At 40.6% G+C, this 121,896-nt stretch overlaps 6 protein-coding genes across 6 annotated transcripts in view; 3 read left to right on the forward strand and 3 right to left on the reverse strand.

The window, feature by feature from the left end:
- Positions 1–4,072, forward strand: part of ICOSLG (inducible T cell costimulator ligand) — a 15,459-nt gene extending 11,387 nt beyond the window's left edge. The window contains exon 7 of the mRNA XM_021540030.2: positions 1,935–4,072. Within this exon, the coding sequence (XP_021395705.2) occupies positions 1,935–1,945 (11 nt within the window). The 3' untranslated portion in view covers positions 1,946–4,072. The remainder of the gene's footprint in view (positions 1–1,934) is intronic.
- Positions 4,073–5,646: 1,574 nt separating this feature from the next.
- On the forward strand, positions 5,647–7,190 carry LOC110474477 (histone H4-like). Its single transcript, XM_031506384.2, is given in 2 exon segments — positions 5,647–6,921; positions 6,923–7,190. Coding segments are annotated over 2 exon segments (282 nt in total). The 5' UTR covers positions 5,647–6,690; the 3' UTR covers positions 6,974–7,190.
- A 12,592-nt stretch (positions 7,191–19,782) lies between these two features.
- Positions 19,783–49,243, forward strand: LOC110475681 (V-set domain containing T-cell activation inhibitor 1). Its single transcript, XM_021540009.3, has 7 exons — positions 19,783–19,851; positions 22,112–22,235; positions 39,182–39,264; positions 39,676–39,728; positions 44,166–44,504; positions 45,625–45,660; positions 48,894–49,243. The coding sequence occupies exons 3-7, from the start codon at positions 39,257–39,259 to the stop codon at positions 48,995–48,997; spliced, it is 540 nt and encodes a 179-aa protein (XP_021395684.2). The 5' UTR covers positions 19,783–19,851; positions 22,112–22,235; positions 39,182–39,256; the 3' UTR covers positions 48,998–49,243.
- A 9,182-nt stretch (positions 49,244–58,425) lies between these two features.
- Positions 58,426–64,819, reverse strand: GATD3 (glutamine amidotransferase class 1 domain containing 3). The gene is made up of 7 exons (XM_021540029.3): positions 64,622–64,819; positions 62,134–62,186; positions 61,371–61,484; positions 60,913–61,032; positions 59,660–59,752; positions 59,184–59,340; positions 58,426–58,575 (listed from the first exon to the last, which is right to left on the reverse strand). The coding sequence occupies exons 1-7, from the start codon at positions 64,733–64,735 to the stop codon at positions 58,447–58,449; spliced, it is 780 nt and encodes a 259-aa protein (XP_021395704.1). The 5' UTR covers positions 64,736–64,819; the 3' UTR covers positions 58,426–58,446.
- Positions 64,820–65,571: 752 nt separating this feature from the next.
- PWP2 (PWP2 small subunit processome component) lies at positions 65,572–80,970 on the reverse strand. Its single transcript, XM_021540027.3, has 21 exons — positions 80,920–80,970; positions 80,698–80,810; positions 79,960–80,054; positions 79,499–79,598; positions 78,893–79,036; positions 78,345–78,480; positions 77,679–77,905; positions 77,088–77,231; positions 76,285–76,355; positions 75,548–75,684; positions 74,330–74,478; positions 73,568–73,715; positions 72,384–72,534; positions 71,851–72,031; positions 70,771–70,918; positions 69,745–69,853; positions 69,382–69,447; positions 69,013–69,231; positions 67,785–67,935; positions 66,698–66,772; positions 65,572–66,553 (listed from the first exon to the last, which is right to left on the reverse strand). Exons 1-21 carry the CDS (start codon positions 80,935–80,937, stop codon positions 66,394–66,396), a joined length of 2,742 nt encoding a protein of 913 aa, XP_021395702.1. The 5' UTR covers positions 80,938–80,970; the 3' UTR covers positions 65,572–66,393.
- Positions 80,971–83,047: 2,077 nt separating this feature from the next.
- TRAPPC10 (trafficking protein particle complex subunit 10) lies at positions 83,048–120,515 on the reverse strand. The gene is made up of 23 exons (XM_021540026.1): positions 120,354–120,515; positions 111,059–111,140; positions 110,243–110,378; positions 108,959–109,155; positions 107,444–107,639; positions 106,197–106,308; positions 104,947–105,194; positions 103,000–103,146; positions 101,457–101,571; positions 100,903–100,979; positions 98,934–99,025; positions 97,645–97,785; positions 96,670–96,782; positions 95,155–95,669; positions 92,594–92,735; positions 91,185–91,343; positions 90,302–90,531; positions 89,387–89,487; positions 88,905–89,031; positions 88,034–88,204; positions 86,479–86,656; positions 85,887–86,081; positions 83,048–85,100 (listed from the first exon to the last, which is right to left on the reverse strand). Exons 1-23 carry the CDS (start codon positions 120,430–120,432, stop codon positions 84,862–84,864), a joined length of 3,792 nt encoding a protein of 1,263 aa, XP_021395701.1. The 5' UTR covers positions 120,433–120,515; the 3' UTR covers positions 83,048–84,861.
- Between the last annotated feature and the right edge of the window lie 1,381 nt (positions 120,516–121,896).

Genomic DNA, 121,896 nt, shown 5'->3' on the forward strand with positions numbered 1-121,896 from the left:
TGTAAGAGTACAGGGTGAAATATCTGCCTATTTGATATCTCATTTGGTAGTTTCTACTGAATCTAATGACTGTTGCCTGTGTGTCTGTGCAGAACAAGCAGAAAATACTGTGGTTTCACTAAAACTGTAATAGTTAAAGCATAGTTTACTGTAGCAGATGCTGTGAATGTACCCAATTCACAGTATCAAACAGAAGCAAAATAACCCTTAAAAAACTTTCCTTGGAACTTCTTTGACAGTCATGGAAACTGAGTTAATGGTCAGTTATTTTCCAGACCGCAGCATAATCCCCAACATTTGTGTTTGCTAAACATCCACAGCCATTGCACTCCCTCCTGCAGAGCATAATCTATGGAGGAGGATGTATTTTCTCCTTAAAATAAGAGACAATGTCTCCTTTTGCTCTTGGGAAGTGCATTGACATAACACAAGCAGCTCATTTAAGGTCAACTTTTTCTTCTCCACGCTTACTTAATACCAGGCCCTTCTTGGTTTGATCCCTGGACTTAGCCCATTAGTAAAAAAACCTCTGTGACAAACGTAAGAGTAAATATTTATCTTGTATTGAAGGCAGGTGCAGCATGATTTATTCATTAAGGACAAAGCAAAGGCACCTTCTAGGTGCTGTCTTTTTGTTGTCATTTCTGCAGTCAACTTGTGGAAGAGGAGGTGGGGCAGCAGCTTTGGTGGCTCACTGATGACAGAAGCTGTCCCATCTCGTGTTTTGGGCATCCCAGTTTAAGGGCAACTTGGATCAATACCAGAGAAATAAAAATGGTCCAGGGAATGTGATCTCTGGCAAAAGATTGGTTATGTCTGTTTAGGCTGGAGAAGGCCAGGCAGATTAAGGTCACAATAACAACCCACTTCAGAGTGTCTTTTGAGAGGATGGGACAAGTTATTTATTGTGCTAACCCAGCTGACACTGCAATTAAGGCACAGCAGACTTAAACAAAGGAGATTTAAGTCAGATGTTAGAAGAAATTGTCTAAGGGTGATGGTAGTTGAGCACTGAGGCAGAGTTTGTCCAGGCTATCAAGCCTCCATCAGTCCAGGTTTGTTGCTTTGTAATTTCTTAACAAAAGAGAAAACCAGTATCTGTCAGGAATTATTTAGAAATAAAGCTGGTACTACTTTAGTACAAAAGATGAGCTCTAGGAGAAATTCTAGCCTAATTCAATCATTATTTGGTAGTTTCAATCAATTTGGTAGTTTCATTGTTTGGTAGTTTGGAAGTTGTGTGTGGTAGATGGGGGTAAAGCCCGGGGGAGGTGCACCTAGGGGGGTGCTCTGCCACAGCATTTTGCTTTTCAATACTGCTGTAAATGCATTTCTGCTTCTGGTACCTTATGAAGAAGGCCAGGTTGTTTCATGGAAGTGAAACTCCTGAACAATGCAAACCAAAATGAAATTACTGAAACTAACTGTGCTGTTACAAAGGCAAAAAAGAGTTTGAAAAGTGGGAGGAAGGCAGATTGTAAAGCTTAACTCCATCCTGGTAGGATTAGTTTCTCCAGACACCCATTCCAGTCAGTGGGGCAGGATGCTGTGGTGAGGAGAAATTCAGAGCTGGGGCAATTCTGAACTATTATCTGAAGGAATCCTTTCATTTCCTGAGAGGAGGCTGAGGCAGTTGTTTTCTCTTGGCCATCTCATTCTCTGAAGTAGATTTAAAGGAACACAAGGTGACACTGATATCCCTTCACAAGGGAGGCCACTTTTTCCATTTGCACAGAAAGGCACTTCCAGACTGTGGTCCCCAGTGTCTCTGGTACCCAAGCAGGACTTCTCCCCAGTCAGTTCTGTCTCAGCAGCATGAATATGTCTTTTCCATAGATTTGCAGCTTGTTCCACTGGTTATGAAAGAATTCTTATTTATGGGGAAGTTTTTTGTCTATTTTTTTAAATAAAAATAAGTTATTTTGTTTTTACAGCACCTGCCTAAATGGAAGGTCTGCCAACAATTTGAGCAGCTGGAGATGTGTCAAGAGAAGCATCACTCCTTCAGTGGGAGCATTGTTTGTAATACAAGTGACAGATTTCTGCCAAGAGAGATGGCAAAAAAAAAAAAAAAGTGCTTCTAGAACACAAGAGAAAGGAAAAGAGGAAAATCTGCAGGATTTTCTGGACTATTCTGTGGACTGTGTCCACAGCACAGTCGTGTCACCACTCCAGCTCAGCACTTTGGACAGTCCTCTATGATTGTCAGTGGTTTGGGCACCTGTGCTGGGGAAAGCAGAAAGCCTGGGACTCGGCTGCTCTGTGCCAGACCACTGGAAGCTGGTGATTGTCCAGTCTGTCATCATGATCCTTGGACTGTCAGGAGCAGAAGCAGCCACATTTCAGGAGCACGGGATGTTCCTGCTGTCCCCTTACCCCGAGGATGGGTACTGCATGTGAAGAAAGGCAGCTAAAACAAAGCAAGGAAACTGAAGAACTCTGCAGAGTGAGATTTGTGACCTCTTCCATGTTTCTCTCCCTAGAACAATCCTTTCATTGTCTCTTTTCACCAGCTGCTACTCTGTACAGAACCAGGCAGAGCACTTTGGCCCAGTCCTCTCAAAACAGGAGTTGCTCTAATGGAGTCAAATACTGAATGTGTTATCATAAGAGAAGGTGCCTTCTTTAAGACTTGATAGCAGTATTTTGGTTTTCACCAAATATTCCACCAAAAAGGGGACTTCCACTTTCAACAGGAGCCAGCTGTGAGAAAAAACAGGCTGTGGAAATCTGTCCAATTAAAAATAGTGCTCTCTGCTATATGAATGTCATGTTACCTGGACTTAACCTTCTCAGGACAGAACAAAAACTGTGGCTGAGCTCTGCTTGATTCAACTGAGTCTTTATTTAAGCACCTTCCTGTGACTTCCAGGGAGGATTTTAAACTGAAGGTCTTAAACTAAACTTGTGCTTGTGTCTCATCCTTCCACACATCGAACAAAACAAAAAAGAACAAATACCAAATTCTATCAGTGTCTTTGCAGTGAATGTCCAGAAAGCCAAGAACTGCATTTTCCTTGTGCCAGTGCATGTGCCTTGCTGCTTCAGCCCCAGGTCAGCCAGACTGACTGGCTGAAAATAGCAAAACAGTAAACTTTGCTGATTATATGAAATTTTGAAGGAGGAGCTCTCTTTTCCAGATGGGACAGTTTCCCCATCTTGTCATGGGGGGATGGAGATTGTTATTTTAAACTGAGTTCTGGAAACACTTGACCTCTCCTGCACAAGTTGCTAGACTGAAATTTTATGATTTTTGTGAATAAGTCATAGCCTTGTTTGTTCTTACTCAGTGTGTAAGAGGCACTCCAGTATCAACTCTGTGCTCAGACACTGATTTTTTATATCAAGATCAACTTTCAGTTCCCAGCTGAGTGGAAATTCTGTTGTCCTCACATCACATGGAAGCAGGACTATTTGGCAATAAATAGTGAAGCAGTTGTCTTTTGTCAAAGCAATATCCCCAGGGAGGCCCCCAGCTAAGTAGCTGTGCTTCTCTCATGTCCATGAATCCAGATATCAGATATTTCCTGAGTCCAAATCTAGTCTTCAGTGTACCCTAAAGGGAACTTGCTTGGAGAAAGCTCACAGACACCTCAAAAATGTGAACATCTGTGCAGGGCAACCTGCGGTGGTGTGTTTTTATTTTATTTTATTTGATATTTGTTCAATGCCTGTTCACCCCCCAACCCCCCAGTCTCCTCCTCTCCCCAGCTGTCAATCTCCCCAAGCTCTTCCCTAACCCACTCCTCTCCAAGTTGTCAATCCTCCCTTTCCCTGCCCCTTTCCCCAGAACATTCCCTGTCATTCCTCTCAGCCTCCTCCCCTGCTTCCAGACCATTCCCTGTCTATTTAGTGAGGCTCAACACCCTATTGGTTACTTTGTGTTACTCCACTCCCCTGTTTCCCCTGATAGGTTTGTGTTATGTTAGTCCCGCCTTAAACTCCTCCCCAGCCCTACCCTCATTGGTTGCTGTTCCTACTCCCCTCCCCTTAAGTTCTGTATAAAACCTTTGTTCGCCCTCTCCCCAAGGTCTTGGGGCTCACCGAATAAATCCATCTTGTTCGACCCCAAGTCCCGTGTCGCCTTCCTCTGTTCCCGCGCCACCGACTGGGACAGCAGAGCACCCCGGGGGGAGCGGCCGCCCCTTCTCTTCCCTCTCGCCGCCCAGCACGCCACCGCTCGGGGTATCGCGGCGAGGGGGGGCGCATGCCACGCGCCGCAACATATGGTAGCAGAGGATGGTTCCCTCCTTCGGCTTTTAGAAGAAACGGAAGAAACGGGCAAATTAGTGGGGGCGCCCGCCTCACAGACGAAGAAGGAGGGAAGAGGAACATCTGCGGCCGTGGGTGCTCTGCCCGGTGCTAAGAGGAGCCGGACGCCGAGCGGAGAAGATTGAGGCTCCGGGGCCCTCTTGCGCCCTCGTCATCGTGCTCTCTACCCTGCCCGGGAACAGCCACGGCCGGGCTGCAAAATTTTTTGGCGGGTAGACTTACCTGAGGGCGAAGAGGGGCGGTCTGGCAGTGGCTCGGGGGAGCCCGAAGAAGGGCTGACCGAGAAGGGGTTCCTCGGTCAGCATCGGCGTTGGGACCACCGGAGGTCGATAGTGGCCGACACCAGGGCTTCGGGGACGAGTCCTGGTGTAACGGGAACACCCAGGCCTCCGGAAGGGCCAGACCGAGAGGGAACACACCACCAGTCCGAGGGCGATTTTTCCATCAGATCAAGAAAAAGATTCAAGCCATCACCACCTAGGCCCAGAAGGTAAGGTGGGCTATGCGGGGGGAGGGGTCCCCGACGGGTGGCTGGGTCTTCCACTTTTCTTTTCGCGTTTTAACCCCCGTCTGTGCCCAAGCCAGGGGCTGTAGCCTTGCATGTCCCTGGCAGGCGGGTGGATTTTTCGTTTCTGGGGGGGGGGGCTGCTCTTGGGTGGTTCCCTTCCGGGGGGAGCCACTCAGGGTAGTTACTCTTCCCTCAGTCTTCTGTGGGGGCCCATATTTGATCGCTTTTTCTTTTTCTTGAGAGGGTGTTTTTTCTGTCCTCCCCTCCCCAAGCTGGGCTGGCTGGAGGGGGCAGAGAAAAAATACCAATAAGGAACAGTTAAGAGGGTGACATGTTGATTATGGGAGGGTTGTTGAAAGAGGCCCTTTATACCCATCTAAGTCAGGCCCCCCTCCTGTAAGTTTTCCTTTGCTTCTGTGAAGCTCCCCATACCCTCATCCCCTCAGACTTTCCTAAACCTTTCCCTATCCTCCCTTGGGGATGGCTGTGGCCACGCCGCCCCAAGTGCCCTGCCGGACACTGCTCAAGCCAAGGGCAGTGTACCCGGCACCCCCTGCCAAGATGGCGCTGGCCACGCCGCTTGGAACCCGTTTTCCCGCCGTGATCCTTCTTTTCCGTCCCTAGTTTCCCGCCAGCCCCATCCCTTTCCCCAATGGCCCTGCACGGCAGCTCCTGCACGAGGCCAGTTCCTATTGGGGGAAGGCGGGGTTGGACATTCCCCTCCTTCTTCTGGCTCCTCCTCTGGTGGGACGGATCGCTGTCGAGGACCTCCCATCAGAGGACCTTCCTTCTTAGGAGATAACTCCCCTTTCTGGGAGGGGTCTCCTTCGGGGGAAGGTGGAGCTGAAACCCAGGACTGAGGATCCGCCATTTTGTTTTCCCCCTAAAATGGCGGCATCCCTGTCTACCCTTTACCGATTCCCCTGCTAATCATGACAGTCACTAATCAAGTGATTGTCTGATTCCCCCATCCTATTCCTTAATGTACCCTACCCAATGTTCCTTTTTATTTAACTACAAAATCTTCTTTTTACTTCTAATTATTTTCCGAATAATTTACTTGTTAAGTTATATTTTTTAGAAAGAAAGGCTGCATTTGTGATCATCATTGCTACAAGGATCATGTAGCTGCTGCGCTACTTCAGGCTTGCTGCATTGCTGCGAGGTTTAAAATTTATTAGTTATATTTAGTTGATCTTCTAATATAGATTATTCAAATTATTTTATTTAGTTATTTTTGTTAGAATCATTTGAATAATATAGTTTTATATTAAATCTATATCTTAATTGTTTTCAGTTTATCAATTACTTTATTTAATTGTGTTATTAGACAAAAAATTGTCCGATTTAATTATTTAATTCCAATAATTCTATTTTGATCATTCTGATTCAATTATTTAGTCTAAATTCTGTTAATTATTTCTTTCTATTTCAATCACCTGATTTTTAATTAAAAATCCTACTCCTCTTCCCTCTTCCTCTTCCCTGAAGTCGGGCATTCTCAGACAGTCATCCCGGCGTTGTCCGCAGGCAGAATCTGGGCTCTCTGAGAATGCCCTAGACTCCCCGCAGGACAGTGTAGCCACTGTCTCTGCCTCTGCCCCTTCACCCCAGGTCCCATCTTTATTATCATTGTTTGTTATAATTGTTTTATTAAAATTCAAATATTTCATTTCAATTGTTTTATTTTAGTTATTTCAATTAAATTCCAATATTTATTTCTGTTTGTTTTCAATCACTTAACCGTTCCATCTGATATTATTTATATTATTTTAGATTGCTACTTAGAGCAGCGAAACAGCAAGTTTTAGGTAGTCTTGTGTCTGGTATAAGAACAATTTAGCCAGACAAAGTTGCAGGCCAGTCCCTCAACCTGAGTCAAGCAGCAGCAGCGCCGCGAGTGCAGCACCATGTCTGATCGCGGCAAGGGCAGCAAGGGGCTCGGCAAGGGCGGCGCCAAGCGCCACCGCAAAGTGCTGTGCGACAACATCCAGGGCATCACCAAGCCGGCCATCCGCCACCTGGCTCGGCGCGGCGGCGTCAAGCGCATCTCGGGGCTCATCTACGAGGAGACGCGCGATGTGCTCAAGGTTTTCCTGAAAAACGTGATCCGCAACGCCGTCACCTACACGGAGCACGCCAAAAAGAAAGACAGTTATAGCCATAGACGTAGTCTACGCCCTTAAGCACTAAGGTCGCACTCTCTACAGCTTCAACAGCTAAAGCCTTGCATTCTTGTTAAACCACCACCACTCCATGATCATAAATTCAGGTCTTTGGTTTGATTGCACTATGTTAAGTTTTAATGAAGCTATGATTTCTAGCTAGACTAGATAAGTTGTGTCTTAATGTATGTGATAAGTACTTTCAAAATTTTTATTTCATGTAGTCCATTTACTTTTATATTGTATATCAAAAAAAAAAAAAAAAAAAAAAAAAAAAAAAAAAAAAAAAAAATTTTGTGTATTTTATATTAAGTAATCCTGTAATCGTAATTAGTTTATATTTTTCTGATAGTTTTCAACTTATGTCCATTCAGTAATTTGTAATTTTACCATATAATTTTGCTGTATCTTATATATGAAGTTTATATTATTTATATAATGTATGGATATGTTTAAACACCAAAACTCTCCTTCCTTTTGTAAAAAGAAAGGGGGAGATGCGGTGGTGTGTTTTTATTTTATTTTATTTGATATTTGTTCAATGCCTGTTCACCCCCCAACCCCCCAGTCTCCTCCTCTCCCCAGCTGTCAATCTCCCCAAGCTCTTCCCTAACCCACTCCTCTCCAAGTTGTCAATCCTCCCTTTCCCTGCCCCTTTCCCCAGAACATTCCCTGTCATTCCTCTCAGCCTCCTCCCCTGCTTCCAGACCATTCCCTGTCTATTTAGTGAGGCTCAACACCCTATTGGTTACTTTGTGTTACTCCACTCCCCTGTTTCCCCTGATAGGTTTGTGTTATGTTAGTCCCGCCTTAAACTCCTCCCCAGCCCTACCCTCATTGGTTGCTGTTCCTACTCCCCTCCCCTTAAGTTCTGTATAAAACCTTTGTTCGCCCTCTCCCCAAGGTCTTGGGGCTCACCGAATAAATCCATCTTGTTCGACCCCAAGTCCCGTGTCGCCTTCCTCTGTTCCCGCGCCACCGACTGGGACAGCAGAGCACCCCGGGGGGAGCGGCCGCCCCTTCTCTTCCCTCTCGCCGCCCAGCACGCCACCGCTCGGGGTATCGCGGCGAGGGGGGGCGCATGCCACGCGCCGCAACAGCAACCATTTCCTAGTGGTTCAGTAAAAAGTCCTGCAGACATTTCCTTCTTATCTGCCACATGAAGTTGTTTTGTGCAGGCTCTGGTGCTGCTGTACCTGACAGAAACCTTTTCTACAATTAGTTTTCCACTTTTATATTCTGCAGCTGTAATGGTTCAGAGATGTGAGAAGTGACAGAGTAGTCACTCTGCAATATGGCATTGAAACAAATTTAGACTGGTTGGATTTTCTTCTGGGCTACTTCATGGATACACCTACATACAAAAGCCTTTTCTTGCAAAATCTGTGCTTTCATTTAGCCTAGGGTTCCAGCTATTCTTGGAGGTCAGTAAATCCTAGATGACATTTGGTTGCTAGCAGTCAAAGGATTTGGGAATTTCATAATAACAGGTTTTTGTCTTCACTTGCCATGTTTATATTTTAAATAAAATCTATTCATTCTTCTGGATGTTTGACTAAATCTATCAACACAGAGAGATAAGTCAACCCAAGCCATTGCCTCCACCCAAGGTGGCAGCTTTACTTTTAGCCACATCCCATCCTTTTCAAAGGCCTCAGGTAAGGGGAGACAAACACATCACAGAGCTGACAACCTTTGCTTTATTTTGGTTCACACAACAAAATCCCTTGAACAACACAACAAACTCCACAAAAGCCAGGCAGTAGCCTGAAGGCAGCACTAAGCCTGGGCTGATTCATCTGTTTCTCACCCAACTTCACAGCCCCAAGCAGAGCAAAGGTACAGCACTCACTCCTGCTCCCACAACTGGAACCAGCTCACTGCACACCCCCAGTCCAGTCTTGCACAGGAGCACCAGCATCCCTCTGTTTGCCTTCACTAAAGAAAGCAGCTCCCTTAAACACATGCACAGGAGAGCAACAGTGGATGCAGCTTTGGAGGAAGACTAATAAATGGACTCACTTTCACAGAAAAGCAAAAGACTTTTGCTGTGGCATGGCTGGTAAACCACAAATGGAAAGCCCCAAGAGAAAACAAGTGTTGCTACTTAGTGACCTGGATCCATCTGTCCTGTTGTCAAATTCACTGTTTAAATCTTTTTACCTGTGAGAGCTGAAGTATCTCTTTTGCTCAAAAAAGCATTCCCCTTTTCCAGCTACCCTGACTCCAACATCTGTTCTCAGTAGCTGTTGTGCTATTTTAAAGAAAACTTATTTGTTGGTTTCCCAATTTGCAAAATGAATCTTTCTCATATTTGTAGCAAACATGCACAAAAGGTAACGTTACCCCAAGTGTAATTTCTCTAACATCTCTTTTTTTCCAGAGGAACAGAAACTGCTCTAAAGAACAATTGCATACAGCCTAACTCCAGAGGGAGAAAATGCCCCCACCCCCATAGCTGCTAGGCTCTTGGGAATTTCCTCTCAATATGTGGTGGGCATTAGCGCCTTCAGCACCTCCATGATACGACATGGGATGGAATCATTGAAATCTGGTCCCCCCTTGAGGATTATTGTGGAGCTCCTGGAGCAAGTCTGGAACAGGAGTACAAAGATGGCTGAGGGACTGGAGCACCTCAGTGATGAGGAAACGCTGAGGGAGGTGGGCCTGTTCAGCCCCAAGAAGAGACACCTGAGAGAGGACTTTAGCCATGTCTGCCATTGTCTGCAGGGAGGGGTCAGAGCAGGGAGCAGGCTCTGCTTCATGGTGCTGAGACATGGGACAAGAGGAATGGGCAGAAACTGGTGGACTGAAAGTTCCACCTGCAAATGAGCAAGAAATTTTTGTTGAGGGTGGCTGAGCAATGGAACAGCAGGCCCAGAGAGACTCTGGAGATCTTCCCTGGAGATGCTCAAAAACTGTGTGGACACAGTCCTGAGTAACATATTCCAGGGGACTGCATGAGCAGGGAGGCTGGACTAGATGACCAGCTATGGTCCTTTCCCAACTTACCCATTCTGTGTTTATAAAAGGTACCCCATATGTTCTTTGAGGTGATCTCCTCCGCATCTGGCACCCCAGGGAATTACAGAGCAGTAGCTTCTATGTCATTCATCTCTCAGGATTCACTTATGTGACAGCAGGTCAGTTTGTACAATTAACTTCCAACACAGGAAAAATGCTTCCAACATTTCCTGTGTTATCAGCACCACTTAGCTTAACTACTGCATCTGAACCATGCTCCCTGATGTCGAATGCAAGTCCTTGGCAGCTGCTCGTGACATTACTGCTAATCATAAACTCCTTGTTTGCATATTGTTAGGAAAGAGCCTGTCTCCCATTTCAGTCTGGCACAGAAAAATGCTATGTAGGGATAGATGCTCATATATCAAGGATGCTTAGGTTGAACTTTGAACTCGCCCAAAATAGGGCCCAGCAATTTACTAATAAATTACTTATTTTTCTGTAATTCCATGAAGTGCTGCTGAAGACGATTGGACACCAAGTCGTGCTCAGCACCACAAGGCTGCCTGTAGCTCACTTGGTGCTTACAGTTGTATCTCCAGCTTGCAGAGACCTTTTTCCACTTGCTGGACTGGAAAGTCTACTTTTCTGCAGCTTCCACCCTAGTAGACATCATAAGTCAACAGAAGCTGTTCAAATGAGATCACAGTGCACAAAAAAAAATCACCTCTAAAAAAGTTTAGAAGAGGAAAAAGATAGGTCTCATTCAAACTGGAAATCTTTAAAGAATCTGTCAGTAAGAAGCAACAGTAACACAGCCATAATGTAGACAGGGAGTGACTGCAAATATTTTCTTCTTAATTTCTTCTGCCAGATCTGCGCTGTCACACGTCATCCCTCTTAGAGGGCTGAGACTGCAGTTTTGAAACAAGATCAGATTTGCCTGCAGAAACAAATTTTCCACAGCATCATGCTGGACTAGAAGCAATTCTACACCTCTCAATTCATCTCCCTAGCTTCTAAAATGCATCACCACTGCAGTTATCACAGTTACTGTAAATAAAAATAGGTCATGGAATAAAGGTGCAAAATGCCTCAACTGTAGCTAATTTTATAACAGTAGGTAAACATTAAATATCTTTATCACCTTGTTGGAAATCTTATTAATCAGCTCAGATCAGTGTGATTAAGCTCTGTGTCAGCAAAGGACTACAAGTCCTGTCATAATCTGGTCTTTCAAAGCCTTTGGTTTGGTTTTCCCTGTCCTCATGAACTAAGCCTAGTTGTTCTCATATTTCCATATGGCTGTATCTGCAGCACAGGAGGCTGCTATCTTATTCAAGATATGTTATTGACTTCTCTTATCAAAACCGTGAGAAAAATCCTGCCCTGTGCTGGTTCCTGACCTACGGAACAAGGCAGGAGAGCTGGCCAGGTAACGCCCACGCTTTCCAGGAGGTTTCATGGACTGGTTCTACACGGGGTGAGGCAGAGGGACACCACCCCAGGAAGGTCTCCTGCACTCCTGGCTGACATGGAAAGCATGCCCAGAAACTGAAAGACTGGAGAAGCTGAGGAAGTGACGTTGGAGACAGAGAAGTGTCCAGGGCTCCCTGACAGGGTGAGCCTTGGTGCCAGGTCTCTTCTCAGCAGGTGGAGATCTCATTATTAAAAACATAACCCCCAAATTTCACACAGCTGTTCTGTTTAACTTCAGATTATCTGTTTATTATTTGAAGTTGCATTTTTCATGACTACCATGGGGCTGACAGTTGCCTGCACAAGCTGTTTTGTATGGCACACTTTGTTCCAGCTGAGAAGAGGAACAAGAAAGAGGGGAGAAAAAAGTAAAACCTTTTATTGTCACTGCTCCAGCCCAGTGGCAATTTGCCGGTCCTCAGGAGATAAAGGTTTGTGGAGGAAATGGATTGGTTTTTAATTTATTTTTATTTAAAATAGTCCTTAAAGAAGAGCTCCCATTAACAAACATATATTCTGGCCAGCTGGAATGCTTAACCACAAAACCATCAGGTATGAAGAGAGTGAGCCAGTGCCTTTCATCAGCATTTTTGGCCATGTGGAAGCTGCAGACCAGCTTCATATAATGTATTTTAGCTTCATTTTTGAACAATTCCTACTGCATCGCAACATAATCTGGGTAGAAAATTATTTCTAAACAAAATCAAACAATTCCTCAGAAACAGAAAACTTGGCCAAAGGAAGCCACCAGATTCCGTGGCTGCATTTATTGCATCAATAGACCTTCAAGTCTACTTGGGAAACAGTAGTAGATAATCCTGGAGTCAAACCTCCTCCATTTTATACTTTATCAACTTTTGCATTAAAACTGGTTTTAGTGTTCCCAGGTCACAGGTGCTCAGGCTTGAGCACCCTACAGCCAAGAGGGATCCCAGACACAAGAGGTATGCCCCTGCCTGAATATTTTTATAAGTTTTGGGGTGTGGTTGAAGGGCAGGATGGGAAAGGAATTGTTTGGTTTGGTCTCCAGGCAATCCTGCAGCAAACAGAGAGGTGGTTCCCCTTCAAGTTTTGCATCTTGGCAGAAGCCAGGTGAGAAGCTGGCAATGGACCCTCAACCCCTCCTACACAGGCCTGGCTTTACAGCCCAGCAATTTTACTAATCTCTCACTACACGTTTCACAAAGCAAACTCTAATCTTATCTCTGCACTCCCAGCTGATGGGATAGAGCACCCAGCCTGGCAATAAACACTTGTATAACAAATCTCTGACATGTCCTAGCTCAGCTGGTAGATCCATGCAAGCAGTCAGCATGGTTGAGAGGTGAGCACAAAGCAGCCACACAAAAAAGTGTATTTGAACAGAGATAAAGGACAATTCAGCAGCGTGCCAAATGCTGGTCAAATTTGCAAGGAGATAAGCAAGAAAGCACATGGCTCCCAAAACATCCTTGTCTGTGTGGCAGGACTGTCACAGACTGAATGCAAACACAACTGGAACATTAGTGCTTTCATTCAGGCTATTTGTTTTTTGGGGAGGGAATATTTCTATTTAAATACTTAAATAGAAATATTTTATATTTACATTCCTATCTCCCCCAAACCCCAAAGCTCATGTCCATGTTCACTGCCAAGACAACACAGACTATTTTTTGCCCTCTTGAGGAGCTGCTCCCCACAGGCTAGCAGAATACCAGCAACTTAATTACACAGGCAGCTATTAAAGAGCCTGCCTAAGCTTTCACACTAGGAAAAATTGTGCTTTCTCTCAGGAAATTTAGAAATAAATATTGATTTTTCGCTAGGGTGAGGTCCAAGATCTGAAGAGTTGCTGCTATATACTTCACCTATCACAAAGTCCCTGCTCACCTTGCTGTCCCTGTGGGTCACAGCCACAGGGAAGGTGTTGCCTTAAGTGCCTTTGGACACTCACAGCATTGTTCAGTGTTGCTGAACTGAACAATTTCCCCACTTTTAGACCAACTTCTGATAGGCCAGGGGTAAAGGACTGCAGATAACAACTGCAGAATGGGCACTTCCATTGCTGATAACATTTACATTAACACATAAGCCTTCAGAGACAAAAAAACCTCTACAAAACATAGCAAGAGTGGCTGGATCTGCAGTCATGTTCAGAAATGAATGCCTCAGGTTTGACAAAACTCACACAGGACAGCACAGAGCATAGCTCTGAGAGCATAAACCAAGTTGTAGGATTGTTTTTGCTCTGGGATCTCATGGTATCTCTGCCATGACATGGAAGAACCTCTCCTATAATGAGACTTAGCCTGAGCAGTTGCAACACTGAAGATCAGGTACCTCTGTTCAATGCCTCTTACACAATTCACAGGCTCAGAGAGGAGCCCAGTTACACCCCTAAATGATTTTATAGTTGCAAATAAGCTGGTTGGAATGTTAAATACCTTTCAAAAGGTGAGTGTGCTCCCTGCTCATTTCTAGGCTAACCAGAACCTCCCCCCACCTAATTAAAGCAGCTCCCTTACAGCTGAAATAGTCTATTTTATGTCTTGCTTATGCTAGGAGAACAGCAACCATACATGGAGCAAATTACACTTCCAACACCTCCCAGTGCTTGCTGCTATTCCCTAGAAAAATCCAGAAGCCTTGTGGCAAATACAACCATCAACACCTTTATAGAAAATGTACAAATCCTCCCCATTGTCTGAGATCCTGAGCCCTCAGACTACCCATTGCAGGGTACTCTGAAAAAAGGGAGGAATTGACTTCAAAGAAAAACAAATAGCTAATTAATTGTCCCAAAAGCTTTATCATTTAAAGGATCAGACTGACAAAAGTAGTAGCAAAAATAAACTTCATATTTGCTCCTTTCTCACAGTCAAGCTGAATTTTTGTTCCCATCCCTACTGGCATGTTCAGGTCATTAGGCCACAGGAACAGAGACATATTTCTTGCCAAACATCTCCCATTGCCAAGACTTGCACATCTCTTGGACAGCAACGCTGCTGGCTGTCGCCTCTTCCTTTGAAACTGAACACACTGCTTCAATTTTTGCTACTATGGCTGCACCATGAAAGGTCTTCCACTGTTGCTCAAGTGGTTCAAAAGCCAGCATGAAAACTCATTAATTATTCATAGCTCTGCATCTGCCCTCACCCTGCGATAAAAGCCCTAACCACATAAGGTATTAGCTAAATATGTGGAAAGAAGGGAAACCAGCCACACCCAGGACAGCTTCCCATGGGCTAGAAAGCCTCCCACTGCAGCCAAGTCCAAAATGATAAATAAAGTACACAGATTCAGGTGCTCACCAACCCCATGTAACAGTCTTTTGGTTTCCACCTGAACTGGAGAAGGATTAAGGTTTATCAACAGGATGTAGAGAAGATGAGCATGACAAGACATAGCTGGTCTGTACTGCCTTACCCAAACAACCTTGCTGTCTTCTGCTCAGAATGACAAATGGAGTTTGCATTTTCCTTTTGAGGAGAGCTTGATTAAGACTGTCTGCATTTTTTGGTTAATCTGATAATAAAATGGGGGGACAGGGCAAGCAGAAAAATTCACATTTATTGGTAATACCACGTATGATCACCAATATGTGATGAACAGTCAAAAAAATACTCAACTTTTTTTGAGAACTCTGCCGGCAGGCTTAGAAGCCATTTGGATAACAAACACAAGCAGAGAGGAAATATACAACTAAAAAAAAAAAGGAAAATTGCAAGGTTACAACATGCTATCATAGCACCAAATGAAAATACACAGGTCCCTTGACCAGTCTGCACCAGTACTTAGCTGAATGCAAGTTTATATTCCAGATACAGGAAATTAAAATATACAAACCATTCATTCTTCCATCAATTCACTTATAGGTGATGAAAACAGCCTGGCTCTGGCTATGGAAAGTGTCTGATTCACAGTGTTTGAATTAGCAGATATGTGGGCAACTCTGGTAAAAAAAAAAAAAAGGAGTTGTGTTCTGTGGAAAAGCAGGCTATATTTTGCTTCAGTTGGAAACCTTTTAGCAAATATGTAGGATATAGCAAATAGAGGGGAGAAAGCACATTTATACACCCTAAAAGCAGCATGACAAGATACTGGATATGTGAACATTTCCCAACACTGAAGTGAGGAGCCTCAGGGACTGAAAACTAAGCAGACATTAGGCAATAGCCTGTAGCAAGAGAGACAGCTTCAGTATTTGTGTTGGCTTGGTAGCTTGTCTCAGCCAAGTTTTATTCTGTGCTTGCTTCATTGCAATGTGTAGGAAACAAAAAAAAAAAAAAAAGAAAATGAGATCCTGACAAAACTCGGACACAAAAGAATGCATGAAAGGGTGGAGCAAGAAACATGGAAGGAACAGAGACACCATCTGAGCATGCAGAAGCACACAGAAAACCAAAATCCACTTGGAATTTGAGCCATGCAAGGTTTTGATGGGCTGCACCAATGAATGCTGAGGGAGCTGGCAGATATTGCAAGGCCACTCTTGATAATCCTTGATGGATGATGGCAATTGTGAGCAGTGCCAGACAAGCAGAGGAGACCAAACATCACCCCTGTCTTCAAGAAGAGAAAGAATAAGGATCCATGTTGAACACAAGTCAGCATTGCATCATTGTGGCAAAAAAGGTTAAAGGCATCCTGAGCTGCACTGGGCAAAATATTGCCTGCAGGTTGAGGGAGGTGATCCCTTCCCTCTTGTTATGAACAAGTTCATCTGTTAATATGGTTAGAGCAGTTAATGCACTTAAGGTTAATTATGTTAATTAACTAATTGTTAAATGTTAAACCCTTGTTGACCCCCACTGTTAAGTCCCTTACGTACACCTTGGTTGCACCCCTCTACTGTACCTGTAACCCTTGTCGTGTCCATTGGGTATTGCCTCCGATGCGCCAGAAAATGGCGACCGGAACATTCCCGGGAAATATGCAAATCAAGAAAAGTGCAAGAACATCCAACAAAAGACCCTAGAAACAACGAGCCAACCTAAAATTTGGACAATTAACCAACTAGACCTACCGGCAAGAAATCTCTCTACGCTACCAACATGATTTTAAGCGTCACCATAACCTAAGTAGAACTGAGTCAGAGTGAGGACCCCAGCCGACGAGCCAAAGGACGTTTTCCTAGGCACGCCCACGAGGACAGAAGCCCCAGTTCTGCTGAGAAGCAAAACTGTTCACCCCCTCCTCTGCGTCGCCAAAGGGAGCAGCAGCGGTGTGCGCGACCCCTCGGGCCCCCACCCAGAACTGGTCACTTCAATAAAGGCCTCCAAGAGGAGCTGGTCTCCTTGCCCATTTATCTCACTGTCCTCTGCACTAATGAGGCCACTTCTGGAGTTCTGGGCTCCCCCATGCAACAAATACATCAATCTAAAGGGGACAGAGTGAAGGGCCACGAAGCTGATGAAGAGACTGGAGCATGTCTTCTGTGAGGAAAGGCTGACAGAGCTGGGATTCTGCCTGGGGCAAAGAAGGCTCAGGTGGGATTTCATCAGTGTATGGAAATACCTCCAAGGTGGAGTACAGAGAGGACAGAGCCAGTAGTGCCCAGAGGAAATGGGCACACACAGGAGGCTCTGTCTGAAGATCAAGTAGGTGGCCTGGCTTGAGCAGAGGAACAGAAGCAGATCACTTCCAGAGGTCCCTTCCAAGCTCAACCACTCTGTGACTGTGGAAAAATTATGACTGGATTTTGAAAGCATATAGCCATAACAGCACTCTCCTTCAGGTCACTCAACCCGTGCTAAGTTTAATAGGACAATATTGAAAGAACGGGAAGGGCAGGAAGAGAAAAATATTTCTTTCAGTCTCTTCTTTCTGTCAAGATAAACAATTGCACTGCTGCCAGGTCTTAATTTTCTTCCATGTTTGACTACACTCAGCATAGCACAGTGGAACATTGAGCAATCACAGCACCTCACTTCTCTCACATTGATGAGCCTGGGGAAAAAAGTCCCCAACAAAAAACAACTCCAAACCAAAGCTCAACCACACACTGGAAAGGTTTAGCCTGGTGAGCAGTCACCACAGATCAGTATGACTCCTTTCTGTTTATCACTGAAAATCAAGTGAAAACTGTCTGGCCACGCTCACCGGACCCACAGCCTTCACACTCCAGACCATTAAACGACCACAGGTGTCTGTGGCTCCTGTATTTTTGTTATGCTGAGAGGTTTTGAAAGAATGCATTAGTGATCCATATCTGCTACCTCCTCCTGCAAGATGGGAGGACAGCAGTAACATGAGAAAAGAATGGAAGACACAGAGGGTGTCTGAGCACAAAGCTGGAACACAGTAGCCATTCCAACCTCATGAGTTTTTTTGCTAGGTGGAAGACAAAACACAAGAAAAATTTGTGTTTAAAGACATAAGACTTTAAAGGGATGTAGTGGAAAAGGCTGTTGAAATCACTGGACACACAGGGCAATTACTTCAGTTCATGGTTTAAATTTAGGCTTGTTCAAAGCATATAAAAAAGGAATTAGCTGATGAAGCATTAAGGTCACATCCTTAAACTTTGTTATGGAGTGATTTTCTTTTATCTGGAGCAGGACGTAGGCACATTTGAGTCAGATTCCAGCAACTGAGTTAACTGGGACAATACTTCTGCTGTTGTGAGAGAAGCTCCCAGAGGAGGATTAGGATCTTCCAGAAGAGTAGCTCCCAGAAAAGCATGAGGGGTAAAAAACCCAACAATATGACTTTCTCTTGACACTAGTGCAGCCCTAGATGGTTTTGGTACTTCATCAGGAATTCTGGTCTTGGAAGCCTTCCACTTCCATGTTTGAGTGCTAGACAGAAAACAACTTCTACAAGCTCAGAGGTTTATTCCTCTGCTCTGTCTTCCACCCCTCTAAATACGAGTTGCAACAGGCATTCAAATCTTTCCAAAAGTAAAGTGCCTCAGGAAATATTCTGCCACAGGAAAGAATACGCAACTCCATTATAGCCGTATTTGAGTGATAAATTACATATTGCTGAAATATTACCATGAAGCTGACTGATTTAATAAGTCTTACTGTTAAAACAAACAGAGTGTGGTAGCTTTGTTTGTTTTCTAGTACAATGAAAGATGATTTCCTAGTTTTTTAAATTATTTAACTTCTAGCTTAATACCAAAAAACCCAAACAAACAAGCCCCTAAAATTAAAAACAACCAACAAAAAACAAACAGGCTTATTTTAACATTTAAAGGTTTTTTTTGTATGAGTGTTACATAATAATATTTTAATTCATCCAGCATGATTAAATAGCAAGATCTCTACTTAATCCAAGCAGAAGAGGAGCTGAGATGAATTAGAACAATGGTTGTATTACTATCATTTACTTTTAAGATTAATTATTATTTAATACTTTTTGATAATAATTCAAATCAATGGGTATGCCTTTTATTGCATGTTTATATAATGCAAAAGTCAACACTAATAGCACATTTAGAAGTGTGTGTATATATCTGTGATGTAAGCAAAGGGAGATGTCAGAAGGATTCAATTCAATGCAAAGACGCTACCCAGAAATTAGCAGTTTAAATAAGTGTTGAACAGAATACACAAAATATATTTCTACACAATTGTTGAATTGTGCAATTATGTAGCTATGTGAAAAAAACCCATCATAGAAATGTCCTTGTCAGCAAATGCCCATTGAAAGAAAAATATACGTTTCTATATGAAATACAACAGCAGACATATCAGACCCACATCTCAGCAAGATGCAAGAGCTCTCAAGGAGAAAAAGAAATGTTTTCAGCTAGCCATGGCAGAAGCCTAAGGGGTAAATATTACTCAGTACCTGCACATCAAAAGCAGAGAGCCAGGGAAAAAGCAGTGCTTGATTGCAGAGCTTTTTTTGGCACTGTAGAGTTTGGAAAGGCATGCTTAGAAACTTCAAGGCATAGCCTCTGTGCTCAGCTGTACAGGAAACCAAATTCATAAAAATCAGTCAAAACTAATTGTAAGATAAACGGTTTTTAATTATTTTTTTTTTCCTCAATAGAAAGAATTAAGCAAAGTCTCAACTGCTTGCTTAAGCTGAGAGACAAGAGTTGTTCCAGAAACATTGCCAAAATCCTTTTTCTGAACATTTTCAAGTAGCAAATTCATTGTGTGAATGTTTAGCTGTAGACAAGAAAAAGAAATGTTTAACTAGAAAACAAAAGGCAGGCAGTCCTCCTAGAAGGAGCTGCAATACCTGAAGGCTGCATTATCATAAATAGCTAAATTTTGGGAAAAGATCAAAGGTGGATGTTCCTGAGCTTTTTCTATTGGTAAAGTGGTGGCTTTCAAGCTGTACAGTAATGTGAGATTTATTTCCATTTATTCCTCAGCCTGGTTGGAGAAACAGCCCCCCCTGATTCTGAGTCACTGCTCATATCCTGCCCTGCTCCAGCACTTCCTCATTCATAGCAGAAGCTCCTCGCAGCAGCACGTTTGGATCTCGAAACGTGCCGAAGGAACACAGGGAGATTCCACAGAGGTAAGTAAGATCAAGTTTTCTATTCTGGATGAAAAAGTGCCAAAATTACAGTATTTGGGCTATGGGGTTTGGCGAAGGTCTTTTACACTTGCTTCACGTGATCTTTCCATTGGGAAAAATGGAAAAGAAACAGGGTGGATTTGGCTTGGGGTTTGGCTTTTTTTTTTTTTTTCTTTGTCGTGACAATTTGCTACAGAGGAAAAACTACAGATTGAGGGGGTTCCCAGCTGGGGTGTGCAAAATGGAAAGCGAGCCCATCACTAAAACGAAAGGCATTTCCAACTACTTTTCTCACTGAGCACGGCTTTGCCTTTATTTCTGCTCTTTTTGCTTTTCCTTAGTCATCAAAATGGCGCACTGGCAGAAGTGGGTGTACAGGGAGTCTCGGTTTAGTGAAATTCAGAGGACAAACGCTAGGCTGGAAACAATCAAATCACACTTTCTGCCTCAAAATGTCACCTGAGCGAGAGCAAAGGCTCGAGACATTCAGCATCCTAGCAGAAAGGGAGCTCCAGGTAACTTCTCAGGTTCATTGGTCGCTGTTCACAAACTGGCAGAGAGGAGCAGCAGCTATAAAGGAAGGCAAGAGGTCCCAGGGTCTAGGCTGCAGGTAGTGAAGAAGTCAAATGCAAGAGTGACAAGACTAGAAAGAGGGCAACAAACTGCCCAGGCAGGTTTTCCCAAACTGAGTCACTGCGGTTTCTATTACAAGTGGTGGTGGAGTTTGGAAAAGAAAAAAATATTGTTGCACAAATAGGCTCCAGACAAACTTGATGCCTTGGTTTTGACAGATTTATATTAATTAAAAAACAAACCACAAAAACTACACAGCAACAGATGTACATGCCGGTCCCTATAACAGGATATTTTAAACAACTTTCCTATCTTAAAATCTAGTTTTATTCTTGGTAGGTTGTTGCTGCCTTTAAAAGGGACTGTACCCACCAAATTAATGCAGGGACAGAGGAAAGTAGGAGAAATAACACCTGGGAAAAGTACAGAGCAGCAGATGCCACAAAGTCCAATTTCTCACACCACTTCCATGTAAACCTGGAACTTGGACCCCCTCAAGAGCCAGTTCATGCTAGATAATCATGCCTTTTTGAAAGCTAAATATAAATGTTTTACCAGTTGACAAAAAGTGAATCCTGAGGAAGAAGTGAAATGACAGAGCTATAGATTTCAGTTCTCATCAAATCAAAAAACCTGCCATTTTTTTGAGTTTATTGTGATAACACAAGTGTAAGTAGTGCAAAGGTAAAAATCAGATTTTTCATTCCAGAGGAAATAGTTATCTATTTCTGGAAAGAGAAAGGAGATAAGAGGAATTTTCACCTCCAAGTGCTCTTCTTGTAATACAGACAAGGTTATTTAAATATTTGGCAAGATAAGTATTATAGAAGATTATCTGATAGGCTTTCCCCAATTGGGAAAGCCCTAAAAAAAGATTACATGGGTGTATACTGCACTCAGGAGACTGATCTTTTGGTAGAAAAGTCACCAGTTCTGCACATTTTGTCTCCAGAGAAGCCAATCAGTGGTCGGAGGGAGGTGAGGGATGGGTGGGAGAACAACATTTCACTCTACAAAAGAAAAAACATATATTCTTTAAGAAAAAAAAAAAAAAAAAAGAGCCAACACAGGTGCAGTGAACTCTTTAGGAAGCTTCTTTGATTTTCCCACCCTATCAAAGTAAACACCATCTACAGTTTTCTGCTAACATAAAACAGAGAGACCTGGTGGAGCAGATCCAGAAGAAGCCCACAAAAACAGTCAGTGCTGGGACACCTCTCCTCTGAACACAGGCTGAGAGAGTTGAGGTTGTTCAGCCTGGGAGGGCTCTGTGGAGATCTCAGAGAGACCTTTCAGGGGCTGGTAAGAAAGAGAATTTTTACCAGGGCCTGTAGTGGTAGGACAAAGGACAATGATTTTAAACTGAAAAAGGGTAGATGGAGGTTGCACATAAGGAAGAAATTCTTCACTGTGAGAGTGATGAGGCACTAAAATGAGTTTCCCAGAGAAGTTGTGGATGTCCTATCCTTGCAAGCATCCAGGACAAGTTGGATGTGTCTCTGAGCAGCCTGGTCCAGTAGAAGATGTCCTTGCCCATGGCAGGGGGGGCTTGGAAGAAGATAATCTTTCAGGATCACTTCCAAATCATTCTGTGCTTCTATGATGAGTACTTCAGAGTCCTTTGAAAGAGTTTAGCTGGTTTGTCTTTCACACCCTTCTCACTTTCCTTTTCTGAACTGTTTTACAGCCTTCCCTCCCTCTCAGGACAAAGCAACTGCCTCCTTTGGAAACTGAGCATCCCTGAACAGCCACCAAAGGTGACAGTCCAGGTGCTGGAACATGTCCATGACTGAGCTTTGGTTCAACAACAGGTGAGAGAAATATGGGGAGGAAAGGAAAATGCGTATAAACTGCCCTCCGAGCAGTGAGATACTTTTCTGCTACAGTGCACTAAATACACACACACACCTGTGAACATACTTCACTGAGTGTATCTCACTGAACACTGATAATTTTCAGGGGTATTTGGGGATGTGTATAATATTGTGAGTGTACCTGCAGTCATATTTTTCAAAGCAGCCTGAGCCTCAGAGACTTCCATTCATTGATTTGAGTTCACATCTGCTCACATGTTTTTAAAACAACATCTTAACACCTTAAGGCAAATCTTAACCCCAGAACAGGGTGTGGAAGCAGAGGTGTGTGCCTGTGCTAACAGGAGTTGCAGAAATGCTGCTCTTACTGCAGCATTGCATGGGCATGAGCTCCATGTGCTGAAGGGCTGTTATTAATTGCATCACTCCAATACCCAAAGTTTCACTCTAAATTCAGTTCTGTTCTATGAGAAAAGAACACTGGTGAGTGGTGTAATCCAGCTTTTGCTTGGTGTAGTTGAAGAATGCAATTTTATTACAGAATGGGAAGATTGAAGAAAACAGGCAAATGATTCATCTAGGTAACTGTGATGGGTTATAAGCTATAGGGTTCTAATTTTTAAATTATTTCTACAACTTAGTTTTGCATGTATTTTCCTGTCACACCACTTCATGCATATGTTACCATGCCATTTTCCGTATTATTTTATTCCACTTATAATTTCCTTGCAAGGCTGCTGAAAAGAGAACACTAAATGAGACTAAGGAGACTACTGTTTGCTTGATTTTTTTTTTTTTTTTTGCTTCCCATCAGTTTATAAATATAATAATTAGTTGTACAGTCCAAATACATTTCTCTACTAAGTGCATTTAAAGTTCAGTATCCAACTCTGGCTTCTCTTCTAACATTTGAGCACTCCATGTTATACTTTGTCATGTGCTTAAGTTCTGAACCAGAATTTTTTTGTAAAAGCAAAATTGCTTTCAGCTTCAATAGTCTTGCCAGCCCAGTGATTGCTGTCAGCACAGAGAGATCAGAGCTAGAGCCAAGCAGATCCTTCCCATTGTGTTGCCAAAGAGGACTGATTTATTTTGACATCAGCAAAGGGAAGAGCATACAGAACTCCATATACTACCTCTTTGAGGTAGACCAGCTTAAACTTGGTTGTTCCTCTTACCCAAATGCAATATTTTATCCAGAGGATGGCATTCTCTTTAAATAGCAGTGAAAAAGGGGAAAAAGGAGATATCCAGAAGCATTTGAGAAACCCACAAGGTGAGAAGAAATGGAGAACAGGAGAGTCCCCACTTTTCCAGCTCTACCATAGATCCAGCAAGGGCCATTCCATGGTTAATTCACTCCCATACACTCCTCACTCATTCACAGTGATGTTTCTGAAGACTCGGGCTGCAAGCTAAGTTTTTCTGGCAGCTGCCAGGACTATAGGTAGCACTGTACTTACACTTCTCTGAGATTTTTGAAATCAAAGCATGACCCTGTATGAATCTAAAAGCCCATAGCAATAGGATCTATAGAGTAGAATCTGTCAGAGCTTCTGCTGTCTCTTGTAAAAAAAACAATATTCTATTATAGACTGATTTGTTTAAGATGAGGAAGAATTTTTTCTTGACAAGAAAGTCTGCAATGACATTTGAGGATGGGAGTGAAAGCTCCCTGGGGTCCCTATGTTGTGTTACATCTCTTGTACTTTTTAAATCCTCTGCTGGGAAAGGGAGCAGGGGCATGAAATTAAAAGCTTTAGGGCTAAAAGGTTTTCCTGGAAAGGTCCCCCTCTACAAGACAGCTATGCCAAGCTAGAGAGCCAGAGGTCTGAATTTAATTTCATTTCATCCCTAGGGCCCATGTAAGTCCCTATGCTGTAATACATTTTACTACATCCTCCCCCATTTCTTCACTCACCACAGAGGAATGAAGCAGAAAAGCATGTGTTGATTTGTACTAGAGTGTTGTCATCCATCCAGTAAGTGCACTCTGGGGAATTCTAATTCCATAGACATTGCTTGGTCCCACACTTGGCATCTATTAAAGCCAAGGAAAGCAGCGGTGCCTTGCTGAGCACAAATTCCTTTTATGACACCAGGACAGAGTTGCACAAGTACCTGGATGAAACCTCCAGAGTCTCAAACCAAAACATCTAATTAAAGAACTAGCAGGGTTGTATGGTAGGCCTGTTTAGGGGATCTTTGAATTTCCTCATGGGAAACTTCTGTCCTCAAAGATTATCCTCCACACAGTTAGTTTCACCTTTTGAGAACCTCGCTGTGGCTACAATTTTCACGGTGGTCACAGAACGAAGCCATTTTATTACAGGTGTTTTCCAAATACTGCTTACACTGAAGCTGAACAACTCAATTCAGGTTGAGTTGGGTCCTGCACCAGATGATCCCAGTCAGTGCAGCTTTGCTGGCTTGACAGGGTTGGCAGAGCATCCCTGCCTCAGCCCAACCCCAGATGTGCCCCACACCTCAGAAATGAGAGAATCATCTAACTTAGGATAGCCTAGGTTAAAATACAGCTTTATTAGCTTGGCTCCTATTTTCTCCTATTCTTCTGTGTTGAGAGATGCACGAACAAGTTCACACTCAGAAATAGCCCTCATGCCAAGGGTTATCTCCAAGGGTAAATGGAAACTTCAGCTCCAATGTGCCTTACATTTGCAGGCCATGAAATGCAGGGATTGGGGGATGAAGCAGCTGTAAGAGACAGCTCAGGGAGGTAACACAAATCATGGCAAGCTCACCACTGACTCCCTACCAGCAAGGTGTGGGTCAGAATATTTCATCTTGGCTACTCCACAATGGGGTCTGCAGGGCCCAGACATTTTGTCATCCCTGAAAAAGTACACAGAAATGGGACTGCTACAATTTCTGAAACCTGTGTTATGTTTCAGAGCTGCTCTGAGGTGTTCACTATCCTTCAGCTGCCAGTTAAATCTCTCAGATCTTGAGTGAGTGATTATAAAAAGGCCAGCGTGTAACACTCTTAAATCAGTCCTCTAAATAAACAGTCCTGGAAGTACCAAGGTCAACTTTGAGTTTCTCACAATCTGAGGCCTTGAAAAATACAAACTTAACAATGCTCTTCAAATCCCATCTGGTAGCAGGACAGGAATGTAAGGGCTTTAGACCACAAAAATGAAATCAGTATTTTGACATCTAGAGAAGATTTCTGCGAGTGCTCCAATGAAGTGCTTCAAAACTAGGTCATGTAAACTTATCATACCTTGAGTGCTTCCTATAAACAATTTCTTCCTTTGACTGAACCCATAAGCTACTACTTTGTTTAACAATTGTCCATCAAAGCACAGGGAAAAATCACACTAGTAGTTACTAGTTAACTTTCCCCAAATGTATCAACAATGGGAGGAAAAAAAAAGCCCAACCTGTTCCAGGACATTCTCACAAATGGACATTTGTGTCTGCAGAAAGGGCAGCTGTAGTGTTTAATACCATTCCATAGTGCTCTGAAGATCCAAACACAATTCTTTGTTTGCCTGCACTATAATGAGGCCTCGGGATGTTTGGCAGCTGCCTGTAAAATATGCAAATTGCCATAAATAATCAATTAGCACTTGGTACTTTCCCATCTGAGGACATCACATCCCTTTTCCTTGGAGAGTTAGGGATGCAGTAGGTGGCACAGAAGTCTTACCCAACACTCCTCCCCACTGCCCCAGCTGAAGTTACGAGATGCAGTTTGGGTGAGAAGTAGGTAATTGCCACATTCCTATCAAGGATCAGTCAACTCAAGTTCCTTTTGAATGCATCAGCTCTTTTTACCAATAAGCAAAGGCAATTTGGAGAAGGAGTCCTGCCTCTCCAAATCAAAGGTTCTGTGCAGTTTTCACCTCAAGTTTAGTCATTTCTGAAGGCCCAAATCTGGCCATCTCTTACCACAAATACTCAGAACTCAAGCTTCGGGCACATTGAAAAGATGGTTTTTCATGAAGGGCTGGTAGCAAGAAAGGCTGTGAATTCAGGCAGTCCAGCTGTGGGAACAGGAAAGACCCACTCAGTTGCTACATCTGTCTAGAGTAAAAGTTGCTACATCTGTCTAGCACATTGCAATGACAAAAATCCTCCTGGCTACAGCTTTGTTAGACATCTCCCAGAAGTGCCTGAAGTGCCTGCTTCCCCAGAATCTGATGGCAAAGTGGAAAAATAAATTCTTTACTTTGGTAGCAACAGCTGTGCATTGAATAATGTGTTTCATGAGAGTTTAACTGTGTTGGAAAAGCACTGACAAGTACTTTGAGACATGCAAATAAGGACATCCCTTCCATCCAAACAAAATATTCACGGCATACTACGAGATGCCAAAAGACTCCAGCCAGATAGGATCCTGCCTCTAACCTGCACATGAATAAATATTAAAGTACTTAGCCTACTATTTTAAACATTTTGTGCAAGAATAGAATGAAGGAATGTAGTCTTTTCATTAGAAAAGACTTAACTAGAGAAACACAGAGATAAACAATGATCTCTCGCATATATAGAAACAGAGTTCCTTCAGCTGATATTTTACACATCTCGCTTTCACAGAAAACAGGTCTATCCTCTGGTGTTTACAGTTCTCAATTTGTATGATATGAGAGAAAACTGAGATCCTGTCTCTGATTTAGGACTGTTTGCACCTTAGGAGCTCACTAGAGCAGAGAATATCAGAGGAGCTGGAGAGTAACCAGTTATCACAGCTTGGGTGCTCAACATTTTTTGTCATGACTCTAGGAAATGTGAACAGAGACACATTTGAGAGGGCTGGCCCTGACACTACACAGCCATAACCATCTGCTCAGTCATGGATGGCCTCATGAATGACACTGGTTCTCTGGTATCCCAGGAGAAGACATCCAAGGATTCAGAGTTCTTCGGTGATATTAGAGATGTCCACTCACACACACCCTTGATTTTTGGCATGGCTAGAACAACCAGTGCATCTTTCTGCCCTTTATACTCCAAGGCACATCATGTACCCAACCAGCAATTAGCAGCCCTACAAGTATTTCAACAGTGTTTCCAAAATCACTGGCACAGATACAACCACTGTAGTGCTCCAACACACTTTTTCCTGGATTTCCAAAGAACAGTTGATACCTAGGTGATACAAAAGTCATTACTTGTGCAAAACTCCAGCCAAGAGTTCAGAAGGTGCCAAGGTAGATGTGCCACAGGCTCTTGCTACTGTGCAGAGGACATTTTTGTCTGTAGCACTGCAGAGACAGCTCCTGCAGCTGCCCAGAGATACCAGATCACAGCTGTGGAGCTACAACCTGTTCCTGCCATTGCAGAAGCAGGTGCTGGATCATTCTAGGAAAAAAAAAAACCATCTGGTGTGAGATAGCATCAGAAGATTTCACAGGGTGTTAGTCAATGGAAAGAGCACGAGTTCAAGGGAAGGAAGGATGAGTATTGGGAGTAGGAGATGTCACACAAGTAGTGCTTCAGTCAGAGCACTGTCAAGACTTCTCAACAATGCTGGTAAAGGTAAATGTTGTTTTGGAAAGGAAAGGGCTCAGTCATCTTGGGGAAGGCAAATTCTAAAGACCCAGCTGTGGGCCAGTGCAATGCTCTGCTGAATTTTCAAGTCTTGTGTGGGTCGTGCATTTCACACCCTCAACTTCCACCTCAGGGCTAGTTAAAAATAGGCTCCAAAACAAAGTTCACCTAAAACCTTCACAGGGGGATTTCCTACATTGAAAGTGTAGAACCACAAAGAGGTCTGGCTGATCTTTCATAGCATGAAACCTTGTGGTCCTGCACAAACTGCTGCTCTTTCTTTTCAAGTCATTGCTTACCAACATGCTCCAAACAGCACAAGCATCTAAAAAAGATGCTGTTTGGCATCTCTGACAGTGAGAAACATTTTGTTTGGTGCACTCTGTACCGAAAAAAAGACAAGACAGCAGCGACCCATGTGCTGCTCCCCTGCTGTAGATGCAGCTGCCTGCATGGCCAGACAGTTTCCTTTATAAAACAATCTCACACACTTGATGCAGTGACTCACTGCTGAGGTACTTGGTTTGGGCCCAGGGCCATATGTAAAGGGACCTCCACCACAGCCCACAGGATGACCCTGTGGCCCCTCAGGATGACCCTACTGTGTGGCCACCAGATGCTATTGCAACACAAGACATCTGGGCAGAATGTATTAGCCTGATATTGACTGATTTCAGATACCAAAATCTGGCTGATTTCAAATATTCATTCTCCAGCCTACTTCCAGCTGTGTCCTATTTTCAGATGAAAAAGTATTGTTCTCTCTGGATTTAAACATACTGATGAGAGGGTTATGTGGCTACAACCAAAATAAGCATCCTCTGAAGTAAGTTCTCCCTTCTCACTGAAACATTTCACCTTAGAAGAGCAAAGTAAAGGCTATTTTAAAAGTCAGTAATTTTTAATACTTGTATCCCCTCCTGGTTCTTGGAAGCCATAATAAATTCACATATTGGGTTGTGATCATCAGTTGTTAAGTTCAAGGACCAGCTTAACTTTTCCCATTCTATCACAACTCAAAGATAAGAACCAGCCAATTGCACAAAGATGTAATTAACAGTTCACAACCTGGTTTCTTAAGAGGAGTAAGGTTTGTGGGATCAAGCAAAATACCTGCTTAATTCCTCCCTCTTCCCCCCAACATCCCTTGTAGCCAAAAAGATAAAAACTACGACAGTTCTGTAAAGTTAGCTCTTGAGTCCAGGGAATTTGTGTTAGAGGGCAAGAGCATTAAAATCAGGAGACATCAGAAAACCCACACCAGAATTCATCTGCCCTTTCTGTGCACTTTTCTCACCGCAGTTATGGAACAACAGTTTGCCTTCCCTTGACACAGTCTATTGGGGAATGCAACATCCAATACAAAACATTTCTGTGTCAGCTATCTCTCAATTCTAAATTCATCCTTGGTAAAGCCATCTGTAATGCTGCTGTAGCTGGATTTTCTATTCTCCCTCCTCGTTACCGCAGATAAGGGCTTGAAAGAGTTGATTTGCAATAGGAAAGGGAAGACAGAAAGAAATTGCAATAAGAAATGTGACAGCATAAGAAATTGTTGCTTCCATCTTGCACTGTTCCTTTGCTTTCTCCCACGGGAAAAGACCTTTTACTGTCCGCTGGGGGAAAGGGGAGACCAGGAATGGGAGGAGCTGGGTTTGGATTTTTAAAACCAGAGCTGTTGGTCATCTTCCAATTCTAGAAAAGCAACACTTCAACCAAGTACAGCTTTCATTAAAAAAAAACGTCCTGCCAAAGTCCTACAGTCTCCAACAGAAAAACCAAGGCACTGAACCACCACAGAAAAAGCAAAAGTAACACACAGCCCTTCCCCACCAAGACACATGCACAGATAATAATGAAACGAGTTTCAGTAGGTCCCCACATGGACCTGAAGGAGAGAGCAGGTAACATGAAAATTAATTTATATGCACACAACCATGGGAAGTATAGGGCACTGTTGTCAAAAAAGGGTAGAAGGGAAAATGCCGCCTCTTTCTCATGCCATGTTTCTGAGCAGAAAACTGTAGGAAGAAAACACAAATGGTCTTTCAGAGAGGTTCAAAAGAAAGGAGGAGTTCCTCAGTTTGCTTCCAAACCCCAAGCCTTTTACTTTGAAAAGCAGCCAGCACCTCCCTGTGCAGCTGTGATTAGACTCAAGGGGAAAAAAATGCTATTAATGCTATTGCACCAATAATAGAAATTGCTGGTGGGACAAGAATAAGACAAGATCTGATCATGATGACACAATGCTTGAGAGATGGGTGCTCCAGATAGAAAATAATTTGGCTGAGCTAAATGTGATCAAGGCATTTAAAAGATCTGAAATCTTTAAGAACACTGAGAAACATTCCAGAGCATGAGGGCTGAAGGAAGTGCTTATGATCCCCACTCTTCCTTCTCCTATTTACACAAATTGACTGTTACAGATATTTTCTCCAGACAAAATTAATGCATCCACCTCAATTATGAAGCCAAAAGTCTACAGTCCTTCAGCACCTGGGCAGAATATCTCTGTATGACTGCTCTGCACTTGGAACAATTATTTACAGATCAGCAAAAGAAGCATGGAGTGCTTACAGGTATTTTTAAGGGTCTGTGCTTGGGATCCTGTTCATGACTACCTCTGACAAACAGAAGTTAATTGGACATTAATATTATCCTGGTTGTAACACAGCCATACAACTGGAAGCTTTCTGCCCCAACACCAGAGCAGCTAGGTTTAAAAGACTGGCTAGGCTTCAGCTTCATAAATATTTTCAAAAAGCAGGGGTTGGGAAAGCACCTCCATGGGGAAAAGGGGTTCAGGCTTAAACCTGCAATATTTGGCAACTCTCAGCCTTATTTTTGTCACTAGTTCAAAAGTCCTTGAACCACTAGGACTAGTGCAAAGTATTTATTTACTAGTGCAAAGTATTCCATGAATACTTTGTCCTTTACAATAGGCATCTGTGGAAAAAGCCAAGTTGGGCTCCTGGAGAAGGGAACAGCTTTTCCATTTATTAATTATTTACTCATCTGGGTTTTTTCCTTGCATAAAAAGGTGCCACTGGAATCTGCAGAAATATCAGAGATAATTCACCAGCACACCAGTGGTACTGGGTACATGCTATGAATTACTTTTTATAAACAGCTCCTCTCTCCTCGAAAAGTTCTCATAAACTGCAGTTGCATATCTGTTTACAAGAATTGTGAGAAAACAAACCTCAAAATCTAGACACCTTCACTTTTAATTTAAGAGAGCAATGTTCCTTGAGAGACCAGCTCAGGCAGGGACCAGCTGCTTTTGGTTCCTTAACTCTGACATCAGTGAGCTAATTATTAGCATTGATTGGCCCCAGGATTTGTTCCAGGTCTATAAAAACTTTGTAATGAATGGTTGCTCATAAACATATTCAAACAACTGCATTTAGTAGCTGAGCAGAAAAGCACTGGATGTGACTCAGGTGGTTTCTCTTCCTCAGAGGAGCTGTTCTCAGGGTTTATCTTCCAGGTGTACAGACATTCAGCCAGGGGCTCTGTCAGTTCAGTCACAAGTGAACATTAATCAAGGCTGGTGTAACTTTTCTTGGCTCTTCCTGGAGAATAATCTCAATTTCTTTCTCTTCTCTCACCCTGAACTTCCATTTTCAGATCCACCATTCACAGCATTTCCACATCCAGTGCAGCAGCTTCAACAGCATAGGCTGCTAATTAGCCTCATTTACCTGTAAGGCTCATCAATTTGTTGATGAATACTTAACTCCCTCCTGTAGAACAAAAACATTTTCTGAACTTGGTCCATGTTTCTTCTCATCAGACAGCAAATATAAATACAATTATTTTGGCATTACAAGTTAGGGATGAGATTTGTCCTAACAGGTCTGATAGAGGAAAAAATTGAATTGACTGTTGAGCCTTGGTGGGATTGCTGTATGTATTACTAACAACCACATCTTGTAGAAAGAACCTCTTTTTGAGACATGATGAAATAAAAATTGCTAAGGGAAGAAGAGGAATCACAATAAGGAAAAGAAACTGGTAATCATGGAGCTTCTTGCTAGCAAAAATAAACATCTGCATGTCAGGATTTTCCCTGCTCTCACAGTATTGGGCTGGAAAGTCATTTTGGAGAATAGAAATTCTCTGACATTAGTGTGTTACACTTCCTCCTACATAAGACATAAAACAAAAGCAATAAAGGCATTTTATTGACTATTCTGTCAGCTCAAAGCAGTCTCTTGAGCCTGAAATAGTTTCCATTCTGCTTCCTAAGAAATTCCCCCAAAATTTCCCTTTCTCCCTCTCTGTTGTGAATAGGCTATATCCACTACCTGAATCCAAAACTTCCAAAGGAGGGAGTTTTCCTCTTTCCTTCCTTGGGCTGATAACATTTACCAAGGGGGTTTTATAATCCTGGCCCAGTGTGAAAGGTAGCTGCAGGCAGGACAGGAAAAAACTTACACTTTTAAAACAGATCGTCTTGGAGCCTTACAATTTTAACAGCTCAATACTGTTCATAGGATGGTCTGGGTCTTAAGGGATCTTAAAGATCATCTCGTTCCAACCCCTCTCCATGGGCAGGAACATTTTCCACTAGACTAGGTTGCTCAGAGCCTCATTCATCTTGGCTTTGGGCTCTAACTTAGTGTTCAGTAACTCAATTATTGTCAATTAAATCCTCTCTTAAATTTTTCTTGCCCTTTCCATAATTTCAGGCATCAATAACCTCTTTACTCTGTTTTTCCAAGAAGGCTGGACCAGCCCCATACACATCTAGCTGGGCACGCACCTTGTCCCTCTGTGGAAGCTTAGTAACAAAGGAAGAGCTTAAATAATTGTGTGGTTTGCATGCAAGCAGAGGGGCTCAGCCCATTGAATGATGGAGCTGCAAACTATTTGCAGAAATTTAAACTAGGTGGAGATATTGCAGCGTAGAGAGGTTTCTGCAAGTAACAGACTAACAACAGGATCAGGCTTCCATCCTCATTTTTAACGAGACAAAATTATTTCACATAGGGAATCTCTAATCCAAGTGGCACAAAGGCACTTTTAAGACAAATATTAACTTATGATAATAGTAAACTAGGCCATGAGACAAGAAGCAAGGAGAAATACCTGCCAACCACACCCATACTATGCAAGAACTTCCCACACATTTTAATCCATTTTGGTCCTCCTTGCCTGTATCTGCCTTATGATTTGTACGCAGGAATTCCTAACTTTTGACATAATTAATAGATAATTCACATGTGGAAGGCCAGAGGAAAGGTAGTGAGGTATTTTTATTTTACTCATCTTCTCTCCTACTCCAATAAATTCCTCCCCAGTTTGTATCTAGCACGAGCCACACACACATCCAGTCAGTAAGTAATCATTTCAGAGATTATGGCACACTTGCACAGAAGTTGAGGTCTCCAAAATGATGCTAGTGACTCAGACTGGATCACTCTTCAAAACCAGGTCCCATTTTTACAACTCCAGATCAACCATTTTAGAAGTATTAGTATTGAGCAGTGTTGTATTAATCCAAACACTGTCCCCGATATCAGTTAAATCAATAACGCCTCCAGGACTCTTCACATAATTGAATCTAAGGATGAGCTTAGCTGCTTGGTTGTTGAGTACTCCAGAGTCAGGCAATACCACTGATTTAAGGGTTAGTTTGAGCAGATGACAGAGGAAAAAAAAGACCTCAGTGAAGCCTACAATACCTCTGTAGATTAATCAACACTAAAATAAACCATAATACAGGGAGTACTAGGAGCAGATGTTCAGGCAGGAACTGCCTCCAAAATAAGAAAAAAATACATAACATAGATTCAGCTGAATGAACCCTGGTCTCTTTCTGCAATGTCACTTGGGAGCTACTTCTTTAAGGCTACAGTTTCCTGAAAGGTAAAGCCTCACATACCTATGCCTTTTTCACATAACTGTAATCTCTTGAAAGAAGAGATCTTTATTCTTGGGAAGAATAATTTATTCATCAAAAGAAGGGAAAAATATTTTGTTAGAACTGGAAGATAAAGAGCAGTGGAAACTCTCAGAAAGGCAAAAAGGAATTGAGAAAAAGAAGAACTTTTGTGGGACCTATCAGAAGGACTTTACAAAAAGGAACCATGGGTTTTTGGTCTCATTCCAGAAGCTTCATCAAAGGGCAGGATACCACCAAGTCACAAGGAATAAATCTCACCCACAAGCACGAGGGTCAAGGAGGGGATGCACCTCACACTGCTTAGGCTGTGCTTCCTGAGATGCCACAGAATGTCAGATCTGCAGAACTCAGTCCCAGGAGGGCTTAGGACACAGAAGAAAGGATAGGTGGGGCTGGGAACACTCACTAGGGATTTAGAGAGAAGAAATCTGTCCCTATGCCAAGAGTCTTTCCAACAGGAAAAAAGCAAATGGAAGGCTCTGTCCTGCCATACAGCAGCAGCATTCTCTTCAAAAGCTAAATGCTCAATGTGGCATAAAAGTTCTCACACAGAAAATAAAGCATGTCTTAAGAGAATGGGATGAGGACCCACTACTGAAAATTAAGACAGATGTCATGCCAAACTGCCTAATACTGCCACCACAGGCAGAAGAGATACAACATCCCTCTGGAACAAGCATGAAAATCCTCCTCGTTTTTGGATTTGCTTTCATACAAGGCAGTAGAGCAGATGGCAGACAAAATTTCTCAGGAAGAGCAGCTGGAAATATAGGTGCCATGGATCTTGACCATCTGAGAATTCAATCTGACCAGACTTAACATGAAGCCACCACATACCCACAAGACTGTAGCATCATTTGCTCAGGGTTGAATTCTGTTCACTCATACCAAGAGCGTGCTTCCTTCCCCCCGAAACTTGAAACGAAAGGTGCCACTTTTAGCAACAGTCCCCTGAGGCACAAAGCTCTTCTCATTTTACAAAGCCACAGACTACTTCAGTTTAGTCTGAGAGCTATTTAGAATGGCTGTTCTGAAATCAAGAACACAGTCTAGTTTCCCAAGGCTTCCATTCTGCTAAGTGTGCAAGGTCACACACAGTCCATTTTTGGCCAGAGACCTCTAGAGTTTTGCTATTTTCCTTCAAACCCTTGGGAAAATGTTTATTTACCTTTGAAATCTGGGAACTGATCCATTATAAATTGAAATTCCCGTTTTCCCTACACATTTTATTTCCATACATGGAGATAAATTCCTCTTTACCAAAGTTATTTATTTAAAAGCCAGGGAGGCTCTAAGTTCCTGCTGCAGGATCTGTGTGTGGTTCAGTGGAGCAAACAAGGAGCAACAGGGGTGGGAAGGGGTCTGGAGCACAAGTCTGGTGAGGAGCAGCTGAGGATGCTCAGCCTGAAGAACAGAAGGCTCAGGGAAAACTTTATCACTCTCTACAATTATTTGAAGGAGGCTGTAGCCAGGTGGGGGTCACCCTCTTCTCCCAGACAACAAGTGACAGGATCAGAAGTGGCCTCAAGTTGCACCAGGGGAGGTTTAAATTAGATATCAGGACAAAAATCTAAGGGTTATAAAGCACTGGAAAAGGCTGCTCAGGGAAATGGACTCACTATCTATGGAAGTGGTCAGAAAATACGTAGAGGTGGCACTTGAAGGCATGGTTTATTGGTGAACACAGCAGTGGTGCTGGGTTGATAGTTGGACTTGATGATCTTAAAGGACTTCTCCAACTTTAATGATCCTTTGAGTCTACAGCTTTCCACCAGGAGCAAACCCTGCACCATCACTCATTCATTCATTACTCCCAAGAAGGAAAATCTTTTCAGATCAGAAATACCTTTGATAATATTTCAGTCCCCAGAGCCTGTTTGTGGTCCACAAGAAGCCTTAAACAGGCCACGGGAAATTCCAGCAGCATGGGGAAACACAGGAAAGCCCAAAGGCAGCACCCCACCCATCACCTCCACAGCTGGGCTGGTGTGACTGCAGCACAGGAGGGAACATGCACAGAGCCCCAGTGCACAGCAGATAAGGGCAAATTCAGAGAATTACAACTTTATAAAGTCTGCTGAAACAGACAAACCAGGCCAGCCACCCACAGCAGGGCACCTGAAGATAAGGACCCCAATCCAAGAGTCACCTCAGCACATTTTGCAGCCTGAAGCCCCAGGCAGTCCCCCAAGGAAGCAGAGGACACTTCTTTCCACTGCCCTGAGCCACAAGAGTGGCTACAGAAACACTTGCTGCCACCACTCACAAACCTCCAGAAGATTGCTTTCAAATTAGGGCAATTTCAAAACCCAGAATCCTTGAAGAGGAAGCCACTGTTGTTTTTGACTGTGGATCAGCATGTATCCCTCTTCAAGATGTCTTAAATCTCTCTCCTTGAGCTAATTGTAGGAGAGGTCTGTAAATGATGCCTCATGTTGTTTAGAGGTTGCTTTCAGATAAGACCAGAAGTAATCACAGAGTTTCGGTACAGGCTGTTGCATCATAAAACTTTCTCTCAGAACCCAGGCTGCAATTTCCACTTGCAAACTCACTCATTAGCTTTCTATTAACTAATGGCTTTTGCCTAAAGGTAATAGGACTGTTACTGTGGTTACATGAGAGAAATGACAGAAAATTGCCTTGATAATAGCAAGGTGGCATTTTTCAGCTCAGGGTACACTCGGGATTTCACAAAGTCATGGAGAAAGGTGCCTCCCCCACCCTCCTACAAGCACCAATAACAGCAGTCACTTTGCAGAAATCTGTTTTCAAAAGCCAAAGGTATGCAAAAGAGGGAGGGGAATAAAAAGCATACGTGAAAAATTACCAATGACTAAGCTACCAAGCTGTGCCAGGTACATGAGAAGCTTCCACCTTGGCAGCGGCCTTTATTCATCTGCTAGGTGATTTTGGCTAATCCTTTCATAATTAATGCTGCTTTCTCCATAATTATTTGTGCCTTCTCTACTGCTGTCTGCTCCACCTTGTATGACCATTCATTCAGTGCCCAGTGCTGGACGGTGCCAGGTGAAGTGGAAGAGCTGAAAAAATAAATCGGTTCCTTCAGTTTGTCTTGCCCACTTAGTTCACAACCACTTTGATGTCAGTGTCACACCCTGTGGTCACCACACAGGGAGAATTTTAGTGCTCCCAAGAGCATTATAACTTCAACAGCAGTTTTTCACCTCCTCCCTCCTGCACTGGAAAGGGAAAATTGGAATCCATTTGCTTTGGGACACAAAGCCCTGCCATTCTACTGGGAACATTGGGTTACTTCACTACTTGATTAATTTTAATGCAGGCTGAGTAGCGTGCTCAATACATGGCCTTGCACATATGATGCAACTTTACAATTTAATCATAGGCTTTATAAGTTAATCATACATTTTATAATTTAATAATGTATTTTAATTGCACCCAATACCTTAGTTATTTCAGGTAGTTTAGTGTGTTAAAGAGTTACTAATTAGCATTTGAATTCTTCAGGAAGTGATTATTCATTGCAAAGCCTTATTCAGTTAATTATTTTAACCTCTGGAAAAAGAAGAAGTCCTAAATAATTCCTACAGCTGATTTAAATGATCAATAAATGTGTCAAATTTTAAATTTGGAAAAAAAAAATTAGAAAGAAAACTGTTAATTTCCTCACTTCCATTTTATTTAAACCAGAAATGGAAAATAAGAAATGAGATCTCAAATAGAGACTGTGCTTATCCACACAGTGCATGAAACATCTTAAACCAGCTCAGCTGAACAGACAGGAACAGATCTCTCCTTTACGGTACTAGGAGTATCAAGTTAAGTCACCTCAAACCAGAAAGAAATGTTATTTCAACTAAACAATACTGAAGTTAGACCATCTGAAGCATTCCTGTGGTTTGATTCTGCTTCCTTAAAAAAAGACCTGCATTGCTCTTTTCATGCACAAGCTTAACTTCAGTGGGGAAGTAACACCAGCATGTGGGTGGCAAGACAGCTCAACATACACAATTCAGACAAAATTTGGTATCACAACTCTGATCTCGGTCACTCCACAGTCCAAAACTTCCAAAGGGGCATTTCTGAGAACCAGAAAATCCACAGGGATTCCATGGGAGGAAGCCAGCCAAAGGCAGGGACACAAACCAGCTGTGCAGGAACAACCACCAGGGTTTTCCTCGAGTCAGAATCAAAACTGTTAGAAAATTACTCCAGAAGAATTATACAGCTTTCAGGAGCTCTGCCTTGCCCCTTGGTATTTTGGCAGCCTTTTGTGGAATGGAACATCTGCACAAAGCTGAGAGCGCAGATAAATTCTTCTCTTGGCACAGGCAACCACGATGACAGGACACAGCCCCAAACCACATCTGGGGAGGTTGAGACTGGATATCAGGAAGAACTTCTTCACAGAAAGGATGGTTAAGCTTTGGAGTGGGCTGCACAGGGAGGTGTTCAGGAAACAACTGGACACGGCACTGTGGTCTGCTGACAAAGGTTAGACTACCTCAGAGGTTTTTTCCAACCTAAATGATTCCGTGATGGGAGTGACCATCAGTGCCTCAGTTTCATTGACAACAGGTAGACAGGAAGGAAACAAATATGGAATAAACTCCCATAAATGTATACCCTTGCCCAAAATATTAACCTCCTCTCTGGGGAGGGAGGCAACCACAGAGACAGGCAGGACACACTGTTAATTCAAAAAAAGCAAACAATGGCTTTTTTGTTTGCCCCAGGAAGGGGTTACTGAGCAATTCATAAGCAGGGCTTGGCCATGAGGAGAGAAGGAAGAACACAAATCCAGGTCTTGCTCACCCCAGGAATCCAGACTGTGCCAGGAGCAACAGCACCAGCACCTTCCCCACACAGAGCTCCCTCAGTGGGAAAAGAACCTTGGCTGAACCACTGCTTCCACCATCAGAATCATCTCTGGAGCACACAGAGAGGAACAATCACTCAGATATTTGGACCCCTTAATCTACAAGAGCCTATGAAGATGGCAAAAGGAAGGCCAAACTCCACATTTGTTTCCTTCTACACTCCTGCTCCATTTTGGATTTTTTTCCTGAGAAAGTACCTGATTTAAAAGCCTCCTCAAAGAAAGTCTTTTCATTTTCCTACAGGCTTATTATTTTGTTGGGAGATGTGCGGCTTTGGTGGTATTTAGCAATTTGTAGGATGGTGCCTACACCTCCCGACAAATACAACACCCATCAGGTTTCTCCACTTTCTTTGCTCTCAGCTGGCTGCAGAACAAAAATCCCTTCACCAGGCTGAGAGCTGAGGGCTAGTGACTCACATCTGTCCTACACAGCAAAATACATTCTCTGTATTGCAAGTGTTTGCAAGAGCAAACACACAGTGAATCCACATACACAGACTGCAAATAATATATACCCAGAAATTATATAATTACACACCACATTTTACACCCACAAAGTGAAAGAAAACAGCAAATGAAGCAGCAGCAAATAACCTATTCTCTTTTAAAAGGAACACATCGAACAAAAATTAAGAGCCTTTCACTCTTTTGCAGAGACACAAGCAGCAGCTGAAGCATCTGGTGAAGCTCCTGACAGGGACGGATTCCCAAAGGCTGGGAGGCACAAAAATGAAATGGTAAGCCGTGCTTTTCCTTTGGAAGGAGCTGAAGTTTGGGAGCAGAAAGAGTTTCATTTAATTACTAACAGAAAATAATCTCAAGACCAAACTATGACTACACAGATGGAATTAACATTGTGTGTGAAGGCAAGATGGAAGTACAGGTCTGGTGTTGGCAAATGAAGCCTTGTCCCATCATGAACACTGAGAAACCTCAGTTCTACAGGCAGGAGATAAAAACCACATCAAGACTAGATGGCAAAACAAGCTAGGGTTTCTAACCCATCCAGCTTCATATCTAAATTATCTTCACAGATAAGGGAGCTTGGAAAAATGGCATAAATTACACCAGAGAAAAGGTCTTTGATCTCTGCTCTAGCATTCTAACAAAGCATTTGACCTTTCTCTCTTCTCTCTCCTTCTCATTAGGGAGACTGCTCTCTGGATGGTTGCCTGCTCACTGCTTGCCTCTCTGCCCAGAGGTAAATATTCCATAGTGCACACCTAGGAATTTGCAGAGGCATTTACATACAAACACACAAGGTACAAGCAGAATCTTGGAGAAAAACAGCAAATAAATGCATTGCTTTGCATATATTTCATCACAGTCCAAGGTTTGGGAGTACAGGTCATAACTCTCAGGTAAAGTTCTGTATCCAAAAGAAGTGGTTTTCAAATTTAAGGTGTTTCAGAGCCATAAACCTTTACCTAGAAAGTTTAACCTGCCACATCCTTAAAAGTACCCCACCACTTTAATAATATTAAAGATTACTTGGAATCTCATCCTTTACAACCCCAAACCATCTTGCATCTGCTTAGTTCTAGCAGAGTTGACTTTCTGACCTTACATTAATTAGATACCATCTTCCCTATGAAAAGGATAAACTAATGAACTTTATACAAGATACAGTTTCCTTATTGGCATTTAAAGACAGCAGTAGTAGAACCTCTGTGTGTGGTCAGGACTCCTCTGTTTGCCCAGAAGTGCCTCACATTTGCCAGACACTGCGGTGGGTAAGGATGCTACACTTCTCCTGGAAAACAAGGGGGGAACAAAAAAGCCCAATCTTCATGAGCTTCCCTGCACCACACTTCAATTACTGAAGCAGGAGTGTTTTCTCATTACAGGAATGAGAAAATACTAAATTGTCACATTCAACTTCATCTTAAACAGACTTAAACATTTCAGCAATATTTAAAACACATAATTAAAAAGGAACCCACAAAATAAACTCATCCCACTTTCCATTCAAGCCTCACATCTACAAGTGAAAGCTGTGTAGCACAACATTCATCTCCTCCAAGATGGAGAGCTGCCCCTTCCATGTGCAAAGCTTACTTGGTAGGTAAGATGAGCATTATTAAACCTGATTTTCATACCTCGGCAGCAGCTGCCACCACAAGGCTGCTTCCACATCTCCTGCCTTAGTGGGAAGCTTACCAAGCACCACCAGCTTTCAGCAGGACTTTACTCTTCTTCTCAAGACTGGCTTCTATATGAACACATTGATTTGCCCCCAGAATTCTGTTCTCCCCATCTACAAAAGATTTCTTACAGCTGTGTGCTGATTAAATAACTCATTACAGCAGATTGCAGTCACCTGCTCTTATCCCAGCCACTGCCTCCTTTTTTGCCTCCTTCTGCCCTGATTTTACCAGCTGGAAGCAGCGAGGGCAGGGTGTGCTGAGCCCTGTGGGTGTTCATAGAGTCCTCACGAGTGTTACAAGGTTTGTACACCATGTCATGGAAGGGAGGGAATGGGTCTGGCTCAGCTCAGATTTGGTAAATACTGGTGTCCTCCATCTTCAGAAAAAGAATCAAGAGCAAATAGCTGCACCTCCAAAACCAGTATCAAATGCACAGGTGTCCACAGCCAGGAAGTAGGACCCACACCCTTCTCCCTCTGTTATCCATTAGGAAAATCCTTATTGTCCATTTTTTCTGAATAGACCTACAAGCTCTGTTGGTCATCTTTTCTTCAAGTACAACACCGTGCATTGCAAGCACTCTCTCTCCTCATGGCACCCTGCAGACAGGACTTTTCCCAGCAGGAAAGTCTCACTCCCTCCTCTTCTGGAGGCTCCTTTCTTCCCCTGCCTGCCAACCCCTGCAGCCTCAGGCACACTCCTCTCCCACTGTGGTTTCCTGACCACGGTCAGGGGCAGCCAGAACCACAATCTGCTTTCATACATGGCCTTGCTCCAGGGACACTGCTGAGCAGTGACTGACTTTGCCTGTCAGGATCGGGATGAAAGCACTAGAGACAGTATTTCATGTTCTGGTTTAAATGTTTATTATTTCTTATCTATATTACAATCTTACAAGTCATGAGTTCTACAGCATTCTAACAAGCTACAAAATGGCCACATCTCTTTCTCTCTATGAGGTCTCAAGGGAAAACTATCCAATTAAGAAATGACACCTAAATCAGTTTTACTTTTAATCCAGTAACTAATCACTTGTGTCCTGCAATGGGGACTTTTCTGTCCAATTACACAAAACCACCCAAACCCCTGGAGAAGGAGGAGAAGAAGAAGGAGCAGCCTCTGCCCTAAAACCTCCATCTTGCTTTTTATCTATTACTATATTCTAAAACCTTAAACTCTTAAGTTTTGCAACCTGTGATATTACACAATTCTATTCAAACCCCACACCCACAATCCCAGTTTTGTCATTCCATTTTGGAAGCCTTCTCCACAGCCTCAGGTCAATGCAGTGTTCTCTTGAGGGTCTGTGCCTTTCAGCACAGAAAGTTTTAAATTCTCAGCATCCAGGGTTCCAACATTTCAGTCCCAAACAGCTCAGGGAAGGGGCTCAGGCTGCTCCCTCTCCTCCTCCCCTTGAGGTGTGCTGGGGACAGCTGATGGCCCTGCCTGGGAGTGTCACTGATTGCAGTGGCCTTTGAGAAGCAAAACCTGGCCAGCAACTGATAGATTCTGAAAATCACAGAACCACAGAATCACTTAGGTTGGAGAAGACCTCTGAGATCAAGTCCAACCTATGACCAAACTGCACCTTGTCAAGCAGATCATGGCACTGAGTGATACATCCAGCCTTTCCTTAAACACCTCCAGGGATGGTGATTCCACCACCTCCCTGGGCAGCCTGTTCCCAGGTCTAATCTCCCTGTGAAGAATTTTTTGCCATGGCCAAAGCATAATGACCAAATGGCTCAGCCCTCCACAAAACAAGGGGATTCTCCTTCCACCACTAATCAGAACAAAATCTTGGGATATGTATCTTTTTTCAGCTAAAAGCTGACATTGTTGGACAAACTGGGCTGGGATTTTCAGCTGAAAACTCTGAAAACCAAAATAAAAGCAGATGTGTGGTGATAGAGTTATAACCAGACATTTGTTTGGCTCTCACATTCAGTTGTCTGGATTGTGCTTTTCCTTCTGCTTTTATGTCTGGATAAACACAGTGTGACACCAAAGAAGGCTGATTGATATGGAAACAGAGGCCTGAGCATGTGACAAGCTGAGCCATGGCTGATGTCACTGACTTCAAGGGGAAACTGGGACTCTCTTTGGTCTTTAGCCTGACATATGCAGAGAGCTGATGCAAGCCACGAACACAGGAGTGACCCCAGTGCAACCAAGAATATTTATTTCAATATTGAGTCAATGTTTCAATATTATGCTTTACTAAATTTTGGCCATGGAAGCAGATTGAGTTGTTTCACAGTGAATTTTAGCCCTTCTTTTTGGTGCAATCACAGACTCGCACTGCTTTTGTTCTGGTCAGTGTTGGGAATAACTTTTTCATCCAAATTAATTATTCTGCATTTTAATATATAATATTATTTTATGCAACAGGTTTGGTCAGAGTGCTAATTTAAGCCCACATTCTGTGCTGGAAATACCTAGTTGTTCATGCTTTATAAATACAGAAAAATCTTCTTCATTACCCAGTCTACCCTAGAAAATGTGGCACTACAAACTGCTAGGAGTTGTCCTACCTGATAGTGGCAGACTCCCTCATTTTTGCAAGTTTTAGTCTGCTTTCAGCTGACTTGGAAGGATTTATAGAAATAATTGGCACCAAAGATATTAAATGAAGGTGTGTGTAAGTGGGGTGCAGCTGGCTGCCTGCCCTGCCTGTGTCCCTGTTTGCCCACCTGCAGGATGCCTTCATCCTGCCTCTTGCATGGGCTAGAATTGGCTGGGAAGGTTGGTGATACCTCTGCCTGATGTCAGGGACACCCACCAAGTCTCCCCAAAGTCTTGGAAAAACCATTTCTCTAAAGTGGGAATGACAGACTCTTGTTTCTGGCTGCTGGAAATAAACACCAAAGAGTATGAGAGACCACGAGACAGGGATCAGCAAGATGAACCAAGCCAGACCTGCAGGAAAAAGCTCTTTTCTCTCAGACCCTCTGCAAGATTTTGCAGGGAAAGGAGGATGGGAGCCTCCAGCACATTGCTTGAAAGTTGGGAATTGTGATCTGGCAGCCAAATAATGGGAGCTGTGGGAGACCAAACTCATCAGATCTAGAACTGTTTTCACACTTCTCCATTTTTCAGCCAGACTTCCTACAAAACCAGAACTTGTTTCATCATATTTGCCCACCCCCACTTCCCTGCATCCCCTTTTCCTCTTGTGAACTGACCTATTAATTAAACTCAAATCAGACACCTAACCCCAAAGACTGAGATTCCCAAAAGCTGGAAGAAAAAATCACCAGCGAAGGGGAAACAAGCTCAAGCAAAAGCCACACTTACAAAGTGGAGGCAACTTGCACATAGCAACATCTGTCCTGCTGCACAGCTGGCTGGGCTCTGAGCACACATGGCCCTCCTGGCTGGAAACAAGAGAACTTGGGAGGGAGAGTAGCAATAATGATGTGGTGGAGCCAAATTGTAGGAAACCTTGTGTCCCTCTTTCTGCTAATGGAACTGTCTGGGTTTTATTCCAGGGCAGCTGGACACCACGTGCCACGCATTTGTTGGAGAAACTGTGGTTCTGCCTTGCACCATCACCCTTCCTGGGGAGCTGACTCTTTCCAAGTCAATGCTCTACTGGCAGATTGGCACCAAGCTGGTGCACTTCTTTCAGAACGGGCAGGATTCACTGAAGGGCCAGGATGAAAAGTTCCACGGCAGAACCAGTCTTTTTCTGGACCAGATGAAGCATGGCAACCTTTCCTTAAAGATCTCCAATGTCCAGTTATGGGACGATGCTGAATACTCCTGCATCTACAGACAAACTGAGAGCTATCAAACAAAGAAATCTACAATTAAACTCAATGTATCAGGTAAGATTTTTTTTAGTACAGAGGAGTGAGTTGAGTGTACCATTTCTTGTTGATAAGCCATATGCAGACATTGAGAGGGATTACTTCAATTTTTAAAACAATTTTTAACTCAGTTTCATTCTGTTCCTTGCTTTTGTTGGAAGAATATGTGAGAAAGAAAAGATAAATCCTCTTTGTTAAGCTTCAGTACTTCAGGTCTCCTAAAGGCAAGGCACTTGCCTCTTCATCCTCCCTTTGAGGAGACATTAAGGAATAATGTCCCTGAATTTAAGCATCTGGTTATTTATGGGTTTGTACTGTCCTTGATCCACTTTGCCCCAGAGGAATTTGAATTTCACTGTTTGCACGTGGGTGTGTGAAGCAGAAGTTCAGTCTCTGGCAATTGGATCCAAAGTCCAGGTCACAGACCCTTTCAAGGAATGACAGCCTGTTGCTGCTTTCCTTTTCCCTTGCAGCTGGAAGATGGGGATCTGGTGGCATGGCTGGACAAATACAACAAGAATTTTTAATTTTCCTCCTTAGGAAAATGAGTGAGACCCTAACATATGTTTGAATAATGCCAAATAATGCCTACAAGCATAGCAACCAGAAGGATGAGGCATTGAGTTTGACCAGCTGACCAACTGAAAAAGAAAACTAAAAAAAAAGGGATACACATCAAAACAAATCATACATTTTTAAGGTGTCCTGCTTGAATAAATCAGCTGGAAACTTTCATCATGCTCAACCACATAGATTTACTTCTGCTTAAAATAGAAAAAAAAATTTCAAATAATATAAATCTTTTAATATCTTTCTTTTAATGCACATAATTCTCAAGAGGAAAATTTTTTCTAAATGTAAAGTGAAATAACATTTGTTCAAAAAATGTCAAAGCTAAATGTTTTGCAGTTTTCAAAATGAAAAAAATGATGTTTTGAAAATGCAGAATCAAAATGCTTCCATCATCTAAATTTTGGGAGCGGTAAGATGTCTTTGATATTATTCTGTGATCATACTTTAAGTTTGTTTGACAAATGTAAAAAAAAAATAACATTAACCCTTAGATCAATTATCAGAAAAATAGAGCAAGTTCTAGGTTCAAACAATTAACCTTGATTATTGTGGGGTTTTTTCCCAGCTCTACCTAAGATTGAGGACCCACCTTCCCCTTCTGGTAAGGCAACACTCCTTAACTTGCAAGTGTCTGGGTGATTATGCTGTGCTTTATTTTATATTGGTAAGATTGGCAAAATGTGCTGCATAAAGTCCAATAAACTTGGGGTGTTTGTTCTCCCTCACTAATCCTGGCAAAATACAGCTGTTCCAGACAGGGAAAAACACGTTCCAGATAGGGAAAAACATCTTCACCACTGAGACAGACCTGGGCTGCAGGGAGAAGGATGCTGAAGTGCCAGGAATGTCGAGTCCAGAGAGACACTCACCAGTATGAGCATCATAAAAATCACTAAAAAGCAAGGAACACGGAAGGCACTCGATTCTGGGAGTTAAGGCCTCTGTAAATTACCTTGGTGTGAATAAACCACAGGATCATCAAGGCTGTGGGACACCTGCAAGGTCATCCAGCCCCACCACCAGCACAGCAGCACCATCATCAACCCTGAACCACTCCCCAGGTGCCACATCCAGGTGCCTCTTGAGCACTTCCAGAGATAGGGATTCCACCACCTCCCTGGGCAACTTACTCCAATGCCTACAACCACTCTTTCAGTGATTTTTTTTCTAATATCTGAGTGTCCCTTGACATAATTTAAGGCCATTTCCTGTCATCCTTTCATTTGAGGTATGGCAGGAGAGACCAACGCCCACCTAGCTACAGCTTCCTCTCAGGTAGTTCTAAAGTTAAACTACCAGATCAAGAGATCTGGGGGGTCCTTTTGGTAATAAATATTAAAAAAAAAAAAAAAACAAACATTATTAATGATTCCACATAAGCTCTTCTGGTAAATTAAGGTCGATTTCATCCAAAGGCAATATTGCAATATAGTGCAGATGTTATTATCTAGGTTTATTCATTACAGAGAAGTAACTACACAAAGGTAATTTGTAAAAACTCCTGGAGTGAATTCAATGCAGAAAGGATGTCCTGCTTCTAGATACCATTGTCAGTAAGTTCTTCCCTAAAAATCTTCCTTGCAAGTCAAATGATTCTTATTAGTGCTACAAAGTCTGAAATTGTCATTAAACCTATAACACTTTGTCATATAAAATCAAGAGCAGCAGTGTATATTTTACTCAGTGGGGCTGGAAGATAAGATCCTTTACATAGTAATTATTATATTACATTTAATGTGATAAGTTCAGCCACACTATGACATTACAGACAGATTAGGCTGTTATAAACTCAAATAGAAACTAAGAAAGAGAAATGTTCCAGTCTTTTATCTCATGATCACACAGAACAAGGAAAAAAACTAAACAAACAAACAGCAATTCTTGTGCCTGATGAGCAAAAAACAACTTGAAAAAATACAGGAACTATCCATTTTTAGACCTAAGCTAGGTAGTCTAGCTGGCCCAAAGGTCTTTCAAAAACATGAAGTTAAATTCAAGATGGTATTATGTGCTTTCACATTACTTTATAAAAGCAAATAGAACAGAAATTAGAAATTAGCTGTTACCTTCCACAAGAAATCAAAAATTACTGAGGATCAAACTTCTTAATGCAGAAGCAGTGGAAGAATCTCAAAACCAAATGTAAGTGAATTGTATTTAAATGAGATAGTTGTATATATGTTTGACTCAGCCAAAACCTTCCTGACAACTACTCCTGAATACAAACTATTTCTTATAATGAAGAGGCATTTTCATTGAGGAAAATAAATAAATTATTGAAACAAAAGGGGTGTGTTTCACTTTAGGAGTACAAACTGAATCACACACCTTTGACATCTGATGGTTCTTGTACTGCAGGATTTTGAGGGACTTGGGGATGAGAAAAGAACAAAAGCCTTTTTAAGTGTAATTTTTTACAAAAAGGGAAATTTTTTTTTGCAAAAAGGGGAATATTTCCTGTTGTCAACTTCTTTTAAAGAAAATCATCAGCCACAGCTCTCCCCCCACTTTTTTTCCAGCAATTTCTTCAGAAAGAGAGAAAGGGAGAGAAAGAGAGAAAGGGAATCTGTTTTATATTAGCTGTTATTTCAGAAGGGACTTAGGAAAATTAAAAAACAACCTGCTGAGAACAAATGCATTCTATACAGAAACAGTTCTCACATTTCACAATCAACCACATCAACAAATATTATTTTTACATAAAGCAGAAAAAATTTTCATCTGTTTCACTATGGCTACATATCTGTTTGTTTACTGCATGGATTATTTTTCCCAACTACTTTAAAGAGGCAAATTTTATTTTCACTCTGAATGTCTTGCAAGTCTCCTTCTGGGTCAATAAAACTAGTTTAGCACTTTTCCTATGAATTAAAGTGCTTGGGCCTGGAAGAAGACACATAAGACTAGGAGGCTTATTGTTATAACCCTACATTTATTTCAAGGCATTACTGAGGACTACCTGATGTTCTCTGTACACATTAAGATCACAAACTCCTTCCAGGAACAGGGGGAAGCACCCTGGCTAGAGAGAAATTAATCCCAGTGAGATACTGACAGCTGATCCCATAGCAATAGGAACAGCCCTCAGGTATATAAAAATCAACACACAGCCTGTTCTTCACAGAGAAGGACTTGGAACTCTTATAGGGGAAAAAAACCATCTTCTTTTTAAGTCAGGGATTGAAAATCTCTTTTTACTTGTCTACTACATCCAGCCCAGGTTGAAGGTCCCTCCTGTGCCAAGGGTGACTTGTGCTCTGTGGCCACGTTGTGGGTTTTGTACCAAGAGTGGCCCACAGTGCTGCTACCACCTGAAGTGTGTGTGACCTAGATTTTTAATATTTATTACCATTGTTTAGGGACTCTTAATCAAAACATCACCCTCAGGCCCTGAGCAGGAAGAATGAAAATGTATTTTCATCCTAAAATCATAGAATGGCTTGGGCTGGAAGGCATCTCAAAGGTCACCCAGTTCCCACCCCCTTGCCATGGGCAGGGACAGCTCCCACTAAACAGCTGGCTGGTTGTTGCTTTTTTGTTAGGATTTTAAACAAAGATTCTCAGTCATCCACAGAAGTTGCATCCATTGTTGCTGAGTTTTTGCAACTTTTCTGTGAAAAAGAAAAAAATACATGTCCCAGTACCTTGAGACTATTTTGCCTGCTCTCTGTACAGACACACAATGGGAGAATTTTGAAAAGGAGGCAAAATGCATTGTTTTAAAAACATTCCTCCCTCAATCCATTCATGTAAAATGTGTCATGCAAACTTCTAATACACTTTTTTTGTCAAGCCATGTCTTACATGCTGGCTTTCTCTTTTTTAATTTTTCAGAGCAGAATCAGATTCCCTCCGGAAGCCCCGTGGATGTGCCATGTCTGGCTGTGCTTCCCCTCTCTTTCCTCCTCCTGGTCCCCCTGGGGCTTTGGCACTTGTAACAGGGGAAGGCAACCTTGTCTTTGGGAATTTCTCCTCACCAGAGGACTTTTCTGAGCAGGACAAGTCTGTGGGGTCAGTGTGACACCTCCAGAGCACCAAGAGCTGAGAACAGACCAAGCATTAGGTGTTTACGTCCTACATTCTGATGTTCCACAAAACCAAGGGCAGCAAAACTCTGAGGTGGCAAGTCTGCTTTTGCATTTTTTTCTTGGGAGTCCAGTTTTAGTGCTGCCAGGATATACAATTTATTTTGGGTTGTGTGGGTTTGCTTTAATGAACAGGATAAAAGGCTCACAAAACTCCAGGATCAGATTATAGCTGATCCTAGTGAGATCTTTTGCCTCTCATTTGCTGTCCTTCAAGACAACTGAAAGGAGGAGTGGGGCTAACTACTCTCTGTGTCAGACAAAAACTGGAAGTAGGAAGACACTCCCATGTTCTGAAGTGTAAGGATGGAAAACTCGTGAAACTTGATTCTGTGAAACTTCAGCTTCTGTTATCACTCCTAAGCATCATAGCCGATGAGTAAGAGCCCTTTTTTTTCCACAAGAAACATAGTATTTCTTCAGCAGAAGGGTGAAGCTGACTGAGAAAGAGGGTAGAAGTTCATAAAATACCAACACAAAGGAAGGAAGTGATGTATTACTAAAAAATCCACAGTTAAATAAGCCAAACAATTCAGAAGGCTGAATTCAGCGTTATCTTTTTTTTGTCATGAAATATGGCAAAGCTGGATTCTTAAGATGGAACTGTGCAATGAGAAATACCATGCCAATGTTACTTCTTTAAAAACAGTACCTTTGGAGGGGTTCAAAACATTTTAAAACTCATCAGAATAATTGTAACTTATACCTATGCAAACAAAATGGATTTATTTCTAGAAATGTTCAATTCAGGTAGCAGAGCTGTCCAAAACTCGGGTCCAAAGGATCTTGCATACAAACAATGTCAAGGAAGTGCAGAAGTTTTTTTCAGGCCAGAACTGCAACTGCCCTGTTTCACAACCAAAAAGCATCCAGAGAACAGAAGTGATGCCCAGCAGTGACTGAACATGCTGGGCCCCTGGGCAGGGGAATGACTCAAGAGGATGCACACAAAGTGACTTTGCTTTGGAACAGTTGCACCATTGATTTTTTTTTTTGGTTTTGTTTTTTTTTTTTTTCCCCAATGAAGAGACGAGATTGATTTTGCAAGGAAGGGACAGAATAAATCAGAGTTTCAAATGGACATAGAAGTGACAGTTACCTTTGAATTTCTTAACTAAAGGCTCTTTCCCCATGGTGGGGAAGAGAAACAAAATCCCACACATGGGCTGTGCTGGTGCTGCAGTGAAGCTCAGCTGATATTTGGCTACACTGAGTATAGAGCAGCTTAGTGGAACAGCTGGAGTCCAACTGCACAGAGAGATTTGCCTATAAGAATTATACATACTGTGACTGTCTTTTTTGTCCCAGCCTCCAAATGTTTGTGTATTTTTTTAAGACACAATTTGATTATGAATAAAAACCTGAAATAAAACCAAAAATCCCTGATGAGAGCAATCGCTTGGTCTATAAGAGTTCTTTATTTGTATTTCAGTTGTTCCCTACAGTTAGAGAGGCTCCTCTGCAATTAGAAGGTTTAAGAAGTAAAACCTGTGTAGTTTTGTTGGCCCTAAAAATCTGGACTGCCTGCCCTCATCTCAAGGACTCCACACTAAAAATCTGATAGTCACTTAAGCAGCCCAGCATTTCTCAGGAATTGTAGAATCCCAGAATAGTTGAGGCTGGAAAAGATCATTGAGTCCAGCAACGAACTCAGCACTGCCAAGTCCACCATTAAACTATGTCCCTCAGAGCCACATCTACATAAATCATCTTTTAAATCCCCCCAGGGGCAGCAGTTCTGTTAAATCTCAACATTTTGGTGCCAGCTGCGTGTGAGGACACAGGCCTGGCACGTGCCCAGACATGGCTCTGATGGATCAGCAGGCAGAGACTAGAGATAAATTCCCTTGCCTGCAGTGCCCCTGTTCAGAGGGCTGCCAAGAAAAAAAGAGTCTGTCAGGAGCAAGGACTTCAAACCATATCTAGTTTATAAGCAAAACTCCATGTTTTGTGTCACACTTGAAACAAACCAGGAGCCAGTGCATTTTAGGAGCAAACTTTCCTCTTTGCAAAGGGTGTCACAAGACAAAGGGATGTCGAAACAGCACATCCTGAAATAATTTGCTCTAGCTATGCTAATTGCATTTCCACATAGTGCTGTATGTACCAACAATCCAGACTGGAATTACAGCCTGGATTACAGTCCAATACTTTATCATATCAATTTATAATTTTATCAATTACATTTATATATATATAAAATACATATATATATATAATACATATAATTTTATCAATTACAGTCCAATACTTTATCATAGTACTGATGGCCACATCCAAAAAGGCAAGGTTACATCTTTTAACCAATGCAAATGGATTTATTTTTGGAGGTGCAGGTGTAACTTGGCTGCTTTCTTCCTTTAAAAATATCCTTCCTTCCTTTCCCTTCCTTTCTCCTTTCCCTTTAGTCTTTTCCTTAAACCTTTTCTCTTAGCCTTTCTTTTGTAAACTATGGTCAGATTTTGGGTTTATATCTCATCACAAGTGCCTTCCAATTACATTGTACATAAGACATCAAAAATCTCTCCTTCTCCCCCAATTCCTCCCTTTCCCCTCCCCACATCAGTCACACTGCTCTGCTTTTCACCCCTTCTAGATCAACAGGCACTGTGTGAATGCTGATTTAGCCTACACTAAGAACAGCATTTTTCTTCACTTTTACATGGAATTAAAAAGTGTTTTTTCCATACTCAAGAAGTATGGAAAGACATTTGATAAGAGTCACAAAAGAAAGTTGAAACAGCAAAAAACAAACAACAAAAAAACCCAACCAAAACAAAAATATTCCCATACCTAATTTATAATTACTTTTTCTCTTCTTTTTTTCTAAATTCTTTTTCTGTCTCACCCTTGGAGAAGAAAGGACTATCAGAAATGTATCACTACACATGACACTCAGGATATGGCATAAGAACACAGGCCAAGCAGCTCCTGTTTCCTTAATAGCAAGAATTTTAAGAATGAGGATCTGGAGCTAACAAATGAAGATGAGGGGAGAGAAGAGAAGGAGGTTCATGGCATTTTCCAAATTATTACACTTACTGATGGCAATCTTTTTTGTCTGCCAAAAATTGCTGCAGTGGGCTTCTTGGCCAGAGATTGGAAAGAGAGACCAAGCCAGGGCAGGAGTGGTGCAAGGGCAGCAGCAAGAACTGAGCTACAAGGACCCAGAGGATCAGGTACTAATAGGTCACTGAAGATGTAATGTAAATTGGCTTGTAATGTAAACTGTTATGTAAATAGGTTATATCAATTGCAAAATCAAATATGCAAATCATCTTAAAATTGCATTTAAGGCATCCAGACTGGTAGCACAGGGTCCTTCTTGTGCTCCCAGCCCAGACACATCTTTATGGATGGAATAAAGAGAGGACTTCTGCTGCCTTTTTTTCACAGTACCCTCCAACAAAGTAGAAGAAAACTAAAACACAACAAGGAAATCCATTTCAGTAACACCTGCATGGCTAAAGCAACCTTGCAATTTCAGCCCCAAACCAGAGTCTTTGACAGGAATCCCTTTACAGCACAGAAGGGAGGCAAACTTCCCAATTGCTTTCAGCACAGAAGACACTAATGCAGAAATGTCATTTTCCCAGTGACCAGCCATACAAAGCCCTTTGGATGCAGGCAGCTCAAAGCATTTTTATAAATTCAGGGAGCTCCCAACACCATCCCTGCACAGTGTTGAAAAAGAGTCATTCCTGGTTTAGGGGGAGAAACCTGAAGCAGTGCAATTTTTTCCAGCTGACATTGTTGATAGATCAAAAACCTGAGTCAAGATTCCTCACTTTGTTTTGTGCCAACAGCAGGAGAAACTTCCTAGTTACTGTTTTACACAGTATTAGGCATTTATTCTATCAGTATCATAATTTCTTAGCCACAAACTGAAAAATATTAGAAGTCAAATCATGTAAATTCATTCTCAGAGTCTATTTTGAAAATAAAACCCTTGTAATAACTGCACAAGAACACAGATGAATCCAGTGTATTGCATATGGAACTAAAAGGTTTTAGTAATAAGCCCAGTATAAACATAGGAGCCATATTATATACTATTTAATTTCTACCAACTTTATCCAAAATAATTGTAGAACTCAATTTTTATGGCTGTTGTAAAAAGTAATTGAAAAAAAATGGTGTTAATAGATTATCACCTGTAAATCAAGCCCATTAAAACTGATTTGTAAAGCCATGATATGAATAAGACTCTGATGCTTTCATGTTTTTTAAAATGCTTCACCTGGCATAAACTTTTAATACTTGAGTCCACATACTGAGCTGTTGTTGGGAAAATAACACTTATTTCCTTGCTGTTATCAACCCTCTGTTTTTAAATTTAATTATTGCTGTGTGCTGCTCTGTGCTGTGTGAGCACCTCCACTGACAAGTGTGAGCTGTGTGACTACAGAAGGGCCTGGGTGACCTCTGAATGTTGTTTACAACTCTTCTTTTTTGTGACTCGGATTTGCAGCAGCACTTGGGATGCTTAAATGTCCCTGTTTATTGTATTTTCCCAAAGCTGTACTTCATGCCATTCCCAGTGGTTATCTACAAGCATCATTCCAATTTCCTGCAAGTGGAGGTTTGAGTGACCAGCTGGCCTTGACCTGTCCTTCCTTGACTGGGTGATGCCACAGGAGGTGTCTGTCTTGAAAGTTCCCTCCCTATGCAGAATGTGAGGAGCAGACAGTTCTTGTGTCTTCCAAAGTTTCACTAGGAACAAGAGGAATTGCTTTGAAAACTAAGGAGCACAAAAACAATTCACACATTTAAGGATTAATCTCCACTTCTCTCACTTGCAGTACCTTGGTGGCCCACACCTACATACTCCATATGGCAGGAGCATATGGGTTGCATTAAATTTTTAAGAGTTCTTTGGACATTATTATTGCCAAAGAATGGATGTAAAAGCCAATTAATTTTTTTTCCAATATTTGGCAGTGACAGAGTTAGTTTGATCATGTTTTTCTAAGTTTACAGCAAGGCCAGATTAACTGGTTAAGGCCTTCCTCTTTCAGCTCCCTTTAGTTTCATGCGATGTGGGAGAAAAGGCCCATAGAGAACATCAGCAAGAAATTAATGTGGACACATTTGATGCAGAATCATAAAATCTTATAATGTTTTGGGTTGGAAAGGGCCTTAAAGATCTTCCAGTTCCAACCCCCTGCCATGGGCAGGGACACCTTCCACTAGACTGGAATTTTCACCATTAATTCAGTTAAACCTGAGGGCAGTCATTCCATAGCCTGACACTCAGAAGTTGAACAGAGTACAGAAAAATACTGAAAACAAACAAAGATGATGTTTATTTTTAAATATGCAGCAGGAAATCGTGTGGCTATTGGTGCTGCAATCCTCACTGCAATTTCTGTTTCAGCTTTGGGGATAGTCCCAGTTTAGCCCTTTCTCTTGCCCTCTCTCTCTCTTTCTGCAGGGTTGTTGGCTACCACTGGAATCACCCTGGAGAAAATAACCAAATATCAGCTCTTTAATTCTCCTGAGGGCTAAGGCTCACCCATTCAATAAGGAAGATTCCTCTCAGGCATTTGAAGCCACATGAAGAAGAAAACTAGGTCAAACAAAAGACTCAAGTCCTGGAAAGAAGGCAACTCTTAATTATTTGCAGGTGGAGAATTATCTAATTTCCCACTCTGAAAAATATTATAAGAGCATATTCACACATGTGGCTAGCTTGCAAAGCCACAGACACTTCAAGAAACAGTGTGTTTCCTTCCAGGGATATTTCTAGGCCTGATAAAAGTCCTTCCTGACAAACCTTCATTTTCAGTCATACTGGCCATTACACCACTAGTGTTTAAATAAAACCTGAACAAGGAAACAAACTGAAACAACAAAAAAATCCTTATTAAAAAACCCCAAACCTCACTGTGTATCTTTATGACTTCATACTACACTTTTTTTCCCGAGATATTTGTATCACAGGAAGGGGCTAGAGCTTAACTGATGTATATTTGCTACTATATTTTCAGGGGGATAAATAACTGTGCTGAAGAAATTAATCTTAACAACACAGCAGAACAAATGCATTCATTGCAATGGAATTGGATATCCTATCTATTATTGTGAAGCTAGGAGGAAGAAATATTTGTTTTATTCTCCGTATGGATCTAAAATGTCCAAAAAACTGCCCTACAGAACTGTCCCACGTTCCAGCTGTTACACAGCTGGAATATCGTCCCTGGGTAAGTGGAACCCTGCACAGAACGTTGTTCACCAAGTGCCCTCTGCTGGCTTTTTATTCCCCAAATAAAAGTGTCTCACAGCCACAAACCAAAGGCTAAAAACCAAAACGGGCTTCTCAAACCCCGGCTCTCATTTCTGCTTTTAGAAGAGAAAAGCACTGCTGCCAAATTTGTGAACGCTGCAACAACCAGAAGAGAAGCCTTTCACAAAACGGGGTTTGTGTGTAACCATCAGTGAGGCAAAAGGGGACAAAGAATCACAGCTGAGAGGCAGCAACTCCTCCCAGCCCTGCAAGTTAATCCTGCAAGCACTAGAAAAGCAACCCGAGCAGGAACACAATTATTACAACCCCCTTTCAGTAGCACAAAGCTCTTAAAAGCTTCCCAAAGATAAGAAATGTCAGGAATCCATAAGCCAGGTATTGCATGACTCCTGGTGGAGGCTTCAAGAAGCCTCTTTCAGTTCTTATTTCTGGTAGCATTTAGCAGAACATATTAATCATAATCATAAATTCCTGTCCACTTGGTTGGGAGTAGCCAACTCCACACCAGGTCCAATCTGCCCTACTGAAGGAAAGGAAAATCCCAGCTTTGCAGACAAATCTTTAACAACAATCTCTAAATGCACATGGAATTTCCCTCCAAATTTACACAGGCTGAAAGCCAAGATGACAATCTTACATCTTCCACCAAAGTTAAACAACTTTCTTCAGATAACAAAAAAAGAAAACCAAAACAAAGAACACTTCACAACCAAAAAAACCCACACCACCAAATCCTTGAAAAATGTGTGTATCAGAGGTTTCTGGTCAGCACATTACTGGGAAATTTAGAGAGAATTTTAAAAATGAAAGGCAATTCTGGTGTATGATTCTTTCTCCCTTAAAAAAACCCCATTCTCTCTAAATTCAGAGAAATTAAAAAAGAAGGGTAAAAAGAGTTGAGAACTGTAAAGAGGCACCATCTGGATGACCCGACCACCAACTTCCCACAGTTGCTCACTGATACTAACAGCAATTTCTTTGAAAGATCATCCTTTTTCTCAGGGCACCTGAAGATTCAGCATCTAAGGAAGCTTTGTGCCACCACAGCTTCACTTACCAGGAACTGTGGATATGAGAAATGTTAAATTCCAACCTCAGCCCTGCTGTGGTGAGGGAGTTCATGGGAAGGTTTAACCCAGATCTATTAAGAGGAAGCAGAGGAAGGTGCTGTTAACACAGGCACAACAGCTCTTCCACTCTGGGGATTCCAGTACCATTTCTGCTGCATGATACTGTTACCAAATTTCTTTTAAACCTCCTGCAGATGTGGGAAACACATGCACTTTAAAATGCTATTATATTTTATATGAACAATGACCTCCTATCCTCTGCTAAGCCTCTGTGTATAAAATGGATCCTAAAATACCCACTTTGTACAAGCAAAGCTCATGAAGGGGTGTTTTTGCATTGAATTATATACTGGTAGTGTTTTAAATTCTGTTTCTTACCAACTTGATACTGAAAATTTTATTAAGATTTTGATGCATAAACAAAAAATGTTTCAGAGAAACGTCCAAAATCCACTTTATGAACTATGTCTACTTCTACAATGACTTGGTGTCTGTGTAGGAGTTCTTTGTAAACTCACTGGAGTTGATCTGCTCAGGCAATCTCTGAAATCCCCCAAGAAAACAGTGCCAGCACTGGAGTACAAATCCAAATCTTCTAAATCCAGATGTGATTTTTTTTTTCTTTTAGTAGTGACAAAAAAATTAATCATTAGGAGGCCCCAGAAGCAAAAATGCTTATTTCCTGAACCCTGACTGAGAAAGCTGAGCATGCCCAACACTCACACTCAAGCCCAAATGAAAAAATGTCACCCCACATGCTTGGCAAGTGTTCAGCCACAAATGGCATTCACCATACACCAACTCAATATAAGGCTTGTAGATTCATTTATGAAACATACAATTCTCCCTTAAAAATATGGGTTCACCTCAACAAGTGTGCCATGGAATAGAAACTTTAATCCAAGGAAAGAGGTGTCATTGTGCTTGTTTGTTTAAATTTGAGAAATGTTGTGTCCTGCTCAACAGAAAGGTGACAAAAATCTTGGAAGAGGTGGAGAACATTCTGCTGGATTCTATATGGAAAAAATAAACAAAATTGGTGAACTGAAAAGCAGAAAAACTGCTAAAATGTACCAACCAGTGTAAGGCAGCTCCCAAACAAAAGTGAAAGGCCAAGGATAAGATAAAGGCAGAAATTAATTTATTTATACACCATTATTCCAGACATTCAATAATACTTCTTTGGGGAAAGCTTTATTGCCCTAAAGCAGGGGAAGTTAGGATCATTTGAGATTGCTTTTTCCATTCACTACTTGTCATAAAACTGCTTTAACAGGGTGCTGTCCTTAAGAGTTGTGCGTCACGTCAGCGGATATTATTCTCTTCTTCATTTCAAGACCTTTTAAAACTATAATGGGCCAATGGATGAATTTTTCTAAGTGCTGCTGTTGTGGCAGTTGTGTCCTGCTGCTGATCAATGTTCAGAATGACTCTGTGAAAGTGGGATTCTTTGAAATTTAAACAAAAACTTTTTCATTAATACCGGATTAAATTAGGATGTGGAAGATCCCAATTTTCTTTTCCCTCAACAGACGACCGTGGCTGTTAGTTCCCAGATACAGGCCTGAGCTTAGACACCTTGAACCACACATTCATTCCTCTACTCCCATTCTTCATCCACTAAATATGTTGCCATGTGCCAAATCCCTACAACACATCTGCCCTCAGCTTCTGAAAGAGCCTTGAGTCTCTTTTTCCCCCTTACAACTGTTTTGACGTCGGTGTGTTGGGAAGATTTTGTTTCAGAACACATCCAGTCAGCTCTCTCCAGATGGAACAGCTCAAGAAAATCCTCTGTGTCTCAGGCCAGGCTCCTTGTCCTCTGCAATGTCCCTCTCTCAAAAAGGATGGAAAATCCTGCAGCTGGGAATCAGTCAGCTTCATACCAGCATTCACTAGAGTGTGAGCAGGACAAGCAGGTGCAAAGGTCTCCATTGGTCCATGATATGTTTGATACTACACCCTAAATTTAAACATTTCTGATTTTATTTGCCAGTTAATTTTAGCACATTTTTTACCATTGCCCCAATGCCATCAAAGATATGGTGTAATGCTGTTTCACACATAAATGCTGGGGTGGTCACCACCTTATTTTTTGTGTCCACATGAGCTTCGTAAAATGGAGTTAAGGAAAACACAGCACTTGCAGATGCTGCCTGCAAAAGGAACCAGTACTGCTCCACTATTCTATAAAAACTTCCTCCAAATATGTTATACCATGCAGCTGTAAAGACAGCTGCAACCTATAATCCAAGCTATGACCAGGTATTTTTGCCAGAAATAAAAATGTGGCATGAGAATCATGTGGAAACACCCAGAAACACAAGAAAACCTACAAAATTCACTGATGGTAGTAAAATGTCTCTGAGTACAGTCTGCAGCATTAAACTTCAGGAAAATAATAAAAATCTCAAAGAGAACTGACCAGCTGTAACCCATGCCAGTTTTATGTGCAAATTCATCCAGCACTTTGGTGTATTACTGGGTGCCCAAGGGAGCTGCTTGAGAACAACTTCTAACTCCCAGTGTGTAGTTACACAGCAGTAGTTACACAGCTGTGTACAGAAGAGTTTCTAATCCTGCACTGCACCACAGCTATCTGCTACCCATTGCACATTCCCATGAAAATCTATGTGGAAAACATAGATTTGACATGTGTTCATTCCTTTAATGACACATTTCTAAACTGTCTCCCAAGATGGAAATTACCAGGAAAGGATATGGTTACTTCTTTCACACAGTGCTTTGCTCCCAGCTCTTTGATGGCTCCTGCAGTCCCAGCATAAGGCCACTTGCCCCCTTCCTCTTCTTCGTGGCCCACAGTTACCTCAGCACCAGAGAGCACCTTTGCTGCCAGCACTGGGGAAATGCAGCACAGGCTGCAACAGAGGGAACTGTAAGAGCAATTCTACAACACCACTATTCCAGAACTTGCTCACAACTGACAAAACTCAGATGGACACAGCCTTGAAAATCTGAGATAGATCACAAGGCAACTTCCCCTCAGCATTTCCTCAGGTTCTCCTCTGACAAGCACCAACACACACAAATCTTGAAAAACACATTTAAAAAATAGGCTGCAAATGATACAAAACAGAAGATACTTTTTCCAGTTCCAACAACTGCACATTTCAACAAGACATAGGTTGTCTCCATGCTCATACTTTCAAACAAATGCCACCCAACTCACATACATACCCAATAGGTTTCCCTGCTTTGTGGAAGTCTTTCAGGACTCGCTCAACTTCTCTGTTCACCTTGCAATCCTTCCCATCAACAGCAAAGGTAGATCTGTCACAACAAGAAACTTACACAAAGCTCAGTTTGAACATACACAGATATTTGCCTGTCTGCCGTGAAACTGACTCCAAAGGTCATACCAAACTGAACAGCTACTAAAAAAATTGGTTAAAAACACTCTGTAGATGACTATCAATGCTTCAACCAAAATGTCTCTTTTCTAAGGCTTTGGTCTGCCATAAAGTCCCTTACTTAATAAAAACATCTTAAAATGACAATCATCAAATCAGCTTTCTAGGATTACTGAGAAGTTGAACGGCAATCTTTTCAAAGAAGAAAAATATGTAAGAAGAAAAGGGAAGTAACATTAATTCTTCCCCAAGCCAACAAAAAAGCATCTCAATAGCACGATAATCAGTATTCCACATGGCTAACACTTTTCGTTTCCTTTTTTTTTTTTTCCGAGTCAGCTGTTGTTTTGTAATTATAAAGCAACAGGGTATTTTTTGGTAGAGAGGAAGAAACAGAATAATAAGTCTACAAGCATCTGAAACCATTTAAGTTTTACCTCCACTTCCCTCAGACCCAAAAAGAAATACTACTAGGGGGAAGAAAAAGGACTTCTTAAGCATTATATAAACTCTTGAATTCTCATCAACATTGTTCAGAGAATTTAAAACAAGACAATGACAAGACTTTGAAAGGAGTTATTCTTATTAATTAGGGGCTCCATATGTAGTAAGTAAGGCCATTTATGGATTTTATTGTGTGAATCTTAGCTCACAGAATGACAGAATGGTTTGTGCTGGAAGGGACCTTAAACGATTATCTCGTTCCAACCCCTCTGCAACAAGCAGGGACAACTCCCTCTAGGCCAGGCTGCTCCATCCAACCTAGCTTTGAACATTGCCAGGCATGGGGCATCCACAGCTTCTCTGGACAACTTGTTCCAGTGCCTCACCATCCTTACAGCAAGCAGCTGCTGCTTAGTATCTCATCTAAACCTACTCTCTTTCAGTCTGAAACTATTCCCCCTTGTACTGTCACAGCAGACCCTTGTAAAAAGTCTCTTTCCATCTTTTCTGCACGTTTCCTTCAGGTACTGAAAGGCTGCAGTTAGATCACCCCAAAGCCTTCTCTTTGCCAGGCTGATTATGCATAGTTAATGATGAATATTTAGTTGAGCAATCTGATGCTTAGTTGGCACTCACAAGTTTTTGGCAGCTCCAAATCCACCGGGGAATATCACAGCATCGTGGTCTGCTGTAGTGAGCTTAGCCAGGCTTGCAATTTTACCACGAGCAATTCTGGCAGATTCAACTAAAACATTCCTTGAAGAACAAGAAATAAAGCAATGTGGTTAATTAAGCATTTGTACGCAGAACAGAGGAAATAAAGTTTTGCAGATAAAGAGGAGGGTGAGGAAGGGAGGAAGCAAGAACACTGGCATTTAGTAACTGAAGCTATTGATGGTTCTGAAATGCTACTGCTGGGAAACACAGGCACTGACAGACTCTAATATAATCAAGTCCAGAACACTCATGTAATACCTTCTCTCCAAGAAAACCACCACAGCTGGCATAAAGCTACTAAAGGCATTCAGCCAAGTGCTACAAGAGCCTTTACAGGCTGCTGCATCTGAAGAATGCCTAACACATCAGAGACTTACCTAGACTCAGCTTCAGCTGGCTGCCCTTTACTGTGGTCAATGACATGCATCTGAGGGACATCTGGAGCGTACATCTGAACCTCAGCTCCCCCACGGCTCAGGTGAACCAGTACACTACAAACACAGAGATAAAACATGCAGAAAACTTTAAGGGAGAGGCTTCATCTGACCCCTAAACCTGCTACAAATATTCCAACAACTGACTTTGAAAAATGAGGATAAACATACATCCTACCAAAGCAGGCAACCAGGAACAACAAAGGCTTCCTTTCTCCAAATCCCAAATGTTATAGAAGAACCCCGCAATTAACATAGCCATTAACATTTAATCTAGGTCTAGGTGACACATCTCTTATTAATTCACAGTCAGAGTTAATTCCACTTAAGCATTAACAATTCTGCTATTAGATTTAGCCCCAGGAATGGAAACTCAAGTGGTTCTGAAATTAAGTCTGTATTTGACTCTCTTGAGATTGAATCTAGAACTCTGAATTCCCGTTTCTGAAGAGAAAACAAGGAGTCTGAATCTCTCAGACTCACTGTTCTGGCATCACATGCACGGTGCTGCATCTTTGGACAATCACTGAGCTCTTCAAGAATGCAGCCTGAGCTCACAATTAGGCTGTGAGATAACTGTGAGAAAGTTTAATCATTCATCTCTCAGGGTAATTCTGACAGCCAGAGACAGCAAAACTAAATTAAACGAACTGCTGCAATGTAATGGAGACTTTTGTGGAGCCCACAGCCCCAAAAAGCAACTTACGCTGATGCCTCGTGGATTTCTGTGCCATCATAGACACCACAGCCAGACAGGACCTGCAGTGAGAAAACAACAGAGTATTGCAGATGACATAAAACTCCCCACAGGATCTTTCACAAGGTAAGATTTTAAAAACTAGTTAACGAACAACAATTTAAAAGCAATATATGTTCACTTACTATGCCAGTGAACACCATGCTATTAGCACTGATGTCACCACTTGACACACTGCAGAACTGGCATTTCCTATTTATAGCCACCCATCACAGGGCTCAGAAATAACCACTATTTATTTACACCACAGTTAATAAACTGACATGTTACCCTCAGCAATGTCTTTGTTCTGCACACAGTGAGTTGTTCTGAGTGTTATTCATCTTTCTTATGTAGTGTCCACATCCATGTGGAACATATCCTCATCCAGGTGCACATCAACCAAAAGAGGGACAGAAATGCACTCTGAGGTGGCACCTAAAATAAACTGTTTTATCTGCTGCTGTATTTTACCTGAGCATCTGCATCAGAGATCAACAGCTAAATCATTTTTAATGCAGTAATACAATTATGCCATATTAGCCATACTTTTCTTTAACAATGTTGAAATTATACTTAAAATTTGTTTATACACACCAGAGAATAAAAAGTACAAAGCAGTCAGCGACCCTTGTGTGGGTGGAGAATCTGACAATGTAGAAGGAGAAAAAACTTGATTTTTTAAAAGTCATTGTAGGAATGAAACAAAACCAAAAAAATCCAAAGGTTTATCTAGTTCCTGAAAATATACAGATGAACTCTTTCAGGGCTTTTTGTTGGCTCTTTGTTCTGAAAGAAAAAAATCTAGTTAAGAAGTCAATTTCCTTTACTCTTTTTTTTTTTTTTTTTTTTTTACTTTAAGCTCTTCCTTCCTGGTCTTCCCTCAGTTTTTTCACGCTTGAGAGTTTTTAAACAGACACATGAACAGAAACTCACAATTGAAAAAGTCTTATCTAGTAATGTTAGACTTGAAAGGACTTTCAATACCCAGGCGTCTGCTATCATGGGCAGCACTTCACCAAATATCACCATCACTTCACCAAATGAGCATGATATATGAATGTTTTTCTGTCTATGTTAATCCTGTTCTTATATTTAAGAGCTGCCTTTTACTTCAATACTCTTTGTTTTATCCTTCATTTAATTTAGACTGAATAAACAGACAAGCAACCGTGCTAAGGTTATGTTCTGTGAGCAACAATTTTAAATTTTTTTGAAACTCAGTGAAACCAAAATACTGTAATATTATTATTGTAAACTGTTCTGTATATGAATTCTTGTTATTTCAGTACCAGCTTTTTACTACAGTCAAAAATTTACATCACTATGTCAAAAATCACATTTCTTTTCCTAGCTCTATTTAAAAAGCTGTTACTTGCTAAGCTGACAGTAGTCCTGTTGAGTTACCTTTTAGCAATTTGGACCAGCATTTGCCATTTGGACCAGCCCTTTTCCAAACCAATTCTGCCCCAAACAGACTTCTTCATGCAGGTAAAGCCTTCTCATTTCTTTATGTTTAATGCTGTCTAGACTATGCAAAGATCAAGCTTCAAAGACTGTCCACAGAGTTCCAAAGTTGTGTTTGGGACACCATTTACAGCTTGTATTTTCCTTTGGCAATCTGTAGCCACCTCCTTGCTTCATTCTGTGTTTGTAACACGTTTCACCCCCTTCCTGCAAAAAGCATAACCCAGTTCCAATATATTCACTGCCAGTACCTCACCCACTATAAACTACTTCACGTTAAATCCTCCTGGCTTCCTCAGTACAAAGCAGACATTCCTGGAGTGGGTTCAGTGGAGGGCAGTGAGGATGAGTGAGGAATCTCTCTTGCAAGGAAAGGCTGAGGGAGCTCTTCAGCTTCGAGACGACCCAGACTTCATTAATGTGTACAAATATCTAAATGGAGCGTGTCAGAGGATGGACCAGGCTCTGCTCGGAGGTGCGCAGCAACGGGACAAGAGGAATGGCCATGAACTAATGCAGAGGAAGTTCCACCTGAACATGAGGAAAGATTTCTCTCCCGTGCAGTGACTGAGCACTGGGACAGATTGTCTAAGGAGGGAATGGTGTGTCCGTCATTGAAGATATTCCAGAACCGTACAGACACAATCCTGTGCCGTGTGCTCTGGGCTGGCCCCCGCGGTCCCTTCCAACCTGAACTACTATAACCCTACAACCACGCAGACGCCCATTTTTACACGTTTCCCACTCCTGGTCTGGCTTCCTCCAAGTTTCTGTACTACAAGCAGCCTCCCTCCAGCGTTTTCAGCTGCCGCAGCCACCAGGCGAGGCTTTCCCAAACCCTCCCACTGCGGAGCGACCCCGGCTGTAGGGCCGGGGGTGGCTGAGGAGAGCGAGACAGCGGGAAAACAAACAAACAAACACACAAACAGACAGACAGACAGACGCACGCTTCCCCTCAGCGCTGCCCGGCCCCGCGTCCTCCATGACTCACCACGGCGACGCGGGCGGCGCGGCAGCGCCGAGCGGAGCAGTGCAAGGAAGCGAGGCCGCCGGGCGCTGCTCGCCGCAGCGCGGTGCACAGGGCCGGGCCTCGGCAGGCCAGCATGGCTGAGGGCGGCGGCGGAGCAGCCGGGAAAGGGAGCGGAGGAGCCGGGAAGGGGCGCGGAGGAGCCGCGAAGGGGCGCGGAGGAGCCGGGAAGGGGCGCGGGCGAGCCGCGCTCCGAGGCCGCCGCGCCCTTGGCGGCGCCCCCTGGAGGCGGGGAGGGGCCGCGGCAGGGCCGGATCCACGGGCCCTCGCTCCCTTCCCGACCCTCGTTTGTCGGGAATGGCAGCGGTGGGAAGGGACTGAGGGTACAAAGGTAACGGTGCGGAATTTAGAGAGGGGAAATAAGCAAGTTGGCAGGCGGTACAAAACCGGGAGGAGTTTCTGGGTCCTTGGAGGACCTGCAGAGAGACGTTGATGAATCAGACAAATTGGCAATCAGCATCTGTTTGAACATTGGAAAAGTGCTGGATTCTGCTCCTGGGATGGGACAATCCTGGATGCACGAGGCTGGGGAATGAAAGGCTGAAAATAAAGGAATTGAGCTATCAGAGAGTGTCCAGAGGAGGGCAATGCAGGTGGTGAAGGCCGTGAGGAGAAGCTGTGTGGAGAGCACTTAGCCTGTTCAGCCTGGAGGAGACAAGAGGGGAGACCTCATTGCAATTACCTTTAATATTTATACCTCTCCTCTATTCCAACAGTGAAAAGTGACCAGAAGACAAAGCCAGAAGAGCTGAATATGCTGAGAAACTCAATTCTGAATCATTGGTAATATTTGCAGTATCTTCATTAACAAAGCCCTTTTAGTGTGTGGCTTGAAAGTATTACAAGGACAGACCCGTCTTTGCATTCAGGTCCCCACTCCTACTAGCCAGTTCTCTCATCAATTCACAAAAACAGAGGAAATCAAAAGTTTCTTGTTTTAATGTATTAATAAACAACATTTTTAAAAAAGACAAGAAAGGGTTTTCATCAAAAAAAAGAAAGAATAATAAAAAATAATAAAAAAAAACAACAAGCCATGACTTTTTTAACACATTCTCTTACAGTTTAAGTTACATTATTGAGTTGGTAATGTCCAAACAAATTTTCTCTAGGGTATCTCAAGGTTGTCAGTCCAACCTCGACACAAATTGTAAAGCTCTGTAAATTTTCTCCAATAGCTGCTGCTATGGGTCCCATTTCTCCTCATTACTGAAATCTCATCACGTTAGGAGGTTACAGAACTAAGAAAAGAGTGTTCCAGAAATATGTACATATTAAATCCAAGTAAAACAACATTTAAAACAAGTACATTTAGACCAGTACATTTCCAATTAAGAAATTTTTTTTTATCCTTTTTAAAATTCAGAGACCAGTGTAGGATAAGCCTGCACTATAAAATTCAAAATACTCAATGTTCAAGACATTTGTAATAAAGAATAAACTTCTTCCAGTTGTACTTCTTATTTCCCTATGAACATTTTCTTTCTTACTTTAAATCAGGAATTATTAAAAAAATAAATCAGTTAATCAAGGAATCAATGCTGTCAAGTTTATAGCCAAATAGTACAAGAAATAGGCAAAGTGCCATCTATGGCATAGCCTACATTTCCATCACTACCTCCCATGGAACTCCAGCACACTGTTAGGAACTGATGCCACTATGAGGGCCACTCATTCTCAGTGAATACCACTGCATAAAATACTATCTGAGGTTTTCTCCCTCGCACAAGGACTTATTAGGAACTCAAATTATTCTTATGAACTTCTTGCATAAGATAATCACTGTCAGAATCCAATTCTTCTTCATCTCCTGGTGTTTCCTCTGCTGGACGTTTCATGCCCCGCTGCTGTGAGATGGCCAAGGCGTATTTGATGTTGTAGATGTTCCACTCACAGCTGTAAAAATAAACAGGAAAACGTTTTCCTCCTAAGATAAAAACAACTCTAAAAGAAGACTGTCTCAAAAGTTTTAACAGCACACTACCATCCCCCAATCACTCCAGGTTTTTGATTTGGACTTTCAAATGTAACAATACATACAGCTTTGAAACATCTTCAAAGTGACGCTGGATGCTTTTCTGAAGGAACTGAATCACAGGGAGCAGCTTCACTGACCTTGGATGCAGAAAACATACAATTTGCAGTGCAGTTCATGCTTACATATGGAAATCTAGAACTCTTCTATATTCTCAAGATTCTTACAAGCATACAACTTCAATGCCAACTTTTTAAGATAATCCTAAAGAAACAAAAGCTCTCTGCTTTTGACTCTGCCCACAATGATTATACTCAATACAGGTGTGCAATACATTGTGAGACGTCTCACAATATATTGACAGCTCCTTTCAGATACTACAAGACTTTCTGAACCAGGGGGAGTTTGTTTTAAATTGTCCTCTTCTACTTTAGCAGGAACAAAGGAGAGATTTTGTTCCAGTCATTTCAGTAACTAAAACATTAATACCCATGTTGAAGCAAGGGAAGAGTTACACAATGCACTGTTTTTTAAACCACATTTAAATTTTTTAAACATGTAAATCTCCTTCTCAGATTACCTCTCACTTTGGCCATTTTAAATTTGTAAATTTGCCTGGTTTTGTTCTTAGAAGTCTATCCATATTAGGGATGGGCTGAATATAATTCACAGACCAGGCCTGTGTAGTTATGAAGTACTCTGTAGGAAGACAGAGTACTACCAGCTATAATAAGCTAAGTCTGTAAAACAGCAATCAATACCTGCACATCACCTTTCAGTTACATTTAAGATTCATAATTGTTTAAAAACACAATTGCCAAAATCTTACTATCAGTCTTGAAATCATTATGCAGTTATTGCATAAGCAACTCAAGCAAGTTTTACCTGTTGTATTAGAAAAATGTTTTTGCAATATATCTTCACAAATCCAGTAACATATTCCAATTCTGTCACACACTTTTTAGAATCTTTTTAGACCTTTAAGATCAAGTCCAAACTAACTTTTATCATATAGAAGTTGTAAAACTGAAGTGTTCTAATTGTAGTGCATACATTATCTAGAATGTCAGTATATGTTAAGTAAAAGCCTTAGACTAACAGGTTTTTAATTTTAATATCCTTGTCAGCATTTTGACTTTCACGAGATCTCACCTTGTTTTCAGCTTCTGTCCATGCAGCATAAGCAACTTATGAGCCCAAATAAGATAGAACTCCAAGTGACAAGAGGTCTCAAATGCAGAGGCCAGGAACTCCAGTAACTTCTCCACATACAGATCTGGCAGTGATGAGCAGACAACATCGACTGTGCAAAAAGGAAAAAAAACCCATGAACATTCAATAGAGTTGAGTTACTATTTGGAATAACATGAAAGAGACCACAGGAAAGCATAGGGGCAAGGAGAAGAAAGCAGCATTTTGGCAAGTGGTGGATATTTAGTGTTGTATTTCAGGGTACAGTACCACAATCTCTCAGGGGACAAATGCTCCTCCTTTGAGCCTTCCAAACACTACTGTATTTAAAAGCAAGAAATTAACTCCTCCCTCTCCAAATTCTTCTTTCTAGCAGAGTACTCTCCCCAGAAGCTCTCCTTCAGCATTTTTACTTCCACCCTGTTCTCCTCTTTTCTAAAGTTTTTGTTGCTGCTCCTGACTTCACCCAGATTTCTGTATTCAGTGGAACTAGTTATGCACAACAATCAGAGGCAGTGATACTTGAAAAGACAGCAAAGTCACCTGCCCACACAGGAAGTGTCGGAATGCTGTTAGCAACAGCACAGCACAAAGAAACACTATTTAAAAGCATCCAAAATAATCTCATATATAACTAAATGACCTCATTATATATAATCCATTCTCAAAAACAGCTTTTGCTTAAGAAACAGGCACATAATCATTCTGTTAACAGGGGATTACAACAGCCTCTCCTCAGTTGTACTCAGGCCTTCCAATCACTTTCTAAGCTCTCCACCAAGTGTTCCGGAATATCAATGTCTTTTCTTGTGCTCTTAGATCCAGAACCAGGCACAATACTCCCGATGTGGTGCCACAAGTGCTCAACAGACAAGATTCATCACTTTCCTCAAACTGCTGATTACATCCTTGCTACTGGTTAATGGTCTTCATCACACAGGCACAGGTTAAACCTGATGTGCCCCTCCAACATCAGCTGCTTCTGAGAAATGACATCCAAAACCTCTGCCTGCACCTCTAGGCCTGATCAAATTCCATGCTGAGAAGTCACTGAATGAGCATGAAGTAGATGGGTAAAATTTAAACATAAATTAACACTAAAAAGTCTGCCTTCACACCTCAACTTATCTTGGCTCACACCTGTCTGTTTACAGCTAGCTCAGCCCAGTTTCATGGCAGATCCACTCACCTTCACTGCTAGGGACAGCCTCTATCACCTCCTGAATTAATTTCTTTTCATTCAGCTTGAAGGCCATGACAATAGCAGTAGTGTATTCCTTCTGACTCAGTGTTTTGTGGATATTGCTAGGTGTGACATCGATATCCAGCTCAAAAGGATCAAAAATTAGCCCAGAGTCCAAGGAATAGAGCAGGAGACCTTCTGTGGTGGTGGCTGCCCAGCTTCGTCCTAGGAGAGAAATAACAGTATTTAAGAACAAAGAGGGGTGTTCTAGAATGGAAACAGAAGAGTAATGATAATCCTCCAGTACTCTATTGTTTCACATGTTTTATGTGGAATAATAAAGAAAAAAATCCTAAATTAACTGTTGATACTAACCTGTAGGACAGAATCGCACACAAGTCACTCTTATTTCTGGTTTGAAGTGTCGATAGCTCATGTCACCTAAAAGAGAAATTTGGAAGTGATTTAACAGATTCACCACAAGTTCAAAGTCTAATAATCAACCCTGACTATGATGTTATCATTAAATAATGTGCAGCATGGTAAAACCTAGCAGAATTAAAGACTGGGTAAGGAAGGCACAGTCCATGTCCAAGAGATACTACAGCTTAAGTGGTGAGACCAAATTTTGTAATCCTGATGTTAAAACTGAGTTAAACAAGTCAAACCCTTCTTATCTGTGTCAAAGGTTCTGATGCACATAAAAGTAGAAATAAGAGAGCAAAGTCAAAGCCATACCTCTTTTCACTCCAGGAAGAGGGATGGCAACACCTTCGTCACCTCCACCGCCTTCATCAATCAGAGCCATGCTGCCAAATTCTGTCATTTTTCTCCGATCTAAGTACTCCTGGAAAAGCATGCAAGTTCCATTCACTGCACTGAATCTCTTCTCAAACAGCAGAGCTCAGTTTAGACTGTGGTTTCACATTATTATAGCTTTGTTCTACTCTAGAGATGCACTGTTTGCTTCCTCAGCTGCAGCCCTACTCTTCCTGCCCTGCAGGTTCCGTAACTGCACTGTGCTAATGCAAGGGCTGTGTGGCCAGAACACTGCAAATGAGATTTTATGGACTTCACAATGTAAGTGAGATTTTAGGGACTTCCCTGGTCCCCCTTTCTAAATACCCATCCTCTCCAGGATTCTGTTTCAGATTGTTCACTTTCTTTCAAGCCAGATGTTGAGCTACACCAGCTCATAAACAACTGCTGACAAGGAAGGATACTTGGAACCACAGTGAGATACAGCCTGGCATGAACAGCAGTCATTCTTCCTGGTAAGGGGATGGTGAAAAGAGTTACTGGAATATTTTCCTTCTGAATGTTTTGCATCATTCATTTTACTTCTGAAGGAATTTAATTTGGCATTTGTCAATATACAGAAACGGAGTTTATAAAGGTCAGTGATGTTGTTCTGTGTCCACAAAAAAAAAATCCTTCATTTCTTTGCTAACACAAACTGACACCCAGGGAGTTAGCTTAGTACAAAAGGTTGGTAATTTAATTTTCACCTCCATTTTAAGTCTAGTGCCAACTAACTTAGTGTGTTTGAGAGTTCTGTCCATTCAACATAAGCACACTACAAATCTGGAAAGAGTTTCTGGAATTAATTATGTTCCAAGAAGAATATTTCTTACCCCCTCTCCTGCACAAAAATAAACCCATTCTTTAAGAAACATTCATGAATCACTCTTAATGAGATATTATATCAAAACCAAAGTCTTATGAGGGTGAGAAAATTAAAAAAAGACTCCTGTGCTCACATACCTCCATTGCATCTAAAGAATGGTTGCATGAAATTTCAAATTTTTTCATAAGAATCTGTTCCTTGACATTATATATACAGACAAATTTTGACAATCCACCTGCCAGAATAGACTGACCATCTGCTGAATAGCACAGAGTTGTAAAAGATCTGGTAAAGAAAAAGAGAAAGCAGTTTAATTTCATGCTACATCTGAGCTAAAAGACATGAGTACAACGTGAAGACTCAGAAAATAACTACTCCATGGGAAAAGTGGAGATCTTCATTCACATGGTATGTATTTCACACACACATTTACTACAAAGCATTTGGTGCTTTACTATGAATCACAGACAATTTAGAACTTCAACAATTTTTTGAAATACTTCCATACTTCTGAGTCACAGCTTAGTCAATGAGCTCTCAACTACATCATGCATGACACTAAAAAACAGTCAGAAGAGCTACAGAAAAACCAATGCCATGGCATGTTTGAAAGACATGGTTGAGAGCTCACCAGCAAAAAATACTGCTGTTTTCCAAAAAGTTATTGTTTCTTTTATTTGTTTTGACTGGAAGCAATATGGAAAAGAAAGGGGGGGATGGGGGAAGAGAAGAATAAAACATTTCTCTGATATAATTACTGAGAGCACACAAAGTCAACTTGATTTTAAGCATTACTTAACATGCATAGCAACAGGCAATAAACCCCATACTTTAATTGCCTTCTTTAAAAAAGGTAATAGTTTCTTTACATTAATCGTTGTATACTAGTATTTCTACAGAAAGGTATCTAGTAAAAACCTAACCCATAGCAAATTAACACCTTGGCCTGAGAAATTTAATATTATGTTGGCAACCCAAGTTCCTAACCGATGAGAAAGAACACACGCTCAGAATGATGCTGACCACTGAGAGAACACATCCAACTACAAAAGGGAGGCATCTAGATGTCAGGCAGGCTTTTAAAATCCAGCCTCAGAATTAGAAGTATCTGAACAGCAGATGCACTCTGCAATCTTCATGTGGAAAACAAATGGAAAAACAACTCAAAAGTAATGCAGCATGGCACCCTCCATGTCACTTCATCCCCCCGGACGTACTTGCCCTTGGCTGCCTGCTTGGCAGTTATTTTGTCCAGCTCCTTCCTCCCCATCTGGAGATCGTGCCTGCCCTCGATGGAGCCAGTCTGCACTGCATTTTCATGATCCCAAAATGTTATCTGGCCATTCAAAGCAGCAACTGCGAGCTCCTTGCCATCAGGACGGAAGGCAACAATAAGAACTGCAAAGAATTTAATTAATAACAGTTAAAAATGCAGTCAGATGCTTTTCTAAGAAAATACCCTTAAATTTTCTAGGATCTTATCTCAGCTATTAGAAAAAGTTTAAGAGTAAAAAGTATGACTGTACTTTTTCCTGTGGACAACATACAAATGTTTCGCTAATTATAAAGCTGAGCTAGAATTAAAAGTATTTATTGAACCGTTAACCAAGCACAAAAGTGACGTATATGAACTTCTGATTTCCATTTCCATGAACGAGTCTCTCTGTATTTGACATGTTTTGTTATTATTAACATATTTTACATAGTATTTTTATATTTTATAAAAGATGAGAAATTAAGCAAAAATTACCATCTGAGTTCATTATTAATGTCTCCTTAGTTCTCCAGCTGTCTAACATATCCCATAATTTTACAGTCTTATCCCAAGAGGCACTGGCTAGAACACACTTCATTGGATTAAAGGACAAGCTGCTGATGGGACCCTCATGACCTGCTAAGACCTAAAAAGAGAAGAAAAAATAACCTAAAATTAGGTGAAAGAAGCTGAAATCTGTGTAGTCTGCATTCAGTAAACTCCAGATACAGCCAATAAACCATGCCTGACTTGTCCACACACATCTGAGATAACTTTTGGACACAGGGCATGGTACACACCAGTGATTCTCAACTTTTTATTTTCACAAGTTTTTAAAAAAATTCCCTGAAGTGCTATCACAATATAGGCACCTACAACCACCCCTACGCACACACTTTAGGAATGCAGTGTGCCATTTTCCTCCCTCCTTTCAAAACAATCATACCAATTGTGAAAAACCAAGTAATTGCTCTCAGAATTCAGTATCTCCTGCAGCTGGTAATACTTCAGAATAAAAAAAATAAAAAACTGAGAATAAGAGTAACAGAAATTTTCATTTCATGAAGTTCCTACTCCTCAAAAACAAATACCAAGCAGAGAAACTAAACTCAAAAAACTCTGGAGATCCAGTCAAGTATATACTGAGTTGCTGAAGTGATCTGTATTCCGCGGCTGTGCCAAATTAAAATACGTAAATCACTGAGTTCTTCTAATTGTACAAGGTGTACAGGAATGCTTAAGAATTGAAAAAATAATTTAAAAATCATGTCTCTGCTCTGCTCCAGCAAAACCTTTCATGAAGTCTGTATCAGTTTTAATACAACAACTACAATTTCTTCATTACCTGCATAAAATATGTGGAAAAGAACATCTCTGAACAAGGAGGGAAAGATTCTAGTGCCCATGTACTAGCTCAGCAATACTGGTGCTATTTTATGACTAAAAAGAACTCATTACTCAAAAATTTTGAAAACTATTTCCCACACAAATTCAGGGTGAGCTCCATGCAATAAACAAAAAAACAATGCTGAGAGCAACATAGTGTAGCTCCAGTTTTTGAATATAACAAAAACACTTCATGTTGCATTGAAACCCCCTGACTAATCCCAAAGTTGCTGAATATCACCACACTCCACACAGCATTAAATTCAAGCCCTCCCAACACTCTGGGTCCTTACATCCAGCAGCCTCCCACTCTGCATTGACCAGATGAATATTTCAAAGGAATCCTGGGAACCAGCTGCCACAATCTCACCACTGGAGTCCACAGCTAAACAGGAGAACTGACTTGGTCGTGGAGATGTAAAGGTACGGAAATTCCGGTACCTGTTGCAGAAGTGAAAAGAAATTATGAGAACATTTTATGTAGATTGAAATGTGTGTTAAACAAGCTTATTTACAAAGGGAGTTCATTTGTTTTGTAAAGACTTCTAAGCTATGTACAGAAAAACTATTGTTTTTATAAAATTAGATGTGATGCCTCAGAATGATTGCAAGATCCAAAAGAATGAAAAACTCTGCAGAAATAGAAGACGGAAATATTCTGAGGAGCTTTCTTCTATTAAATAGCATGTGTCAATTTTTTAGAAACATGGGCTTGTTTACACACCCAGTTCTGTGCACAACTGTATTATATTATGGAAAGTGTTGTTAGGCAAGTGCCTTCTCCCCATCTGAGTCAAGCCAGACAATGATTTTCCTGGAATTCCAGCTTCTTTGAGAAAAGTTCTTCCAGAATTTTCTTCACAGGAACTGGACGGAATAAGAGCATTCCTAATTACTATCTAAATTTAAATCAAAGGCCGAACCAAAAACCAGTAAGGCAGTGCTGCTCACCTTTACGAGACTTCAGACAAGCAGTCAGCAATTTGCTGTATTTTGGGGGGAGTATGAAAGCTGAGGACTAAATTAGACACGAAAGCTTTCAGGCAAAGAGTTACCTGTGCAGATCAAAGGCACGCACTGTTCCATCGAGGGAAGCACTCAGAACAACATAACCAGTGGAAGTGAAAGTTACAGCAGTTACACCACTGTTGTGTTCTGTAAAGGTGACAAAACAAAAGCTGCTTGAAGTGTTCCACACTTTCACCTGCAGGACAGACAAGAAAAGTCTTCTTAGAATCTCTATAATCAGTGAAGAGTGAAAATAAGGGCAAGGCAGCAGCAGAGTAAAGAAAACCTAATTCTAGAATACTGCAACATCATTAAAGACTTTCAGTAATAGCAGTCAAGAGGCCACCGCTTATCATTAAATCTCTTAAAACACATTTGCAACATAAAAATTTAACTGGAGATAGACACAAAGTTGAAACAAATTAATAAAGGAAAGTAACACTTGGTGAGCATCTTGAGCTTCCAAGCTCATAGTGACAGGTGCAAATTCAAAACCAACTCTAAAGCCATTACAGAAGGCACAATTGAGATGATATTCCAGTTGGGTTTGTTTTTTTAACTGAACAAAAATGTTATGCATTTAGCTTTCTGCAGTTTGAGATTTCTTGGTTTTGGCCAATTTTCATCCTGAATGGCAGAAATCATGAAGTGGCAGATCTTTTTCTGACACTTAAAAGTTTTGATAGGACATCAGCTACTACTGTTGTCCCATTTATGTTCCAAGACATTGTGGCGAAACATCTTTTAAAATAAAAGCCCCTGTGCACACAGCCTATCATTTAGATGCAAGTCATCCATGAGAAGTTAATTTTTCTTTTAAATAACAAACTTCTGGAATGGCACATTCAAACAAAAAAAATTGCACTTGAATAAATAATCTGAAATTCATTTCATGTCAAAAAACAATTATTAAAAGGGCAAGAAGTTGGGCGGCTGAAGTTCATTCATCCCAAGATATCATGAGACCATAAATAAACTAACATTGATGAATTAGTTACTTTTGCATTTATGGTGACTGGACCTGTAATAATTTAAAAATCACCTACTGGAAAGAGTAAGGGATGAAATTTGCAGCCATAGGTAGTAACAAAGCAAAACACATACACTCTAGAGAGAGAAATCAAAACATTTAAGGAAGGAGTATGACTTTATAAAAAGAAAAAAATGTACCAATTACAGTAACGGAGCTTTCTACATAAAATGGAAAGTCAAGCTGCTTAGTGTATTATTAGAAGTTCACATTCCAGCAATATTGCCTCACTTACTTTGCCATCCTCCCCTCCAGTTACTATGTACTGTCCATCTGGAGAATATGCCAAGGAAACCATGCTGTTGAAATGGCCCTGCTGCTTCAGCACGTAGGACTCGCTCTGCCATTCCCACACCAGGAGCTGACCCAGACCTGTGAGCACAGCAGGAGCAGACAGGTTGAATTCTGCATCTTCCAGTCCCAATAAGAGCTTTTTCCTTTTATAACTTCGAGGCAATTTCCCCAAAAATTTCCCCCACAAGCTGTTACTTGGAATAATGTTTTCAATACTTCAACAGCAATGCTTCCAACCAGTTGATAAATAAGCTGGAAAGAAAAGCAGGGCTGCATATAAGAGCAAAATTTTGGGTCTCATGCCAACCATTATGGACAGGGCGGGAATGCTGGGAACATCCAGGCAGGTTTTAAAATGCTATGTGGCAAAGGGAGAGAGAACAGCCCAGAATGAAAGCAGAAATTAACTACAAGGGACCTGGGGTCTCCCTATCTCTGTTAAGAGCTTTTCTATATAAAATATGTGTTTTTTCCTGTATCAGCAAAATACTTTCCTGAATCATCAGAATTCTGTAAGAGATTAATCAGTGATATTTTCTTTACTATATCGAGACACCACAGATATGAGACTATCAATTATTTAACAGCTGGGGTCAAAACTAGGAAGGGGAATTTGGGCCTCATGTCTAACCACATTCCTCATTTTTCTCATGAATACACACCAAAAAAACTACAAACCTGAACATCCAAAGGCAATCCAGTCACCAGTGCAGTTGATAGAAATAGAAGCTATCCTTTGGTCTGAAATGCTGAAGTAAGAGAATTAACCAATAAACAAACTTGGGTGTTAAAACTTCAAGTCTAATATTTATTAACACTCTTCAAACAAGTTGTTTGATTGTTTTACTGAACTTCTGTTCTACTGTGAAATCAAAAACCACAAAGTTCATTCCTTTGTACCACTCCAACATCAAACATTCCTTATTCAGAATGAAAGCTGAGTATCTGTATCCCAAAGATCCAACAGAGTAAAACTCCTCAAGTTTAAGAAAATAAAATATGGTTGGTTTATTTTTTTTTTTTTTTGTACATGGAAACTGTTTAGCTGGCATTCTACAGTTATGGAAGAGAATCTGATTTATTTCTCAACTTAGACACAATTTACAGGTAATTTTACATATGCAGAACTTCCCAGCTAGTATTTTCTATACAGAAACTGAAAATATTAAAATGGACAGAGTTAAAGAAGTCTAGCCAACAACCAGAAACTCCTGAGTAGTTTCCTTATTCAGACCTCATTTTTCCACAATAAAGAGTAGAGTTATATGGTATTTATTACGTAAATTTATGGTTCTGCCTTTCTAAAAATTACAGTATTAAATAGACCGCCACATTTTAAGATTTTTGTGCTCTTTTTATTCATCCTTCACTGCTTAAACACAACGTGTTCTCAATCAAACGAACATGAAACGCCTGCAAAAAAACCTAATCCCTTCCCCCACAAAAACCAAACCAAATACAGTGACAACCCCATACCTCACCTCAAGGAGTGGATCAGATTGAACTCTGGAAGCTCATGGAGGTGAAAGACTCCAGAAGCAAAACCAGTCACTAAAAGATGTGTCTTCTTGTGATAGGCTGCAGCTGTCAGGTTATTAAAATCTCCCTCTTTATTGAAAAAATACCTGGCACCCAAGAAACAAGAAAAAAAGGTGTTGTTAGAGCTGCATCTCCAAGCAGCTCACCAAAGAGGCTGATGAGCCACCTTTATGTCATCTCCTGAAGTCAACCAACCCCTTCTGGCAACAAACCAAAGCTTCAAGACTTAGGGTAATGTAGTAAAGATCCCATTTACAATTTCTGAGTTACAATCAACAGCACACCACCAGCCAGTATTTCTTATATTGTTAAAATTACACTTGTTATTCTGAAAATGAAAGGTAGTGCCCATAATATAATCCAAGACAAGACAGCCACAAGTTCTACCAGAACTACTTAAAATGGGATCTGCAGTAAATTTCTAAATCCTGGACAGTTTTATACTGCTTTGAATAAGTTATAACAGATAAAAAAAAACGAGTACAATAAATCCCCATTACAATTTGTATTTTTGGTAACTGAAAACCACTTACTTTGCAACACGTGAATATTTAACTTTATTTCTAGTCTCTTGTTCACTTGGATCAGCTTTCCCATGAATTTCTTCACCCTTTGGCTCTTCAAGCAGCTCTTCATCATCATCATCTTCTGGTGTCTTCTTTTCCTTTGCTGCATCTTTAGGGGGCATGGGCTTCAAACCATCCAGCTCAGTGTCACACTGCCACACACACAGAGCTGCATCCTGGCTAATTGTGTATAGCTACAATACAAACACAGAAATTATATTGCCCAATACCTATTCTCTGTGCTCTCAAAAAATATGAATATGGACTTGCAGAAGGGTTTTCAAGTGTGCATTCTATTCTCAGGACAGAATCCAAGGTGCTTTGAATTGGAAGTTTTACTTGTCCTGAGAACTGGTGAATTATTTGCCAGTCCTCAGAAAAATTTTGCAAGGACCAAAGGCCATTTCATTACCATTAGTCAGCATTATAGCTAATCTAAATTATTTTTTCATATTTAAAGCTATAATGTTTTGGGGAAGCAAATTGAAATACATAATTATATGACAGAGCAATCAAGAGACACTTCTGTATTTTCTGAATTCTGAGAGAATGTTAAAACAGTCACCTGCAAATAAGGTTCTGTTTCCACTATTTTACTACTAAAATTCAAGTGTGTAGTGTGATTTTACATACATCTAGGCTGTTCTCTTCAAAAAAGCAGGCAACTATGACATCCTTATGGCCTCCAAGAGAGTAGTAGATCAAGTTTGCCCATCGTTCTGCTCCAAACACCCACGTAGACATGTCCTTGCTCCCCACTGCAAAGCATCTGCAAAAGAAAAATAGAAAAGAAAATTAGAAAACTGGACTGTAAAACTCTTCCCTGGGTGGAGAATGTTCTGAGCTCAAATCCAGCAGGCACCACTTTAATTTTATCAAACAAGTCTTGTAAACTGTGGAGTAGAGGTAGAAGGGGTTAAGACACATTGCAAAGGTCAACCTTGCTCACATCCTTAAAATATGTTCATTTTATGAATTACTAAGCATTTTCAAGTAAGAATCCACTGTTGATTCCCAATACATTCATTTTTTTTTACTTTCTGGTCTGCCAAATTATATTTTTAATTAAAGACAGAATTTTTAAAGCTAGTACAGTACTTCAGAGGAAATAAAATGCGACTGCAACGTGCATTTAAATATCAACATGTGCAGGTAAACAGTACTTCAGTTTAACAACTCACTTGGAATCATCAGTCCAGTCAATACAAGTTGTTTCATCATATGGGCCATAGTAGGTTTTGTCCAGAACAAATGCATTAAATTCTCTTTTCTTCCCAGGAGCATGGTACAGGTAAGCAAGATTGTCTTTTGTAACCACAAATTTCCTGGCATAAAGGGAGGGAAAAGACATAATTGCACACAAAGCTGATAAAGCAAACAACTGTTCAGTAAAAACTGCAATACAATGAAACAATACAATAATAAAGAGGGTCCTGCACTACTGAAACAATAAAAATGGATTGCTTTTGAACAAAAAGTATTTGCAGATTAAGCATTACATAAGAGAAAACCTTCAGGAAGAATCACTGAGGTTGAATAATGAAATTCTTATTCTCAAAGCCTCAAAACAGAAGGAAAAGTTCAAACTAGGATATTCTACTTCCAAGGCCTTGCTTTCCTTCTTTTCTTCCTCTCTCAATTTTACAAAGTGACCCTGATCAGCTCAAAATCTCCCCTCACTCATGAATAGGAAACATTCCCAGATTGGTTAGGATGTCTTCATAATCACAATTAGCTTATGGGGCAATTCCTGTTGGTTTGTTCTGAAGCATGCACTCTTTACTTACTTGCCATCAGGGGAAAAGCTGACACTGTGAACTGGCTTGTGAAAATAAAACTGATGTATCACACATTTCCCAATCAAACTCACAAGCAAGGCAGCTCCCTCTGTAAGGGCACAAAAAAAGATCATGAGAATAATTGCCTTCCCAAAGAAATCATAACCCTAGCAAACCTTCTTTTCTTAAAGAGGAGGGGGGAAAACTTCACAAGACAGTGTGCTTGATATTATTAAAATTTAAAAAAATACAGTTCAAATTATGAGACACTACCCAAATTCTGTTAACAAGTTATTTTTAGAGTTCTGTAAATAAAGATACCTTCCCCAAAAAGTCAAATGTAATTTTTAAAGCAGACCACTTTTAATTTTTGTGCTAAGGCTGAACACCTAGCAACACATATTTCCTCCTGTCCAAGCTGCATTTTTACTGAATTCTTTTACAAAACAGATGTCTCTTTGTGCAGGTACCTTCATCAATTAGAATGGCAAGGCTTCCATCTGGAGAGAGCCCCACGCACACAATATTGAGCCGTGTAGCCAATGGAAACGTCTCACACTTGTTACTGCAACAAAAACACAGAACAGTGAAATGGATGAACATCTTCGGTGTCAATGAAAGACGGTTTGATACCTTTGTTAAGGTATCAAACACAGACAGAATTTAATGTGAAACCCCCACAACTTTGTTTAGCTGTCACAGTCCCATGAACACCAGCTAGGTGGGCTGATCTGTGCAGGGCCAGGACTCGATGATCCTTCCAGTGCATCACGGTCTGTAATTCTACATAAGGGACAGGCTCCTGCCTGGAACGCAGGGACAGGGAGCATCGGTCACAACTCTGGCACACAGGAAAGGCTGATGATGCCCTTATTTTTGTTATATACAAGACAGAAGCACACAAGGAAATCATACAACTAAATCAAACACAAATCTATTTCTTCCTTTTTTTTTTTTTTTTTTCCTCTGAAATACGTATTTCCTCTGAATTACGTATTTCCTCTGCTATTCTCCTCATGGGTGTACCTGCATAACACCGTGACAGGTACTCCATGAGGCTTCTACCTTTTAATGCTAAAGCAGACCGTTCCAGGGTATTTTGGCAGGCCGAGCATCCCGGAGAGCCGCATGGGTCGGGCTCCACAACCTGCTCGGAGCTTTATTCCCCCCCAAACCCCCTCGCCGGCCCTTCCCCGCCGCTCTCTCACTTCTTGAGGTCGAAGAGGGAGATCCTGTTGCCGACGGGGCTGAGCAGGGAGTTGCCATCGCGGGTGAAGCTGAGGTTGCCGCGGCGGTACACAGTGCCCAGCAGGCCGGAGAACTGCAGGGCAGGAAAGGGCAGGGTTAGAGGGGCTGGGGAGATGGGGACCGGGGGAGATGAGGGGGAGGTGACGGCGGGGATGGCGCCGGGGATCGGGGGCCGCGCTCACCCGGTACGCCAAGCGCATGGCGGCCACGCGTGCGGAGCGCCTCGATGAGGGCGGTGCCGAGGGCGGTGATGAGGGGCGGTGCTGAGGGCGGTGATGAGGGCGGCCCTGAAAGGGAGGGAGGAGAGATGGACGGCTGAGGGATGGCTGCTGGAGGCTGACACGGGCTGTACTGCCTGCCGCTCCCGGGCTGTGTCCCCGCTCTCCGTCCCCGCTCTCCGTCCCCTTCCCCAACCACGGGCCCGCGGCCGCTCCCGGCCCTCCCCACACCCGCCACGAGCTAAGGGAGTTCTGGTTCTTTTCAGTAAATACATTACGGTATTTATATATATACACGGTATATATACTGTGAGAGCTGAGCCTGTTTAATCTGGAGAATAGAAGGCTGAGAGATCTCATGAATCCATATAAATCTATCCCGGGCGGCTGTCAGGGGATGGTGCCAGACTCTTCTCGCTGGTGGCCAGCATCACAATGAGGAGCAGTGGCTGTAAAATAAAACACGAGGAGTTTCAACTCAACAGGAGGAAGAATTTCTTTGTGTTGAGGGTGGCAGAGCTCTGGAACAGCTTCTCGAGGGAGCGGAGTGTCCCTCTCTGGAGACATTCCAGAGCCACCTGGATGTGTTCTGTGTCACTGCTCTGGGTGACCCTGCTCTGCAGGAGGATGCACTGGGTGATCTCCAGAGCTCACTCCATCCCTGACTATTCTGTCATTCTGTCATTAGAGTGGAACAACGCCGAATGCCCAGTGCATTGATGTGAGAGGTTTATTTCAAAGCAGTTTTATTGCAGTGGAAAGGATGTCGGTGGTCAGTTTAATTCTTTACAATGGAAGTGTAAAAGTATCACAAAAAAATACACAAGGAAAAGAATGAAAGGGAAGGAATGGGTAAGAGTAGATAGTGAAAACAACAACACCCATGAATCTAGTGATGAAACTTGAGTGTTGTCATTTCCATGTCCTTGGTCAGAGAGAGATGGTCACAGTCCCGATCCTTTGGGGATAGGGGCCCACAGAACAAAAACTTCCTTGCATTATATACATTCAGATTAGCACTGGAACACCCAGATCCCTCCCCAAGAAGGGAATTCTTCATGTCTGATGCAAGACTGGGGCACACAGCACCTGCTGAGGGGGAGCTCCAGAAGGTGTCACGGGCTGCTTTGGGGTCCCCGGTGGTCCCAATCCCCCTCTCCTGGCCTTGCCTGCTCCATGACCCCACTTCTGCACCTGCACTGGGGTTTGTGTGGCCACCATGGACCTGAACAGCAAAACTGGCACCAGAAAGATGCCGCCCTACCTTCGTATTTCCCTTTTGAATGGTTACTGGTGTTTGAGGCTTAGCAATCCATTAAATCCTTACTTTCCATGCTCCTTCAGCTGGATCCTTGGATAATCACTCACAGGTGTTAATGTTTTAAAATGTGGAATATGTCAAAATTAACTTAAGTCAGGATGTTCTTTGATGATGGATCTTTGTATACTTCTAAGCCTAATCAGCAAGGAAGGAGAATTAATCAGTGGTACAGAGAGCAGCATCCCGTAGTTATGGATATCCTGGAACTAACAAGCTTTAAGGATGCAGTAAATCAAGATATGAATGTATGTCTTATGTATATGTTGCTAATTTAGCAAAAGAGGTCCAGGTATCCTATGACCAATTATATAATAATAACAATAATACATAAGTATTATTATTAATAATATAGTAATTATAATTATTATAAATTATAATACTAAAAGTCAGACCTACAGGGCAAAAAGAGCCTGCCCAGGTGAAGACCCTTCCCTGGAGGATGCATAGGTACCAGCTGGGATTACACAATTTGTGTGGAAATTATTAACCATTCATAATAGAGGAGATGTACCTGGGAGGTTCCCAACACTGAAATTCTATGTATAAATAACAGCAGGAAAAGTCTGGAGGGGTGTGCTGGGTTTGTAGAATACTGTGGAGGCTCCAGAGCCTGCAACTCTGAAATAAATAAATAATCAATGTCTCCCTCAAGTGTGAAATTGCACACCAGGTAACAAAACTGATTTTTGCAGACAAAAGCAGCTGTGGTTAAAACAGATGAAGCAATCACTCCTCCAGACCAAACAGAACTCACAGCAGCAGAGAAGTTGATTTCTTTTTAAAACATGTATATTTAGAACTGTAACGCTTACAATTTCATTAAACAATCTTAGTACAATGTGTTTAATCTAACAGTATATTACAGAACAATGTGAAAAATGATGTAATAGCAAACCATGAAAATGGAATTAATAATACCTGCAGTGTCAAAGTCACTAACTTGTTACCTTTTCCAGTCAAAGAATCCCAGCAGTCATTCGCACTAAATGATGCTTTGGGTTTTACCCAGAATAAAATGCTATGATTTCCACAGAGAAAGGGCATTCCTTCACAGAAAGAAGATGCATAATAAGAACATTTTCAGCTAGCAGGTCTACTTTATACATCTAATTAGAATTTTTAAATAAAAAATAAAATTAAAATGTTTAGACCAGTGCAGGGTGCCTATTCATTTTTCAACTTATTTGTGGTTCTTTTTGGAAAGAAGGTTTGTTTTTTATTTCCCCTTTGTAATTTAGCAGAAGAAAATAAAATAATAACAATGAGTTTGTCTAATGAGCAGCTCCTCACTTTAGTTTTGTTGACAAGTATTTGACATGGGACTGTTTCCTCTGTGGAGTCTGTTGACAACGCACCATTATAGATCTGCAAGTAGAAAAGGTCATTCTCACATTAAATGCACAAGTTTCAATATCAGAAGCAGGACATCAGAAGAAGTTGTAATTTTTCCAGTCACAGGTGAATTTGCAACATTCACAAAAATTACACTTTTTTTTTACATTTTTTGTATTTACATTTCAGATATAAATAATGAAATTCTTTAAGTTACATGTTTTAACTTTGCTTCACGATTATTCTACATCTGCAAGCTTTCCTGTATCAAACCAACCTCCTTCTTTCATCATGAATGCACAAGTCTGGCCTCTAATCAGTAATAATTACACTAAGCCTTTATGATGAAAGGTTGACTGTTCAAGTATCACATCATACTGAAATTTTTGCCCCAACTTAAAAATTGGGGCAGCAAACCAAGCCACTTGGAAATGGTAATAAAAGAAATTAATCTGGGAACTCAATAAGCCAAATAATTTATTATTAAATTCTATCAATATCTTTCTTTGGTAAGAAATATGCAAGAGGATAACCCAAAGCTCACCCTAAAAAAAAAAAATCATATAATATGTGACATCACAGTGTCTACTCTGTGAAGGTGAAAGCCTCAGAAAATTAAGGAATTTTGTTCAGTTAAGATTGTTTATAGCAGTAGCTCTTCCATGCATCTAAGTATGCAAATGATGGAAGTTTAATATAAAATTGCAATGGCAGGAATTAACAATGATCAAACAAACAAAATAAAAGCAAACCAGAAAAGCAACTGTTACATCAGTGAATGTGTTGTTGTACGTTCTGTTATGTTTCTGGCACATGTGTGGAAAAGCCTGTAAATTATTACATAAAAATTCAAGATTTGGATAATTACATCATCCAACTCTACATTCTAAAATCTGTAGGAAGCATGAAACAAATCTCTCAGCTGCCCAACAAGAACAAAGAAGTGGTCCAAAGATTTGGATTTTTTGCTTTTTGTTGCCCTGTGTTGGTTGTTGTGATGCAGGGATGTGACTGCAGGAAGAAAACCCAATAGCTGACACAAAACATACTAAAGTGGCAATATAAACTAGCTGACACAAGCCTCACTGTACATTTAAATTGATACAATTGTCTGGTGCTTCCATGGCCAGTAAACGCCAGAGTGCCACAGGTCTCCTTGGAGTTAATGTTGCAACAAGACTGAGCAGGTCATTATCCCATAAAGTGCTTTCATATCCAGTTCCTAACGGGTTCCTGGTCTCCACTCTGAGCTGTCACGTAACGTTGACCTCCAGAACGTGGTCGTCCTTGCTGGGAATGACCAGGATTTGCATCCCTGTGCTGCTGTTGAAGACCTGGCCCGGGGAGAAGGGCTGGAGCCGGGGCATGGGCAGACCCTTGTGCTCCCCACTGGCTGTGGAATGCAGGCTCCCCCTGCTCCTGACACTGCTGCTGTCAGCCTGCTCATCCACATTCTTGTCCACAGACAGGTTATCGTTTTCAATCCAGCTATCTGTTTAGAACAAAAGAAAAAATAGAGTTTTATTCTACCAATTAACTCTAAAAGGTCATTCCAGAGCTCTGACAGTCACCTTAACACATGTTCACAGTTATTGATCATCTCTGCTAAGGTAACAGTTTGTGCACACTTTTGGCCAGCACCAGATGTAACAGAGTGAATTATACTGGTTTAGAAGGAAAATTTCAGTAGCATGACCTCACATCTGTCACAAGCTAGAAAGATGCACACTAGCAGCTCCATTGACAAAAGCTATGTTGCTTCTATGAGTGAATTTTCACTGCAGCTCTGGGACTACTCAATACAGATAAATACTCTACATGGCTGTGGTACTTTAAATTCTGCATCTAACTGAATGGCCCACATTTTCAGCAGTTCTTTTATTTCACATTCAATCCCTTGAAAACTAGGAAAAAAATCACAAAGCTAATGAAGACACACAATTTAGAGAAAATGGAACTGCAGGATTAGAGGGTTATCAAACAGTTTTCACTCGATTATAAATCCAGTGACAACTGATTTGCATACTAATCTTTAAAGGAAACATAAGAGAACAATGCATTTATTATTCCTCCTCAGAGATTTAGGTGCAACCCAAATTCAAAGTTGCCCTTAGACCAATTTTCAACTTGGGACTGTGAGTGAAGGCAGCAAAGACACCTGTGAGTACCTGGTACATATATTGTCAGTGTATTTCTTGCTTTGTCTTTCTCTTTAAACAAGAACACAGGAAAGGCAGAGTAATTTCTGTAAGTAGCCATGTGGTCAAACTGGCCTTACCAGCATCAAGCTGCATGGAGTGAGCAGAATGGTGAGGGAGGTATTTAAACAATCTGACATCAGGGAAAGGCAGATGCCCAGCAAACAGAGGCATCACTTCCATGTGCACTTTGTGAGTTGCTCGAGGTGCTACAGGCATAGAAATCACTCCAGAGCTTTTTCCACAGACTGCCCAGTTACTACTGTTGTCAACAACTGCAAGAATAAAGAGAAAACACTATAAAGTTCTTCTGTGAAAAAAGGAGAACCCTCAGGATAGTTTTAGACCACTTAGAAAATCTGCATTTTAGCAACATCTAAAAGCCCACCAGCTTTTATGTGTGAAGAGCTGTGCAAGGTAAGAAAACAGCCCTATGCAGAAGGGACCATAGTTGGGCCTCAAGCATGTATCTATCCAGTCTGAAGAACATTTCTATTCCACTGGAAGGCAGATTAATGAGGAGAAAATAAAATATTTCCAGTCTAGAAAAATGAAAACTGCTTTACTGTACCCACAATAAAGGGATTTATGCCATAGCAAGTCTGGCAAATGTTATTGTCAAGAAAAAATTAGGGAGAAATTTATTAAAATGCTTAAGAAAAATAGTCTTACCTTCATACATAAGTTTTGTTGTGCAATATCCATCTGATTCTGTTAATGCTTCATCTCTGTCAACCTCAGAGAGCTCAACAAGCCGGGTGATGGACACCTCTAAGGAGCAGAGTGAGCCTGTTTTACAGTACTCTGCATCCAAGGGTGGGAAGATTTCAGTTTTCACATGGTACAATGTCTGTCAGGAAGAAAACAGTGCTGTTGTCAAGAAAAAGGAGGTGTTTTATTTGTGTTTAAATTGAACTGGACAATGGGTACAGCACCAACTTTACATGTAACAGACACATCCTGTTAAATCTTCTTAAGGCAAGAATCACTTATAAGTAATGTTCACTTCACTTTCTTACTCAGTTTAATAAAATCATAGACATGAAATCCTGGAATGCTGCAATAGTAGGGACCTTAAAGGACCATCTGGTTCCACCCCACCTGCCATGGGCAGGGACACTTTCCACTACAACAAATCAAATATGATTCAATCTATTTTTAATACCATCAGTGAAAATATAATTTTTCCTTCCCTTCTGTACCTTAACTTTAGCCTTTCAATGCTCCTAAATGGACACAAATCTTACTACTTGAACAACTTTTACTTGTTTAAGTTTCTTAGCTCCTCCCTTTACAGACTCATCACTCAGATTCTGAGTAATACAGAACAACTTCATCCCTCTTGTCATAGTCCCTGCAATTACAGTACCAACATCAAAGAACTGACTTTTAATTCCTACAAAATTACATTTCTACCGGAAAATCCTCACTGTTTCACAAAGGTAGTTGTCCTTAAAAACTCCAGAAATATGCTGATAGAGGTGCCAAAACTGCTTGTTACATGGCAGTAGGCAAACAAACACCTGAAATGCTGCTCAATGCCAGTTTGCAACAAGCAGGTAGAAAACACTGAAAACAGACAAAAGGATTTAAAAAACAGGAGTATTGTCATGATGCTGCTTTTTACTCAAGCATCACAAAGGGGAACACTGAGTTTAGAGATGAGATTAAATAATGTTGATAAAACTTTCCATTAAATGAATTCTACCTAGCCTACGAGCTTCCTAGCTTATCAAAGGAATAAAAAGTTTGTCCATAAAGGGGAAGAAGAAACATTTCAGATAATGTTCTAGAAAACCCTAAATATTTCATTAGAGGAGCTCGTCTCAAGCACTGCAAAAAACTACTTAGATGCTTTCAATAGCAAAGATTATCTTGGAAATTGCAATTTGCTTTGGAGAGTACACTCTTAAGCCAGCAGGGAAAAAGCAGCTCAGTAAATTGCAGACAATCTCCATGGCACCAACCCAGGAAGGTGAAAATGGTAAAAAAAGGATTAAGCACAAATGTTACAGCCCTGACCACATTTCTGTGGCAAGGATATGATTCCACTACATCACATCAGGCTGCAGCTCTGTCACTCACAAACTGACTTTCCAATGATTCTAAGTAGGTATCAACCTCATGAGATAAACAGAACTTTTCTAATATATTTCTTGTTTTTCACTTCTTAGGAAACCATATTCAGTTAAGATTATGCTACCCTATAATTTAGAAGAGTACTTACAAAAAAATTTTCCACTTGGAATTTGTAAGTGAACGGCTTCAAGGTAAGAGACTGTTCTTCAGAGGTAGCTGGACAAAAGCTGACTGAAAACAGGCACTGCAAGGAGAGAGGAAGCTCTTTTGTCCACTTCAATTCCCATACAAAGAACACTGATTGCTTACTGTACATGACCTGAAAGAGAATGTTTAGAGTGTTAGCTGCTTCCTTCCTCTCAGAAAGAAGGGGAAATGCATACATGAATTTATGTTTGTCTGTTCTGACATTGGTACAGTTTATAGAAACAAACTCAATAAATCATTAGGGAAACATGCAATAAAATGACTAACAGTGAATCCTTTTCACAATGTACATCCTTTTAAAAGGAAGGATCCATTTCACTGTCAGAATCAAATGTTTCAATAGGAAACACTTCACATTCAGTGAAGTTCAATTAAATATTTAAAAATATCTTAATCAAAAGTCAAATTTAATAAAATTATTAATATGTTCTTTTATACTTTTTCTAGGCACCAAGAATGAACAATTTAATATCTTCAGCCAAGACTGAAAGAAACTTCAGGGTTGCCCAGGGAACTTGTGGATGCCCCAACCCTAGAAGTGTTCAAGGTCAGGCTGGATGGAGCTCTGAGCATCCTGGTCTAGTGGAAGGTATCCCTGCCCAGAGCAGGGAATTGGAACTTGCTCATCTTCAAATCCCCTTCCAACCCAAACCATTCTATGATTCTGTGGTAAGAAACTGTTCTGGAACTGAACAAGTTTACAGCTGTATTTAATTGGAAAACTATCTCTACCTGATTTTTTTTCCTAAGACCCAATGACAAACTGCAACCGTAAGATGAATAAATTGAATAAACCAGCAAGTGAATTTTACCTGTTGAGATGCAGGGTTGAGAGGTACCAGCTGCAAATCTGTACACTCAGCAGAATTTTTTAGGCTGTAGTCTGAAAGCTGGAAACAGAGTTCTGACAAATTCTGTACACAGACTTGCACATATTTCCTGAAAAATGTGACACAATTTTTTCAATAAAAACTGAAGAGTTACATTGGAAGAGTCCATGTCCATAAAACAAGGCTGTAAAACATCCTCTTTGACGTTAAACAAAACCAAAGAAGTACACACCAACAGGATAACTGGGTTCATCCCATAGTCTTATTTCCAAAACCACAAATTTGTTTTATTGTCATGAAAGAACCCAAGAGGAAATGCACAAGCTTCCAGGAGAAGACTGTAAAAGCCCAACTTATATATTGAAAAAAAAAAGGTATAAACTATAAACATGAGTTATGAAACCTCCTACAGCTCCATATTTTGTAAGAAGAAAGGAACAATAAATAAATAATGAGTGCATTACCGTTTGCCAGCTGACAACAAGGAATGCTTGGCATTAAAGGGGATGCAGAATGTTAATGCAATAATAGTGGAGTAAATCGACCAAGGACAATCAATGGTCACCTAAAGAAAAGAAAGGAACACATTTCTTACTTGCAATGGTCTGGCACAATGATTCTGCTTTTTTTCTCCTTTCTAAGTTAAACTTTTCTCATCAAGTGTCTATATCTAATGCATCCAGGAGGGACAGAAATAACCATTTTAAAAAAATCAGTATGTAAAATCTAATCTGAAAAAAAGAACAGGTTTTTGTTTGCCTGTGAGTGGGATATGAAATCTCAAACCAGCTTTTCCTCTAGGAACTGACATACCCAGTTCTAAAGACTATAAAAAAAGGAAGGGGAATAGAAGAAAAAAAAAAAGGACACCAATGGCATCTCTGAAACCTTTACCCCTGGTAAAGGTCACTATCAAATAAACTGCTCTAAGATCTATTATTTTAATGACTTTATAATAATTTAATATATTAAATACAAGGTCAAAATATTTTAAAAAATGCATTTAATGTATATTTGTTTTAATTTGAAGCAGCACGCCTGACTTCATCTTACCCACGAATCGGAAGCTGGAATTAAAAGAACACCATGCTACCTTTTACAAAGACACAGGTGCCCTCCATGCTTTATAAACTGTGTTAAAACAGTAAAAGTTACATTACTAGCCAAGGGAACAGGTGACAATTTATCAACAACAGTATATATTTCTGCTAATATTTACAATTTCTTTACATTTTAACATTCAGTATAACTTTTGCACATATGCCTTTTGAAGTAAGTTCTAAACAAGCAAGTTCCCCTCACCACCACTTCTATTTTGTGAAGTGCTTACCCCTGTGATCAAATACATTTAATAATAAAAAAGTTAAATTGCATCTTACTTTTTGATCAACAGTAGCCATGCAATTGTCCTGTTTCTGCTTCTCTTTGTTTTTTCTGTGGTTTTCTTTATTTATAGTATTTCCCTTCTCCACTGCAGATTCTGTGGCTGATGGCAAATACATGACTTCTAGTTCAAATTCAATCACATGGTAAGCAGGAGCCACTGGCAAGCTGATGCTTGTGATCTTCTCAGAGGACTGAATCCTTAATGATGACTCTGAGATCTTTTCTACAGATGTGTAGAATGGGAAAAAAGAAAATAATAGAAAAATATGTGGTGCCATAACCACTTCCCAGCAATGTTTGCAGAAACAGTAATGAGAAACCATGTTAAAAAACTCCACAGTAACCTCTTCAAACCAGCTATAATCTGCACATGTTAAATATTTGACTTCCCAGGAGTAACGCTCTATCCTTACTTAACTGCAGGAAGGTATCCACCACATTCCATGTAATAAAAGGCTCCTATTGTTCAGGAATGAACTGGGAGGGTAATTTAACAACAAACTTCAAACCAGCTAAAGAGCTACTTTAGCCCGTCATAAGACACTTACTTATTCAAGTTTTTACAAAGTCAAAGCACCTTGTTAAGTCTCATCATTTCACTTCAAGCAACCTTGGACACACATGCAGCAGTTTCACGTGTCTTCCGGATTTCATCAATGGAAGTAAAATTGTCCAGCTATGTTTGTCAAAGTTCATACTACTACTTTGGGGGTGAAAATTTAAGACCTTTCTTGCACTGAAGTAATCAACTGCAAATCCTTAAATAATAACTATGGACAAACAGTGTCAGTGTTCTTAATATTGTAAGTATTAATCTTCAGGATGACTGAATTTGTCAGCCCTTTAAAGATGATTTCTTTTCAGTTCCTGGCTTACCCCTGGTGTTGGAGTAGATGACAGCCTTGCTCTCAGGGTGGTACAGGATGGGCATGGCATCCGCGTTGCTCAGCTGCAGAGTGTCCCCACTCTTCATGGTGTAGTGACCAGTGGTCACTGTGAACTTCACCTTCTGGGGAATGCCAGCCAAAAGGCTTTCTGGAGGACAGAGCAGGAATTGTTAACAGATTCCAGCACATGGTTACGAGGCACTCAGGCTTGTCAGCAGACAGTTGGTCACACAGGGGGGTAACTTACAAGTGTGGGGTTTTGGTGTTACAGGACACATTAAACCCAGCTCAGATATATCTTGTGGGGAAACCACTTGTTTCAACCTGAAAGCTCACACCCACTGCATCTTGGATGGTTTAGATGAGCTATCTGTCAAGCACAGATTTCAGTGAAATTCAATAACCCCAAAGAATTTACTAAGCTTTTAAAGTTCTCCAAGTTGCAGACAGCTCTGTATTTTCACACACACACTGGTGTCATTCCAGTCACACCCACGTGCTGTATTTACATGATCAGCACAACAAGAATGCCAGGGTGCACAGAGAATCACAGCTACCAGTTTCACAGGGGTCCCTAATTTGATTTATGCCCAATATGCCTGTCCTTCCTTAGCCACACACTGCAACCTGGAGGGCCAGCACAAAAATCATATTAGCTCCTCAGGTGCCACACTCAGTAGCCTGAAAATCATAATTAACTTCCATTTATACACTCTAATAAACACTGCAACAACTAGTGTTCAGCTGTCCCTGAAGCCAATGGATGCATTCAGTATTCACTTTTAGTAAGTTTATATCCTCTCTAGTAGAGAATCCCACTTCTTACTTATTTCTTGTAAATATCAAAGGGACTCTAGCATTAAGTTTGGAGGAATTTCTCCACAGAAAGGGAGAATACACATTGGAATGGGCTGCCCAAGAAGGTGGTCACTGTCCCTGGAGGTGTTTAAAGGGAAGACTGGATGTGGCACTCAGTGCCATGGTCTGGGTGACAAGGTGGTGTTTGGCCATAAATTGGAGTCAATCCCAGAGGATTTTTCCAGCCTAAATGATCCTGTGATCACAACAAGCAAGGAGCTCGGTCAATTAGAAATGTAAATATTCACTTCTAGTCAGTGTGGCAGCTCAAATAACACCTGATATTTCAGTGACAATACATATTCAAATCAAGGTTCAAAAGTGACACTATGTGTCCAGAGCCAAGCACTGGAATCAGTTGTTCAAACCTGGCCATCACTGGCAGGACATGATGGCTAGTTTGAAAAGCAAGGGTGTATTTCAGTCACAAGGCAGAGTAAGGCAAACTGAGTAATACTGAAGCCATGACACACCTTCTCTAGTCCCACAGAAGCACAAGAGGAAACATCAAAGCAGCTTCAGCACAGCCACTGCACTTACCAGTCAAGGGCTCCACTTTGAGCTGGGGCTCCTGGGAGTACACATCGTACTGCACGATGGGGTAGATGTGAAGGAGGACAAACTGCACCTTTCCCACTGAAGTGCACAGCTGCCTGAGCGTGTATGTCCCAGGTTCTTTGGCCTTGGAAGAAAAACATTTGAATTTTTTCTTAATTTTAAGAAAATACTTCTAGAACAAGCCCTCTACTAAAGAACAGCATGCTTCCATCTCATTTTTATGAGGTACTTTGGGTTTGTAAATTAAAACTGCAGATTTCAGAAAACTCAGTTTTCTGAGTAAATTACAAGATTTACACGAAGGAGCCCCTTTTACCCCACTAAGACAGAAGCTCTAGAGTGCTGTCTGATTCAAGAGAAAACATCATAATTAACTAGTACTAATAATCAGGATAACTAATGTAGTAGTTATGCTGTCAGTTTGTTACTTTGGGTTGTGTTTTCCCCCCCACCAAGTTCAACATACATGAAAAAACATTATTAAACCTAAACAATACCTGTGCTTATATGGCCAATTCATAAAAACAATTATAAAATCCTACAGCATTTATATAAGGCACAGCTTTCAGCTCCAGCTATTGATTTCACACACTCCCCACCACACACTTTGAGTCAATGTTTACAAGAAAGTAACACATACATATTTCATTTCCAACTCTTCCCATACTCTGAGTAATGGGATTCTGGATGTTTCTCAATAAAATTAAAAACAAAAGGAGATCTGTAACACCTTCTAGTATATTTATTCTTGATTGTAGTATATTTAGTATATTTATTCTTGATTCTATTTGCTCTTAGGGACTGCTATGGAATGGGAAGTGTTTATTTTTTTTTTCATGTGCCACTTTCCAAGTGTAATACATAAATACCAGTGCTGGGTATAATTAAATAAGTCTACAAGTTATGGAGAAAAGCTGTACCAACTCAAAAGTCAAACCTCATGCAGTTATTTACATGGCAAATCCAGACTGAAATTCAGTATTATGCATCCTGACATTAAAGTCACTACATCTTAGCTCTAAAAAACCAGAAAAGCATGAGTAAAGTAATACATAATATACATCTATTTTAAACCTTAACATGGGATGGGAATATTGGTCTAAAGAATTTAGACAATGCTTTCTGATCTCTTTTAGACTTGGAAAAAAATGGAAGATTGCTGTCAGCATAAATAATTTTTATCATCAATGTAAGGTCTACAGAAATGATCAAATTCCCTCTGGGTCATAGGAGCACAGTCATTCCTCTTCCTGCAGAAGTGGTGCAATTAGGCATTACTTTAAGAAAATCCAGAAAACAAATGATCAGTTTCTAACCTCTGGCCAGCTGTGTAACCCAGTAGAAGCGACAGAGTGTATTACTACAATGATAACGGACTTCTAATAAATATTTTGTAAAGACTGCAGCTCAAATTTAAAGAAGCTTTCTTTGTTTTATCAAAAAATACACTGTTAAAATTATAAAATGCTCAGATTTTTCCTTTAAGGACAGGTACATCATGCCTTAAACAACTATATTGTGGGATTTACACTGAGCAGTCTTCCCATGCAAAGTTCTTTTCTTGAAAGGAAGGTTGGGAAAATAGCAAAGTTATAAAAGTAAGACTGTCCATCCTCCAGTGGCCACCAGATTCACAGCAGAACCAGAGAAATTCAAAGCAGAGCTCTATCTAGCTTTTCACCTATCTCTTCTCCTGGTGTTTCTAATTGCATCCTGATCCCACTAACCCCAAATGCCAGCTCAGTGCAGTCCCTAACAGCTCTCTTCTAGTAATGTTCCTTCATCTGAAATCCACTTTTCCATACATGTGAGTTCATTCTATAGAATGTGGCATTTCCAGCCACCAAGGCCTCTAGTCCAAATCCCATTAACCAGCTCCAATCCTCTGAAAGGACGAGAAACCTCAGAAATTAGGTCAGTAGGCAGTTCAAATGACTGCATTGCCATTCCACAGATAACTAGTAACTAATAGGTTAGTTAACTTAGTTAGATGATGACTAATGGGGACAATTTTACTTCTAACGTCTTCTAAATTCAAATACTTGTAACTTCTTGCAGGTAGGTTTACTACACCCCCCAAGTGAAAAATTATTCTACCACCCTCTGCAGAGAAGAAAAGGCTGCCAAACCAAATTTAACCACACTATCACTGAAGGGCTAGAAAAATAATTCATATCAAAGCTTTTAGTTATTCTGAATGACCTCAACAACACAGGCAGACTCATGAGCAGTACATTATATTGTATATGAATTTATCAGTTCAATTTTTGGCAGCAAGAGTCAAGATGTTTAAAACAGGTATTAGGAAGGCTGACTCAAATGATTTCAAGAAGAGTCATCTGTATGTTTTAGCATAAACACAGCAGCATCCTTTCAAGAGAAATGATGGAGGAGAACAACAAAAAGCTGCAAGGGGAATGGATGATCCAAGTGCAACAGGAAGCAATACCTGGATATATACCAGGCACAATAACTCACCAGCACAACACTCTTCCTCAGCCAGCATTTCTAGTTTCTTTGTCACGAGTGCTACAATCTCATACCTGAATATTGAAGGTTATTTTATTGTCCCCTGGTTCCAGAGTCAAGTTGTTGCACTTCAAGACGTGAGCCCCATCTTCCAAAGTGAGCCCCGAGGGCACGTCCAGGGAGCTGCTGCTCTCCTGCCGTCGCAGCAGCATGTGCGTGTTCTTGCAGATGATTCCTGCAGTGTTCAAGGAGTTGTCCGAGGGGCTCCTCTCATACATTTCAGCCAGCTCCAGTGCTGGCAGGCTGTTTCTGGACAAAGGCAAGCCTGCAATTTCACTTGGGAAGCTGATGACACCATTGGAAGTTTTGTGCTTGGTGAGCCACTCGGCCGTTTTCCTGTAGCTGTTCTTCTCAATGCTGAAGTGAACGTGGATGGCAACCTGGTCCACCTGGACAGGGATGGGCATTTGGCTCAGCAAAGTCAACTCGATGGCCAACTTCCCACCCACGTGGACAACAGCATTTGGAGGGTCAAAATGCAGAGTTTTCAGCTGAGCAAAGGAGTGCATAGGCAATATAACTTTTTGACCTGGAAAGAGAAAAACAGGGATTTTATTATTCTCCAGTGCTGCTGGAGATAAACAAAAGTTTTCCTCTTAAAAATTCAATCCCAAGAATTGAATGGATCAACAACTTTTCAACAATTAATTATTTCACAACAAATCACTGCTTTCCAATTTTTTATCTCTTACGAGAGTTAAAAGATTCTGAGATTTGTTTTACTTAGACTACAATTTCCATTTCCAGGCTATTAAAAACAACTGAATTAAGAGAGATTGTCCAAGTTGAACATTTCACTACTACTATAGAACACGGTAGCATTAAGTGACCAACTTCCCAGAGCTTGTACAAGTTTAAGAAACTAATAATCAGGCTGGTGCCTTGAGTCAGCAGCTCTGCTGTGCAAGGGGTTTTCATTCTCTTTTCTACATTCTAAAAACAACCCTAAGGCAGTACCTAAAATTAATTAAGAATCAAGTCTAAAGTAACATATTACTTATTGTATATCAAATCATTAAGAAAAAAATTTCTGCATAAAAACAAGCAGTCTTCAGATCTACAGGAATTATTCCATATGAATTTGAATTCGGATTAATATCTGACAAGAAGATATTACTAAAAAAGCATGAAGAAGAGAAAGGAAATTGGACAAAATAATAAACTGTAAGTGGATGGGCATAGATCTAACATCAAAATCCAGATGTACCATCACAGAGCTGCCACTTGCATGCCAGCACTATGAGACAAAGGTTAGGAATTGAAAAAACTGAACACACAATAAATTATATGCTGTTAAAGCAGAGAAACATAACTGAAGGAAAACAAAGACTTTGCAGTATTCAGACTGAAAATCTTAATTATGCTTTCATCTTTGACTATTCTTCATTAGAGTAGATTTATAAATGTTTTGGAAAACACAAGTTCAGAAATTATATACAAAATAATTAAGCCAATCAGAGCAAGCCTTCCCATCTACCTTTAGGGAAAAACCAGATTGAAGCATCTTAAATTTTAAGATCCAGACTTACCTTGGTTCTCTACTTGCTGATTGGTAAAATCTAGTATTTCTTGGCAAAATCTTTTGCGTTCCTCTTCTGTTAAGTGATTATCACTAGCTAAAAGGCTGCTTGTTTGGAGATAACTAATGAAGTTAAGGAAAGAGGAGATAGAAACCCACAACAATTACAAATTTGACTGAAAACAAGACATTCAAGTATTTCTTTTCTGAGCTTTAGAGACAAGACTTGCTGTTATAATCTCTGCACTTTTCCACTAGAAAATAAAAAACGGAAGATTTACCATCATCTGAGAGTATTGCAGACCTACTAAAAATATGATCCATAATTAACTAGTGCAATCTTGCCTCATCTGAAAAGATTCATGAGCACACAAAATTCATTATTTGGCAATAATTCATGCTGTGTGCAAGTTAAAGACACAGTGTTTTGCATCACACTGGCCAACATTTAGCAGTAAATAATCTCAAGTATTCTATTTTATTCCAATTTACCTGGCTGAGAATCTGCCAGATGTTACAGCATCACTTACCATAACTAAGTCACAAGACATTCTTTAAATTTTTAAGTGCTGGAGATATAAATGATCACTTGAATATTTAGCTAAGAATGCAATATTACTGGCTCAGATTCCTTATAAGCATTTGCACTGAAGCAGAAAAATTTAGAAGTGGTGTGAGAATATTTTGTAAATACTGCAACTCAAATCTAGAAAAGCTTTCTTTGTTTCATTTAATAATAAATTTGCAAAGGAGGCTGACATGTATAACGTGTCTTGTTCTAAAAGCACAGAAACCAAAAATCAGAACAACAGGACAACCCCCAAAATACACTCTATGGTATGAAGCAACTCAGCTGTCTCAGCTCAGACTCAGCATGTCTATCAGTCTTTACTGTTAAATAAAAGTCAGAGATATGTCAGAAAAATAGTTCCAAGCATCATTTTCTCCTGCTTTGATTGTTCTGGCTCTGCCTGTTAGAGGATACTTTTCTATCTGCCCAAGCTGCTTCTGACACTCAGCCAGCTGCTTCCTCGTGTGTGTGACCAGCAGTGCCCAGCCCTCAGCAAGGTAGGTTTTCAGTGCTCCTTGAAGATACACCTCTGCCTTCTGGGGACCTTTCTTCCTCCTTGGGAAATGAAAAAATGAGCACACAGCAATGTAAGAACCTTTGCAGTCAGGAAATCTCTCTGCATCTTTTCTTAAAATGCTGATGGGGGAGGAGCACTGCAAATAAATGCAGGACAAACTGCAGTGAACTGTTATGATCTTGACTTTTCTGGTAACAGATCAACATATGGGCCTTCCTTATTGCAATTCACTTCAGCAAGTAGAAATGCAATTAATGTCATTATTCCATATGCAGACCTATCCCAAGTCAGACCAAATGAGGTGAAGAAACCTCACACAAATTAAACAAAAGCCACCCAAAGCTTTTGACAGTTAACTAAAATTTGCTTACTCAAAAATTTTAAAGCAGAAGAATACTTCAATGAAAATTTTATCATCACACAGCAGTTCCAAGGCAGTCTTTAAACCTAACATTACTGTCTCTGGTGAAAATTTAAGATAATTTGGGAGAATCTGTTGCAATGTGGAGATCAGACTGCTTAAATGAATATTGGTGGGAAGCATGCGCCACCATATTTTCCAAAAATAATCACTTATGACTCCCAAATTCTTCTAAATAAGAAAAACAAAATGACACTGAAAAATGCAGGAGGGTCTCTCAGTGGATTTGAAGAGCAGGGATAAAAATAAAACAAAAAAAAAAAAGTGAAAATCAGGAATCAAATCACTGTTTCACAGGAGGGGAAACAACCACTTTGCAATGATAACCTCAAATAGGAAATGGATTACTCTCCAAAGACATGTTTCCTGTTTTTTTTTAGATAGATGCAGCTCATATATGTAGTTAAGGTAATAATTGCATTTACTATAGCCTGCTTCCTAAGGAGGCCTCTTGGCTTGTTTCAAAGTTTACAGTTATCTTTCCCAGACTTCTCTCCCCAGAAGAAGAAAGGATCAAGATAAAGAACACAGAACAGTTAAAGGTAAGGGTACAAAAATATGAGGTGAGAATTACGGTTTGATAAAAGAGATTGCTAGTATTCTTTTTTTTTTTCCCCTGAAATACAGCCTGAAATAGGATTTGTTTACATTCTAAAAAATACTTTTTAAAATTCCTGTTTAATTACAGCATATCTTCCTCAGGATTAGTAGTCAACCTTTTCAAAGGCAATGCACTTAGGACATTTTATTTAAAGAGTCATTTACATATAAAACTCTGCCAAGTCCTTTCCCACAAGCTTAGCTGAGCGAATTCTTCCAATATTTGTGTACATTTCAATGGTGGCATGGGACAGATCCTGTATAAAAGAAAAGAAACCATTATAAGCTTTATGTACTTTTGGCAGCTGTATGATTATTTCACACAAACTCAGAGCCAGAAACGGAAGTTACTGCAACAAAATGCCCAGAATGAGTCACATTTGCCCTGAGCACAAAATACACAGCAGTTTGTAACAGGTCACCTTCACTCCTCCTGCACCTGGCCACATCCCATGTCTGTTAAAGACTAAGTAATAGTCAGAATAATTATTTTCACCAGAGTGCCTTAAAGGAATTCTGCTTTCATTCCCAAATTGAAGTTTATCCCTCATCTTTAAGCTTAATCTCCAATGTAGCCACAGTGTCCAAGTGTCACCTCCCTCCCCTTGCCCTAAGCTTTAATAACAGGAGCAAACCTTTCTCACAAAATTAGCAGTTACAACACATAGACTGTGTTCAACCACCCAAATTCTTTCGAAAGTCCATAATAAACTCTGGCCAGATATGTAAAAATATAAAAAATAAATTACATCGTGATAGGATAAAGGGTAATGGCTTCAAACTGAGATTTCTTTTTAAATGCAAATAAATAATTTTAGGTATGTCAGTGAGTTTTAACTAATTCTGTGTTCTTGTCCACTGAATACAGGACAAGATTAAATATGGGTATACATAAAATGTATATCTTTACATGACAACTACACAGAAAACCATCCTTTAGAGTGCATCTGAATTTCCACTGCATAAAAGAGCAGTCATAAATACAAAGAAAAATAGCAATTCCTCTGGCAAAAACTGCAGGTCCTACTTGGTTTCTTAAATTTAGGAAGTTACTGTTAAGCTTAACAGAGATCTTCAGGTGCAAGTTGGAACTGAACAGACAAGAGAAGCTGGCAACTCTCAAGATTTTAATTCTGATCCAGCTACACAACTAGCCCTGTAAATAAATGAAGAATAAAAGTGAAAGCCAGTATCTTCAGACAAAATGTTTTGAGATTTTTCCTTTTGATAAAACTTTGTAAAATTGAGTATCACATAGTTTCCGTGTTTCAAAAAAAGTATCCCATTTCCCTTCAAGTTTTCTCCAGAAAACCTTATTGGCCATATGAAAATATGAGAAATTTTAAAGGAAAATCATTTAAGGGAAAAAAAAAAACAAAAAAAACCAAGCAAAACTGGTTGGACAAAAAAAAATCCAAGAAGCCCAACAAAAACTGTCAAACCAAGCCCTCAAAAAATTAAATACATTAATGTGACAGTCAATAGTTTTACCTTTTATTTAAGAATCTTCTATTTGAAAAACAAAACCAGCAAAATAAAAAAAACCCTGAAATTATTACAATGGCTCCTCATTTGGGGAGCTGTCAGGAAATAGATGCACAATATTAGAATCCTCATTATGCATCAATCTATGCCAGGTACAACCCTATTATCCACAGATGTCTCACAGTTCATATATGTTTTAAAAAAAACCCCACAATATAACTTTAATCATGTAATACTCATTGCAAAATTCAAGCCCAAACCATTTAAAAGGAATCTGAATTCACACCTCAATATTCTTCTGGGTAGGAGTCAGTTAATTCTGAATTTGGAATAGCAGAACATAACAGCCATGACATTGGCTTTTTTAATATCTAAGTATACATACCCACAGATAATAATTTCCAGCTCATAACTGTAAATATTAAAGTTAATGCAAATATTTGAAACTTGGGGCCCCTACAGAGTTCCAGCTGTAAAACAAATCAGCCTTGTTGTGTTCAATGTGCAAAAAATAACCTTTGATACCAAAACATGGAAATACAAATTTATGTTCTCAATATATCTTCTCAGGTTTGAAAACTTTGGTCCTATTTAATCTACAGTGCAAACACACACAAAATGAATACAAATAAGCAAAACTCATACTTACTAAGTAGTGTTTTTCAAAAGCTTCTACAGATGATAAGGCCTCTTTAAGTTTCTTGTAAGGGCTCTGTGATGCATTGGCTTTGAAAAAAAGCAGGACAAAAGCTGTTACTTACAAACACATTCTGAGAACAGCACTGCTTTTTCTCCAGTAGGAAGTGGAGAGAAAACTAAAAACTAATATCACTTTGCAGCTCCAGGTGCAGGTTATCTATGTGCACACAATCAAGGATGCTCCATTTGTTTTTCCAATAATTTTATTTTAAATACTTGTCTGAAAGCATTAAGACCTTAATTCAAATCCAGTGCTGTTCAAGAACAAGCACCTAAATGCTAAGTGGAGCATCAATGGAAAAACTTATACTTGCAATAGTAAGAACATGCACTGGTAGTTTGAAATACTAAATACACCTTAAAAGAACTTGCAAGAGATAAAGTTCTATCAATGTGTGTGTATATATGTAGGGATACTTGAAAAGTCAGGTTACTGATGTACTTCTATGCTATGCATTTCAGACAATGCCAGCTATTGAAGGAATTGCACCATTCCTGGAGTACCTGTTTCAGGGCGTTCTGCTCCCAGCCCTGCTAACAGATCCACAGTCCTGTTAAGGTCTTCTGAATTGGGTCCCTTCTCTGACACAAGTCCACACAGGTAACCCAGAGATTTTAACTGCAAGAGAAGCCAGATGCTTGCTTTCAATAGGCTATAAAATCAATATAAAACTCCCTCTTGTTCTATTGCATCGTTCCATTGTCATTGTTTTCATATTATGCTGCTTATAGAATCTCAAAATTAAGTGTTATTCTCAAAGTATAGACTAACTTATTAAGGAATTAAATTGCATATAAGTTACTTACCCAAATATTGGAACATGTGCATAAACACACAGATCCTTACACTCACAACACCTAACCTGAGTGAACCCTTCTGGTTTTCAACACAAACGCAAAGCTTGAGATGTTCAGCAGTTAGGACCAAAGATTATTTCTAATAGCTGTGTCTGTATTTTTGAAAACTGTATAATCAAGAAAAGCAGGCAAGTCTGCAGTACAGTGATTAGGCAGCTTGCAAATTCACCTCAAGTATTGTATTCAGATGAAAACTTTCCTGAAAAAGAGATTAGCACAGCTAAAAGTGTTAACAAGGTTAACCACCATAAAACCCCTTCTAGACAGCAGCTGGTGGCTCAACACCCAGAATATTATCTTAAAGAATCTCTTATCTATTGGCCATTTGGTTAATTTACCTAGAAAATTCAATCAACTACAGAGGTTAGCCTGCAAAGGAAGAAAGGTCTCAGCTTGTCACATAAAACTGGGGATGGACATGAACCTTTTTTTTTTAATTCATTTTGAACTCCACTTAATTTTGTCACTAGTTGCTAAATTTATTTATTCAGTCAGTTCCACCTTACTGCTACTCATTATCCTAAAATTCTTCCCTTTACTCTTTGTGTTAGAAAAATGATCAAAGGGAAGAACATTTCCAGCTCAAGTTGGAATTTATCTTACCTAGAAACTGTAAGGAGAATGGGAAGACTCTGATGCACCAATTGCCATTTTAAACAATGCTTTCCGTCCTTTATTCTGATCTCCATCCCCTCTTTTTTTTTTTTTTTTTTTTTAGCAATAACTCTTCAAGGTGAAATTTCATTTCTCTGATTTTGTAATAAAACAAGGACCTCAAGGGCTCAATTAGAGGATTATGAAGTCTACTGAAACATGAGCAAACTATAATTAAAATAAAGAGCAAATATTCTACAGGCTATGCAAACAAAAGGGTGAGTCTTCAAACGATGTTGGTCTTCAAAAACACCCACAGATACCACAGCAGACTATTTCAATAGTTTCTGGAGTTTACCTTCTTTCTAAAGTGTTTTTCAGCAGTGGAAAGCAGAAGCAACCTCAAACATCACCTCTTTCATTGGAATAGAGTAAGTGGAACTTGAAACATGGATGTCTCATCTAGACTAGACTCAACACAATGTACAGAACCCAGTATTAAATTCCACAATAAAAAGGACAAAATCTGTTCCAGGGAAACAAATATTCTGTTTCAACACTATAATACCACCACTTCAACACATCCTTCACTCACCTTCTCTGTGGCATAGCTCCACAGGCCAACTGTGTGGGAAACATTTGCATCTATTTGAGCCCTATCACAGCAGCCTTCTATTCTCTGTAAGACTTCCAAGCAACTCAAAAACACCCAGCAATCCAAAGCTCCAGGAGGAACTGAGACCTGGAGATGAAGATAAAATTAACTGGGAAATAAACCATCATCAGATGAAAAAATACTTCAGCAAAAGTACTTCTCTTGATACAGCACAGCAAAATCTCTTGGAAGAATTTACTCTCAGAATACGAAAAGCACAGCTCAACTCTTGCTGCCTCCTGAATAATTTATATATATTAGTTAATGAAACATATTAACTAGATTTGATACACTCATCAAGATGCAAGAGAAAGAAGACTAACAGGTCTTGGAAAAATTCCAGAAGTCTGAAAACTCAGCTTAAGGAATACAGAATTAAGAAAATTTTCTGTAAGTAGACTACTACTTTACTACTACTTTTCTAAGGAGGCATCAGTTCTAACTGAGTCTGAAATGAAAAGTATAAAGAAGTGTTAAAAACCTAGAAAAAAAAAATTATTCTGTAAGATTCCTTCACAAAAATAAGCTTATTCCTTGAAGGATAAGACATCTGTCATGAACAATTATTTATAAAATGGAGATGATAACAAAGGAACACAAAAAGAGAAAGATAGAGAAAGACAAGAGAGTCTGATACTAAAATATTTTCAAGAATTAAGATAAAGATGACCATAACTAAAGACATGGAATACAGACACAATAATGGTGCTTCAAAATCCTGTTCATAACCCATGCAAATATGTTCCTTTTAAAAAGACTATAAAAGCCCTAAAACCCATAATAAACCATGTGACTAATGGGATAGGAAAGTCGAAACTATGAGCACAATGAACTTGAAGAAATAGTAAAGATCTGAATTCTGAAGAATTTTCAGGAATACAGAGATCCAAAGAAGAGAGTAGTTTAGCTTTCTACTGTGTGTTCAGTGGTGTCAAGCCATGTTAAGAGGTTTGTCTGCATTAAGAAAAAGGACCACAACGGGGATAAGTACAAGCTATGCACAATTAAGTGTCACTGTCTCACAGTAAGAACACTGCATTCAGTTTGGATCACCCAGCAAGACAGGAACATCAGAATTAGAGACAGTGCAGAGGAAAACTCCAAATACTGGGGGCACAGGACAGACTTGGGATACAGCAAAAGGGGAACTGTAGGAAGTGCCTTCAGAGATCGAGAAGGCTACACTTTGGAAATTAAAAAAAAAAAAAAACAAAACCATAAAATACACACAAATAATACTATCTGTGGGAATTACACATTAGTTTGAGAACACGTGAAGGTGTCAGCAAAGCATCTGAAGCAGATTTGCAGTTTTTAAATGCAGATGAACAGATGGAACTTACTGCCACAATGTCAGACAGCAAAAGTTAGCAGCTGCTGTTATGGCACAGATAAAACTAACAAAGCACCCATGGGATGATGACATGGGTAAGCCACAAAGTGATATTCAGAAACAATCTCTTCTTTTTGTTACAGAGGATTAGCCTGCATAACAGCATAATAACCACTCCGCCTTATTTCCTTCAATACAATACTGCTATAGATTTAAATTATGGGAGCTACAGTTCAACAGATTGGTAATAAATCCATAAAAGAAGCAGACAAATGAGTTTAGAGGATAACTTTCCAGTTAGAAGAACTGGAAAGAAGAATAAAACACTTTAACTAAACATATTTGGGTCCCACATGTGATGTCTAAATTTCTTGCCAAAGCCATCCTCATGATGACACAATCAACTGCAGCACAATTGTTATTACAGCATCATTTTGATAACTCCCAGCCAGCCCTTATTGAATGTTGGTCACCAACAGCTAAACTTGAAAGATCTCATTAGATCACCACTGGATGAAATAATTCACGAAATGGAACAGATGACACTGACTCACTTCCAACAGCTTGAGCTCCTGCACACAGTTGTGAAGAAGCTCCAGGGCTCGCTGGGAAACCTCCCATGGCCTCTGCAGGAAGATCAGCAATGTGCACTGCCGGGAGAACAGGTAACTGCGCAGGTCCAGCAGCGTCGCCTCTTGGTTCTGAATCAGCTCTCTCTTCTCCATGTCTATTGGCTTCCGCAGAATTAAACCATTCCAGCTCCTCACTGGCTGGCAAAAAAAGGTCAGCCAGTTTGCACCATCTAAGTAAACAAAGTTAATATCCAAGAATCAACCACTGCTTTCTAGGAAAGCCTCTTCATCCTCCCTCCAGAGGATGCGAGCTGCCTTAGTTCTTCCCAAGTTTATTACATGGATAAATGACTTAATGCTTACCTTCAAAAAGCAAACCAAAAACCCACCAGAACGTCCACAGCAAGGTAAGATAACTTAATTTCACATTCATTTCCCATAAGCATTCTGTCTTCATTATATGTTTGTTATCAGTATAGTAGCAATCAGCTTCTAATTTATTTATTAGCAATTAAGCCTACCTGAAGTTCAAAACGAACAAGCTTTATCTGTTTAAATATTTCTCATTCAGCCATCATGAATGGATATGCCCCCACTTCTAGGTATTGCATTGGCTTCAGTCAGCACAAATCTATTTCACTGCAATTACTCCTGCACTATATTTTCACCAGATTCATAAAACATATCTGATTAAAGCTGTTATATAACAGCATGTGCTTTAGCTCATTAAAACAGTTTAAAGCTATTTGATACTTCTTGCACAGTAATTTTTCTCAAAAATGAAGTTAAATCTTCTGTAGTGCAGATTAAGCACCTATTTCTATTAAGTTTTGCAGTGATTACCAAACATCTTGTGTAATTTGAGGCAACACTGAATGTACTTCTCCAGGAAGCTCTTTACTGAAAAGCCTAGCAGTGATCTGTAAAAACAGCAGCTGTATCTCAGCCAGATCAATACTTGTGTCATGTCATAGTTCAGGACTCTGGTTGTAACAATCATCCCATTAGAGCAAAACACAGGTTTTCATTAAAAATTGCTTCTAAGCATCACAGACAAGAAACAAAATTTTGTTAAGACTGTAACTGATGGACATTTGTGTTCGCACACAGCATAAAACAAGAGCACAAACTGCCTGGTGCAGCCTCCCTGTGACTGCCCAAAACACAGGGCTGCTCAGCACAGTGAAGGAATTCATGCAATCAACATTTATTTCAGATTTTCAGACACTTACCACCAGCCCCAAAGTTGACAACATACTGAGAGAACAAGGCATCCAGCTCATCATACTGCACCAGGGCATCCTCAAACTGCTGCAGCATCTCAAAGACAAAGGCCAGCTCTTCCTTTTGGCACACAAGCAATACAGGGAACATGTTACTGACATTATTTATGTCTGGTATTACAGCCTGTCCTCATCTATCTATCCACAGAGCTCCAGGAACTACTTTTGCTAATTTTCATTTCACACATCTAGAAAAACCTGCCATTGAAGCAGATTTCTTCCCAACACAGGGAGGTCCACAAAAGAAGATTAAATCATACAGCTCTGCCAGTAAATTCTGATGTGTATCCAGATCCTGATTCACTACAAGATATTGCTCATAGATCTATTAAAAGTTTGAATTTAAATAAGTAAATTAATAAATGCTGAAGATTCATCTCCCATAATAGTACTGATGATTTCCCCTCAGTTTACAACGTAAAGGCATCAATTGCAGTGCATCATAAAAGGATTTTTTGTACACAAAGCCAGACTGCTAAGTAGAAAAGGCCTCAAAATAAGATATATCCTATGCAAAAGATAGCACATGCAGTCAAAGGAGACATGCGGATTCAGTGGAGTAGATATCAGCATTGTACAGGGACCAGAAAATTCCAAAGGAATCAAGATATTTAATTATATAAAACAAGAGGTTCTTGCTTTTCTCTAAACCAGCTAAAACAAAATTGTATTTATATCTACATAAAAAAATAGAATTCATAGTACTCTCTACATGGATTACTTCAAAATAGACACTATTCTAAACATCACCTCTATAAATACTGATAACAATCTAAACAAAGAAAACAGCAGCATTCATGTTAAATACCAATTGCAAGTTTGAGTGTGTATGCACAGTAACAGGACATTAACCCCAAATTCAAGATCAACTACTAAAACACTTTCTAGATGCAATTTGTTTGCTTCAATTGAGGTTCATAAAATTTTGACAAGCCTGAAGAGATTCTGCTTTTTTAACAGCAGGAAGCTGTATTACTGCATTATCCGTATTAAAAGGTAACTCAAACCTGCTGCACATGGGATCCAATAATGCTGCTTTTAAATCAGTCTCCATAACTCCTGCCACAACCCTCAAAGAATGATCAGAACATTAAAAGTACCAGAAATCCAACCACAACAAAAAAAGCAGCATTTTTGAAACTAAGACTAAAGTATTTTCTTCAGTATCAAGAGACTCCTAATCAAGTGACATTTACCTGGACCATGAAATACTCGCAGAAGCTCCATCCTGGCTCAGTCCTTTTCTCTCTCAGAGTTCTCATGTCATCTTCAAACTTGCCTAAGTTTTTGGTAAAGGACATGAGAAGCAATGTCCTGAGTTTGGTCAGGAAGGCATTCCAAGATTCCTGAGAACGGGAAGAGTCTTTCAAAGGGTCAGAAAGTACCACACATCTGTAAAGAGATTGATAAAACTCTATTTGAGGAAGAAAACACATAATTCACATATAAATGCCCAGCTGAATAATGTGCATTCATGACAAATTCAGAATGAACAATATTTAGGTTTTCATTCCCCATTAATCAGAGGAAAAAAAACTAGATGAGGGTTATGTTTGTTTGGAGGCAGCTATGTTGGGGTTTTGGTTTGTTTGTTTTTTTTTTTTTTTTTTTTTGGCTGGTGCTTGGTAGCTTTTTAAAAACTTTGTCATGTGATATAGCTTATGAGAAGGGTTAAGTATTTTACCCAGATTGAATACTCTAAAGCTTTTATTTTTTTTAAGCAAATAATGAGTATATTATTCTAACTTCTTAAATATAAGTAATGCTGTAGCTAACCTAGAAAAGAAAAGTCTGCCTAGCAATACAAATCAGCAGAACAGCAAATATAGATACTCCTGGTAAAGATTATACAAAACCAGGATCTATTTGATCACATATAGTCAGCCTTTCCTAACTCACTTGAAATAATCATCCATAATAGATTCTTGAAATATCTCAGTCTGGTTTTACACATGCTATGTGTTAAAACTTCCTCTGCTTTTCTCAGAAAAGAAATAGATCCCATTAATTTACAAATAAATTGACTTTTCATAGCATCTTCCTTCCTCAGTTTTTTGATCACAATTAACATCCAAAAACCTAATGATATCTCTAAAGACAGGAAAATCTCTCATCCAAGTAAAACACTATTTCTGATTAGAAAATCCTATTTTGTTGGCTTTAATGAAAGCAAGAACAGTTTTATACATTCATTACTATTTCCTTAGAATAAGAACACCTGAAGAAACTGGCCATACGTCAATTATCTCAGACTGGAAATGTGATTAAGTGAACACCAGAAAGTACAATGGCAAAAAATAAGCCCTATTGGCTTCATATTCCCTATTCATATTCACCTCACTCCCATTACCTGCAACTCTGGTAAGACTTTTGCAAGCACCTAAACAAACAAAAAACCCTGAAGGTCTAAAAGCTGATTAACATCACACTGTTCCCCTTAAACCTCCCTAAGCCAGGAGGAGATACTTGAAATCTATTTGACACACATTTCAAAGCTGCCACAAACCCAGGAAAACTGAAAATAAAATTCATCCCTTTATTCTTTGTGCCAGCCTTCTTCAAAGCACAGATCTTACAGAGCCACCAGTTTGAATGCTGGACATCAAGGGAAGATTTTAAATGAGCAAGGAATATCTTGCATATGGAGCTGAGTTTATAAATCAGCACACTGGTCAAAGAATGAAAATGTTTGCAAGCACAAGAACTCTCACCTGTCACTTTGCTTGTTACAGAAGTCATTCCTTATTTTATCTACTATAGAGGTTCGGGGCAGGATATTGGTTTTGTTCTTTTTCTTGGCATCACTCTCAACCACCACAATCAGCCAGTCCACTGAGCTGTGAGCTTTGAGAACGTTCTGCCACTTGGTGATGTCATCCTTGACTGCGGTTTTGTACACTTCCGTGTCCTGGGATGAGAAGTGGTGAATCATCAAACCAAACAGACATTCTGAACAATTTCAAAAGGCAAGTTTTGTTCCAAAAGAAGGCAAACAGAAAGACCTATCAAATGGGATTAGTGACAGTAAATTCACTTTCTGAAAAAAATCAAATAAGGTAAAACATAGTAACATTCTAGTCTTTTAATTGAATTTATTTCCAATATTTTGATTAACAGCAGATATAGTATTTGGTACATTATTATTCTTTAGATGACTGCAATATTTAAACAACATTTAAACTCTTTATTTTCCATTTTCTGGATCTTTACAATAAGAACATGTTTGAAATTACAAAGCTGAACTGTTTTATTCTCACATAGTAACAGAAGTGTGATATTTCCACCTTCTGCACTGCTCACATCTCAACCTGTTTAAAAGCTTTTCCATTAAAAAAAAAAATTAAAAAGCAGAAGCATTGTTTGTAATTATTTTGCTTCTGGGTTGGTGTTATACAGATAAATACAGATAATTCTTAAGGCTGTTCTGGATTCTCTTTGACTGGTCACAGATCAGATGTCACCTCTGTCCTTCAAGTGGATAATTCATTCACAACAGAGGCAAACCAAAAGGCAGTGAACTGGAGATAAACAGGATTAAGACATTCCAACTCTTGCCCAGTTACATTGCTGACATCCACCAGTACCTGACACACACAGAAGATGGAACTAAAGGAGAAAAAGCCTATCTTTAGGTTTCAGTGCACCAACAGATCATAACTGACCTACCCTGGCCACATTTCTGTCTTACAAAGAAAGTGCACTGTGCCACTGCAGTATCACTGTAAGATCCTGGGGGTTTTTGTGACAAAGTACTGAAAACAGGTTATTCAAATGCCTGTCCTCTTAGTGTCAAGTAACATTACAAACAGATACTGCATGTGGCCAGAAGTGCTCAAGCTGAGTTTTGTTTCCAGCAATATATCAGGTATGCATGCTTATGCAACCCAGACTTAATTGTTTTGACTTTCTGCTTGTGCTGTCTGTTATTTTCATTTGCTTTTCATGCTTATGGTGAACAATTTGATTTTTAAATTTGAGTTTTTCCAAGTACTTACACAACATTCTGTCCAATAAATATGAAGGAAGGGAAAAGTCAAAAGGGCTTTATTCCCCTCTTTGGGTAGTAGCTCCTCTTTAAACTGAACAAAGTTGGATTCCAGGTGAATCATCTTCGGAGCACGGCCATAAGACCTACAGAGTTTAAAAACTGAAATTAGCAGTCAGAATAGAAAAATGAACATGTCTTGTGGGGAAGAGAAATAAACCAAAATACTCTGGCCCTGGAAACCCACAAACTACACTCACTGCAGTTGGTATAAAGTCAACTAAAACGTGGTATTGCTTGAAATGAGATAAAAGCTCCTTTTTGAAGAACAGCAGCTAGAAGCTCTTCAGCTTTCTTTCAGTAAAAGATTTTCTCTAGGACAAGTAGAAAATACCAAATAAGAGAATTCCCCCAGAATTTTTTCCAATCACAAAACATTCAAATACATTAAATGTATTTCTGAAGGGAAATGCATCTAATTCCATGTGAGTTCTACCTATATTCTCATTGAGAATAAAGCATACCACTTTCAGAAAACATATGCCAAATTACATCAAAGCACACCAAGAAAACCCACAAACCACAAAATCAGGAGGAGAAACACAGCATTACTATCATTTTTCTTTAGGCAAAGTTGAAGGATTGAAAAGATCATCCTGAAGTGCACAACATTCACTTTGATTATCTAATTTCTCCAATTTCTTCGAGTCAGTTGCTCTATTCAACTCAATTTATGGTAAGAGCTCCTCAGAACACAACAAATACACATTGACCCAGGTCAAAATCAGACACAGAAACAGAATCACAGAATAAAATGTAAGTTTACCTCCTCCATTCCATGGGTTCTCTAGGAAGCTGCTGAGAAAGTGTAGGATACAAGGAAGTAAATAAATTCTGATCTCCAGCACCTGAAAATGAAAGGCATTAATATATTAGCATGTGCAAATTATAGAATGTATATTAATATGCTATTCTACTAATGGTCTGCTGTTATTAAGAACATTTAATTTTGTCTGCTACGTGGAAACTGGAGTCCAGCACTGAATTAGAGTTTTTTAAATCACTCTGAAGACCTAATACAACACTTTTAAGCAGACACTGTTACAAACTTCCTACTGTGATTTTCCACAGAGCTACATAATCCATATACCAAAGAGAGTATCATAAAGCTGGTCCAGCTCCAAAAACAAAACAAGCAGTTCCTTAGCTGGAGTCATTGGTTTAAAAAAAAAAAAAAAAAGTATATTCAAAAATATTCCAGAATTTAGACTTCCCAAAACAGAAGACTGGATAGAGAGTGGTTCCCATCATTCTGTAGCTGGGCCTATGCTGAGAAAATCTGGTTTAGCACATGTTCTATGTTTTACTGGATATGATTCCTCTCTCCTCATTTTCTGGGACTAGTGTTAATACAAAACACCTCCCTGACTACCATGCTGTTCTTCAGAAACATGAGGTCTGTTAACACAGTGCAGGTCCCAGACTACTACATTAAATACAACACCACTGCAGGAGCTACTTATATACAAGCCAGAACAAAATGTAGTGTCTACCACATGAAAAAAATGTATTATCAGTAACTTTCAACAATAATTCTTAAATTCTCTTAGGTTCAGGGAGGATATGACAAGGACAAGACATAAATTAATATTTTAACAGCCTTACAGGCAATTCTGCTAATTCCTGGTGGTTTTCCTTTTCACAATCATTATGCACACCAGAACAGGAAGATCTTCTCATCTTCCTGTGGAACTGGAAACTGCAGCTGAAGAAGTACCTGACATCCTTTCTTCTCACTCCCACCCCCCAGTCTCACATCCAGGCAGAAATCCAGGTATTACCTCCATCTTCCTTTAGCATTCTTTAATTCATCTTAGAAATCCTTTTCTAGTCCACTCTCCCCAATTTTTTCATCTGTATTTTTATTCTCACATGTAGTACTTTGATTACCAACACTAACACAATTCTATCACCACACAATGAAGTATATTAAAAATTAAAGTTTAAAAGTCTGATTAAGTGCAAGAAAAGCAAAAATAGCTCTTCTGATGCCTGACCACATTAGCTATTATTCAACAATGCAATTTCATAAAATAGCTAAAAAACCAAAACAAAATCAATTAGTACTTTACCCCTCTTTCTCCAGAAAAGTACCGAATGCTTGATCCTTCACCTTCATCCCATCTGAATTAAGTGTACCATATCACATGCTATTTAAAACCACAAACAAATGCCCTGAATGAATACTGAAACAAGTGTTAGTCATAGTATTAATGCTGTTTTATACCAAGCTACACCTCTGTGAGCCAAGCTGAGAACAGTCTATTGATTTGCAACTCATTACTGCCCACAGAGAGTGAAACATGGCTTAGTGACTTAGCAGCAGCACGATGACCACATCAAAATGAGAGCCTGTGAGCTCCAAATCTGCTGGAAAGAACAAGCCACATATTTTATCTCTGGAACATAGCAAAGTATTTTTTCTACACTGCACATAAAAATTCAATGTATGGCACAAAACTATTCCAAAATTCAACATCTTAAGTAAAAAGGACTGCTATTGAATACAGAGGAACTAAAGGATAATGTGTAAGTACCCTGCTATTCAGACAGACACATCACATTATCAGCTTAAAACGGGTATATTCATTTCAAAACCAGTCAGCTTTTTCCCCTCCATTGGTTTTGAGGGCATATCAAATACATAAGAATGTGTTTTATGATCAAGGCAACACAGCCCTCTAGGATTAGAAGAAAAGTGAGAACAGACCTTCAATGTGAAATACATTGGTTGTCTTTGAACACAGACCAAAGATGCTTCCACATATTTCCAACACCCAAAGGGCTGCAACATTTCATGTTCTGCTCAACTGGACCCAGTATCTACTGTAATCAGCATGTTTGAGCTGATCAAGCCAAGAACATTAAAATGAAGTTATCAGCAGGCAACACCAGCACAGCACTGACACAGGACCAGCACTGATACCAGTGAGTATAGCAAGGAATTGTTAGAGCTGTCAGACTGGCAAGATGCACAATAAATTGTGAACTGGGTGCTACTGGGATGCAGGGAGGGAGGGGAGCACTTCACAGCATGCAGAAAAGAGCACAACCTGCACAAAGAACAGAAAGTCCCAAATAAATCACTATTTCTGGAGTGGTGTTGAACAAGATTCATATGGCTCAAGAGACCTCAAGCATGGCAGAAGTCTCATTCTTTTCTCTACAAATATGCCTCTGATGTCTCAGTAGTTGGTGTATCTATGATCTACTTTCCAAAATGTTAAAAAACAAAAAAAGGAAAAAAAAATGGAAAATAAGAAATAAAGGAGAAAATACAAACAACACCACTACAGGAATTTTTGCTTGCATTTGACCGAATTCTATGAATTTAGAATTAAACATTCCAAAACCCCAAGTAACCCTGGAATTCAAACTTAGAGCAAACCCAAAGAGTCTGCACAAAAGTCTGAGAATTGCTTCAAATATTTAGTTGTAGGACTTTTTGTCATTTTTTTGCAAGTTGGTGAGGAGGTTGTTTTGTTTGAGATGTTTTGGAAAAAGAAAAAAAAGAAACAAAAAAGATGATGACACAACCATATCACAGCAAATTCATTCCAGTGGATTGGTCTCAACACTAAGACCAAGCAAAACTATTCTACGGCTGTCAGTAATGGAGCCAGAGTGTAAATTATTATCAGATACAACTGAAAGGGACAAGGAAGGATGTGCGTATATGGGAAGGAAAAGTAATTCTGGAATCCTATCATAATTAAAATCAAGAAGCCTTCTAGAGAAGGGTTTTCATCTTTCAGAACCTACAGGCAAATAAGACCAAAATATCCCATAGAGATAACTAGGGAGTAACATTAGAGTCTGATAACCTCCTGGAAGACCTACCTCAGCTTTTAAACCATATATGTCTGAATTAATGTCTGAATTGACCTGGAAGTTAACAGAAAGAAAACAGTAACTCTTTCAGTGATACCACACTAAATACAGGGTGCTTCAGCACATGAAGTGATAACACACAATAACTGAAAGCAGTAATGTTCAAGTGATATACATTAAAAAGAAACACCCCAGGAGAAAGAGAAGACAAAGCACCTGTTTCCTTTCTTCCTACAGGACAGAGTTCAAAGGGTAGGGCCTTTGCCACTTATCTGAACACTTCATGAATTGTGGGCGGAGAATGGATCGGGAGCAGCCCTGAGGAGAGGGAATTGGGGGTGTTGGCTGAGGAGGAGCTCAAACATGGCCAGGCCATGTGCACTGACAGTCCAAAAAGCCAAAAGTGTCCTGGGCTGCATCCAAAGCACCGTGGGCAGCAGGGGAGGGGGGAATTCTGCCCCTCCATCCCACTCAGGTGAGACCCCAACCTGCAGAGCTGCCTCCAGCCCTGGGGTCCCCAGCAGGACAGTGACAAACCAGTTGGAGTGGGACCAGAAGAGGGACAAAAGATACTCAGAGTGCTGGGGCACCTCTGCTATGGACAGGGGCTGAGAGAGGGGCTTGTTCAGCCTGGAGAAGAGACCTTAGAGGCCCTTCCAGTGCCTAAAGGTCCTCCAAGAGAGCTGGAGAGGGACATTGTACAAGGGCCTGGAGTGACAGAACAAGGGGCAATGGCTTTAAGTTGACAGGGGGTAGATTTAGACATCAGGATGAAATTCTTCCCTGTGAGGGTGGGCAGGCGTGGCACAGGGTGCCCAGAGAAGCTGTAGCTGCCCCATCCCTGGAAGTGTTCAAGGTCAGGCAGGATGGGGCTTGGAGCAACTTGGGATAGTGTAAGGTGTCCCTGCTCATGGCAGGGGTTTGGAACAGGACGATCTTTAAAGTCTTTTCCAATCCAAACAATTCTGTGATTCTTTCCTCCTTGTCTTTCTTCCTGGTATTTTGGTAGATCAAATCAGTGCAGCCTTCTTCCCTTCCCTCTTTCCCTATCTAGGACACTTGTTCTACTATAAATTTGTACAGGAACAATGAAAACCGGAATTACCACCTAACCAGGACTTCCAAGGGGAACATGCACTCTTTGTAGCAGCTGTCTAATACCAAAGAACCACAAAATATTGACATTTTTTAGGCATGCCTGCCTAAAACTACCAAAATCCCCAATAATCTTTTTTCCTAACAGTTTCCAAACTTCTTAGATGCTTAGAGGCTTTGTCGCTACAGTATCTATATATATATCACAGTGATATTTTTTTTCCTCTAGAGGAAATTATCCTAACCCACTAACTACACAGGCAGTTTAAAACAAAAACTCCTGAGGTCAGATGACTAAAGAAGACAAATATTTTCCTTTGATACCAATGACAAGCCCAGTCAACTGAGATAAAAGGCTTTGAATACCTTTAAAAGAACACAGGCCCAAGACTACACTTCATAGTTTTGTTTAGGTTTTATCTCCAAGTATCATGCACAGCTAACTTTCTGACCCCACTTATTTTTCAAAAATTTCTACTATGGATCTTTTTTCTTAAATCACTAGCCTATAAGAAGTGGATCTACCTGAAGTTTTGGCAAAGTTTTTATATTTACATCTTTTAAAGGTCCTCCTCCCTCCCAACTCAAATTCATATTCAAAAGAGGTCTAAAAACCAAAACATAGCACAGCTTAATTGCTATATAAAAACCATAGCTGATTCACTAGAAGAAAATCCTTTTAGCAAAACTCCACTGCTGCGCTTCTGAATCTGTAAAACAGGTTAAAACTAACAAGTATATGCCAGTTCTTCTCATGACAAATGTAATCAAATATTTAAGCACAGAATAATGTATCAACTACACAACAGTGATGACTTCCAATGCAGGCAGGAGTTCTGGTCAAGAACAAGGAAAATGAATTTATAGGATATAGCTGTTAAATGGTCTCACTAGCAGCAAATCATTTTAATCACTTGGGCTACATCCCATTTCTTGCTGGCACATTTTTTTATTACATCTATCTACTAGTAACAGAAGAACCTTTGAATCAAGCTCTTCTAGTCCCAGAACAATATTCTTAACTGCAAGTATTTATTTTCACCACAAAATTGCACAAAAAAGATGCAAAATTCTTCTCTTTCCCTCCCCACCCCTTACTTTTATTAATTTTTCTGTTCCTGCTGTAGATAATTGCAAACATTTTCTATTCTTGGGCCTACAAAGCATTTGCTGATGGTTTTTCTGTTGCTGTATCACAGCACATTCTGAACACGGACCTGATAAAAATGATGCACGCCATTCTCTCTAAATATACATGAAGTCCATTGTGCTAAAACAGATTATTGACAGTGAGAGCAAACATGCAAACACACAATATAAACACACAGTAGACAATATAAACAGATACTACGAGCTGATAATGGAATATTCCACAACTGCATGAAGATAATTACAATAAATTGTTAGGAAAGCTCTGAAAAACCTAATAATTACTTCATCTTGCAGAATTGCCTTTAGTCTTCAGCCTCCTTTTCATATGGATAGAGCCAATAATTTAAGTGCAAATCAGCTACATAAGGATGAGTTCTTTGGCTGATATATATGTGCAATAACATTATACTGAAGCTCCAAAGACTTTCTCAAAGTTTCAAACAGGATTCCTGAGAAGGAAACAACATTGTTTGGGTTTCCTAGGAAAGCAATCTGCGCTGGCTTAGAGATTTTGTAAAGTCAACATTTTACAGAAACTAATCAAGTTCAAGATGTTTGATGCAAACACTCAACTTGCCTCTGCAAAAAAACCAAAAAAATTAATGAAGCTAAAAATAATCCTTCTACAGCAGTGAGAAAGCTGTAAGATGACTCAAAAACACTTTGTAAGCTTACCAGGTCTGGTAGCAATGCAGATAAATTGCTACAAATGAATTGAGAGTTCACAAAGCAACCTGCCAGAGAGAGCAGAACCACAGCTGGACAGCAAAACTCCCCAGTGGCTTTAGAATCAAGTAAGACTGACAGTGTAAAAAATATGGCTCAAATTAATTTGGAATTGAGTCATCATGGCACTCAGTCCTTCCTGACAAGAGTGATTTAACACTCAAGGGTGCTGCCATACTGAGAAAAGGGAAAACACAAAGCAACTTTCTGTGAATACACTGCTTATCCCACACTTGGAAAATATGGTTGTCTGTATGCCTTGAGAAAGAGTCTCCAGAAGTTTGTCACGCCTTGCCAAATCCTATGAATCTAAAAAGTCTCTGTTAAAACTACAGGTGTTTCCAGTGATGAAAACACAGTAAAAATAAGGCTAATTCACTTACACACAGCTTTTGAGGGCAAAATAATCAAGTTACACCACTGACATGAAAAAAATACTGACAAAAACTGCATTTGCAACTGGCATCAGATGTCCAAGACATGTGGAACCTGCCATTTTTTCCCATAGGCCAAAGCCTGTACACAGAGTGCTGAATTCAGGGTTGTGCCAATATAGCAAATAACAACTGTTACAATACAGATTAACTCGTAGATTTGAAAGCATAACTCTCTTTACCAAAGAAGCATTCCTTTCAGAGCACTGTCAAATTTATTTCAAGTAGGTAAAAACATTAGCTTACAAAACAATTCTGGTATGCACAGTGTTGAAAAGAAGTTTCACTACGAACAAAACTCCCTCTTCAGTTCTCTCTTATTAAGAACAAACCTTAAGAGTTAACAGGAGTTATTTCATGTTGCAAAAAATTACCTGACAGAGATTAATCTGAATCTTGTAGCAAAAGGAAATATGTTCTGAAAAGCACCCTCATTTAACCTTCACTCTTACTTCATATAATCAGAACCCAGCCATCCTCTCACAGGTCTGGTTTTCCCCCATGTGCTCCTTCTGGGTGGAACACTTATCCCAGGCAACTCCAACTGCCTGAAACTGGAACCACAGACAAAAGATAAACTGTGTTTGTTGAGCAGTTTCTAATACCATGGCTTTTAATGTGTTTTGCAATAAACCAGCACCAAGTCAATCCTTGCCCTGGAAGGCCAAGCCTCACCTCTCTGTAGATCTCTGGCAATAAAATGCTTAGAGGAGCTTCCCTTCAACTAAGTCATTGCTGGTGCATGCACTTATTTGAAATACTACAGTCTCCAAGTACTCCACTTCTCTGAACAGAGAAGACGAGAAACTAAAGCACTTACAGTAAAATGCATTCCCCATTGAAATAAAATGTTTTGGTTTAAAATGTAGCAAGTCACCCTAACTACATTCACCAGAGGGGTAATCTCTGAGCACTTTTGCTGAATTAACTTAAACTCCTGAGTTAGGCTGGCTCAGACCAAGCCACTCTAGTCCATACCAGTAAAGATACTACTCTTGTGTTTTGTCCAGGGCACTAGAAATGATTCCTTCAGTCCAGGAGTGAGGCATACAAATGACACAGAATGCTCACCTCCTATCTCATTTTTAAGTCTGCTGCTACCATACTGGATGGGGAAAAGAACAAAACATTTTACAGCCATAATGTATGCTCACTCACCATACAAAATTAATACTGTTTTCAATATCAGACAACTGGGCTTGATTGAAATTTGGTTAAATTTCATGTTTGGAAGTCTGAAAATTTCCTTGTACAAAGGGACCAGAGTTCTTTTCAGCACCCACTAACAAAAAATGCAAGGTTTTACCCTGAGGTAAAACTTTGTGAACTTCAACAGATTAAAATGTTACTTATATCACAAAGGAACAGTGAAGACTGACCTGCACCACCAAGCCCCCTGCCACACAAATGGTGATTCTCCAATGCTGAATACACATAAAGCCAGAAAATCTAAAAAGCAAGCCCCCACAGCCTGAACTGTAGCATTAACACCAGCAAGCAATATCCTCCAGATGTTTCTGATATGCACATTTTTTCTGACTTTAAATCTGAAGTGAAATGGATTCCAAAATTCTTGAAATAGGTGAGCCAGAGAAGATTCAGGACAGATCCTGTTCACTTCAGCTTATGAACTGCATTCAAAAAAAGGAAAAATGTTTAAGACAGAAAAAAGCACATTTATAAAATAGTCTGGACAAAATATATACACACAGAGTTCCGCAATTATACAGCTACAAGGTTACAGTTGGATACTTTTTCTAAGTAAGGCTTAAGACCTTAATCACCAATAAATGCTGACTCCATAATAAGACAACACAGAAGAGTGAAACAAGTTTCTATTTCACAGGCACATCAAGCATTCCCAGTGTTCTAGTGATAAAGTGCAAATATGCATTTTGTTACATCATCAGTAGAGATACTTCTAAGACCAGCCACTGGCTACCTTTTGTTAAAAAAGAAGAAGCAGAATTCTCTATGCTGATTTCATTCACTTCACATTTCTATTAACAACATTAGGGATGTAGTTAGAATAAAAAGACTATTCCGGTTGGAAGGAACCTACCAGGATCATCTGGTCCAACTACATGACCACTTCAGGGCTGACCAAAAGTTACAGCATGTTAAGGGCACTGTCCAAATATCTCTTAGACACTGACAGAGTAGGGACGGACTTAGACAGCTCTCTAAGGAGCCTCTTCCAGTGCTTGACCCCTCTCCTGTTAAAGAAATGCTTCCTAGGGCCCAGCCTAGTCCACGTGCTTGTTTTAAGTGAACTTGGAGCGCACCCCTCTATACACGTGAGAGCAGGAGGGATCCCGTTTTCCATCAGGACCACTTGCCTGTCTCTGATACCCGAAAGAACTAATTCATCGCTGGAAGCAGGAGATCCCGTTTTGGTGAACTAAACCAGGGATGGAACCAAAGCACAGCAGCTGAGGATTAAAGTCTAACGCCAGTGGCAATGCATCAGTGGGATCGCCGCAGAGGATGCCTCCTCGCAACTTCTCTTAGCGCCGGTAAAGCCACACAGAGCTCGCTGGCAGGAAGTTTGGGGTTCACGATTTATTCTCATATCTCACCCTCTTCCCCTAAACACCTCTGAGCACGACATTCCGCTTGTTATTTACCACAGAAACAACCCCAACTTTGCCCCCTGCCATGAGAAAGGGAGGGAAGCAGTGTGGAGGCAAACCCAGCCACCAGATCCCTTTTGAAGGCGCCCTGTCCCCACCCGGAGCTGCGGGAGCCCCCAGAACCATCCCCCCGCTCCTGCCCGCCCAGGGCCCGCAGGGGGCACCGGCCGCACCCGCAGCCCACACTCACAGGTCACGATGGGCTTGTTCTCCATGGTGTAGATCACAGGGGGCTTCTCCCTGCCCTCCTCCTCCTCGGCGGGGTCCATGAGCGGGCGGGGTCGTCAGCCCCGGCTCCCCCGCCCGCCCGGCGCCATGGAAACACGGCCGGGGGGCCGGGCCGGGCCGGGCCGGGCTGGTGCCGGTGCCGCCGCCCCCCGCCTCCCCCCACCCCCTTCCCCGCGTCCCCGCAGCGCCGCTCCGGAGGGGAAGGCGGGCGGCAGAGGCTCATCCGCTTCCTGGATCACCGGGCTGGCATTACCGCTTCCGGGGAGCGCCGCGCCGCCGGGGAACCCGGAACGGGGAAACGGCGGCGCGGGATGCGGGGCAGCGCGGCCCGGGCTCGGGGAGGGTCCGGGGCGCCGCCCTGAGGGACGGAGCCCCGCGCCGCCCTGAGCCCTCGCGGCCGGCGGGAACGGGGTGCTGGAAAACGCCTGTCTTAGGATTGCCTTTTCGCAGATATCACAATGGATATTATGTGTGTAGTGTTAGGAAGTTATGCTGTATTCATTCCCTTAAGTAGTGTCTTAAGTATAGTTTTAGGTTCCAACATAATGTTGAAATAGAGACTATGTATGTGGGGGGAGTTTTGGTTGTTTTTGTTTTTTTTTTTTTTTTTTTTTTAGGAATTTTTTTTTAGGGTTTTTTTAGATACTCGCTTCGAGGAACACCTAAATCTTCCAAGAGAAGAGGAATTTATGGTTTTCTTATCAGAAGAAGCTAATTTCTTCAGGCCTTGCTCAGACGCAAAGACGCCTTGGGGATTAAAGGAAACAGCTGATTTACAAAAGACAGAGTTCTTGTTTTAAATAGAATGTATGCATAACCATGAAGGATGTATAAATATACAACAGGGTATTGTTTTTAAGATTATTCCTTTGTTCACAAGACATGCTTTTCATGACTTAGTGTCCGAGAGCATCCAGACGTTCGTAATTCTTAGCTTTTTATTGTCTGGTAATTGTCCTAACTCTAAACTTTATTACTCTAATTGTATTACTATTTTTATAACCATTTCATTATTATTAAACTTTCAAAATTTTAAAAACCAAGTGATTGACGTTTTTCACAGGGCGAATCACGGAATGGGTTGGAGTGACCTCTGGAGATCACCCAGTCCATTCCCCTGCCAAGGCAGGGTCACCCAGAGCAGTGACACAGGAACGTGTCCAGATGGCTCTGGAATGTCTCCAGAGAGGGACACTCCACTCCCTCCCTGGGCAGCTGTTCCAGAGCTCTGCCACCTCCATGGAAAGAAGTTCCTCCTTGTCTAGGGGTGAAACTTGTCTTGTTTTAGTTTTTGCCCATTGCTCCCTGTCTTGCTGCTGGACACCACTGAAGAGTCTGGCACCATCCTCTTGGCACCCTCCTGGGAGATATTTATATGTATGGATGAGATCCTTTCTCAGCCTTCTGTAGACTAAACAGGTCCTGCTCCTGCAGGCTCTCCTCATAAAAAAGATGCTCTTTATTAAAATGAAACTTATTTAAATCCGTTGCAGGACTTCTGTGAG

This window comes from Lonchura striata, chromosome 2 (genome assembly GCF_046129695.1).
Source record: "Lonchura striata isolate bLonStr1 chromosome 2, bLonStr1.mat, whole genome shotgun sequence".
Taxonomy (NCBI): Eukaryota; Metazoa; Chordata; class Aves; order Passeriformes; family Estrildidae; genus Lonchura; species Lonchura striata.

Bases quoted from the DNA above. Each gene is read 5' to 3' on its own strand.
- LOC110475681 (XM_021540009.3), top strand. The intron at 44,505-45,624 runs GTAAGATTTTTT...GTTTTTTCCCAG, and splicing joins AATTAAACTCAATGTATCAG to CTCTACCTAAGATTGAGGAC. The intron at 45,661-48,893 runs GTAAGGCAACAC...TTAATTTTTCAG, and splicing joins GGACCCACCTTCCCCTTCTG to AGCAGAATCAGATTCCCTCC.
- TRAPPC10 (XM_021540026.1), bottom strand. From the start codon at position 120,432: ATGGACCCCGCCGAGGAGGAGGAGGGCAGGGAGAAGCCCCCTGTGATC. The intron at 103,147-104,946 runs GTGAGTCAGTGT...CTTCATCTCCAG, and splicing joins AGGAGCTCAAGCTGTTGGAA to GTCTCAGTTCCTCCTGGAGC. The intron at 86,657-88,033 runs GTAAGTACTCTT...TCTTCCTGACAG, and splicing joins TCCAAGTGGAAAATTTTTTT to ACATTGTACCATGTGAAAAC.
- GATD3 (XM_021540029.3), bottom strand. From the start codon at position 64,735: ATGCTGGCCTGCCGAGGCCCGGCCCTGTGCACCGCGCTGCGGCGAGCA. The intron at 61,485-62,133 runs GTAAGTTGCTTT...CTGTGTTTGTAG, and splicing joins GAAATCCACGAGGCATCAGC to TGTACTGGTTCACCTGAGCC. The intron at 58,576-59,183 runs ATATCCTTTCCT...ACTCCATTTTAC, and splicing joins ACTGTGTGAAAGAAGTAACC to GAAGCTCATGTGGACACAAA.
- PWP2 (XM_021540027.3), bottom strand. The intron at 80,055-80,697 runs GTGAGAGAGCGG...TTTTTGTTGCAG, and splicing joins TCCCTCTTCGACCTCAAGAA to TAACAAGTGTGAGACGTTTC. The intron at 78,481-78,892 runs GTGAGTTGTTAA...TTTCTTTTGCAG, and splicing joins GACTGGACTGATGATTCCAA to ATGCTTTGCAGTGGGGAGCA.